The following is a 135,912-nucleotide window of genomic DNA, read 5'->3' as shown; positions in this document are numbered from 1 at the left end:
ACAGAATTTATTTACAGGACTAAATAACAAGTGCTGTGTATCCCAGTCACTCCTGCAAATCCTGATTTTTTGAAGTCTCTTTGAGAAACTGCTGATGGCAAACTGAGGAGCCACTTGAGACAGCTTTGAGCAGTGTGTGTGACTTTGACTTGAGACACAAAACAGACAGAACAAGCTCTTTTCTGTAAGAGCCAAATAGAGACTATTTTTCTAACATTTCAGGTCTCTGGTGAGCAGTGTCACTAAAAGATTTTAATAGAAGCAATTCTTAAGTTTCCTCTAAGAAACGAAGGTTAAATGCAGTATATTAAACTTGAAAGTGCAAACTTAGGAGTGACCCATGAATAGAATTCACCAGTGGTGCTCTATGCAGATGCTCAGCCCTGCAGGGAAGAATTTTATGATACCAGGAGGGCAAAAAGGAGGGCAAGAAGAGGAAAAAAACTTGAAAAGGTGTGACTGTGTACCTTGTTGCCCTGGAGACTTTCTGTATGGATTAATGGATTTAGAGCAAACTTCTCTACTTATACATGTAGTTTCTGGAAGAAGGAACTTCCTAAACACAAACGTGCTATGAGCACAATCCAGGTCTTCTTTTCACCATCTCAGTCTGATCCATCTTCCATTGGTTTAAATGTTTCAAATATCAGGTAGGTAAAGCTCCTGGCTCTCAAAATGTGTAGGAGAGCAAGGACATGGGTAAAGCCAGTGTTCAGTGGGGACACTGCCCTGGCAGAGCTGAACTGGACTTTTTGATCTGCTGGGGTCAGCTCTGGCCACACTGCTGTGTGTGAGTGGGGCAGCTGCTTGTCTCCAGGAAATCAGGATTTGAACCTGCTAGAAGAATGTCCTTAAAGCAAATGAGTTACAAACTGCAGTGGCCCCAGAGGTTTGATACAGGTTTGGAGAGTGTGATCATGCCACACAGCCTTGCTGTACAGCACTGGCTTGGTTACCAGGCTGACACCCCAGACAGACATGGAATATTTAGCTCTTAGGATTTATTCTTTGCCTTTTGTCTTGCTGTGCAGTTTCACTGACTTGTGAGTCTTACAGGTGAGCTCTTTCCAGGCAGAAGCTCTCATGGCCATGTGGCATGGGGTACAGAAAACCCTCAGCTCCTTACTTGTGTTAGGGGACAGGGAAGTGCAGGAGGACCAATGCTCACGGGGAAGCCTACCTACAGCAGGAAATGTAAGAAAAAAGATGGGTCCTGCCCCAAAATGTTACCAAACCCAGTGTTCAGGCAGAGCAATGGGATGGGTGAGCTCCCAGGTGTGGAATGCTCTCCCAGAGAAGCACAGAGCTGCTGGTTTCTCCCTGGTTACTCAGTACAGGGCTGTAGCAAACTCCCCATGGGCACTGCCTGTGCATTCAAACAGAATTAAATACCACAACAGAATGAAATATCACAATAGCAATAATAATCCATTGAAAGGGTGGCATCAGCTTCAAGGCATCTACAAAGTGGTGAGTTGTTTCCCTGGCCCTTTCTTTAACTCTCAGGTCCTGATTCAGCAGAGCACTTAGCCGTGCAGGTGAAGTGTTCAGATGCTCCTCAGAGTGTTACAGGGGCTGTTCATCTTTGGAAAGAAAAGCCTTTAATAAGAAGAATTTCTCTGAATGGGGAGCACTCTGCTTCTCACAGCCTCATGGCCCAGATTCCTGGTGTTTCACCCATTTTCCTCTTGCAGTGTATCGACCTCCAGTCTGCCTTGAGGAAAAGCCATCAGGAGGGGGAGGCTGCTGCAGGGTGTGTTCAGAGGTTCTAAAAAGGCACATTGAGAAAATGGGATTTGGTAAAAGGCACAGGGAATGCTGTGTTTGTGTCAGGGGCAGGACTGTGACTGGCAGAGAGTGAGGGAAAGGATGGAGGATCCCTGTGGCACCCAACACATGTCATACATCCAATAAAACACCTCGAGCAAGTGAAGCAATGCCTGTCAGTCCCTCCCTCATGTGCTTGTGGTTGGAAAGTGGATTTTTTGGTCAGCTTGATTCTGAGCCTGGTGAAACAAAGTTTCCTACACATATGTTTTGTATATTGGCTAAAATTATGGTGGTGCCCCATCCCTGGAAATGCTCAAAGCCAGACTGGAAAGGGCTTGGAGCAACCTGGCATTGGAAAATGACTCTGCCCACGGCAGGGGAGGTGGTACTGGATGAGCTTTAAGGTCCCTTCCAACCCAAGCTGTTCTGGGATTCTATGATTCTGAATATCATTAATGAAACTTTCGGCTGCAATAGAAATGATCCTGGATATTGATGAGAGCAACACAGGGCATGGATAAAAGCATTCCCAAAAAATCAGTTAATGCTATCAGCATGACAGGTTCTTCTGTAGTGTTACTCCAACCAGGCTGTGGAGAAATATAGGATTATTCTGGAGCTATTCTTGAATGTTTAAATAAAGAGTGCAAAGCAATGTGCGCTCTGTCAGGTTCTGAGGCTTTTGCCAGCAGAAATTCTTAGACCAAACTCATTATGGCTGGTAGCTGAAAACAAGCTGTCATTACTTAAAAATAAATAAGAAATGCCTGATTTGATAAAACTTGATTTATTCAAAAAGGGCTGAGAGAAATACACTTGCATTTATTGTTGCTTTCTGCATTAATTGGAATTACACCAGTTAAATTTGGTTCAGAGGAAATATTGGCCACGTACCAAGGAATAAAATATTGAAATCTGTTATGTAGTAGTTTAGCTTATTGGAGCAAAATAAAACATGGTAACAAAGACAATTACATGGAAGTGTTATCAACTGTGCAATTTTTGGGTTAAAAAAGAAGAAGCTTGCAAACAGACTTCCATATATATACATTTTGTCTGTGTTCTTGAGTGCAAGCCCCTATGTGTGTGTAATTGCATTGTAAAATCTCCTCCTTTGGATGAAATAAGTTATGTACACATATATACATGCAGCTCCTCTGGAGTACTCTGCAGGTCAAGAACAGGGTTAGGAGCAGCATCTGACACCACTCTGAACCAATTTCAGATGATCCAATACCCAAAACTGCAGCTAAAATAGGATTTAGGACTGGTTTTTTTAGCTAAACAGGATTTGGGATTTTGTATCCAGGTGTTTCTGGATAGCTGCAATTCTCCTGTATGTTGAGCTATTTGATTTTAAAAAACCCCAACGCCTGCTGTTTGTGGGAATTATGGACACACTTCCCACATTCATACAGCTTCATCTGGAATTGTGCTGTAACTGCAAGTTTACAAGAAATCAGCATCTACAAAATAGCTTGTAGCCTACCAGTGTTAAGCAGAAGCTTTTTTTGCTCTGATTTCAGAATAAAATCAGATAGTAATTTGAAATGGTAGGGGTTGCCAGTGACCAGTGTTGAATCAAGCTGGTGTCATACTGATAATTCATGCTTCTAATTGGGCTAAGCTTAGATGAAGAGCAAGGGGTGGTAAAGTAAAGCTACTATTCCTATAAAGCTGTGTTTTATGGCTTTCAGAACTTATCCACTTTGTGTATCAAACTTAGAGCACTCTGCTCACACTTTTCATTAGTTTGCATAATATTAAATATATTAATTTTCTTTCCTCATTTCTCACCATCCTGATTATTTTGGTTTCATGCTGTGGCAAATAATTTCCTTTGCAGCTTATGAAAGATGAAAATAAATTCCTTAGGTACTAAGTGTTTCACTTAAGTAGTACCTTAAGACTTGATCAATGATGCATTCAAACATCAAAAACATCCTTAAAAGAATGACAATCAAAAGCCTAAATAAACATTTTTCATTTTCTCCTCCTGCCTGGCAGGCCTCCCACAACATCACCATGCAGTTCCAGCAGCAGTTGGGAGAAATGGGTCTGGAAAGTTAACTCATCTCTGTGGAGCTGTTAGGTAAATACACTGTTTTTTTACATTTGATGCTTGGGTTCATAAACATGGGGGAACAAGCTCCACCAGATGCCCAAATCAGAGATTGTTGTTAATACAATTATCCTTGTATGGACACTGAATGGGTGGATGATGACATTTGCATACACACACAGCTTAATCTGGAATCACGGGGCAATTTTTTGCAAAAACTGGATCAATTTGCTAAAGCATTCTCTTCATGACAGAGCTTTTTATTTACAGCTACTCAGATTGGCACACAGCAGAATTTTGAGCAATCTCCTCCTGCCCACTACTCTATAAAGGGGCTCACATCCATGCACTGGCACGTGGCACTAACTCCTTATTGCACAGGGTTTGTGGTGCCTGCTCCTGCTGGAATGAGAAGTGTCAGACAGCTTGTGTCCTCCACGGGTTCCTCGCCTCCCTGAGCGATCTGTCGTAAGGAAGAGTAGCAAAAAAAGAATTTTTCAGCTGGCAGTTTATGAAGAACACAATGAATGTCACAGTCAAGAACAGAAAGAAAAATAGAATGATGTAAGTCACCAGGTCTGGCTTATTTATTTCCCCTTCTTTTAACACCCTGGCTGTCGACATGTAAAGAGCAGAGGAGCTCACGGGTCTCGGAGTGCTGCTCAGGTAGGGTGTGTTGGTCTGAATCATTAGGTGAGCTTCAGTGGCACTGGTAGAATTGAGCAATTCACTATACATGTTCTTGCTTAAATTTCTTCCACAGCAGAAGTAAAACAGGAGAGCAAACGCAGTCAGTCTTTGGCATGGGAAAGAAATAATGTTCCTGCTTGTAAAAGGATGCAACCCAGCCGCATGTTGTCTGAAACAAATTAATTCACTTGCACGGCTCAGTGACTTTCTTTTAAATCTTCTTGGCTCATATCTACAGCATTTACCCACAAATATTAATTAATCAAAAATGGTACAGGTACCTCGTGTCCTGGCCCTGGTTCCCCCACCTCGCCTCGTTTGGGGAAATGCGCTGGCTCATCTGCCGGTCAGCCGGGATGTGCGGGCAGCTCTGGGAGCGCGCTGCGAGCCCGGTGCCGCAGCTCCGGCATGGGCTGGGGGACAGGGAGCCTCTTCAGCACCGGGCACGGAGCAGGGATGTGCGGGCAGCTCTGGGAAGGCGCTGCGAGCCCGGTGCCGCCGCTCCGGCATGGGCTGGGGGACAGGGAGCCTCTTCAGCCCGGCTGGCACCGGGCACGCAGCAGCCCCGGCTCGGGCTGGCGGCGCTCACTGTCCGCCAAGGGGAGGCACGGTGGCTTTCCAGCTGCTCTGCAGAAGTGGGATGCACATAAATCCGGGGTTAAACGGCATCTGCACGGAGAGGCAGCTGCTGCCTGCCTGGAGATCCGGCCGGATTTGCGTCGCGGTTCTCTGCCTCGGGAGGCTCCGTGCTGCTGGAATCCCGGTGCTGGGAAGCATTAGTTGACTTTCTTAATCCCAGTTAAAGGCGCTCTGTGGAGCCAGCGTGAAGAGGCTGAGCCTTCTGCTTGAGCTTTCCAAGCACTCCTTTCATTACTTGGAAAGAAATAAATTAAAAAAAAAAAAATTAAAAAAAAATAAAAAAATAAAAAAAGAGCGATGTCCCTTTGTTCGAGAAAGAAATCCCAAAAAAAATCTTCCCTGGGAATGGATGAGGGTCAGTTCTTTGGCAGCCTCCCCCAGCGCTGGGCTCAGCCCAGGCGCGGGCTGGGGCAGTGCGACTCTCTTACACGCGGCTTTGCCCCTCGCTCCGTGGGCAGGGCAGGGCAGGCAGGGCTGGGGCAGTGCGGCTCTCTTAGACCCGGCTTTACCCCGGCAGCAGCACCAGCCCCGGGCTCGCTCCGTGGGCAGGGCAGGGCACAGGGCAGGGCTGGCGTGCTGCGGACCAGCTCCGCAGCCCGCGGTGCAGCTGACACTGACACGATGCTAAAAAGGAAGAGATCTTCGGATAAATTCCCGTGAGTGCCTGAGACTCTGGCTGGAGGTTTTGAGCTGGGGGAGGGTAGCAGAGAACGGGACAAAAAAAAAGAAGAAAATTGCCTCAAAACCTTTCTTTCTTCTTCAGCCTTTTATTGTTTAAATCTAGAGTAATCAATGTCCCCTTTTTTTTTTTTTAACTCCTCTGTGATCCCCAGCACTCTCTCCAGCCTGACAATTAGCATGTTAATTCTTTTTTTCAGCAAATTGCTTTATGCTGCTATTAGCTCCTGGCTGCTCGCCAGCTTGCTCTCACAATCTCCCATGCATCAGATAAGCGCCGTTAATACTTTTATTTTAACGCATTGGAACTTGAAAAATGGGCAGGGGAGACGAGAGGAGAGAGGAAGAGTAACTGGGCAGAGGAAAACACCACCTCCAGCCCCAGGGTGCTGATCCCAGCAAATGCTAAAGCTGCTTATGATGAGCTGTTGCAGCCAACAGTGCCCGTGGTTAAACATTTCACTTAACATAATAAATATTTCTGCTGAGAGAGGGAGGAATGAAGAGAAATCTTCTGGTCAGTTAGATTTGAATCAAATCAAATCACCACCCTCTGAGGCCCTGGTCAGCATGTTCCTCATCTCCTGCCGAGCTCCAGGTGCTCCAGTTAAACCCCTTGTGCTGGGGTGGTAGAAAGCTGACACATCTCTGTCACATTGCTGTTCACATGGGTCACAGTGCAGCTGCCCAGCGTGGGGGCCAATCCTTGGGGTGTTTTACAGGAGCTTTGTGTGCACACAGGGAGTTCAGAACTCCTCTTGCTTTTCGGCTGGCTGGCTGGAGCTCGTATACAAACTGATGGGAAACCTTGGGAGTAGATCAGATGTATTTTCTGTGGCACTGTATCCAGGCTTAGTCTTAAAACAGCTAAATTGCCATAAATAACACCTTAATTGCAAAAATAAGAGCTGATCCTTTCTCTTTGTTCTCCTTAATTTGGAAGAGTTTTTAAAGTCTTCAGTTCCTTTTAATTTTTCCTCATTAACTTATTCCTTATTTAGTAGTTTCACTGGGTTTGTTTCTTGGTTTGGGAGATTTTTTTTAATTCTTTCCCAAGGCTGCCAGCATTTAGTGGCTGATTTTGTTAGTTTTTATGTGCACTGGCAGTGGCACTGTAAGGACAAACACAGGGCCTCTGACACTGGCTAGAGTTTAATGACAATAAACTTTAGAGTGTTGCAACTTCCTGTCCTGCTTAGAAACTGGGTCAGCATCGTTGGCCCTGGTGGCATCATGGGGACAATCTGGGGCTGGAAAGGCTTCTCCCTCCTCCTGGGTCACCCCCATCTCTGGGCTTGTGTGCCCTCAGCAACATTCAAGAGCAAGACATTTTGTTCTTAGGTGTGTTGGAGCCCCAGCAGACCTTGAGGAGCTGGCTGATGGTTGTGGTGACTCGGTGGCAGTTCTGGTCCAGTCTTGCTAAGGTGTGAAATAAATGATGACATAAACTGTCCAGAGCTGAGAAGAGGGAGAACAGAGCCTGTGCCCCTCAGCCCATCCCCTGCTGCTCTCCAGGCTGGCAAGACAATCCTGTTTGCTTTAACAATCCTCCAGCCCAGCTCCCACCAAAAACAAATCCTAGCGGGTGGGAATTGCTGGGCGTTGATCCATGCTCTGAGGGGCTGGAGCCTTTCCCCAGCCCCAGCCTGGTAAATAATGCATGATCTTTCTCATGTGCTTACACAACCCCTACCAAGATAAACACCAACCCAGGGAAATGAAAGTGGAAAGAAACATTCTCTTTCTCCCTAATGCAACCATTTACAATCTGCATTACGATCCTTCTGCTCTGCAGAGTGAGCAGCAGGCAGGGGGATGTTTCTATTAGCAGGCCAGAATGCAACAAATCACGGGCTGTAACTTTCCAGTGCCGCATAAAAGCAGCTTAAAACCATATAAAGGAAAGAAAATAAAAATAACATACAGGGATTATTTCCTTTTCTGTTCGCTCCAAAGGCAAATACTTATTTCCAGGTGCCTGAGTTTCAGATATTTAGGAACATACTTTCAAGTGCAGGGCCATAAAACTTAGCACTAGACACCTAATGTGGGGATCTTGCCTTTGGCTCTTAAATATGGGGCAGGATGCCTGAAGAAATCGGCTCAAGTGCACAGAAGTCATGAAATGTTTTGTTTCAGAAGAGCTTGTGTGTGTTATTTCAAACTAACTTCTACCATTAGGTTCCTCAGGACATGTTTGCACCAGCTAAAGCAGGAGCATTTAGGAAATTTTCAGAGAAGTCGGAGGCAGTGGGGTGGAACTGGGTGATCTTAAGGTCCCTTCCAACCCAAACCATCCTGGGGTTCTATAAAAGGGACCTTGTGTCTCTTTGGTCAGTGCTGCATCCAGATCCTTTGCTCTTCTCCAGGCTGGGAGGAGTGTTGTGATTCATCCAGGTATGGGATGGGCAATGAACACCACACACCTCCTGCCATCCCAGTCAGCTTTGCCACTGCTCCAGTGGGTGTAGGGCAGTGACTCTGGCTCTTACTTGAATGGTGGGAGCATCCCAGCCTCCCTGCCCTGCCTTCCCTGGCCCAGCACAGTGGGCAGCTCCACACAGCTTCTGGGGGGTTCTGCAGGGTGAAGAGCTTCACCCTCAGGGAAAGGTTGTGTGGTCATGCATGGATTCCCTGGGTCCTGACAAAAATTGTCATTTTCACTGTGCAGTCACCTTCTTGGTGTGTTCAGAAGGCAAAGCCCAGCTTGACAAAGTTTCACCCAGCCAGGAGATGTGGGTGGGCATCCAGTGACATTCCTGGGAATGCAGCTTCCACACATCCACACGTGCAGAACACAAGCAGGAGGTGCTCTGGAAGAAAAAGCAAAAGGTTTAATTGCAGAGAAAGGTTGTCTTTGGTACCTCCTTTACACTCAAACAGATCCTGAGTCAAGCATTGCTGCTTTGTCAGCCGAGTTGGGAACAAAAGGGGCCATGGAGCTGGGCTGGGCTCTGCAGCAGCAGAAAAGATTCCCCCAGCTCAGGGCTGCCAGCTCAGCCCTTGGGTGGGCACTGTGGTGCTGCCTGCCTGTGTTGGCTCAGGACCATGTCAGTCCTGGCCCTGCAGTACCAGGCTGCTCCCTGGGGCTGTTTCTGCCACTCTCTGGGACAGGGAGGCAAGTCCAAGGACAGGGATGTGCAGTAACAAGGCTGTGTGCTGTTCCCTGGGTCTGCATGGCCAGCATTCAACCCCAGTTATTGGGGGTTGAATTTTAGTAAGAAAAGAAAGGATGAAGGGCTACAGCTTCAACAAGGTTTCTGTTTTCAATATGGTTTGCTTTGGGTGTCAGCAGTCCCTCACCAAATTGCAAGATGAATAAAAAGCAGTATCAGTCCCATCCTGAATAGATCCTCTGGGGATCAGAAGGAGATTTGGGGAGGCTATGGAAAATTGTGCTTCTCACATGTCTCCTATGTCTCTTCTCAAAGGGATTAAAGGCAGTCTTTCTCCAGGCTGCTGCACAAAAGATATCCCACCTGTGTGTATAACCCTCCTCCTGCCTGTTCCACTGGATGCTGTAAAACTTCCCATGTAACTGTGATGTTAACTTCATTGTAGGGAATTCAGACCAGGAGTGGCTGGGGGTTCTCATCATCTCTTGAAAAAGTGTTGAACTCTCAGGCAGAAATTCTCTGGCATCTCCCTCCTCCCTACAATCATTTTGCCAGTCTCAGGTATTTTGGATGAGCCCAGGATTATTTGTGAAGCTTCACAGATCATCACAGGGTTCTTCTTATTTTACCAGAATATGTCTTTATTTATGGCTTCTTGCTGGTACAACTCACCTGTCTGGTGTCAGAAGGTTTTCCTCCTCTGTTTGTGAGCCCTGGCAGGGTCTGTCAGTGGTGGGCAGCTGTGGCTGTCAGGCAGCAGGTGACAGCCTGGGGAGATGGGCTTTCTCCTTCTTCTCTGGTTATTGATTTTTGCTCTGCTTTTCTTAAGGTTGATATTGTCACTCTGACGGGAGTCAACAGCAAGTAATAAAGTGAGAAATTAAACCTGGGTGATCCCCAGACACACAGAGGGAAGTTACTTTACAGCCCATGGGTGTTCATGGCTCTGCACGCATGCCAAGCCTGGGTGTCTCTGGTCATGTTCTGTGCAACAAGATATCTACGTGCAATATCTTAGTCTGCAAACTCCTCCTTAGTTCGAAAAACAGACTTGGTAAAACTTCCTTACCCTGCAGGGGTCTACAGGATTAATCAGGAAAGGTGGCAAGGTGCTCTGATGTGGTGATAATTAAAAAAACCCAATGAACTAAGCAACTATCTAAAACAAGGGTGGAAGATGGAGCTGAACCCTGGGGTGATGAAGTTGAAATTTTAATAAGCTATTGACACTCTCTGGAAAGTTATACCATCATTCCACGGGAGTACCAGTCCCTCAGTGTGGCTGGCTACTTTTTTAAGATGTATTTCCATCTATGACTGTGAAAAAATTAAAGTCAAATTGAACACAGTGTTCCTCAGCAGGCCAGGGATTGGGGAGTTTAATTGCTTGTGTGCTTCCTGAAAAAGAAAAACAGTTTTGTGGTTTCTGATTTGTCATTCAGAACAGTCTGACTCAAGAAATCACATTGCTTGTTTTTAACTCCAGGGTCTTTTTGATGTTATGATGGAAACCTCCTCTAAAACACACAGAACCCCTCTGAAAACAGGGCCTGCCCATATCAGGGGATGGTCTGTCCTCAGCAGAGACCAGGCTCCCTCCAGCTGAAATCTTGTTTGCGTCCTAAGCTGAATTATCTGTAGGATGGAAGAACAAAAACTTTGTTTTAATTTCTTTTTATGAAATCTTTAATTGAGAAAAGCAACCTCTTCCCTATTTTTCTGCTCTCTAAAAACACCTGCAGATGTACAAGGGAAGGGTAAATTCATAATTTCCATTCCTACAGAAGAGCTGATCTGAAAGGTTTATGCTGTTCACTGAAGATGTTCACCCTAAAAGGGAGACAAGGCTCTTAGACCTGTACATCAGGTTTCTGTGTCTTTATTCCTTGTTCTGGGGTGAGTCTGAATCCCAGAGAAGGATTTGATATTACAAAATTTTACATATTTACATATTTTCAGCACTTTCTTCTTCAGTTACATTTTATTGCAGAAGTGCACTGTCCCTGCCTGAGCAGACCCAGCTTTGAATCAGATGAAATTTTTCTGGTGATCCACAAGCCCTGGAGCAGCCTCTCCTTGTTCCTGTGGGAGGATGCTGCTCAGACCTTTGAGGAGAGCCCGAAGAGAAGAAAGCCCAGCTGCCAGGGAGGGATGGAGAACAAGATCTGTGGGTGGGAAGCCCAGCTGTCAATGCCTGCAGCTGGGAACCCACCCAGGGTGGCACAGCTTGCCCTTGTGAGTCCTCTGTGTCCTCCGTGTCCCCTTCCCCAGCTGTGACAGCTCCGTGCCTTGGCTCTCCTGCCTGAGGCTGTAATTAGCAGTAATCAAGGCAAGGTGCTGCCCACGCTGCCGCCCGGGATGGCAGTGCAGGGCTGCAGCAGCTGAGCTTTGGGAAGCCTTGGAGAAATCTCCAGGCAGGGCCACGAGCAGGGGCTGCCCTGGTCCCCATGGCCAGCCCAGCAAAGGTGGAAAATGCCCTCGGCAAAGCCTCTCTGCAACTTGGGTTTGTTGAATGTACCTGGAAATAAAATCAATCAGGTTGTGACAAGAGTTATTTTAATAATCTAAAATCTTATTGCTTCTGGAATAGCTGCTCCTTCATGGAGCAAGAAAATTCGTTTTAATTGTATTGCCATAGTTTCATGGAAATAAATTTGAGAAACTCAAATTCCACTATCAGTTAGGAAAACAACATTTTCTTTTTCCCACCTGTAACAGTGCTCATGAAGCTGCATGAAATGTCAAGCAAATAGAAATACTTGCAATTAATTTCCCCCATTAGTAAAGTAAAAACTTTATCTGATTTTTAACTTTGCAGAGGAAAGCAGTGCTGGCAAGAGATGGTTCTTTTGAGGTGTGGAAGATCTTGTTACTCAGTCATGTTCCTTGCCTAGACAGAAGCAGAAACATTCCTGTTGTATTTTAATTAGTTCTGAACCTATGCATGTGAGGAGTACAGTACAGTATTGTTATTAAAATTCATGCTTCATAATCAGAACAGTTAGTGCAGTCTCTGAGAACAGTAAACCAAAGAGCTTTTAACTTTGGTTAATAGTGGAATTATCTAACTCCTGCTATCATTTAACCCATTGCTGAGTTTTTAAGTAGATAGAAAGGTTGTGATCATAAAGTGAAATTGTTGCATTGAGATCATAAGGAGAAAAGCTGTGATCCTCCTCAAAGGCTACATCAGGCCAGCCATTAATTATAAATGCTCATTAATTATAATGGATTTTCTGCCACAAAATCTCTAACTGCTCTCTTGAACTGAACTTCAGTAGGGCAGCTGTGACAAATGTAGGAGGATTGCCCCTTTTAAAAGGCTGGGGGTTTCTCTCTTGTGGCATCCATGCTGAAACTGAAGCAAAATGACTAATGAAGTTTAGAACCTCATTCTTTAGAAGATCAAAGTCATAAAATTCTGTTAATTCCCTTTGAGACAAAACTATCAATTATAGCAAAGAGTTTTTTATTTTCCCTGTAACTTTTTGTTGCATTTTAAAACTCCCTAATTGTTCCCCAAGCCCATCTTCCTTTGTATTTTGCTATAATCAATTTATTGGAGTGTCAGAAATCTAAAAAAGGTATCTCAAGGACAAAACATTATATTTTCTTCTTAAGAACAGAAGTAACACCCAATTCCTCTTCAGCAGAACCCAGCACAGCCTCTTTGGTTATCAGAGAGCTCTGCTGGCATTCAGCTACACAAGATCTATGGTCCTAGAAAAGGTGGAATAAATTTGATAATTTTATTTAGTGTTTATACTTCTCATCTTCTCCTCTCTGAGCTGCTTCCTTCTTCTCTTTTTTGGGGTTCAGAACTTTTTGCTGAATTTTTGTAGGGTAAATGTCATCTGAACTTCTTCAAATCACCCCTCCCAAGTGTATTTTTGTGTCCCCATTCAGCTTTGGAGGAATCCTGGAAGGTAGGAAAGGACAGAGATGTTTAACTACATGGTTGCAACACAACTAAATTTGGCTGTAGCTTTTAATCTCTCTTTAACTGCAGTTTTTAACTCCTCCAGTGCCAGGCTGTTCCTAGAGCTGCCACCATCACTTTCCACTGTCTAGTGCTGCATTTGGCAGAAATATCCCAGATCTGTGTGGTCCCCACACTGTAGCCTGGGGGTGCTCATCTCTTCAGTTAAAAATTTCCACTGAAGTATTTTTTTGCTTTGATATTTTAGAAAAAAAAAATTTTGGATGAAAATGTTGCATCAATATTTTCAATGGTTATTTAGAGAATGAAGCGTTTGGACATGCTTGAAAATACTGCCGGGCACCTATTTGCATGTGTAGGTGCCTAAATATCTGAGAAAAACAACCATCTGGTGTCTCTGGACTCAGATCCTCAGAAAATATGTAGTCTACTCAAACAAAGAGAATTTAGGCACATATATCTCCTTTGATGATTCGCTCAGCTCTTAATATCTCCCTCTCAGATAGAATACTACAGAGGAAGAATGCACAAAAGGCTTTGAAAGGCTCTGGTGCCTTTGCACTGTCTGGATGTGTTTTACAGATAACATTAAGGAAAACTAGCAGGAAAACCCATATATTTTATACAGGTATTCTGCTCTCCAATTTCAACATCCCTTAGAACTCTAACTTTATAAAATAAATAATTGCCTACCTGGTGCCTAGATAGCATTGCCAGTTATTTCAAAGGCAATTAATTTCTGAAATTATTTTGAGCTACCTCAAATTGCTTCTCCTCCTTAAAGACTCATTTTCCTCCATCCTGTTCAAGCAGAATTCCAGATTTCATATTTTAATTTCTGTAGAACTCCTGGGTTGTCTAAAGAGAGAATTTAGCCTCAGCATGCCAGAACATTGCAAGTACAAACCCTTCTGCTGCCAGGAATCAGCCCTGCTTTGTGCCCACCTCCCCTGGGACAGAAGACAGAAGCATTAGCACCTGAATAAAGAATATTTTCTGATCTGTGCATGGTGTCACTGCTGGAAAGCAACACAAAATCCTGTAATTCTGAGCAGGAGACCATATTGTGCCAGATTTGGGTGGAAGCTCTTGCTGACATCAAGATAATTCCCAGTGGGTGACTGCCAGCAGAGTTTTAGGGGTTTTTTTATGTTTGGTCACTTAAGTGGACACTAAGAAACACTGGTTATAAAAACCCCGCTCCTAAACATAAGAACTATTCCAGCTTCCACAAGGCAAAGCCTGAGACAGGGAATAAGTAAAATTATATTCATTTCAATGCTGATTCTTTAATATAGGGCAATGTCTTGATTCTGAACCTGTTACATGACTTTCTTCCCTCAGTGTTGACAGTATTTAATGCCAAAATTAATGAGATACTCATTGATGCTGGGCCAATTCCCTGACTTGCACATTGTCAATCAGGTAGAAATCCAAATGTTCACCCACTCTCTAAACCATTTTATGTCTCTGACTCCATCAGAAGCACATGACACATCTTGTGGATCATGTGGAATAAAATCAGATATTCTTTCCTTTTCACTCTGATGGAAAAGAAAGCACCCCACGATTCTCAACTGTATAATCGTTTCCTATGAAATAAATTACCTTATCTGTCTTAATACTGTCACACTTCTGTTCTCCAGTGATCTACTTCTTCCATCTGTGTGCATAACTGTAATCTTCTCTACACCTACTCTATGTATGCTCAAGTGTCAAAATCCAGCCTCAATCATTCCTGTCATCAGTCTCTTGTTCCTGATGGGATACTGGGTGAAACATCACTGCCCCTCAGACTTCTTTGGGAGGTTTCTGGGCTCACCTTGCAGAGCCTACATGAGCTATCTGAAATACAGTGTGACTGAGTTTTGCTTTGGTTTTTGTCACCTGAAATTTTCCACTTATGGAATGACAGGGTATTTTCACTGCTGTGTGTCTTGTTTCCATCATGACTGATGCTGCAGTGAAGCATAATTTCAGGAGATATCCACATCACCCAAATCCTCTGAAAGTTGACTTGCTGTTTCTTATTGAGTAATTCTGTGTGACTCATCCTTTGTTCTCTGATACAAATTTTTTTCACTCATTTGCAGAATATTGTTCAGACAATTGAGCTTACTTTCTGAAATCACCATCTTTTTTGGTGAGGCAGCACAATCACTTTCGCCTTTCACAAAGCCCTTGCGAGAGAATGAGGCGACCCATTTGTTACCACCATCTTGTTTGCCTTAAAATACAGATTACACTTGGCTAAACAAAACAACTGCAGGAAAAAAGAAAAAGAAACCCTCCTGGAAGCTCTGCATCTTCATAGTTTGACATGGCAGCGTACCTCTCCTGCTGAGCCACGACTGGCTTTGCTCACAAAATGCTCTCATTACCTTCCCCCAAACATGAGGCTGTGGGAGCCCCAGGAATTCTGTACCTCAGGATCTGAAGTGTCAGTCACTGACAGTCCTGCAATGTGGATTTCCTTGTGAATCCCTGTGCCAGGGGCCGTGCTGCTTAACATGTCTCATGGAAATAAAATAACCCCTCTTCTCCTGCAGCTGTTGGTATAATTTCCTGTCTCTGCCCCAGATTCCTGGCTGCCCTCAGCATCCACTCCTCAAATTCACAGCTGGATAAATTTTGCCATCTCATGAAAGATTCTGATACTTCTTTGGACTGATTTATTCATCAGCCTAATTAAAATGTTTTGTTCTGGTAGTTCAAAACCTTTTTTCCTTCTTCTTCTCTTCTCTTCTCTTCTCTTCTCTTCTCTTCTCTTCTCTTCTCTTCTCTTCTCTTCTCTTCTCTTCTCTTCTCTTCTCTTCTCTTCTCTTCTCTTCTCTTCTCTTCTCTTCTCTTCTCTTCTCTTCTCTTCTCTTCTCTTCTCTTCTCCTCTCTTCTTTTCCTTTTCCTTTTCCTTTTCCTTTTCCTTTTCCTTTTCCTTTTCCTTTTCCTTTTCCTTTTCCTTTTCCTTTTCCTTTTTTGTTAATGGAAAGGAATCCTTTTTCTTTTACATTGTAAATACAAATTTGTAAATATTGGGTAAATAGATTTACCCAATCTATTGTGTGCATCAAAACTTGGTAGGATGCCTGCTCATGGAGAAACAGAAGGCAAGAGTTTAAGCATCAACAGCTGTGGGAATGACCTACAACATATGGGACATTTGGTAATTATCCAGTCTGTATTATGTAAGACATAATATCACACAGTTCTGCTAAAACTCGAAAGCAGAGAGAAGGAAAATGATGGCAAATGACTGATTGCAAAGATAAAGATTCTTAACTGCATATTCATATTGTTTGGATCTTAAAAAATGCCTAAAATTTGCTTGTTGAATTCAAGTTAGTCACAGAGTAAGGCTCAGCTTTGAAGGCTGTTTATTGATAGAAGAATAAATGTTTGAATTATAAATATCCACAGCTGAGAATGGTTTACAAATGTATGACTGCAGGGACTGGCTGTGAAAGAAAGCCTGTGCTGGGTTTCTCTGCTGCAGTTGGAGCAGGGAGGATTTCTGATGTGTGTCAGGAGACAGAAGGGTAAGCTGTGGACTTTGCAAACCCTCCCACCCCCAGTGCGTGGTATTTGATGTCCAAATGAGGCAGGCATTTCTACTTCCAGGGGGTGAAGTCATCACAGCAGAACCAACTCAGAGCAGGGAGAGCTGTGCAGTTATGTGCTGAATAGATCTCAGTAATGAAAAATTAAGTCAGTCTGTCCTACCAGATATGGATGTTGAGTTGGACACTACAGGCAAAGACTCAGTTTTGGAAAGGCTATCCACTCCTGGGATTTCTACAGAAAATGTCTTTCCCCAAAATTATTCAGTGTTGTTGAGCCTAGTTACATATTGGAAAACCAGCTCACATGCACAGTGTTTAGGGACCCCAAATGAATTTACAAATTCTCTCTGGGAACTGCTCCAGGATATAATTTCATCCCTGACACTGGAACTTTGAGTAACATTAAGGAGTCTCACTGCACATTTATCAGCTTGGAATTTGGATACCACTCTGGTGTTGGGAAGCAGAACTGTTCTGTAATAATATATACCATAATTTTTGAAAACATGTGTCTTTGTAATTAAGATGTGTACAGAAGTGGCAGAGTGAGGGCCAAGGTATTTAGAGATGCTGTGTTTAACACTACAGCCCAAATGATGAGTCCTGAAGAATTCTGTTCCACTAAGGCATAATCTTCCACATTTTAAATGCTCAGAAGTTGCCATTGGCAGTAGCTCTCAAAATCTTTGCTTAGTACTTACAAATTCATTTTGTATTGTATTTTGCCTACTTATGGCATTGCTTTACTTGGATTTACAGAACTTACTTTTGCATATAGAAGGAAGCTGTTTGTGCTGTATCTTGTAATCTGTGTACTTGGGTTAATACTTCTTTTATTATTCACAGTTCCAGACATTCTGCTGGTGAAATGCACTTTCTGAAAGCAATGCCTGAATCGAGGGTGAAATTGTCCTCTGAGTTATGAGAAACACAGCCCAGCCCTGCCCTTCTCAAGAAAGTCCCTGACAGCTGCTGAAGCATGGCAGTGCTGTCCCCCTGCCCCGTGCCACACACTGTGTTGAGAGGATTTTATAAGAAATAAGTGACATACAGTGAATAACTCTTCTCGGAGCTTGCAGGGGCCTCAGAATCTTCCATGGCAGCAGAGCCAAAAGGTGATGTCCTGTGCTGTTCTTACCAGTTGGCTGAGGTAAAAATCTGCTGTGATGTGCAAAAATAAAAAAAAGGAGAAGATTCTGGGTTTATAGCTGAAACCACAGCCTGCCACTGGAGGATATTTATTAGAAGTGGCTCAGACACTGCTTGCCCTCCTCATTTTGAGATGTCCCTTTCTCTGCAGTGATTTCATCAGGACTACTCACATTCTTAAGTACAAACAGTTCTAAGTGAGGGTGAGAGAATTGTACCTTAATCCCTGGACTGTTTCAGACCTTTTTGTCCATCCCCTAAAATTTTTATGCCACCAGAGTAAAAAAAAATTTGCATCAAAAATCTTCATCTCAGAGAAAAGATTTGAGTTGCTGTTTAAAAAAGTGACACTACCTCTCAAGTAGCTGAAGATTCACTTTTCAGATATGCAATTTTCATTCTATTGAATTTTTTGACATATGGTTATGTAAAATATCTAAAGCAAACTCCATCCATTTACACCCTCCAGAAGGCAGCGACTTCAGGAGTTAATGTGGGATTATTTTTAGCATGTATTCAAGTTTATTCATGCTGAAAGGTAGTACTTATCTTTTGTAATTTTAGAGTAGTAATTTGAATAAAAACATGAGTATAATTCTATTTTAACTGTCATGTGACATCTGGGAACTGGTTCAAACCTCTCTCTCTTGGAGAGGTGGAAATCTCAGCAGTTTTCCCTTCCAGCTTCTCAGTGGTACACACAATACCTCTGTATGTGTTGAGACCTATGTCTGTAAATAATATGAGTAACAAAATATGAGTAATCTTCTATATGCTGAGAGAACATTATACCAGAAACAATGAAACCATCGACCAGAGCAAGTGCAATTTTCAGTGTTCTTTGTAGGATACGCTTGTTGAAGTTAAATTACCCCTTTGAGTACAAATTCCATGTTAAGCTGTCACTAGAGACACTGTTAGATAAAAATCTGTGGCTGAGTATTTTCCCTCTAGCTGGGTAAATATTTCTGTTAGCCAACTAACTGAGCCCTTTTGCAAGTTCAGAGATGATCTGTGCAGAGGTTGTGAGTTTCTCATGTTTTGGGGTCACTCCTTATTTAACTCTTATGCTGTTTCTACTCTCCAATGGAATAGTAAAACACAAGGGGGCTGCAAATTTCGTGTTTCATTTTGGTGGAAGGACTTGGACTGACACAGGGACTTGGCTGGGGCAGACTAATGCAGGAGCAACAGCAGGAGGTCAACAAAATTTCACAAAATTTTATTTGTTCCAAGTTTGATTTACAGGAAGAGGAATATAAACCTCTTACTTAGAGATGATTGTGGGTCTGACACTGGGAAAAGCTTTGCTGTAAAAATAATAATTAAGTTACAGTGATAACGAGGCTGTAGTTACACAATGCCAAGTGATCTTTTTGCCTTTGCAGGAGATGCACAATTGTACATTTTGATATTCAAGATAATCTGGGTGCCTCCAGCCTTGGGGCCTGCATTGATAGGTCTGTGCTGTATCATCCTGCAGAAGAAAATATACCTATATTCACAGAATAATGCCTTTCACAGTCTCTTTCTCAAGCAAACATGCCATAAAAGTATTTGTGATACTGGGTCTGTTGACAGTGATGTTCAAAAAGTCATTTTATGATGTATTTTGTGGTATATGGGTAAAACCTGACAAGAGAAAGGCCGTGTAAAATCCTGGCTCAGGCCTTGCTGCTTTGGCTGGGTACAGCTAACAGCTAGCCTGATAAGTTCCTGTGGGAAAGGAATTGTAACAGTGAGAATCAGCTTGGATGTCAGTCTATTCCTGTGGGAACCAATTTGCACCTGTGAGAAGAAATTTCTACCCATGTGAAACATCTTTTTCCAGGAATGTAAACATCTCTGGAAAGTTTTTGATGGACACATACAATAGCCATTGCTAACCAATGAACTGAATTGCCATAAGTTACCAACCAACTAGAATTAAACATGATGCCTTAGAAAACCATTAAAATATGAGCTGTGAAGAATAAAGAATGGATATTCTGGATGAAAACACAGGTGTCTTTGTCTGTCCCTACTGTGACAGTATTTCTTCTACTGTTCCATATTTCAGTTCAGTGCATTTTGAAAGCATTTTCCAGCTCTGAGTCCCAGTGACCCAGCCCTGAATGTGCCACTGTTTGTCACACAGCTCAGTCCAGCAGTGGAGAGCAGATTCCTGGCAGTAACCAATGCACAGGAATGAGAGACTGTGCTCAGTTTTGCCCTCACAGTAGCAGAGAAGTACAGCAGAGCCATTCCTGTAGGATCCCCCTGTTTTCTTTGAGCATGAGCTGTGTGTGGGGTTGGGGTTGCTCTGACAGGGGAGTTTGGACCTCAGCTCCTTCCTGAGGGCTGTACCCACCTCCTGCTGGGATCCCAGCCCCTACATGAGCCTTGAGGTCTTCTCAGCATCTGGTCTGACCCCCAACAGATGCTGGGCAGAGTGGGTGACTCCTTCAGCTCCTATAAAGCATGAAGTAGCCCTTAATTTCAGCTGCTTGAGCCCACTGCTGGCTGCAGATTTGGTGGCAGGGTGGAGAGGAAATAATAATTTTGTTCTCTTGAGCTGCTAATTTTCACACTGAGTGTGTGTATCTTCTCCTAATCCTTTGCCTGAATGGAATATTTCCATCACTTGTTATTGGAACTAATTCCAGAAGACTGTAAAGAGATCCTGAGCTGAGTGATCTATTGTAATTCACTGAGAAAAGACTCAGCAATCTACATGGGTACAAAAAGAACTGAAGTAAATCCTCTTTGTCTCAGTTACAGGTCTTTTCTCTTGAGAAGTTTTTCTCTTCTCTTTGGAATTTCTTAGTGACAAGAAGCTCCAAGAGATGTTTTTTCCCTCTTAGCATTGCTGCTGCATAAGAAATAAATTCTGGTAAAAGAGTTACTTAAACGAAGGATGTGGGAGGAGACCCTAAGGGCAGTGGGGTGGAGATGCCTTGGGAGGGCACTCCCCTGTAGATGCCCGTCAACTATGGCTCCCTCCCAAAGAGCCAGAAAGTTCTGTGGTTCCCCTTTCCCCATTGGCCTCCACGTTGGTGCCACCCTCTTCCCCTCATTTCATTTGTACATCCCCAATCACTCCACTCCTGCTCCTCCCCTGGTCCCCTAACCCATTGGTTCTTTGTACCCTAGCCCCTCCTACTGTTACAATGTTATAAACCCTGTTCCCGCCCAGCTCTTTGCTTCTTGCCGCCTGCTCTCCTTCAGGGTGCTTGTATCCCTGCTTCTCTCCTACCCACCCTGCCTAAGATCCTCTACTGCTCCTTCAATAAACCTGGTTGGACCCTTAGCAGAGTGTGCAGAGTCCTCCTTCTTCGTCTGGTTGGACCTTTTTGAGCTACCTGGGATTGTGTGGGTGTGAGGAGAATTGAGGAGACAGCTCTCCTGGGAGTTGGACCACCTGCCCAGGATTCCCTCCAGCGGGAGAAACCTGAGAGGGTCATCTCATCCCCTCTACAGCAGCTGCAGATCCTGCAGAAGGAGCCATTTTGCATGGATTCTGTCAGTTTTGTTACCATTTCTGATCAAACTGGTCTAGTGGGAGCTGTCCCTGCCTGTAGCAGGGGGTTGGAACAAGATGACCTGTAAAATCCCTTCCAGCCCAAACCATTCTGTGTTTCTATGTTCTTTAACTCTCCTCTGACCTACATCTCATTTGGAGAGTGGCCACTTGGGCAGGTTGTTCCTGGGAGTGTCAGGATCCAGCCCCCTCCAAGTTTTGCAGAGATGGGATTGAAAGGGAACACCTCTGTGCCAGCTGTCTCATCTCTGTTGCCAAGTCAGGACAATCACTCCCCTGGCTAGGGAGAGAAATCAGACCAGTATTTCTCCACTTGTATTTTGAATACCCACTGGTACAATAAGATGGTGGAGTCTAATAACTCTTTGATGTGAGAAACAGTTGTTTTGTGTTGTGTCTGTCTTCCTTGGGAAGGTGTCAGTGCCATCCCTCCTGCCCCTCCAGTGTTCAGAAATGCCCTTTCATCCTCAGACAGAAAGCACAAACAAAAGGGTCTGTCACTGGTCCACCCTCCCCAAGAGCCAGAGCAACACCCCAGATATCTGAAGAGCTGCACTTCTGATCCCTCCTTGAGAGCATCTCTTCTTCACCCCAGCCACCCCTCCGCATCACCCACCTGTGCCCTTGCTGGGAGCCCAGCACCCCTGCATGACCCACTGGGGCTGCCCCTTGGTCCCAGCAGGACCAGCAGAGCTCAGCCTCAGCCAGAACTTTATTTCTTTACCCCCAGGCCTTCCCCATTTTGTTACTTTCTTCGTTGCATCAGTAATTGACAAACTGAGGCATTCTCCTTTCTCCTCTTTCCACCTGCATCCTTTGTTTCCCTCAAGGGCTGCATCACTGCTCCTGCATCACAGAAATTGCTCTGCTCCTGCTGTTGGTCTCTGCATTCAGTTTTTCTGCATTTCTCAAGCAGAGTTTTGGGTGGAATTGCCTGAATCTGAAGAAACATCCCCATGAATCAGACCCATTAGTTCCCTGATGTTTTATTCTTTTGATTGACTTCTCTTTATGTATACGTGGTGGGAAGTGACATGGTGAGACAGATCCAAAAGCCAGCAGTGTCTTGTCCCCAGGGGAAGCCCTGCTGCAGCGTGTGACTCACACTGGGCCCTGCCAACCCCTCCACTCCTTGCTGCTGACAATTTTAAGTCTGTCAGTAGGGAAAGCAAGGCAGGAGCTTGTCCCTGACCCTGTTAAAAAAGTCTTAATACAAGAATTCATTCCTGGTGGGCTCCAAGCACATGGCAATTGGCAGGAGCTGCTGGCAGCAGGTGGATGGCAGCTCTGGGGCTTTGGAGACCTGTGTCACACATTATTTTTGGTTTTTAGGTTCAAGAAAGCAAGAGAACAGCCCAGCATCTGCTTTTGCAGTGAAAATTATAGTAAGCTCCTTGCAGTGCCAGGGTGTTGCTAAATTGATTCTTACTCCCTCTGCCTTCTTGTGTGAAATAAATTGATGTAATTTGTTTGTGAATTAACATAAGGTGGCTTTAGAGATACAAAAGTTCTTTGCCAGGCGTAATACACTTTCAGCTCGTGAGCAAATTGTGTAATTAGTGGAAAATATTTATACTAAGTGCATGTGAGAACTTCAGACAGGATCTTATTCCAAGCTATGGGCAGCCCTGAAGAGCCCAGAGTGAGCCCAGGATTAAGAGCCATGATGGATCAGATCCTTCCTTGGACATTTTCACTCCAGATGAGATCTGGTGTTTGATATGTCAGACTCAGCTCCTTCTTTCAAAGGTCAGGGTGAAAAGTGATTTTTCTCCATCTTCCTGAGCAGGAATGACCCTGGGGCTGGGCTGAGTGTGCTGGCTTGAGGATGGGCAGAGGCCACCAAGGCATCCCTGCCCAGAGGGAACAGGGGCTCTGTGGTTTGGGCTGGCCTCAGTGCCTCCCAGTCTGGTGTCCAGGGGCCCTCAGAGCCTGGGCCATACTGGGAGATGGAGGGGACTGGTCCCAGAGCCCTGGGACACCCCAGCTCCAGCCTCACCCCATCCCCTCCAGCCTCCTGGCTGCATCTGAGACAGGACACAGGGGGATGTGCTAGGAAGGACCCCAAAGCAGCAAAGCAGGTCTGCAGTGATCTTGCAGGAAGTGTCTTTTTTACCTCTACAAGATACCTAAACACTTGAGAAGTTTTAGGGAAAATAGAGCTGTTTTATTTATTGACTTACCTCTTTGGTAAACTAAGAAAAACCAGGAATAAACCTACCTCTTGTTTTTTTAATCTCTGTATCTGACTTTATTTATACAATCCATCAAGAGGTATCTCATCAACAACATTATTTAGGCTGAAATAGGAGACTCACTATTAAACTTAAAAATTCGTAAAATAAACAAGTTCTGACATTTAATTTGTTGTAGCCAGTGAAAGAATAAATTACCGAGCAAACATTATGCAGAAAATATTTAAGCAAAGTAGAAATCAGTGTTCTTTATATGGGAACTTAAACCAGAACCATATATTTTGTGTGTTCTGTTTATTTTTGTGTTGGGTAAGATGAAGTGTGCAGTTTGTATTGTTTGCTTAGGGAATAATTTAAGCATGGCTAAGAATGGAGCATCTGTCGAACAACTCTTTGGTCAGTAAACAGTGTAAGGTATTTTTTATTAAACACAGCCCTGCCTTCCCCCTTTCCAAGGGTGGATGAGAACAGCAGGCACATGAATTTTCTCCAGCAGAAGGACCAGGCTGAGCAGAGCCGGAAGAAATGGCTGCTTTGGTTCAGAGCTATGCAGGCATCAAAATGATTTGTGCTGTGAGGAAAAGAAATGAGGGGTAGAGCCAATGCAGCTGGGCTCCAGAAAAAGTAATGAATGTCAAATTAGTGAATGCCTGAGGTAGCATCCTCCAAAGGAAGCAGAGTGGAACTGGGCTGGTGGATGATAGGATTTCCGTTAGTTTACCCAGGCTCATCATTTTGCTGAGTTGATTTTGGTACAGAAAGGACAATCATGTCTTGTTTAGGGATCTGCTGTGCAGCACTGCCTGCTGAAACCCATGAATGGCCAATGCAGAGAGAGGCCATGCAGGACAGGGTGTTCCTCAGGGGCAAACACATGGACAAAACTCAGGAAACAGCTGGCTGTGGTATCAAAGGGCAGCTTGGGGCTGGTGGGACTTCACCCTCTTCATCAGACAGTGCTTGGAGCTGCCTCACTCCAGTGCTGCCTCCTCCTGCCCTGGCCTCCTGCTCTGGCTCTTGTGCCAGAAAACACCCTGGCCTCAGCATCTGTGATAAATCAAACATCGTGGTTATGATTTTAAAAGCATCTTCTTGAAACTTATGAATTGTTGAGAAAATCTTTTATAAAAAACAGGTAAGACTGCTGGAGGTAAACACCCTGCTCTGATTATTTACTTCTGTTTAAATTTCACTAGCTTTTTAAAAATGTTAATAATGAAAACACGCTCATATAAGTGTGATTCAAAGGAACACATGGTATAAACCTTGGAATTTTGCCTATCTTTCCCTGTTTTGCTTTCCCATCCCTCCATTTATTCACCTGTATCTCCCACTTGCTTCTGATCTGCAGAGATGGGCTCCCAGGGTGAGCTGGGGCTCCTGGCTTTGCTGCCCAGCAAATAATGACAAGACATGATCAAAAGGTGTTTCTACACAGAGCAGAACTACTTTGATTATTTCTAACATTTATTTAAATGTGTTTCTCAGTGAAGTTTCCCAGTTCAGGTACAAATTAAGGAATGTGTTCTTCGTTTGGTCTGATGGGAACTGTGGTACAGACGAGAGATGAGGCTGGGGCTGAGCAGCCTGTGCTGGGATCCCAGGGTGGGCCAGCAGATGCTGAAGGTTGTGCTGAGAGATTGGATTCAATTTGCTCTTCTGCACTGAGTGCTGTGAAATTGGGAGCTGGGTGAGCCAGACCAAAGCAAAGAGGTGGCAGATGGGATGAGGGCAAGATGATTAATTGAAATATATCAAGCAGCCCTGTATTAGCTCCTGCTGCATGTTCTGAAGTGTGAGATTGTGGAGATCATCTCTGGTTTAGGTCTCTGTGGTAGCAGTGCCACTGTGGCCTTCAGCAGCACCTGATTGTCCACATTGCTTACCCAGCTGGGAAGTGAAAGTGGAAAAGAAAGGAAAAGGAAAAGAAAAGGATACACAGGAACAGTCTCCAGCTCCCTGAAGCAGTCTGAGAAAGAGAGAAGGAGAAGAGGAGCTGCAGTAGGAAAGCATTAAATAGAGACACAGACAGGCATAATGGGGGAGACAGAGTTTTAGGTCAGTAAGAAACTGTGAAGAAAAGCCTGTTCAATAAAAAAACTGCCATCAGTGAACCACAGGGACAGTATCCACTAAATGACATCATTTACCCCTCTGCTTGTTATCACTCATTATGCTGTAGATCCTGTTATGTGCTGCTTGATGTGAATCTGGCCCCTGCTGTGTCAGGCACAACACACAAAAAGAGGGGAAAAATAATTTCTTGCCCCAAGGAGTTCATGGTGGAGAGCAAGGAGTGTTTTTATGAGAGGCTGCATTATCAGTTCAGTGCTGGAGGTTCTGGAAGACAGTGACAGGTGGACAATATGTTTCTCAGAATTCAGAGTTTTACAACAAAAGCAAATTATATATATGCAAAGTAGAAATTAAATTGGCTGAGTGCAAGAAAACCTTGGAGGTATAGCAGCTTCATTTTGTTGAAGGGAAGTGATACATTTTAGTGGCATAGGGATGCTGGAGATTTCATTAGATCTTAGATTTTAGTAGGCTACAAATCTTCACTGCTCTAACTCCTGTGGGATTTGGGCTTTCATTTGGAACCCAACACTCTTGCTTTGATATGGTTGCTGCTTCTAATGAAGAATCCAACAATTCAGCAAGTGGTAAGTGCCATAAAATAGAAGAATTCAGGAAAAGTCTTGTAATCCAAAATGATCTCTTTTTAAATAGCTCCAGGAAGGCTTTATAACACCACTGCAGTCTCAGGGAGCAGCAGGAGCCAGCAAGGATTGGCCAGGAGGAGGCTGTAGTCAGCCCAGCCCAGCAGTACCCACACGTTGGCTGAATTTAGGATAAATAAAACTTACCCCTTCCTATGAAGGACACGTCAAGGTCCTTCATAGGAGGGGGTTTGAGGGTAAGTTGTTGGTTTTAAGCAAAATTTGTTTGGGTTATTTTTCTGTTTGTTTGTTTTTTGGTGTTTTTTTTTTTCCTGTTGTTTTATTTTGGGGGGGTTTTTTTGGTTTTTTTGTTTGGTTTTTTTTTGCGGGTTTTTTTTTTTTTCTTTTTTTGTTTGGGTTTTTTTTTTTTTTTTTTTTTGGGGTTTTTTTTTTTTTTTCATTCTAGTTAATAGGGATCTATTTGATGATAGCAGGGAAGTGAATTTTTGGAGGAATGGTTACCAGTAGATGGCTTGTAGCTACAGAAGGATGCATCCCAAGCCTGAGGTGTCCTTAACTACCCCAAATGACAAAATTATCCTGAGACTCAAGAGAGTGGCTTTCTTCTAAATTCATCTACTGTGCTAAGTGGGGTTGGGTGTTCTTTGCAAGAATGACAGGGTAAGAGACAAAGCTCAACAGATTTCAGGGTATAAATTAAACTCTACAAAGCCTTGTCAGGCTTCTCCATATATGAATGTATGTTTAATTCATACATCTAATTGAACAAATTCAGGAATGTGTAACAACACAGGATTTGGCTGCCTGGACTCTGCTACCAGCTCCTGAAAGGAAATCCAAGCTTTAGGCTCTGCCATTTGCATATAAAATGTATTTTGGAGTCGACCACTGAATGGGTGTGAAGAAGGTGCAAATATTTCAGAGCAGAGGACTTCAGTGGGAAATTCACACCAGGACCCTCTGGCCTGAATACCTGCTCAGGAGAGAGAGGCTGAGGCCAGACTAAACCCCAGTGCTTAGTTTAGTCGTAGGGACATTGCTCTGACTCAGTTTCCTCAATTTAGGGTTAATTTGATTTTATTTTGAAGAATGCACCTCTTTCCATAGAACTTCCCAAATTCCATTTATTTCCAAAAGTCCCCATCAGCTGCAGAAATTTCCTCCTTTGTTTCACTGCATTTGACAATAGAAGAGAATTTTCCTCTCTCCACTGGCAGATTAACCATTAAATCAGTGAAAAATACTGTCCAACAGGGTTAAGTCATCCCACTCAGATGGCTCTGACTTTGCCATGCCAATTACTAATTTCCATTAAATTCAAAATATGTTTTATGCTGATAAAGCCTCTTAAAGCATTTTCTCCAAAGCTGCATTAAAGAAAGTGATGCTTACATAAGTCCTTTGGAATAGCTAATGTGCCATGACTTTTGCTATAAATATGTGCCAGTTCATTATTTCCACTAAAGTTCCCAAGTGGGTAGGTATAGATTACTTTACAGTTAAAAGGGAAAAACCTTGGATCCTTGCACATGGTCTGGATAAACTTCCAAAGCAATCTGCTGTTTTCAGTCTGGCCAAGTGGGTGATTATTTTCCTGGATTTCCTACTTTGTTTCCTCATGGGTTTTCATATTTTTTATGCTGGCCAGTAATTTGCTGCCTGTAAAAGTTGCTTTACTGTAAAGATTCAACAAGAAAACTCTCTCCCCAAAGTCCAAATAGATTTTTCACACCAGGGAAGAACTTAAAAAATGTGAGGATGAGAAGAACTTTACAAAAAATGAGAAGATGGGGTGGGCAGGGTATGTGAGTCCTGGCAGGTGGCTGTGGGCAGAGCTGCCCCACAGCAAATCCCTGCCCTCTGGGATAGATTGGATTTATGGCTCTGTCTGCACAATGGAGCAGCATCTCACACAGTTTGCCCAAATTTGTACTTGTGTGTCTCTGCCTTCTCCCTTAAAGCTCCTGCAGCCTCAGGGTGATGGGCTGTTGGTCCAGCCTCCACTGTGGGCTGAGAGTCACTTTGGGATGTCAGTCCACACTGTATATCCCTTAATTAGCCTGGCTTCTAATTGATTCCCTGTTCCTCTCGCTAACAGGCCCAGTAAAGCCCGGGAAGGGCTGTCAGTCTGCCATGTTTTAGGCACCTTGGAGCAAATGCAGTGCCTGGCTGCTAATGAAGCTGCTGTCAGCTGAAGGACGCTGTGCACGCTGCTCTGGGGATGAGCCACCAGCTCTGGGGCACTTTGCTTTTCTGCTTTGCTTTTCCCTGTCATTTTCTCACACAGAAATTATTTCCAAGGTCTTGTGTTCTGTTATAAAAGTCTATAAAATCATCTTTCTCTGACAAAAATAATTCAACACTGCCCATGGTCTTCTCACCTTTTCCATGGTTCAGGAGGTTCACAGCCATGCTGGATGTGACCTCCAGTTAATCCTGAAATTTTAGAGTGTAATACGTCCTTTGTTTCTGAATATCAGAAAGGAATTTGCTAATTAGGGGGAAACCAAGGTCTCTCACATGGGGAACATTTTAAGAAATCAGAAGTGTCATTCTGCTATGACAAATGACACTTAACAATGATAAAATAACATTTCATAGCAGCAGAGGTTATTTGCAGCTGATATTGCAGAAGTCTGGAACTTTGAAGGACTTGAAAAGAAGGAAAAGTAAAGCATGATTCCTTACTTAAATAAGAGAGGGGTAGGAAGATGACTTTCCCACCTCCACAGGGAAAGATGTCCCAAGACCCACCTGGAATGTGTGAAGGACCAGCAGAGCTGATCCTGCCAAGTTGCAGTTTTTACACTAATTTCCATCACCACACCTTCCCTCCACTCTGAAATTACCTTTGGGTCACCGAGCCCAGTTTGCTGTGGTAACTGGGTTAGGCTGAACAGGGAGATGTTCATTTTGGTGGGGAGAAGGAGGACCTAAGGCAAAGGCTTGTGGCACTGATAATTCACATCCTGGCTGTTTTGTGTTGGTTCCTCAGTGGAGGCAAGCCCTGGGGATGTGACTTTGATTATCTGAATCAGGCAGCTCCAGATTAGTTTAATGTAGTGCTGACTTGTCTGGAGTGCGGTACAGAAAGGGTGATTAACCACCCAGCCCAGATGGGATCAGCTCCAGGTGCTTGGGGAAACGCTGGGAGATTGCTTAGTCTGGTGTGAAGCTGCACCAGGGCAGACTGGAACAACAGCATTTGCTCTTGATGGATGAGCCCTAATTTATTTCCACTGCAAGAGGCTTTGGTGACAAGGTTACCCTATAAATAATGCTTAAATTGGAATTTTGTTAAGTACCCTTCTCCTGTAGGGGAAAAAAAATAATTGGTGCCTTCTTTGATTATTCCAGGTATTCAGTAACCCATCCTCATACTCAGTGCTATCAGTTATTTTATACAGCATGTCTGTATTTTTGTATAATGTATGAATCTGCGTATCTATGTATTTATACACACACACATATATGTGTGTATAGATATGTTCATCAGCAGAAAGATAATTCATGGAGTGATGCCTGATCCAGCTAAGGTCTGCACAGGTCCACCAGAGCCATGGGCAGCCACCACAGCTGTACCTGCTGCAAGGTGACACATGGCATTGTCCCTGTGGGACAGTGTGTGCCATCCTCAGGAATGTGTCATCACAGCATTGGCTTGTAAGAGGATTTCCTCTGGCTCACAAGAAATGGGAGAGGCTTTCTTCCTGACAAGCCATGGACAAGAAGGGACTGAAATCAGCCATCAGAGACACCGGTGTGGGGAGGGGATGGCACAGCCTTGGGTGTGTGTCCCAGTTTCCAGGGCAGGGTGGAAGCTCAGTGGCTTCAGAGTGTGATGCCTGTCTGAACCTTTCCCTAGAGAGCCTCACAAACGGTTCTGGCTTGATGAAGAAACATGGACAGATGACTTCCCATGCTGGCTCCCTGATTTATTCTGATTCTCTTCACTGGGGCATGGGGCAGATTGAAAACCAGAGCTGTTGCTGACAGGTCCAGTGGCACGGGCAGCACAGTGGCCACTGCTCTCCAGCACTGTCTGTGTTCTCTTGGTGCTGCTGCTGGGCATGGTTCATTAATAAGGCACTGACCTTTCCTGAGCAGCTTGCCAGCAGCAGAGGTTTCACCTGGCAGCTGCTGGCTCCCAGATGTTACCTGGTGCCTGGCTGGGGGAAAGAAAGGCAAGCTGCAAACGCAGCCTTGGGAATCCTCCTCCTTCTTGGGGACATGTGGCACAGTGGCTGTAGACTTTTCTCTGTTAATTCTTGAGAGTGATGGTTTCCCCAGAAAGTGGCTGGGACCTGACTGGTGTTTGGTTTAAAGGTTTAATTTTTAATAGAAATTTGGCACTTGATTTTGAGAGCAGCTCATTGTGAAATACCTGCTTACATTTTAAAATATCTTTTCTACTAAAGACCTTTGCTTCTCTTTTGTAGCCTCACCAGGGGTGTGTCAGCCAGCAGAAGGCTGGCTGATTCTCAGATCCAGGCTTTTTGTCTTAAAAAAAGGAGAAATATTAACATAACATTGGGAAGTAAAAAGTATGTGATTTAAACTAACTTAGTGGGGTGGAGGAGGATATTTGTTTGTCTTCAACACTTTAATAGACAGGTTAGAAACCTTTCTGCCTGTGAGCAGCTTTGCTGCAGCGTGATGAGAGCTTGCAGCAGTCCTGCCAAAAAGCAGCATTGCCTGTTTTCCAACAGGATGTATTGCAAACTCTTTCTGGAAAAACTCTTCAGAGGGATGTCACAGGAGGTGTTTCAGCCAGGATGACACCTGGGGGAACAGGGTTAGTGACACAACCCGGATTTTTTCCTGGGCTCTCCCAGAGGGCTGGGGCCACCTTTGCCCGAGGCTTGCCCCCATCTGCAGCGCTCACACAGGGCCTCCCCAGCTCTGCCAGGCTCGGGGATCAATCTCTGGGGTCATCTCCCCTCGGGCATTTTGGCAGCTGCAGCACACATGGTGCCTTGCAGTGGAGCAAGTCTGTCTGCTTTTCCCAGCCCGGGGCTGTGTCTCTCTTGGGTCAGAGTCAATGAATGCTGTTTCCCCATGCCCTCAGAGACAAGCACCAAGGGCTGGATGGAGATTTCCTGAGGAACACCAGGAACTGGCAGCAGCAATTGCTCAGCACCTCCTTAGGAGCCTGCCCAGTGCTTGGAGGATGTGGAGATGCACATGGCGTGACAAAGGCCACCAGTGGCAGTGTGACATGGGGATGGCAGAAGTGAGGCACTCCAGATACCTACTGGGAACTTACACTGGTGTGTTTATCCAGGCAGAGGGGAAAGCAGTGTGCTGATATTAACAGCCATTGACTCCATTCTCTGTGTGAAATGTTATTTACATATTCAACTCAAAAAAAAAAAAAATTCCCCTTGCAAACAATCAAAAAACCTTTGTAGGGAAACCAAGGAATTTCTAAGGGCATGCAGCAACAGGACAAGGGGGACTGGCTTCAGACAGAGGGGGAATAGCTTTAGATTAGGTACTAGGAAGAAATTCTTCCCTGTGAGGGTGGTGAGGCCCTGGCACAGGCTGCCCAGAGAAGCTGTGGCTGCCCCATCCCTGGAAGTGTCCAAGGCCAGGATGGACAGGGATTGGAGAAGCCTGGGACAGTGGCAGGTGTCCCTGCCCATGGCAGGGGGATTAGAACAAGATGATCTTTCTGGTTCTTTCCAACCCAAACCACTCTGTGATTCTGCAGTTCTATGAAGTACTGGTACTGAGAGAAGATGCTTGCAAAGGTTAAACAATTGAGTTGTCCTGCCCTAGAGAATCAAAGAAAATTCAGTTGGGTCATGATTGATTTTTGTCCATGGAAGAAGTCTGAGACAGACCATGACAGAGACATTCTGTCTACTCAGACATCAGGGAAGGACTTGTTTCAGTCTCAGGGAAGTGACTGCACAGGACTCACAGGACTAAGGGCTTGAGCTCCCTGATTCACTGCAGTTATCTAATGGGAAGAATAACGTGAAAGGTGGGAAGGGTTCTCAATTATCAATTTATACAGCTTAAAAGTTCAGTCCTGCCTCTCGGGAGCCCTGCTGCAATGAGACTCTCGCCGAGGAGCAAAGTGCAGAAGTTTTGGTTCAGCAGGTCCCATCATTGCCTGGTTAGAAGCCTGGAAAATCACAGGCTGCAGAAGCAGACTGCCTTAACCTAACTACAGATGTGCTCTGTAATTACAGTGTTGTATTTCTGCAGAGCCAAGTCTGCCGTGGGACACTTTTCCTGGCTGGAATCAATGAAAGAGTCCAGCAGCCTCATTGACTGAGCAAATCAGGAGTCAGGTAAGTGCATTCTGTCAGCAGAAGGTGATTTTAATGCTAGGCTGTGGTCTATCATTAACTAAAATAAACATCTATTATTTGGTTTTGAGATTCTTTCCAAGAAGGAAAATAGAGTCTGGAAAGGTTTTCGGAGCTGATTACTGTGCACAGCCTGGACTGTGCTTGAAACAGGCACCGAGAGGATCTGGGGAAGGAAGACAAGGATGAGAAGGAACAAAAGGTGTTGAAATCAATGTCAGAAATTAGAGAAAGAACAGGCAGGCAGGGAACAGAAAAAGAAGCAGAACAAAACCAAAGAAGACAGACAAAACGTGATTGATGGGCAGGGAGGGTGGCAAGAGACAGCTGAGTGACTGGTGGGGGTGACAGCACAGCTGGGGAGGTGGGTAGGTGGCTTTGGGACACTGTCCCTGGGGTCTCTAAGGGCAGGCTGGGCAAGCATTTGCCAGGCACGGTGTTGGTGTGGTCATTGCTCCCTGAGGTGGAGGTGGGTGAGAGAAACCTGGAGCTCTCCTCCAGCTCTGGCTGTGCTCAGGCATCCCATGGCCCCCTGTGCCTGCCCTCCCCTCACCCAGAGGGACTGCAGGTGGAGATTTTACAGGTCAGATCTCCTCCTGGGTCTCTTTCCAGTTCACACAGGAGGCAGACAGATGCAGGAAGGGCTTGGAGACTCCTGCCTGGCCAGCATCATCCTGAGCACCCACACAGAGCCCGTGGCCAGCTGCAGCATGTGCTGCTCTTGTCCTGCCACTGCAGGACAGCAGACACCAGGCAAGCACATCTTTCTGCTGGGAGTGGAGTAGAAATCCCTGGCACCTCCATAAAACAAGTGCATAAAGCATCTGCAGGGGCAGATGCAGGGGCTGTCAGGGGAGTGCTCCAACCCCAAACCCTCATCCCTCAGAGGCTTCCTTCACTGAGCAAATGAGCTGCTGTGGTGGTTGCTGTGGTCCTGCAGGGACCTTGTGTCTTCCCCTGTGGCTGCAGGAGAGACAAGCCTGCACTTAGCCATGGTTTCTGCTCTCTGTTTAGTTCCCAGCAGAATAAAGAGCTGCTCTTTTGTGGGAGACATAAGGCAGATTTGAGGGCAGAAGGAGGAAAATGTAACAGAACTTCACACCATCTCTGTAGACAAAAAAAAAAAAAAAAAAAAAAAAAAAGCAACTCCCTAAAATGACAGTTTTTCTTATTGATTGATGCTACACCTATGGAATTCAGAGGAGAATCTACCATTGAACCAGATTAAATGCTGGTACTGTAATTTTGGATTTTATACTGACCAATAATCAAGAGTAGACCATATGCAGAAGTGCAAGTTCTGTAGGCAGAGAGAATTTTTTTTTTAAATTGATCTGGTATTACCAGAGAATTCTGAGGGCTTTTCACCATCCAAGTGCTTGTAAGTAGGAACAGCAGCCTTCAAAATGAAATAGGAATAGAGAAGAGTTATTATGAGCTTACCTGATGTGTGTCTCTTAGACCATGGTGGGAGGGGAGAAGCAGGTGAAGTACTGGTGAGCAGTGAGAGCAACATCTCAGCAAGGGCTCCATGACTTGTGAGTTCTTCTGAAGGTGCCTCAGGCTCCTGCAGCCTTTGTGCCTGCTGCCTGGGAGAGACAAGCAAGGTGGGAAATGGGAAATTCAGGTGTGACCTCAGCCACCTCTGGCCTGTTGAGGCAACCCAGAGGGAGATATTCCAGTTAATGGGATAAGCATGGGATCCATGACTCGGGGCACAGGCTGCAGCCTGGACTGCTGCCTCCTGCCTGGAGCTGGGCACAAGATGTCCTGAGAGAGTGAAGGGCTTGAGATGTTCAGGTGGTTGGAAGATTGGAGATCCTGTAGCCAGGTGCAGATTTCAAGGACTCACAACCCCAGACTGACAGGATATTACATGCCTCCCAACTCCCACCTGCTCATTCTCATTCCTGAACCCCCTGGGACCCTCAAGCCCAGGGAATCCCATGCTGTGTATGCATCCATGTCACAACTGAGCACGTTTCCATCGTTTTCCACTGATGCAAAAAAGCTCTCAGGGTTGCCTTGAGATTCCCAGGTGAGTATAGACGCAGCCTGAGCTGTGTGCTCACATGCCATTTGATAAATTCTTAGATAAATTCCCTAACAGCATTTAACTCCTATGGGGTTTCTAGTCTGTGGTGTTGGAGCTAATGGGCCACAGCAGCAAAGAATCACCTCAATATCAAATGTGACATCAGAGATGTGGCATTGCTTATGTGCTCTAAACAAGTGACTCATTTCAGAGCATTTGCTCAGATGTCCTGTCGATGGGGAATGTTTTCCTTCTTCCTGCAACTATTTCACACCATAGGGAAATCAAAATCTGCTTTCCAAACAGCTACAGACACTGCCTGTTTTTAAGAAGGTGTGAAATAGAATAGAAAGATACTCAGCACCTCCTACGTGGTTCCCTGCTCTCCTTGAGTAGCAGCACCGTGCAGGATGAGGCCCCGTGTTGGCACCAGTTTCTGAGTAAACTGCCTCTTTAGAAATTGAACATCTGTTTCTATTAGCAACAGCTGCTTCTGCATGTAAGAGTGTGTTAGTGCATTTAAACACCTCATTATTGAATGGAGTTTGTGTGTGGGTTTGGAAGTTTGGGGTCCACAGGGTGAGGAAGGGGCTGGTACAGGAGAGCAGGTCACCTTTGGTGGGAGAGCACGATTCCTACAGGCACCTGTGCAAGAGCCAGGCATCCTCTGCAAAGCTCCAATAAAACCTCTGTACAGCAGGGCAGTGTGTCAGGCAGGGATGTGCCCAACACACAGAGAGAAGCAGAGGGAGTGTGTCTGAGCCCTGTGCCCGGGGTCCTACTGTGTGTCCTGCTCCTCCCAGCCAGCCAGGACAGACGGACACCGCCGATAGCAAAGGGCTGAGGTGACACGGGAAAGCACTGGCAGGGCAGTTCTCATTCAGAACAACAGGATGCTGCTGCCAGGGTGTTCCTGCAGCTGTTCCCGGCAGGTCCAGAGGCACGGAAACGCTTTCTGCCCTGGGGCCTGGAGCAGCACCAAGGAGCTGTGCCTAGAGCAGCACCAACGATCTTTGCCTTTCCCTGGCACAGTGCCTACCTAGAGCAGCACCAAGGATCTGTGCCTTTCCCTGGCACAGTGCCTACCTAGAGCAGCACCAAGGAGCTGTGCCTTTCCCTGGCACGGTACCTAGAGCAGCACCAAGGAGCTGTGCCTTTCCCTGGCACGGTGCCTAGTGCAGCACCAGGGAGCTGTGCCTTTCCCTGGCGCGGTGCCGGCTCCAGCAGCCGCGGGCAGCGTGGATGGAGCGGAGCCAAGCTGCTCGCTCGTTCGGGGCGGGGATGGAGCCCAGCATCTGCTCTGCCCCGCCGCTATCCGCACGTCTGCCGCCTGCATCCGCAGCGGGAAAATGAACACACCCTGGGGACAGGCTGGGTGTGGGAGGGTGGGAGCTGCACAGCAGGAGCAGCTTCGGCAAAAGCAGCTCCTGTTCGCAGTGCAGCCAGCCCAGCCGAAGGAAAGGCTGGAGAGCAGACACAAAGCAGCCGTGGAAGTTTTTCCTATTTAGCTGCAGTGATTTTGTTGCAAGTCTCTAGGAGACTTTTTCATTTCCTTTGGAAAATAGGCTGCAATCCCCCAGAGAAATGGCATGGAGAAGATTAGGGCAGGAATCACCAGTGAGATGAGTGCCCAAAGTGAGCCAAAGGCTATACGAGCATGTTTCACTGCAGGTGTGAATATTTCGTTCTGCTGTGCTAAAGCATCTCTTGAAGTTTCAGTATTCTCTCATAGAAGAAAACAAACCCATGAAATTTTGAGAGTGCATAAGGTGAAAATTACATTGAGGCTCCTCTCAGGCTCTGAACTTCCTTGCGTACAAGCTTTGTCCAAGTGGAATTTATCATTTTCTGCCAAAGAAACACTAAATTCTTCTGACTCAGAAAGTTGTGCTGGAAGAACTTAAACTAATCAGACAGGGTGGTTTGGTAGCTTATAGCAAACCTTAAAAGCTGGGCCAAGCTTATAGCAAATTCAGCTAAGTAGATTAACACATATGGATCCTGCGAGCTGTCAGTCCCTTGCCCAGGATTTATATCGGGCACTTTGGACACTTTGGCGAGTCCCTCCTGGCTGACACTGCCGGCTCACTCCAGATTCACTGAGCAGACAAACTTTTCTGTTCTTCTTAGGCTTTTGTACCTCAGCTAGTTTCCCTGAGAAGGGGGAAGGGAAACACATTTACGTATTGCCATGGTTGCAAAATCTGGCATTCCAAAGGCAAATCAGCTCCCTTTGTGTGTTATTGGTCAGCTGTGATGAAATGAGGGGCAAAGAATGTGTCTGAGCCCTTCAGCTTTTGAATGTTCAATGAGAGAAGCATTTAAATGGCACCAGGAGGTCGGCTGTGATCTTGCAGAAAACATCTCCACTCGATGCTCACATCTCCTCAGCTGATAATAACAGCTGTCACAGCCAAAGGTGACAAAAATTACATGAAGGCTGCTGTTTCTGCACAGAATCAGCTGGTTTATTTTGGCAACCTTCATTGGTACGATCAGTGACCGAAGGCTGTGAGCTGAGCTCGGATAGAGGGCTGGGATGGGGGAAGGTGTGCAGGCAGTGTCGGCATCTCCAGGTCACAGCAAACCACCCTAGGGGTGGGCTGGAAGGAGGGCATGCATACAAACTCATTAAATCCCTCTAGGCAAGTCTCCTCTGGAGAAATTTGGCATAACACGGATGCTTTTAAGGTGTTTTAGTCATCTTGTTAAAAGAACACAATGGCGAATGTCTGGAGAGAGCAGCACCTCTGCTCTTTGGGAAGAGGTGGCAGCTGACTCCTGAGGGTTTCCTGCCTCTCTGAGGTTTGCTCAGCAGGCAGCTTAGGGAATGCGTTCTGATACAGCTGCGGAAAGATCTTGCTTTTGCATGATGTTAAAGAAATAAGAAAAATTGCACCTCTCATGTACTCTGGCTTTGTTGCTGTTTAAAACTGAATATTTGCTGGCTTTCTCTTTCAGTACTAATCCTGTGCCTTGTTGCTGACTTTTATTAGCAGCCCTCTGATGGATGCCATTGATCCTCTGCCCAGTACAGTGGGTGATAGCCAGGGAAAAACACTCCTGTGAGACCCTGCTCCAGAAAAATACACCCCGGGGCTGCCGGAGCTCCCGAGGTCAGCAGGGGAGGTGCTGCCCTCTCTGTCCCCAGCCTTCCCCGAGGCTGGAGGACAGGGGTTCAGGCTTCGAGCACAGCTGGGATCATTGCTCCCAGGTATCCATCTCTTATCACCCTCACCCTCTGCAGTGGGAAGGAGCTGATGTTGAAACCTATTTGCCTGGAAATGAGCTTTTCCCGAGCAGCCTAATGCTCAGCTTCTAGGTGAGTTACTATAAATGTGTTTATAATGATTTACCTAATTGCAAGTACTTTCACAAACGATTTTGGTAGCACTTACTGGGACTGCAGTAACATCCAAGGTTATAGTAATGAAAGTGTAATGTGATGATAACACCACCAAAAGGTTAATCTGAGAGGGATTAACAGCAAGATCCCAGTTGTGGGTGCTTAGGAGCTCTCAGTGCAAGGACTGCACTAAAGTGTGGACAGGCTAGAGGCATGGGTAGAAGGGAGATGATAGGGATGTAGAAAAGAGCAGGACACCAGGAAACCAGGATCCTTTCTTAGAAGCATTGTCAGAGGTCATGGGCACTGAGAGAAAGAAAACATTTTTATTTTTTTTTAAGTGACTGAATAAGGCATCCTGGTTTTCCCTGTCTTTTTCTCCTAAAACGACATGAGAATTGCAGGGTGGTTATTGCTGAATAAAGACAGTTTCAGTCTAGAATACAGAGCCCATAGAGGGGAGCTGTGTGCAGAAGGTGCAGAGGAACAGGTATTCAACATCACTGGTGCAGGGCACAGCCCTTTGCAGGTGCCCCTCTCCAGCAGGTATGAGTGGAGCTTTGTCCTCTGTGGGACACATTCCAAGGGACCATGGAAGGTGCAGAGGTGATGTTAACCAGGCAAGGAGGACATTTGGCCTCTGCCTGGGAGTACTTTTGTTTATAAATCTGTATCCACTTCCCAGGAAAATATTTTTGATGTTGACTTCAGACATCCTTTCTGGGAGACGGCCCAGCCTCCTGCCTTGCCCAAGAGACAATAGAAGGAAAACAAGCACAATAGTTGCATGTGCTAAACACTTTAATGAGCACTTCCACACCATTCTCCTGCATTTCCCCACATCCCCATGAGTCAATAAGCACCTCATGCAGCTTTCTGGAGAGTGTGCAATAAACTGACAGAGCCACGGACCAGCCCCAACATCAGCTCTCATTCACTGAATAATTGATGGAGATGTGAACTGATTTTGTGCTGTGTGTGTTGTCTCAGTGACTATCCCCACTAATCACTCCGCCTGTGTGAGCTTCCTACAACGAGATTATGCTTCAAATATTTCAGATACAATTATACCCGTTTGTGCAAGAGGCACTGTGACCATTTTTGCACATGCACAAATGCTCATTTGATTGATCTGCACCTGCAAACAGAAAAGGGCCCTTGAATTTGTTGCCCTGTGGCTCTGGAGGATGTGAGTCTCTTCTTTTCTCTGGTTCATTTTGAATAGTAAGTTAATGATAGAGCACAAATCCCCAGTGATTATGCTCTGGTCTCCATTGTCACCCAACATAATGTCCTCCTGTGGCTCTTTGTGATGATGCTCTGTGATGCACAGAGCATTCAATAGGAAGTGCTGTGAGTTCTATACTAGAAAGTCAGCATTTATAGTAGTTACTTGGGACAATTTTATCTCCTGGAGACAGGGCTTTTAAATGATGACTAATACATGTATCTGGGAGTCTTTCATCTCCAGCTCTCTCTCAGATATTTAGCCCAGATACACTTGCATTACTCCCAAACCACTCAGCCTTTCTCTTCCAATGCACACAAGAGAGATTTTTATGATTTATGTAAAAGGAAAATTATCAGGCTTCAGAAAATGTATTTATTTTTTAATATTGTTTACATACAACCAGTAACAGGATCTGGACTGAGGGATGTGGATAACAAAGCCTTGTAAAGAGAAAAGACATGGGCAGAGAGGACTAACTTCCCATTCATTTAGAAATTAATAAATAATAAAAATGCTGATTTCGGATGAACTTCTGCCTCCATGTCCACCAAGGCCAGCTGTTTCAATAAAGCTGGTCTGACTCTGAGCTCTGTGTTGGTTGCACCAGCTCAGGACCTGTTCTGATCATTCCTGCCTCTCTGCTGACTCTCTCTGACAGTTTACCAACAGCTCTTCAATTCCCTGAGCCTGTGAAAAGCTCATATAAGTATCTGATTTCATTTAGTGTTTTCCATCATGCTCTAGGTTACACTCAGTGCTCATTATCTTTGCATGTTTTGGAAGCATGTGACTACAAATATAACTTAGTGTGAGTATTCAGAATGAGGGGTTGGTGGGAATTTTTCAATGAAATAGCTTTGCAGAAGAAAAAGAGTTCTCAAACTGGCAATGCAGCACTAAAACCAAAAATTGTCCTGGGAAAGGTGATTGCTCAGGGTATTGGAGAATGGGATACATTTTACAAACTGCCTCCAGTAAACACTCTTAACTGGACCTTTGCCCACCTGGGTTGGAATCTGAATCAGCTGAACCTGTTGGAACAATTTTATTACTGAAACAGGGATTTTAGCCCTAATCTCTTGGACTATACCCATGCTAATATAATCAGCCATGCTTCCTTGCTCTGGGCACCCCAGTCTAGCAATATCCTTTCTCCTCCCCTCTGGTTATTTGTCTTCTTGCAAAGGTAACCCAAAACTGAGGCCAGAGTTTTTCTGCCCTCAGTGGCTGCTGTGATGTATCTGGTGCACTCTCAGCTGTGTCCCACAGCCTGCTGGCCTGGCCTTGTTGCTTCTGATGCAGGGACCTTCCATTATTTCTGCTGGGGAAAAAGAAAAAAAAATATTTGGGGAAGTCCTTCATTTCATCCCACTGCCAAACCAGACCTTTCTGAGTGCTTTTGATGGTCAGAAGATTTTGGCAGAATGAAGCTGTTCCTCACTGCCCTTTGTAGCTTTAATCACTGTTTTCCATGTTGTTCATCTGATGAACTCCAAACCATAGCTTGGTTGGCAGCTCAGTATCTCTTTAAATCACTACTGGCTTCTCCTATGTCATTAATATTTTATTTATGTTGTATTAAATTTCGCATCAGTCTCCATGCCAACAGTTCATGCCAGCAGCAATGTCTGACAGAATAATTAAAACCCTCAGAGATATGAGCAATTCCTTTTTGAAAAGCATCACAAAGTTGGAGTCATTTTGTCCTTGTTTAGCAGTGTCAAAGAGTCAGGCCTGGACAGAATCAGAGTGGTTTAGGTTGGAAGGGACCTTAAAGATATCTCATTGCAATCCCCCTGCCATGGGCAGGGACACCTTCCACTGTCCCAGGCTGCTCCAAGCCCCATCCAGCCTGGCCTTGGACACTTCCAGGGATGGGGCAGCCACAGCTTCTCTGGGCAGCCTGTGCCAGGGCCTGCCCACCCTCACAGGGAGAAATTTCCTCATAATATCCAATCTAAACCTGCTCTCCTTCAGTTTGAAATCATTCCTTCTTGTCCTAGCACTGCAAGCCCTGTATACAGCCTCTCTCCAGATTGCTTGTAGCCCCTTGAAAGGCCACAAAAAGACCACCCCAGAGCCTTTCCTCTCCACACTGAGCAATCCCAATTCTCTCAGCCTTCCATGTGCCTCCTCTGGCCCGTGTCTGTGGGGGCACCAACAGGGGCATCTTTGCACACAGCAGGAGTTGAGGACTAACACTCAACCTGGCACCAAATGTCATCTGACCCAAATCCTCAGGGAAAGGCAGAGCCTTCTGCTAGACCAGATGATAATTCTGGGAAATCAGAAGGTTTTGAACAGAAAGTCCCTTCCTCAGGACACTTGCAGACTCTTGCTTGTGGAGTTGCACCATTCTGGCTATACCCCACTGTTACTGCTCTCATTCCTATATAAGTGCAATTATTTTATTGCATGTTTGTTTTATTGTTCCCATCTGCTTGGCTGCTGTCAAGGAAATCTCTTTGATGCTGGTCTGGAGATAAAGGCACTGAGAGGGAAAATCAGCAGCCAGCTTAACTCCCCTTTAACCATGTACAGTATGGTCTCAATTTGGATTCATTAATTGACTTAGTAGATCTCCAGGAAAGAGCAAGGAATGGTACCCAGTCTCAGAGGTTCAGCAAGAGCAGACAGCTCTGTTGGGACTGTGTTGCATCCATCCTGTCCTCTCTGGAATGTCACACCAGTAGCAGAGAAATGCAAAAACCAATAATAAAACACTGAAAAGTCGAGTAGAAATTAAAAAGAAGAGTAAACTATTCATGTTTAAATAAGAGTAGAATATACAGGAGAGTACAGCCAGAAATGGTTGGAGTCTCAAGGGAAAGATCAGCAAAAAAATTGAGTGTTTCTTCATCTTTTCAATCAAGGGACCCCTGAAGAATCGCTAATTGAAATGCAAAGTCTGGATAAAATAATGTGTAAATGGGGATAATGTAATGCCACACAGGGAAGATTTGACACAAAACACTTTAGACTCCTGGGGCCCGACAAATACAAATTTTCTCCCACTATATTCTCAAAATCCCAAATCTGTGACTTGGGGAATGCCATTAATCACAGGTGCAGCCAAAGGCAGAGATCCAGGAACCACAAGTGCCTTCATAAGCTCTGCAGCAGAGGGGATTAGAGAGAAATGAGTTTACTGGAGGAACTGTGGAGTTAGCACATATCATCCCAAGGAGCAATTTGTCAATATACAGCACATCTCTGCCAGTGGAGGGGAAGCAAAGAAAGACCCAGACAACAACTGCAGCTTATAAACGTGGCTCTATTGATTTTCCATGCCAATTAATGCCAGCAAAGAATACATCCCTGGAGACCACACAGCATGAACTATAGGCAGAATTGCCTCTCCTGAGACTGCAGCTGCCTTTGCAGCCTCATGGTATCAACCCTCCTTGTTTCCTTCTGCTTCTTTTATTAAAAATCCACAGTGGGAAAGGGACTGGTGCATCTCCCTGCCCTTGAAATGTAGTTGGGGGAATATCCATCTGTTTCAACAAGCCAAATCTATCCTTTATCTTGTTATTTTTGTGTTTTGTTTTGTTCTTTGTGAAATATAATGAATGGTCTTGCTTATTTCTCCCAACTAGCAATTACTTCAGAGATCAAATCACAAGCAGCCCTATAACCTTCTGACAGGGCAGGATTATGAAAGACCTGCAGAAGTGCCATGCAGACTCTGCTGTGAAATCTGACAATTTAAGAGGTTCCATCCTGGTCCAGACAGTGATGATTTTTGATACCCTTTTAAAATATCCTTTCTTTTTTTCCTGCTCTAAAGGGTATTGGAGAAATAAATGAAATCTGCAATTCTTTCTGCAGATGGGAGGGCATTTGACAATTCACTGGCTTGGATGGTGCTAACAGCCATCCTTTACATGTCTTGTCTTGGTTTAATAGGTGCTTGCAGCTGTGGGATCATTGCTCTATTTCACAGTTCTGTTCTATTATTAGATATTGGAGGAATATGAGAACACGGATAGCTTGTGTTAAACTACCAGTTCCTGTATTTATTGGCACCACCTGGGAAGTTAAAACAGCTGCTGTCACTCTGCAGAGTTATCTTCAAAGCAGGGGAGATATCATGAATACATGATCAAAGCACCCTCACTTTGTCCCATTGTGCAGTAATTACAGATGGAAATGTTCCGTGAAAAGGCAGCACTGGCTCTGGTGAAATAGCAGGCAGCAGCTTTGCCCTGATGTGGGAAAGCAAAGCCAGCCATGGAGTCACAACCTGAGCTGGGAGGGACCCAGGAGGGTCACTGAGTGCAGCTCCTGGCCCTGCACAGGACAGCCCCAAAGATCTCACCCTGTCCCTGGGAGGGTTGTCCAGGCACTCACTGAGCTCTGTCAGGCTTGGTGCTGTGACCACAGCCTGTTCCAGCACCCAGCCACCCTCTGGGTGAGGACACCCAACCTAAACCTCCCCTGACAAAGCTTCATGCCAGTCCCCAAAAGCTCCAGTGGTTCAGTATGGGCAAGCTCCATGGCTGTGGTGGCCTCCTGGAAGAGGGAGCCACAGCAGGAGAGTCAGCAGTGCCCTCCAGGGCATGTGAACACCTGGGGGCAGAAAAAGGGCTCCTTATTCACAGTGACCAGGGCCACATTTATAGAAAAACTCCTTCTGTGATCTTTTGGGATAATTTCAGCTCATTTTGGCACAGCTGCTGAACAAGATCCTGCCTCTCTAGAGGTTGGGTGGGACCTCCCTCCTCTACACCCAAGGGCAAACATATTTACCTTGAAAACAGCAAGGTGAGTTGTCCTTTGGAGGAGGATGGGAAGGAACTGTTGGAGCTAGGATGGGATATGAAATCTGGCAGAGGCACTGGCTCATGTTCCTTGCATGTGTGGGCAAAATGGACTCAATAAATAATGCAGCAAATGCAAAATAAATAATTTAGGCACCATGAGGCTTGGATGAGATACACAGGAACCCCTCCCAAATTTAAAGTGCCTCTTCCTTTTTGCATGGTGGGATGGCATCAGCCCCTGGCACCTGTGTTGGTGGCATCCTGAACCTGCCACTGTCCATGGCTCCAGTGCAGCAGGTGGCACACACTGAAAGGCAGCAGTGGCAGCATAGGCCTGAGTGAGCAATCTGAATGTTAATTTGCATTTATGTAAATTGCAGCTCTGTCACGTGGCTGCAGCCCAGTGAAAGGTGACATGTGCTGGAGGTGTGTGTGGTGGCTCTGGGTCAGTGAGTTTGTGGTGGGTCACCTCTGGGACCTGCCTTGTGCTGCAGTTCAAAGTCTGATGATAAGAGGCTGTTGTGGTTAATGATAAATCTGATCTTCCTCCTTCAAAAACTGTGGGAACTACTGAGGGGAAGGTGAAGCTGGAGGCCAGTGAGAGAAAAGTAAGACACAGGCAGGAGCTGGATCCCTAGAGCCCCTGTGTTCTAATGGAGCCCTCAGAATAATTATGAATAAAGCACTGTTTTCCAAATCACTTTCTAAAATAAACCATCCAGATGGCTGTAAGGGAAGAACTAGTCATCAGTCTGAGTAATGCTTATTTTGAGTGCATTACCCATGATATGTGTACAGTTGTGCTGTATTGTGCACAATGAGGCTCAAAGGGATGCAGAAGCAGGAATATCACAAGTGACAGACAGTGCTGGTCCCCACTGTCATTCTGGGCTTGGTCAGTGGGACAATCCTGAGAGCTGTTTCAATGTCTCACATGGAGTGTCTTTCCTTTCCTACAGCTTTATAGGTTCCTGGATCACTCAGAAATAGGGATGAGGAGATCCTCGGGGCTGAGAAAAGGTGAATGTTCTCTATGTCCTTTCTGGGAGAGGTGCACAGGATAGAGACATCTTCTGATAGTCTGTGTGAACAAGGTTATTTGGTTTTTCAGCCAGTGCTGGGATTTTTGCCCCTCTTTTCCCCCAGAGTGTCCAATTCAATTTTGATAAAAATGAAATCTGAAAAGCAGCACTGACACAGAAAGGCAAAACCCTGGTGCTCTGCTAGGGCTGCCTGTGTCTGCTGTAGCACCAGAGAGCATAAATTCACTATACCTATGAATTCCCAGAGGTGTTTCCCAGCTAGCACCGTGTTCAGTGCTGTGCTGCAGTGCCTGGGCTGTGCAGAGCTGTGCTTGGTTGCTTTTTATGGGTGCACTCAGCAGGATGGCTGCCACAGCATTTGTGCCTAAGTGCTGAGGAATTGTCACCAGGGCTGCTGGAATTGTCACTAGCCTGAGGAATACTGGAAGGATCTTGTTGGCTCCTGCCATTCCTCAAACCCTGAGTGAAAAGCTCTCCACAGGGAGCTACCCCATGGTGTTCTGGGGGCTGCTGGAAAGTGCCCCCCAGTGCCTGGACAGGTGGAGGGGCTGTGCAGAGCCCCCACCCCACTGGGTCCCTTTCATGGGCCCCACCTGTACATGGCAGAGCTGCAGCTGAGAAAAATACCACCTGAAACTCAGTTTGGCCACTGCACACTAATTTGCATCACCAGACTTTGTGCTCAGTTACAGCCTGAGTAATAGCAGCTGCTTTATTTATTTAATTTTCCTGAATGCAATTTTTATTAGCTGTGAAATCAAGCCCTTTCTGGAAGTATGTGAGAAGCCTTCATGTATAGGAAGATTATAATGGTATAGCAGGAAAACCAAATCACTGGAAGCTCTTGAGGCATAAATTCAAACCCTCATTAATCTCTGTGGGCTGCATCTCAAACCTGAATTTTTACAGGATGTGGGTGGTATTTTCTAAGTGAGTTGCTGGAGTTGGTTGGCTGAGAGGATTGGCTTAGATAACAATATGTTTCTGAAGCACAGCCCTGTGCCTGAGCAAGCTGCAGGCTGTGGTTCAGGCTGAGCATGTAACACTCAGGGGGTGCCCGTGGCACGGGGGTGGCTCCAGGCCCCGCAGCTCAGGGCTGTGGGAAGCACTGGGAGCACTGGGACTGGCACACAGAGCTGGTGATGGACTCATTCTGACTTTTCTGATCTTCACTAATTCAATTACAGCATGCTTTTATTCTTAATTCTGCTTAATTCTTCATGCTTAATTCTTTTTTCTCAAGAAACAGCTGAACTTCCTTACCTGGGCCAGCTCAGCTCTTTGACTGTGAATGCCCAGTTTGAGTTGATGTGTGGTGGATGTGTCATCCCATCATTCTGTGTCACTCCTGCCTTGCACCCCAGCCCCAGAGGAGTCCCTTGCTGCTGACAGAGCATCTCAGGCATTGCTGGAGAGCTGAGCACCAGGGTTAAATTGATGCTGGCTTTGGAGAGCTGCTCTGGGCTCCTGAGCCTTCACCTGGCTCTGGTGCCTCTGGCAGCACCCAGGTTTAAGCTGTTATCACACGGCCAGGTCTGAGTCACTGCTGCAAGACCAGCAAGAGATGAACTGCTGCACCCAGGGAATCCAGGCTGTGACTGAAGTGCTGTCTTTAATTAAGGACAGGCTTTGTGCTTAGAAAGGGCAACAAAAAGGAGGCTTAAGGCTCAATTCCAGCTCCAAGAAAGATGAATGCTGGAGGGATTCCCCTTCAGATTTTGGAAAAAAACTGTCAGTCATTCTGCTATCACAAACATCTTGGTACCTCAGATGTAAGAATTGTCCACATTTTTAGAAATACTGCTAAAATTGAAGGAATGGATTAAGGAAACCCTGCATGGGAGATGATAGCAGAAACATGCATTTTTATTTTCCAATTTAAATCAGTTTGGTGTTGGCTTATGTAGGTACAGATTGGAAAAGAACCTAACCTTTATATTTTTAAATCAGTTCAAGTAGCAGAATCCCTGTATTAGGGAAGAAACAGTTCTGGCCACAGTAGGTCCTACACTAAAATTCAGCTGAAGAGGGTATTTTCCTCTGGAGCTCTGTATCTATATTTTTTGCAGGTACAAATGAGAGATGCTGAAAGGTGTTGTCCTCTGGGAGCCAGCGGACACTTAAAAAAAAAGAGTAAGACAGTAAAAACCAGAAAACTTTGAGTGCATCAAAGTCAGCTGAAGCAATATTTGCTTTCTAACAATAAAACATCAGTTCATCATTTCTTTTTTTTAATAACAGAATTTAATAAGTGCCAGATCCTTGTGGCTTTATGGGCTATTAAAACACGTAGATTATAATGAGCTGGAGAAAAACCCTGCAGAAAGAGGAGTTATTTTTTTCCTGCAGCTTTGCTTTTACTGCGGAGCATCCCAGCGTCAGAGCTGTGGATTTCTTGTTCGTGAGCACAACCTGCTGGCTCCCACTGCAACCAGCAGCAGAGACATGCATCCTGAGACCTCCCTTCTCTCCCATCCACAGCAGTTCGTGTTTGGGAGGGCTCTGGGCTGTGTTTTCCCCTCCTGAATGCACATGCCCACTGAAATCCCCATGAGACATCCACGGCTTGTTCTAAAGTATGGAGAAAATATAGAGGAACTCCTCGCAGCTCTCTGCAGGTACAGGAGCTTTGAACTTTTACAGTTAAAAGCCAGGAAAAACCTCCTGAAAAAAACAATCAAACAAAGAGCAGTTTCTTCCTCTCAGAGCTCCAGGTGCTTGGGGGGCTGAGGGCTGACTGCAGGCTGGGCATCAACTGACATTACCTGGCACAGTTGTTCCACCACCTTGTGATGCTGTCTCTGAGGCAAAGCCAGTGTCTGGGGTCAGGGTGGCTTTTGGCAGGCTCTGCAGCTGTAGCCATGCTTTGTTTGTCCCCAGGGGTTAGCTCTGAGCCAGCACAGCTTGAGTAAAGGTGTTCACAGGCAGCAGTTCATGCTGGTGGCTGTAACTCCAGTTGGGAACAGGCTATTATTTTCTCTTATGTCTGCTGACACCCACTTTTTCCTCTCATTTAATTATATTTTTGGCTGCACCTTTCCCTCCTCATCATTTCACTTTAGGATGGGTGCAGAACATGAGCCCCATCTCTCACCTCCCAAAAAATATTTTTTTCTAAATATTTAAAGAAAACCAGCAGTAAAACTCAGAGTGGATGGACTTTAATTCACCCCAAAGGGCAATGAGGCACAGGCAGGTGATGCACACCCCAGTCTCCATGCTACAGCTCAGCTGCCATAAGTGCAAAGTTCCTCCCTCTTCCTCATTCCTCTCCTGCCTGCAGACACCTGCAGACACCTTGCTCTGCTCTGGCAGCAAAACCTGCTCTAAGTCTGTGGTTCAAGTCTATGATATCATCCCTTCCATCCTGCCCTGGAGGAGAGTGGCAGCAGTGTTACCCCAAGAGCCTGCTGGTCCCTGCAGCTCCTGTGCCTGTGCCACCAGAGCCTCCCCTGGATGTCCCACAGGGATTCCCACCACGGGCTCACTTGGCTGGCTGCAAATGGAGCTGGGAATAGGAATGGGTGTGCCAGCTGGGCTGGCTCAGAGCTCAGCCCTGGGGACAAACAAACAGAGTTGGGAATAGGAGTGTAGTCTTCTGAGTATCTTGCTGAAGCCCTGTCTGTCTGTCCTGGCTGGCTGCAGGAATGACTGACAAAACCAGTCAGTGCTGCTTCAATACACACGAGCCTAACAAGCTTCTTTTTAGGATGAGCTCAATTCTTTAATTGTGTTTGGGAATCGTGGTGAAGATTTGGCCCAGAGCATATTATTGTGCAGACAGCACTTTTGCATCAAACCAGCTTTTTAATTTCACGAAGCTTTCATCTTCAAATGCCAACCTTGGAGTGAGTTTCTGCAATCCCTGCTGCAGTGCCTGGATCAGAAGGGGTGCTGGTACCAGGGCAGAGGCTGGGAGCCCTGCTCCAGGGGGAGAGCACAGCATAGTGCAGGGTGCTCTCAGCTGCTGGGCACAGGGACAGCTTTCTATCAGCTTGTTTTCAGAAGGAACTTGCTATGTGTCTGTGCCACCCACTTGGATGTACAAGGGAACAGCCTTCATCTCCTGTCCCTCCCACAAGGGCATGCTGAGCTGCTAAAGCTGTGCCCACCCTGGGGCAGCTGCTGGAGAAGAGCCTGGGCTCAGGGCAGGGGCTTCACACAGAAATTCATCTCCTCACCAGATCCCCCATGCTTCTGCTGTGTAAGCCTAATTAAAACCTTGCAGCACAATAATTAATCATTAGTAAGGGAATTAAATATTAGTCTGTATTATAGTAAACATTAGTTGTATATTAACAGATCATTAGCTGTTCATTAACTGTTTAATCCCCTTTGTCACACTGCAGGTTTGTGTTAAATGTCTGTCTCAAATGACCTGAAGAGAGTGTCCTTTTACCTGCTGTAAAAAGCATCACAAATTTCAGAACCAGTTTAGGTATTTTGCTCCTTTGGTTATTAACTCCCTTTCTATTTGACTTTATTTAAATTCAACAATAGTGAAGACATATAATTGATATAGAGCCACTAAAATCTCCCAGGGATTGAAGGAAATGACTTCCCAAAATTATATACGATCACTGAGGCAAACATTCTTTTTTTTTTTTTCCTGTTGCTCTTGTGCTGCTGGCATCAGACATTGGCAGATGATCCCTCACTGAGGATACTCCTTCACTGAGGAGAATATGCCCTACAAAGATGCAGAACAGGGACTAAGAGAGGGCAAAGCTAATGAGCATATTTTCATTCTAATAAGATTCAGAACCACAGCCCCATTTTTGGCCCCTCCCTTTCAGGTCATTAAAGCAAATCACTGAATTTCTCTGTATCTGCCTTCCTTCACTGGAAGCTAAGGCTATTTCATTTCCCCTGTGCAATAAAAATATGTAAAACTCCTCCTTTCTCAATAAAAAGGTCAGTTTCCTAAGGCTGTGCAGGCTGCTGTCCAGCACCAGGTGTGCTACCTGCAGGGTTTACAGCCCAGTCCCAGCCAAGGTGGAGCATTGGGACCTGCTGCCTGCAGCCCCTGACACTGCAGTGGTGAGAGATGTGTGGCCAAAGCAAGGGCAGAACTGGTTTTCAGGTCACAAGGGAAGTATTTAGAGTGTCTGGACAGAGGAAGGACCTACCCTGCCCATCTGAGCTCAGCCTGCCAGCCTTCCTGTTGTGGTGGTTCCCTTCCCTGCCTGTGGGTTACTCAGGGAAGCCAGCTGAGGATGAAATGCTCTGTTTGCCAGGCTCCTGCCTGGGCCTGGCAGGCAGCACAGGTGTTGGGTGGCAGGTGCAGGGCAGGTCCTGCCTCCTCCCAGGACTGCAGCCAGACCTGGCCATGGTGCAGCAGAGATCTGCTCTCAGCTGCAGATGTGTTTGGAACCCTGTCCAGGCTGCTCAGCTCTCCTGCCTTTGTATTGATGGACTGTGTCCTGGCTTGTCCTCACTGAGTGATCATTCATTTCTTGTATCTTTTAATTAGGGCAATTTCTTTTGGCCTGCTGGAAATGCTTTCCTCATATAGATTAATTAAAAATAAAGCCTAGCTCTGACAATTTAATATGGGCTCTGGTCAGGATGCAGGCAGCCTTGTAAGCCATTATTCATTACACCATTCATATTCCTCATAATATTTACTTTCAAACCATGTTTTTCGGGAACTGAGGACCGGATTTGTTCTTTATCCTCCACAAAGTTACAGGCAGAATTAATCCAGCTGGAGAGCAAAGATGAGCATGAAGCATCACATCTGCCCTGTGGCTGCACAGCCCATCCAGCCCTTGCTGCTGAAAGCAGGGGCAGGGTGCCAGATGCCCCTGGGCAGCTCCTCTGATTTGGGACCTGCCCCTCTGGGCAGCAGGGGGCCCTGGCTTAACACCAGGTACTTCAGCCCCATGAAATATCAACTCCTATTCATGCTTCCTGCTGTGTTCTCTTCTCTGTTGGCAGCAGCCGACTGGTTTGGCCTTTGCAAGGTGTGGAACAACTGTTTAGAGACTTGGGCACTCAATAAATCAATAGTGGCTAGTGAATTACTTTGTTCTGATCCTCCTCAGGGTGTCTATTTAAGTCCCAGATTGATTGGCCTGTGGTATTTGCAGAATTGTGACCATGTCTTGCAGAATATTCACCTTTGTGTGGAGGACTCCAGATTAGTTTCATTTTTATGTGACCTCTCTTATTTCCCATAAAAAGTTGTAATTCTGTATCTACAAATAATTTGGGTAAAAAATTCCATCCCTTCACAGTATGAATTTGTCCAAGGAATACCAAGACCTACACTACAAAGCCAAAGGTCAGAAGTGTTACAGACTGGACCAAATCCAACTCAGCTGATGTGACACTGCCCTGCCTGGAGGTCCCCTGGTGATGGGAAATGGGACAGGGGACCCACATGTGTCAGGTCTCATCCAATCTGGGGCTCACCTGCCTTGATTTTTCCTCTTCAAACTCTCTAAGTTCTCTCAGGCTTCTCTTTCAGTGAAGTTTCTTAATTTTAATTTCTTACAAACTGACCTTGGAGAATAAACTCTGCTCCTGCCAATAGCCCATTAATACACAGTGAGCAGCTTTCTTGGGTGTGTTACTGGGACCAGATGAGAAAAGTGCTCTGGTGTAGTGGGATTTTGCTCGTCATGAATATTTATATAAAGTCTCTGTACTTTGATACTTCCAAGAATATAAATGCAAAAGGGTAGGAAGCAGATTATTTTTTTAACAAGATTTTGAATATTTTAGTCTACTTTTGAAGCCCTAGAGAATACTGTGCTGTTTCTTGGTAGATACCTGAGTGAGAGCAGCATGCTATCTCCCTGTGGCAGGACTGCAATATTTCACTGTTTTCCAGATACTGGAAGGACAGGAGCTGATGGGCACAGCTGCACCTCCACCTGGGACCCAAAAATACACCAAAGTTATCCCCAGTATGGTGCTCTTTGTGCTGAGCAGAGCATGCATTGACTGCAATATTTAGCAGTAGAAGAATATTCCTGTAGGTGTTGCTGTACTGTAGATCAGGCATTTTGCTGAGCTGCATTGAAATATACGAAATATACAAAATATATTGAAATATACAAAACCTAAATGCATCATAGCATTTCAGCTAAACTTTCTGCAGGACTTGCGTTCAATATCATGAGAAATTTAAATTATGGTGGTCTTTTTAAGTTCTACCTAGAACAATATTACTTAAATCCCTAAAACACTAAATGGGATGGGTGAAGGAATACTTTGATCAGGAGCCTGGTGTAGAGATGAAATCAGATTAAATTTTAAGCTGGTGCTGTGACAACAGGGCTGGTTTCTCAAATGGAAAAAAAGTTTCACATAGTGGCTGGAAAGGTGGGGAGGGGACAAGTAGTATTGCCATGAAATAGATTCCTTCTTCTTATGGAGAAAACTGGATATCTATTGGCAAAACTTGCTGTGGGAGACAGCTCAAAGTGCTGAGTAAATACCATTCCTGAATTTTATTAATTTAAAATGTATTTTAGTTTAAGGGTTGCATTTTGGCTCTTTCAGGCTTCAGAATGCCTATGGTAAAATTACTTTGTAACTTTGTATAATGATTTCATTGTTCATATATTGCAGAAAAGAAAAAAAAAAAAAAAGGCCATGTAATAGGTAGTCAAAAGATCAAGCAAATATTTCACTCAGTGTACAACAAAATATTATGAGGAGGTAATTTTATTTTTTTTCCATTTTTAGGTAAAAATATTACAGTATACAAGATAATGTTATTAAAGGTAAAAATACAGTTTTTTTTTTTCTCTAAACAGATCTACATACAGTACGCTTTTTTATTTTGTTTTCTTTCATTTTTGTACAAATATAACTATTATTCTAATAGGCTATATGTATTCTCACCTGGCACTTAAGAACTGATCACAGGTCACCTTCTGGCTCTGCTTGTTTGTCTCAGCTGAAACCTAGATGTCACGTTCATTTTATAGGTGTCTCTTGTAAACAAACAGTCCGGTTCCATGGTTCCCAAGTAGTAAGGTGTGCTTTAAGTAGTTGAAATCATGTAGCCAACCATGAAAACCCAAGCCATTCATGTTTGCAGTTGTGTTGCACAGACTTACAACTTTCCTGTTGAAAAAGTGTGATCCTTCTCTTACCGCGGCCTTAGAACAGTTTGAATCCCTTTCTCATTCTCTGTAAGAGCCAAAAACATGACAACAATTTCTACAATGATTTTTCCTTTATTTCCTTTTTTTTTTTTTTTGTCAGAATGTTCAATTGAAACCTTTTTGTACTAATTTCATGGCTGGAACTACTGGGCAATGTTCTTTGTGATTGATCTCTCCCTATGGCTTGCAGTTTGACCTCTGGAATCTGAAAGCTGAGCTCGGTTGCATCGCTGTCTCTGGATTAGTGTTGTTCTTTGAACTGAATACATTAGCACAAGGTGTTTTATCTCTGGGTATTCCTGGGAAGTGAGTTTCACATCATTACAAATATTTCAGTCCACAGTTGTCAGAGATGGGATTGACTAAAGATAAAAGAGAGGCTAAGTGCATACAAAGAGACCATATCCATCAGCAGACTAGCTAATACAGCTGGAAAAGGTGGACAGGAGTGTTTGGCTGGAAATCCTTTCATCAGGTTAAAGAATAATTTACCCCACAAGCTTGATTTCGTTTTTCCAATGCTGTCAGTGTCTACTTCTCGTTCACTGCCTTGGTCACTTCAACAGATGATTTCTCATTAGCTTTTCATTAGCCACAGCGCTGATCAAAGTTATATTCAGGGTTGCCGAAGTTATATTCAGGGTTGCCAATGTAAACATAAAAGGAGAGTACACACCCAAGAATAGGAATTTAAAAATTTTTGCAGGGAATATGCTTGGAACATTTTTTCTTCAGCCTTCACCCATTCCTGGTCAGTACAGACTGTTGGTGTTAATGAGCAAGTTACATTGTCTTCTCTGGAGTCAGATGAATGAAGATCTGCCTTTTTTTGCCTTTAATTGGAGGTGCCTTCTCTATGGTGCATCTGTTTCTGATGTCGAGGGGCAGAGATTTTTACCATTAAGTCACTTTTGTATCAGAAAAGATTTAACTGGTCATTCATCAAGTGCAGGAGAAGAGCAAAGTGCTCCTACCAACACTTGCTTGTCAGCAAAAGCTGAGTGTGCAGTACCCATCTTTCACACTTTTTTGCCCTCCTAAGATGCTGGTTGAGAATGAGCAATGTTTAGAAAACAAGTTGTCTTTCTCTGTATTCTCCATCAAATGTCCTTATTTAGGGTCTTCCCAAACTTGTCACTCAGCTGCTGTATTAGTTTTGCCAGCTCACCAGTAGCTTGGGACTTTTCCTCTAAGAGTTCATAGCGGAGACTGGAAATATCTTGTTTGATTTCTTTAAGTTCTCCTGAAAGAGGAAAATGTTCTTTTTAGCCATATTGAACCAAGTCAGTAATCCCTGTGGTTCCAAGACCTGAGAGAGCAATTATTGCAGTGTATTTGGTCAGGAATGTTTGTGGAGCTGCATTTGATCTCCCTGCATTACACACTTAATATCTGTAGTTACAAGGAATAACCTGTACTTGCAGTAGTGATACCGACAGCAAATATGTGTGGAGAGTTCATGTTTCTTTCTCAAATTTGTTCTCTCTCCACAATCTGACCTCCACCTACACAGCGTATTTGCAGAAGGGTAGTTAAGAGGTGATAGAGGTTCTTTTCCATCTGCACACAAATCCCACATGCCACCACAGCAATATGAATCTGGATCCCATTCAAAACAGGGTCCTTGGGGCAGGCCTGGGCAGGGCAGTCAGATAATGCTTCACCTAGACACCAAAGTAAGGTTGGGTGTTGGCAATGCCCTGGTAGTTGTAAAGGAAGGAGAGCTAGAGCTACAGGGATGAGCAGGGCTGGGTGAAGATCCTGTGGGATGTGTGTCCTGCTAAGGACAAACAAGGACCTGGAATTTCAAGGGCACAAGGGTGGCACAGAGTCAGCCCCGCTCACCTGAGTGTGAGCATGAGCAAGCTCTCTCTGCTGAGGATCTTAACTAAGCTCAACCCTCCTACTGGCCAGATCAGCAGCAAGAACAGCTCATGCTCCTTAGGTGGGTCAGTTGTGAAATTCCACTTGCCTTCATTGACCTCGTCATTTTCCCGGTCAACCTGAGCCTTTAGCACGTAGCGCTTAATCAGACGCTTCATTATCTTCTGAAAGGAGAACAGAAACACTCCTTCAGTGGGAGACTGTCCACATGCCAGACTTATTATGAGCAGCTCAAACATCTGGTTTCACTAGGGATATTTTTTTTCCCCCATTTATTTTACATTTTATATTGGGAACATTGCACTGCAGTAGTTGATTGACAGCCACTCAATCATGACCCCACATATGAAGCACTTTGGGGTTCTTTGTGGGATGCATGTGAATGTAGAGCATGTCCCACAGGCAGAGAAAAAACACAGATGATCCAATAAAAAGCTAAGGAAATGGGTTCCAGAGCCTTCTTTTAGCATGTTGCTGTTTAATAGAACTTTACAGGAAGAAATAAGTGGTTAATTAATGATGTAAGCAAACTCACTCACAATGCAGCTGACCTGAGGTTCACAGAAAGACTCTGTTAGCCTTGTCATTGGGTTTTTAAGAGAAAATAAATTTAGAGAAGGACAGAAAAAAGAGAGTCTGAACAAAGGTGGGGAACTTGGCTTAAGGGAGATAAGTTTCTTATGGAAATGGTAGATTTTAAGAGACATATATGGTGGAAAAATATAAAGCCATGTAAATGTACAAAATGGAAGATGATTGTTAGAAAGGAAGAGTAAGTGTGGGAATAGATGATAGTTATGGACATGAGCTTGCAATGTGCTATTGTTCCAAGAATATCTAAGTTCCATTTATCTAGAAGGACAGTAACTTTGGCAATTTTGGGCTGCACTCTGGGGTACAGCTGACAGCCTTGCCTTCACTGTAGAAAAGACACCCCAGTGGAGAAAAAAAATCTCATAATAAAAACCTATGAAGGAAAAAAGGAATAAAAATATATAAACATGAAAGGAACTTCTCTCTCAGAGACAGAGATTTACATATATCCTCTGCAAACACAAGAGAGCTCAGTGCCTTTGATTGACTAGATGTCCAGTGTTAAAGGAGAAGCCTCTCCCAGCCTGGACTCACTTCTTCACAGAGCAATCACATCTCTGCTTGGAATGCCTGAAAAATGCTACAAAGGGTGTGAAATTAAGAGAACAGTACACCCGCTCTTTTTTCTGACTAGCCAAATAAGGATTATAGCAGTGCAAAAGGCTTGTGGAGATCAAAGAAGGATCCAGTCTTTTGTATATGCCATGCAGCCATGGAATATGGGATGACTAAGACTGTCCTTTATGTCAGAGGCATCTGGCTAAGCAGGTGAGTCACTAAGGCAGCAGAGATGAGGTACAGTGCACCTACGGTGTGCTGGAGATGGCCAAGGTAGTAGAATCCAGAGGGAGGTAGGGCTGTCACTTGAGAAAACATAAATGAAGCAATGTTTGGGGAAAGCAGGGAAATCCTGGATCCAAAAATAAGTAATTTTTTCCAGAGCAGAAGTCAGAGGAGATTTAGGCTGAAACAAGGAATCAGAGCACAGGTTCTTATTGTCTGGGAAAAAACGATGCATAACCTCTCCTTACACCAGTTCCCATGTTCTCTTTGATAAAGATGTCGTTTTTCCTAGACTAGTTTATTCCCAAATCATGGCAGCTGTATTGACTTGTTCCTCATGCTTTTCAAAATATTGCATGTTTAAATTCTGTATATTTTTGTTATCCCTCTGGAGCGCTGTTCATATGTAGTTTTAAGTGCACAGACTGCAGAGACTGCAGATATATCCCTCGATAAACACTGCTAAGCAAGAAGCAACTGCTTCAAAGGTTTTCACAGTTGTAGAAGAAAAGCTTTCCAGCCATATTATTACTGTTCCTTCTTTATGTTTAGATAATCAAGACTATTGCATTCTCCTTATGTTATTTGGGCAATTTCTTTCTGCAGCGACCAAAATGTTCTAAGGTAGTTTGAAGACAAACATGGCATTATTAAAACAAAATAACAGGTACTTATCTTTTTCTATTTTTCATAGTCACCTTTGGCTTTTTCAATATCGGAAATAAAGGTCTAAATGACCACAAACACTGGGTGGTCTCACTGAGAAATAATAGCTACAGGAAGAGAACCAGTCCAGCAGAGGCTGACACATCACTTGTGGGTTTGAATGGATGGGAATGTGTCAGAAGTGCTGAAATGCCACTTTGAGCAGAGCACAATCTCTCATCCCTTTTGCTTTGATAGAATCAAGCCAACTAACTCCAGATCCCAGAGTGAATGCATTCCATTTCTAATTTAGATTTTTAGACACCCCTCCTATTGTGGTAGAAAAGCATGAAAAACTTTTAAAACCAGTAGAAATTTCTTACCGGTCTACTGAACAGCTTGGGGGCCCATTGTGCTGGAAGCTGTACCAACACAGGACAAACCATTCCTGGAATTGCCCTTGCACATTTTAACCAATTTAACTATTATTTTCCTCATCTGCCTTTAATGTCAGTCCCTTCAGACACAACACTTGCCATCAGATTCCTTTTCACTTTATGCTAAAAAAGAAGGCAAAAACCCTGCGGGGCACATTCTGTTTATTGTCTTGCCCTGGGACACGTTTGCACAAGAAAGAACACATCTGCTGGCACCACACTCGAGCTGGACAGACAGCTGTGGTACCCTGTGCCACCTCTGCAGCCACAGGGGGGTTCTGAACCGTAGCACATTGCAGGGTTAGCTTGGCAGGACGAGCCAGAGGAAGCACATGCAAATGTTAATGCAGCAGCTGGAGAGATGGCTGAGCCCTGGGGAGTGAAATGCTGTCAATGCAAGATGGGAGGAGTAAAGGTTGGGTGATGTGTATCGAGTTAAACACCCTCGAGAGGAATTAATTAGCATGACAGATGCTAACACCGTGCGTATTTCCATGGAGTACAGGCTGCCTCTGTTTCCAAAACACCCCAGCCCAGCCCTGAGCCAGTCCCCAGCCTGGCGCACGCCAGGACAGCCTCGGCTGGGAGAAGGCAAACGTGATTCTTGAAGGTAAGAGCTGGGCACAGACAGAGCTCTCCCCTGGTTCATGCTCTGATTACCTGGTATCTCGTGGGCTTGGTGTAAGCGTTCTTCCCAGAAAAACTCTCTGTGTTCTGAATGCTAGAGTGAAAACGAACTTTCTGAAATTATAAAACATCATGACATGATTAAATCAATGCTAGCTTCTCATACCCTGACAGCCCCAAACCAAGCAGAGCTGTAGAAAAACAGTGGGAAGTGGTTCTATGTACAGTAGAGTAAAAGCCAGAACATTCAGGCCAAAAAAGGAAATTTTTCGAAGACAGAAAAAAACCAAAAAATACACAAATGAATGGAAAAAATCTGGATTCTAAGTTATCTAGACAGAAATGGTATTCACACACAAGTTTTAGACAACAAGGTGTTAAGAGGCACAAAATACTTTTATCTTAATGAGGCTTATGCTTATCAATTCAGAACACAAGATAACTATTTGTATTTGGAAGAAAAAGATTGTGGTACAAAACCAAATTCTAAAACACAATTGATTTTCATGGGTCCTTTTAAAACAGCAGTACATTTTGCTATTTCTTTCGGGTCAGGAAAAATATGCATTTTTTTAAAGAGACAATATTATTTTTATCAGAAGCATGACAGCTCTAGAAGCTTCCAAGGAGACTTTCCTGGACACTACACATAATATTTGTTGGAGGTTTCTTTGACTGTAATCCACCTCTGAGGTTTTTTATCCAATACTAACAAAAAAAAAAAATCACTTATTCAAGGAATAAATATCATAGACTTCTGTACCTCTATGCAATTGTATGTAGAGGGGAGGCCCTGGATAAGGGCTTTTCTTCCATTGTTGAACCAGAGATCCTGATTATTTTTTTCCTTTCAAATCAGGGTGTTTATAATGATTAGATTGAAAGTCTGAAATAATAGTGTGATTTTTAAAAAAATTCTTTCTTACTCATCAGGTGTATCATGAGCTTACAGAGTCTCTTGAAGATGATATGTGAACAAAATCAATAGGCAAGCAAGAGATGACTGATATTCTTAATTGTTTATGCTAAAGCCATGGAAAATATGAATTTTGCATGAGTTCCATGAAAAAGGGCAAACCACACACTTTCCCTCATCAGGCTTAGGGAAGGAGAGGCTAAGAGAAGATTTTATTATGTTGTGTTAGGCTTTGAAGCAGAAATTAAATTTGAAACAAAGCGAGCTTAGTGCAGTCTGATTCAAATAATATTTTAAAACAATTTAAAAATCATTATTTGAGGTAGTTGAAGAAGAAAAACCTCTTTCATTTTGAGACGCCACTGTTCTAGTGGTTCTTACAGTAATCAATAGCAGTATTAAATGCATTTCTGGGCATCCTTGTCTATCTCAGCAATGCTCCCCATGATAGTTAAATTATTTGATAATACAGAGTAAACGACATGGACAGACTTCTCCCTTCAATTTCTGTGCTGGCAGAGAGTGGGTGAGCACCAGACCTGAGCAGCTCTCTCAAACTCCTGGGAGAATGATCCTCTTTGGAGGCTGTGGGCTTTGGCTGGACTGGAGGGCTCACCACGAGCTGGATGGCTCACCATGAGCTGGATGGCTCACCATGAGCTGGATGGCTCACCATGAGCTGGGGGGCTCACCATGAGCTGGATGGTTCACCATGAGCTGAGGGGCTCACCACGAGCTGGATGGTTCACCATGAGCTGGAGGGCTCACCATGAGCTGAATGGCTCACCATGAGCTGGATGGCTCACCATGAGCTGAATGGCTCACCAGGAGCTGGAGGGCTCACCATGAGCTGGATGGCTCACCACGAGCTGGGGGTTCAGCACAAGCTGGAAGGCTCACCATGAGCTGGGGAGTTCAACATGAACTGGGGGGCTCACCACGAGGTCGATGGCTCACCACTGTTATTTGCTTGTCAAAGAGATCCAGGCAGACCTTAAAGCAGCCTATATGTCCCAAAGGCAAATTCTGCAAAGCCTCCTCCAGCTCCCCTTCCCCTCTCCTCAGTCTCCCTTCCACGGTTACAGCTGAGGGTGGGCTGCACACATCTCAGCTGGAGAGTGCCACCCTGTTGTCCCCTCCCTGGGCAGTGTCACACAGCTCAGCTGGGAGAGCCTGGAACAAGGGCCCTGAGCCAGACAAGTCGTGAGCCTGTTTGTGCCTCTGCTTCTGCCCCTCTCTCTGACCTTGCTTATTTGGCCTTGGAGTGCCTGTTTTTACAAAATTTTAGAAAGTGCCTTCTTTTATAAAGATTGTCCTTTTCCTGGTTCCTGGTGCAATGAGGCCACACCATTGGGAGGACCCTCAGTTTGCAATGTGATAGAACAATGCTCAGTGGTGAAGTCCTGGGAAAGGCTGTGCTGTCCCCACAGTCCCTGAGGACCACCCAGTCCCCTCCAGAGGCTCCCTGGCATGAATCCTTTCCACAAAGAAGCTGAAAAGTGGAGATAAAACATACCCGTTTTTTGGAGTTCAGCATCCCCATCTCAAGGTCATTTTCACAGTTTTTGGCCTTAGATTTGCAGAGTTTTATGAGGCACATTTTTATTCTCAGTATGAGATAATAAAATGATTTAGGGCTTGGCACTAGATTAAAAGGAGCAGGTAAAGTCCTTCCTTCATCAAAGTAGGATAGCCAGAGCTTGGCACGTGCAAACTTCCACTCCACATCCGCGTCCTCCTTGGGAGGGGAAGAAGGAGAAACAAATCAACACCCAAATTAGTAAATAGGGAGGAATTTAGTTCTGACCAGGACAAACATACAGGTAGGAGTTAACTACAACCAAATTCTGCCTCCCAGAACAAGGCCCCTGCACAAAATGTGTGTTTGTAGGCTTCTCTGTGGTAATTTCAAAACAAGGAAAATTTAAACAAAATGATGCATAAACAGAGTGTATGTGTGTTCCAAATATTAGACTATTTCCTTGTGTATCAAAGGTGTTGTCTCAGTAACAATCTGGGTTTTTTTGCTATGCTGACAAATGAATGTGTCAGAACATAGAGACATGGAAAGCAGAAAAAATTTTTATGAGCACAACAGCAGAGACTGTCTGTGGTGAACTGCAATGCTCTGTGCCATCTGTTACCACTGCACTGGCCAGGAGTCCCCTTAGGGAGGCTCAGACACTGCTTTCTTCTATCATCAGCTGATTTCCTCTTGGGTCCTGTCTGTATTCACCATCATGTATCCCTAAACACCTTAATTCTCCCATATTCACCTCCTGCCATTGATGAAGGTGGAGAAAAACTCCATCATTCAGTGCCTGTGAATGTCCTTTATGAATTGTCAAAGTGGGCCAGGATCACTTCCAAGTAACAAGGGCAAGGTTAGCAAATATTTTATGGAGGATATCGTTCACTTGGCATTTATACAGGGGGATGATCAGGGCCATGTACCAGGAGCATTTATCAGGCAGAAGAAAGGATAAGATACAGCTGCTGTACTGCTGTGTTCATTGTGCTATACATGGAGGGCAGAAGGAGCAGCAGAGGTGTGGATCTGCCAGCTCCCTGTACTCGTGTACATCTGGAATTGTGTGTTCTGCTGGAATTCATACCCTCTGAATACCCTGTACCTCTGGAACCTGCTCAGGAACTGGCATGACACTGTGGAGATGAATTCTGCCACAGCTACAGCAATGTGTCTCCACCAGAGCAGCAGCATTCCCTTCTGCCATTTGCTGTTCTCATGGTTTGGGGTTGCACCTCACAGAATCCTTTAGGTGAGTTACAGAACAAACCACTAGTGAACAGTTCTAATGCCTTTCTGTTCAGCACCTAAAAGTACTACTGATGGGAGTAGTTCTGTTTTCTGGCTGGCAAAGGGATTTCTTTCCATAAATTCAAATTTGTCAGGAAGCACCAATACTTGAGGCATAAACACAAGAAAAACAGAAGCAGCAAAGGGAGATATTAAATGGAAGGCAGGAAAATATGGTCTTGTCACTCCAGCTAATAGCAAACCATCTGCCCACTGACCATAATGGAATTTAATTCCTAATCAATGTCCATCCCAGGGCATTATTGACATTGTTCTGGTCAGACAAACACTTTGGCAATAGAGACTTCCTCTGCAGTCAGTCACCACCCCTGGGGATACTGAAAGATGTGTAGGGGTCATGGGGACATGGTTTGGTGGTGGCCTTGGCCACCTGGATGAATGTTTGTAGGTTTTTTCCAACCTATTTGACTCAGATTCTACAACTCTCTTTAATCTTCACAGAGATTCACAGAGAGTTCTTGAAATCTCACACTAGTGAGTACTAAAATTAATTACTATGAGAAGAACTAGTTTTTCTTCACTTTGGAGGATCTGGGCCAAACACTCACACTTGTTTTGCTTGTTGATACTTACAAGTAGTCTTTAATAAAATTTGAAACTTTCCATGCAATCAAGAAGGATGGCAAACCATTTTGCCAAGAGAATGGCTTTCACAAAGTTTAAACTGGAAAGTTAACATAGGCCACCTATTCAGATATTTTCAGAGATCTTTTTTTCTTCAAGAGCATCTCTGTCTACTACAATAAACTAGAAAATGCAGTAAGAGGCTGAGACCTCTTCTGAAGTAAAACTTGTTTCGGGTGAATAGGATTCAGGGAATTGCTTGATCCTATGTGATTGGAAATCTTTGGAGAAATGACTCTGCTTTCTGCAATCCTGAAAGGTTCTGGGGCAGAGAGCATATGTAAGGTCTCTCTGACATTTAGACTCAGTTACAGCATGCACAGGATAGAGTTATATTTGTACTACAGTTCATGGATGAATCAGACATTACAGTGAGAAAATATTTTCAACCCTGGCCTTTTTCAATGTCAGGTTTTGAGGGGAGATTAGGACAAGTAATTACTGCAAACCCAACTGCAGAAGTTTGACATTTAACAAATCAGAAGTAAAAGGTGACTCAACATTAACATTATCCAAATAATGTATTTTTTTTTCTGCCTTTATTTAGATTAGCAGAGAGTTGTTTATGTCCAAAGCGTTTAGCAAATCCACTCTGCTAATAGCCACACTACTGAACAGGGCTGGGTAAACCCTGCAAATGCCTTTCTGCAGAAACCTATTAATATTCCTTGAGGGCTCTGTTTATATGCTTTAAAAGATAGATTTTGTAAATGTCCACAAAGTCATGTTTTGCAGACCCTAAAGTCTATTCAAAAAAATTGTAGCAAGTTTTATGCCTGGTAATTGGACAATATGGAATTTCTAAACATTTTCAATAATGCACATGAGCTTCAGCCCTACATGGGCTGGAGTGTTTAAGCAGCAGAGAACAGGCCAAAAAGTCAGAAGAAATATTACTCTGTCGCAAGCAAACAATGCAGCTAAGGCAACACACATGGATAAATTATCATAATGAACAGAAGAAATAAAAAATATCACAAACCACTTTCATTAAATACATGTAAAGGAAATTGGGTTTGCTCACAGAGGGTCATTAAATACAAGGAAGCTGAAATAGTTGTAGAAATGATTCATTGTTGATTATTAATTCAATCATTATCTGGGAACAGACTCAGCCTTAACTGTTATACCATGTTTTCAGGATTCTAACCTTGGATGTAAAGTAAACTGCAGCCTCCTTTAGTTTTTAGCATTTTCACTATCAGTAATAATTAAGTTTGAGTTTGTAATCTGATTTATCTTACCTCAATTTCCTGATAGGAGTTGTTGATCATGGCTATTAGCATATTAAGCAGCACAACCACCATAGTCACGTTATATACTCCATAGAGTACATATCCAATATTCTCAATGAATTTATGGTCGTACTTCAGCACCACAGATATCACTTCAGATAAGCCAAATATTGACCAGAATAAGGTTTTAAAACTTTCTTCTACCCTAAAAATAAAGGAAACAATCTCTTTATAGAGTTGACACTGGGTTAGCCAGGCCACATGCTAATAATAAAAGCAGCAATCCACAAATATAAATATATCTTGGCACAGTTATTGCAACCCATTATCCATCACCCAGGGGTGTGCCAAATCACATTTCCTGATTCGATAAAGAAGTATAGTTTCTGATCAATACTACAAAGTTACAGTGTACCCTGATTTGCTCCATCTGTTCTTATCAGCTGCATTACACTTGGATTTTGTGTCCCTAATAGGGATGACAAATCCATGGGCAACTTGCAGTTTGAAACTTTTTCTGCAGGGCTTTTGCTTCTACTCAATCACTCACTTTTTTTTCATCCCGAGAAGATAGAACCAAGTCTGACCTCCTTCTATGCAGTTTCCAGGGCAGAAGAGAAGCATGTCTTTTACCCAGGAGAAAGGATTGAAAAGTTCTGCATTGTGGCATGACTATAAAGAGCACAGAGTGCTAATATAGTCACACCATAGTCTGATTTTCTTCCCATCCTGCTTTGAGACTCCAAACATGTCAGACCCCCAAGCATTTGCAGGAAGAAATTGGATTTAAGGAATGGTAGAAGATGTTGCAGAGAGGCATTTCGATTTGATTATTATCCTTGCTTGAAAGCAGAAAAGAGCAAGAGAAAAATTAAAAGGCTGAAAGATAGGAAAAAGGGGAATAAGCCAATGACAAAGAGAAGTGGGGTGGAAAGAATGGAGCTGGAGGAACAGGTCAAAAAGAGTCTGATCCAAGGAGCTGGGGCTGTAACAGGGGAGGGGAGCAGCCACAGCTGAAAAGGACAGAAGAAGGAGGAGGAGGAGGAGGGATGCTGGCACATTTTGAAAGCATTTTGCCTAATATTTAACTTAGAAGGCATTTTGCCTTTGCTGAGCAATCCTTAGCCTGTTTACAGTTAATTGCCTCTTTTCTCCTCCTGCCTGCCAGGAGGTAACACCTTCAAATGAAACAATGCCATAAAAAATTATTTTGATGAAATTTTCTTACTAGGGTGGCATTTTACTAATCCTGCTAAACGTGTTTATAAAAACAGCTTATAGATACAAACCATGGCATATTCATCAGGAAAAATAAACATTACATCAATTCCAGTGTCAATTTCACCATTGATAAAATCAAGAGAAATTAATTTAAATCCTTTGAAAGGCTGGTGCAGAATTCCTGGACAGGTCCTTTCTGCTGCAGCAAACTGGTTTTTAATTCTCACCATAATTTGTGGTACTCCATAGGTCATTTACAAGTAGCAGTAAAACTGCAGTAAAGAGTATAATATTTACTCTGTATATTGCTTTGTGGGAGCTAACCTTGAGTGATGTTTCAAATAAGTGTTGCACAACTTTCTAGATCCCCAGAGTCACTGATGCCCCACACCCTGACCCCTGTTGCTCTGCAGGGCTGCAGAGATGCCCCTGGGGTATCTGTGACCGTGCTACACTCAGGTGCCATCACTTTTCCACCTTTTCCTCTCCTCTAACACCCTGCTCTGTTCCCCTGCCCTCATCTGCAGCCAAGCTGACCTGGCATTAATGTGTCAGACTCCCTGCACTGTGCAGTGGCCATCTGGCCTCTTCTCTTTCAGTAGATGTTGTATTTCCAGTTCAGGAACACATATTACACCAATGATCTTTGGCATTGAAACCCACCACCGAGGTGATTTCCCAAACTAATAAAAAGCATAACTCCAGCCTTGAGCCCAGCTGCACCCTGCTATTAGCTTTCCCTTTTAATTTAGAAAGGTTCCCTCAGTTTTCCACCCTGCTGGCAGATTTTAATGCAATGTGTCAGCTCTGCTCCTTTTCAGCAGCTTTAGCATTGACCTCTATACTCGAGCAGTGCCAGATTCTCCTTGAAAAGTAAATGGAGAGCTGAGAGCAGCCTTGACCCCCCTGAGCCCCGGAGGTAAGGGTGGGGTGCCAGGTTCCTCTGTCATGTGCATAAATCTGATTTCCAGTGTCAGGAAAGGGACCAGTGCCCGTGGTGGTGGGACTGGGAGGCTGCTGGAGAGGCTGACCTAACCTGTAGCACCACAACGATGTTTAGCAGTGCCCCCAGGCAGATGCAGGTCTCTCTGTCAGAGGAAATGATTTAAGGAGACCTTGTACCAGTCCATCCCTACCCTTCAAAAAGGCTGGATGACTCTTTCCTTCTCCCTTTTAGATTATTGCCAGGTTGCACGAGATTTGGCACAGGTTGCAGGGAGCATCAGGGGGGCTTTTTGTTTTTTTTTCAGGAACATCTCGCTATAACATGGGAGGAGGACGTTGGGAGCCAAGTTCTCAAAGATTCCAAGATGCCAGGGTGCCTCCTTGTTGCCAGCTAAGCAATTTACCCCCTTCCTGCAAGGTCAGCAGGTGTTTTATCCTTCTCAAAGGCAAACAAATGAAGGATTTAGGAAGTCAGGAGTCCTGCCCAGACTGACAGCTCCTGGCAGCAGGGGTGTCTGGCAGTGACAGATTGGCACATGCTCCCTGTGGAGGTGGCTCTGCAGCAGTCACCCTCTTTACTGTGCTAGAACTGACTGCACTGGGGAGACCACAGAGATTGTTTGTTTGTTTGTCTCATTACACTTTTTTCAGTAAAATTTAAAGATTTTGCATCGAGGAAGGTGATGCTTCCTAACAGACCATAGCCAGTTATCTATTTGCAGATTTTCTTCAATTTTGTATATAGCAGTGTGCTGTTCCTCAAAAAGAATCATGGCAAGGCTCTCATTTTATATCAGTCTTATGCCCTCCTCTTTAAGAAACCTTAAGGCATCCTTTCAGATTTATCTCCCTAAATGAGTTTGAGAACAAGCTCTGCCAAAAAAGCAACACAGTCAGTGTAATCTACAAAACTATCACATTTTGACAAAACAAAACGAGTAGAAAAAGCCTCCAAGCCTCGAAGTAGCTTTGGCACTGAACAGTGAGTCACATTCCCCTTTGGGGAGAGTGAGACAGAAAACCTTGCCTTGTAGCCTTCAGCCTGATTTCTGATGCAGAAAGCAAGATGAGCACAATCAGCCTTGCCTCCATTTCGATTTTGTTTGCATAGCATGTTCTTAATTACAGGCTGTTTCAAGAGCTGTGTGCTGTACACAGCATCTGATAAACAGATAAACATAGCTGGTGTGGTGGCAACTGCTCTGGAAATGATCTGCTCTTCAGCATTGAAGAACTTCCAAAAAATTTTTAAAGTGTATTTAGTGAAATAATTTCTATCTTTAACTAGTATGGAGTAAAGACAACTGCATCCTTATTTCCTTTGCTTCCAGAACATCAAAAGGAAAGAAATGACAGAAACTTTGTATAATAACTCAAATCAGAAGCCACTGGGGTGCTATGTGCTTGCTCTGTAGATGAACAGTGAAGAAATTGAGTACACAGTTTCAAAGTACAGTAGAAAGGGAGGGTGAAAGTTAAACCAAATATTCACTAGGTGTTATCATTAGAACTAAGCAAGCAATTCCCTCAGTGTACACTTTTTTTTTCTGCTTACATACTGCCCTGGGAAGGTGTGCTTTTTTTAAATGTGTAATTTGAAGTATTTTAATGAGCAGCTGTTTGTCTAAGGCTTCCCACTGAGGCCATCCAGGGAGCTGTCAGTGCTGTTTGGAACTGCTCACAGTCAATTATGGGCACAAATCCAGTGGGTCTTCTTCTGTCACAACTGTGTAAGTGACCTCTGAGAATCAAGTCCCACAGAAAAATAGTCACGTTTCTGACTGCAAAACTCTCTTTAAAATTTCACCCATCCTCATTAGAATTCACAAACATGGTCCCAGGAGATGCCTTCTATGATGTTGCTGCAGTCACAGAAGGGTTATGAGGACACCAAAGTAAGCATGACCCCTTTTTGCCCCAGGGATTTTTCAGGGAATGAACAGATGCAATACCCAAGCTCTAATACTGAAATCTTCCTCCTTTCCATGAGAAAGCTGATGGCAGCAGGAGACCACTCCCTTCAGCAAGGCAAACAACCTGCTGAACCCAAAATAGAGCAGGAGGCATTGCTACAACTGGTGTCTGCCCATCTGCCAGAACAACCTCATCATTAGCTTATTAAAATTGTTTGAGACTGTCTACCTCAGAGCTTCTAGTTTGTTGCATGGAATGCCTAAGAAGGATCTTCAGAATGAATGTAAATCTGTTCTCTTTGTTTCACGTGATGAAAGGGCTCATTTTCACTGATCATCATTTGCCACTCCTGTGTGTTTAAATAATCAGAAGAAAGTAAGTACTTTTAAAGTCTCTTCCAAATTCTTGAAAGGAAAATTTATGCTCATGGAAGATTTGCTTTATAACAACATGAAGTCCCCCCAGGATAAGTAGTCAGCAGGCTGAAGTTAAGGAGGATCTCTCCCCAGTCCAAATATCCCTTGGGCATTTAAAGCAATCTTTACTCCAGTGAGCAGTCATCATTTTAGTGAATGTTTGATCATTATTTCAATCAAAAGCCAGTAACTAGTGGAAGACGCAATTAGATAATGAGTGCTAATAAGAGAGCTGCTGGGCTGAATTGAAGCAGTGACTGGAATTTGTCAGTGCTGCTCTCCAGGGATGTGCCCGGGGGATGCCACAAGCGAGAGCTGCTGTGCCACCAGGCACTCAGGGATGGTACTGCCTTGATCCTCATTAAATCTTGTGCTTCAAGGCCATCTTCTTCTTTTCAAATCTGAAGCAAGACACATCCCACACACTCGGTTCTCTTCTCCCTAACTGCTGAGCACAGATAGATGTAAATGCATCTGGTCTCACAAATCCTTCCATTAAAATGCACCCTGAGGCTCCAGGAGAGGTCTAGAATGCAAATTTGGCTCAAGGAGGGAAAGTAAACATTGTGTTACAGGTTACATGTGGCACAAGAGGGTGGTGTGGTAAAACTGTAAGGCAACAGCCACTTGCAGGACAGAAGTGATGCTGGAAAGGTAATTTCTCCAAGAGGAGTGATGAGCTTAGCCCCAGGCTCACTGTGTAACACGTTCCAGGACTGACACATCAGATGCAGCATCCAATGTCTGCTGTGCACACAGTAACCACTGTGGGCTTTTGAACTAATTACCATATGTACCAAAGTTATGAATATGCATTTGTATTTTGAGTATTCAATACTTGTATAGATAAAAGGACTCTGGAATCACCTGTAAATCGTGGTGTGTATTTGGGAGCCATCCCACAGTAAACATACACTTTCTAACTTTAAACTGTTCGAGACCTTTTGTCCGTCACAGTTGGATATCAGTACTAGATCAATATCCATATTTTTAATAAATCAGTGGTACAAGTTTCCCTGCCAAAACCTGGGTGTGATTTCCCCCCAGAGCTGCAGCAGGAAGCAGCAGAGCATAGGGCCAGAGGGGGCAGCCCTGCAGAGAAGCCTCCGTCCCGTGGGTACTCACGTTGTAAACGCGGGGTTGTACTTTGCACCAAGGTAGTAAGAGTAAAGGTTGAACATGCCAATCATGAACGCTAGGAACACCATGATGAAGATGACCATGAACTTGAAGATGTCCTTCACGGTCCTGCCCAGAGAGATCTGCAGGGGGCCGAAGCTTTCGTTGGCTGGAAGAATGTAAGCAATGCGGGAGAAGCTGAGTACCACAGCTATGGCATACAGGCCTTCTGAAATGATCTGGGGATCCGAGGGGAGCCACTTGTTCCTGGCTAAAACAATACATGTACACTAGGTGTTAGTAACAAAAAGGGTTAGGTGGAAGCTGCTATGATAAATGACCCTTTTCCATACTCAGTTTTGCATTTGGGTGGGAGTTAAAGAAGAAAAAAAACCACCAACTTTGGGGTATTGGTGCATTGGACCACAACATGCTGTACAAATATGGTCAATCAGTTGTATTTTTCACATGGTAAAGGCAGGAAATTACCAAATCACTGGGATTTACTGAAGCCACACAGTGAAAAAAAAAGCATGGCTTTAAACAAACTTGTTATTTTCTGTTTCCTAGCTGAATATTAACTGTGCTGCACTTTCTCCATTTGAAGCTCTTGAGATGGAGAACCAAAACCACAACACAGTGGAGTATAGCTGTAGATTTGAATACAGGGCACTGTGTCAGTATTTGGAAAGGCAGCATTAGGGAGAACAAGATCTTCTGTCCCTACCATTAGATAAGAAAGTTAGGATTTGTTCAGATATAGCAGATATAAACATTGTGTACCATTTTCATGTTATCTCTAAATTAAAACCAGTGTCTGAAGTCTAGTAAGTCTAATATTTTTCTTTATAAAGCCCCTATGCATCATTTACCTAATCTACTGAAATGTAAACATTTTTATTAATATGGCTTATAAGTGTCCTTGCATCAACTCAGGTTCTTGATGGAAAGATTGCCACTCACAGTTAAAACATGCGACATCCTCAGGGCCACAGCAGTAAACTAGGGCATTATTTGCAGCAATCTGAACCAAAGGAAAAGCAGCAGATGGAGGAATTCACAGGATCCTCTTGGGATATTCTGTCCTGGACCCTTTGCCCCTTTGTGTGGTGAACTCACTTTAAATGGGTGAGCAGCAAGCCAGAGAGGGAGAAGCCACAACCTCACCTCTGTGGCTCTTGGCTTGTGTGGGCAGAGAGGGATGCAAGAGGCTGGGCTGGTGGGGCCAGCCACATCCTGTGGCTCTGGAACTGCTGTGGGTCAGGCCTGTGGCTCTGGGTGTGAGTCTGCAGTGGAGGAAGTGCTGCCTCAGCTCTCCTCTCCAGCCCAAGTGCAGCACCAGAACAACCACCAGGACACATAAGGAGCCACTGGTGTTCCTTAGTTCCTTCTGGAGCTCCTGCAGCCCTCCTGTGAGCAAAAATCCCCATGGGTTTTGCGCAGGTGCCATCTAGAGCTTGCAGAGGTGTGCAGTGTCTCCAGTCCCCACATGTGTGTGAAGCTCTGTTCATTTCTGTATAGCAAAGGAAAACCATTTCAGCCATCCAAAAGAACATTTTTAAGGCACTGCTGTGGCTTGCATTTCCCAATGTCAGCACTTACAGATGCTACAGGCTCAACAAAAATGTAGGTTTTGATGAGCTGCAGCTATTTTTATTGCTATTCTTATTTATTTTTGTAGAGGTGTTGGATGTAACAGAAATGCAGAGTTACTGCAGCCTCAGATTCTGTGTTCGTTCACACATTTCCCTCCACTCTCATTTGGAAAGCCAAGCAGATTAATTAATCTGTAATTTAAATTCTATTCTGCTCACTCAGAGTTCCTGATTACCTGTTGCTCAAGCTACATTTTCAGGATGTGATTGACCTGAATGTAGCACAGGAGCAGAGGCTGAATGAGGTTCGGGTCCTTTCTGACTGGTTAGAAGGATGGCTGGAATGGGTAGATCCAGGGAAAATAATTTGGTTTATTTAAAAGGAAACTGTATAAATATCACAAAAAGAAAGCTGCTTTCAGTACTGCCACACATTAACTTAAAAGAACAGGAAGTATTAGATAGCAAAAAGCATCTTACCATAGGTAAAGTAAGCAACTTCAGGGGGAAGGGTGACATTATTGAGGTCATCATCCTGAACGTACTGATCTACGTACTGTTGTGCCTCAGAGGCTTTAAGAAAAGCCATGAACCTGGCAGTGAATGATGCCACGAAGATGGACAGCATCCCAAAGTCCAGCAGGTTCCAGAGATGCACCACATATTCACGTGGACCCTCTTCCCAGATCTCCTTGCACTCTGACCATATCATACCTGTGGAGGGAGCAGAACATCTTTAACTGGCAAATACTGAAGGTGTTTATTCAGACAGATCTGTTTGTTTCCTGATTGCAGTGGCTTCTAAGATCAAAGCAAAAAAAACTCTTTAATTGAACAAATTTATTGAGAATGGCTCATGTCATCTTTTCTTAAAAATTAATCAACCTTTTGTGCTTATGAAGCAGAAATCTCAAAATGTCTCTATAGAAGTCAATGGAAAAGCTGATTTCTGATGATGACAGAAAAAGCACTGTTCAGAAATTCTGATGACACTGGAAAATTCTACTGCTGATATATTCAGAGAAAATGTAGATTTCCTCTTGTCCCCAAAATGACCTTCCTACACTGTGGCACTGACGATGGCACTGCTTGCTCTGCTGCTCTTTTCCTCCTTCCCTAAGAAAGTGGCTGTGTCCATTTTGAGAATGCAAACAGACCTGTTCAATAGTAAGTTTAGTATGATTTAAAAAGGGTAAGACAGAAATTCTTCCAATTTCATAAAGCTTTCTGTATTAAATAATGAATTTCCATAAATTAAAATCTGAACTACCACTTTGAAAATGCTGAGTTTAGCCCAAATTTGTGATTTCTGACAACAGACTTACAAATAAACCTTAATGGCAAACCCAGTGAATTCAAATATTTGACATCCATGTCCTACTGGGAAGAGCTGGACTGGACAAATGAATTCAGTCAAAGAGCTCAGGTCAGATTCACCAATTTGCCCAACTTTCAATCCCAGCAGGGCTCCAGGGCCGAAATCTTGCTCCTGAATAGCTAAAGTGTTGGAATATTTAACCCACTGATAAATATTTCCTGCACTCTACCCAGTCCTGTTTCCATAGCAGCAGCAAAATTCACATTTAATCAAGAAGGAGCAGTGCCTGCCAATTTCCATGTGACCTCCTGCAATCTTCTCCTTTCTGTGAACTCCTCTCATCCTCTCTGCTGTAAGCTCCCGTGGTGTGGCATGTAAATGCTTTTGCTTGGCTCCTTCTGAAGCTCCTGGAAGCACGGGGTGTCCCCAGAGGTGCACTGGGAAGTCGTGTTACAGAGAGGGAAACAGGTCACTGGGAATTTAGCCTGAGGTGGAGGGAGGAGTGGAGAGCTGCTGCTCTCAGTCCTTGTGCATGGGGAAGGATTTAAAGAGAAAAAGGAAAGCTGAGCTATCCATAGCACCATCAACCAAGGTCACAGTGAGCCTGTGAGCTCCACAGCCCTGGAGTCTCGCTGGAGATGTGCCCTGATTTAGGGCTGTCCTGGGAGAGAGCCTGAGATCTGCAGAGTGCTGAGCAGAGGGCAGGAGAGGAGCCTCCCGGCTCTCCTCCTCCGTGGAGCTTGGCTGTGTAAAAGCAAGGACTTCATCCCACACTGTCGCTCACCATGAGAGAGATTTAATAATAAATAGCCTAAGGGAGAAGGTGGAAGAATTGGTTTCTCAGGAATTTTCCTGGAGCAAGGATGAAATATTAAAGAAACATTTCTACCTTCAAAAAAAAGCATTCCAGAAATGATGGATAGGAGCCATTAGCCCTGTGCATTACACATGTGTGCTTTCTAAAGGTACTAAAGCACTTAAGGAAATATCACATGCATGGTAGCATTGTCCAAGAAAGCACTTGTTCACTGATGACCAGAAATGATTCCCATCCAAATTTATTTCTAATCTTGCTCATTAATATAACTAAATCACAGATTAATGAAGTAAGAAGTGTCTAAAACTGAGGAGTCTGACTAAAATTAGAACCTCTCTGTGAAAGTAACATGCTATTGGCCTGTAATTTCCACCATTCTTTTCCCCAAATTTGTGGCAATCCTTTTTTAAAATGTCTATTCAGGACAAGTAGAAAAGTTACAGAAATTACTCAGTCAGTACTGCTGGATAATTGTATATACATTGTGAGAGAGTAATTAAAATTTTTTCAGTAAAAGTATTGAGAAGAGAAAAATCAGCTAAAATTCAGGGGATGGGACATAAGATGAGGTGTAAGAAATAAGAAGGAGTTAGACAAAGCAGCTCTGCCAGGATGTGATGAGATTGCAGTGTGGTGTTTCTGAGGCCCCCAATGGCTCGGGTAGGGGGTATTTCCCTGAGTTTGATGCTCTGAGATGTGGGACGTGAGCAGCTCCTAGGCTCCAGCCTCTCATGTCTCTTGTTCCCACAGCAGGGATAATCAGAAATGTCACCTTGATGGGCAGTTCTGGTTTCAGCAGGGGAAGGAGAGTCAAGATACAGGCACAGCCCATCTGGAAGGAAAATGGGAGTGTGCAAGAAGCGCTGTTCACCACCTGTGCACACAAAGGAACTGTTTGTCAGATTTTTATATCCTCTGGCCTGGTACATAAATCAGGAGCAGCTGATGTTGCAGAGCTGCCTTTGAGCCTTCCTGGGTCCACCCAAGGCTGTTGGATTAAGAGATTAATAGTGCTCAGATTACATCTACCCAGAGTTTAACTGCCACCCTGGCTGCTTTTGCAGTGGGGATTTAGAAATAAACTTCTCTGCTTTTAGTGCACACTTCAGTCCATGCTGTTCATGAGGAAAATTCAGCCTTTCTCATTTGAAGGCAAGAGATGGGAAGTCCTGGCCACAGGGAAGAGGCAGCCAAGGCAAGTAATGAGCCCTGGGTGCATGAGCCAAAATTGCTGTGCACCACACACAGAGGGGATGTTGGCCTTGTTTAACCTCATGAGATCCCCACAATTCCTTAAACTTGTCTGGACAATTCATCCCATCCTTCAGGTGTGCCAGCCTCAGCATTTAGCATCTACCAGCTCACTAAGGATGTACTTGAGCCCTCTATGTCATTAATGCTGGTATTAAATAACACTGTCCCCATACGGACCCTGAGGGACACCACTTGTCACCCATGTCCACCAGTGGACTCTGAGCCACTGGCCACACAACCTTCAGCAGCTTTCTTACACATTGATCAGTCCACCCACCAAATCCATGTCTCTGATTTAGAGAGAAGGATGTTGTGTGGGGATCCATGTCAAAGGCTTTACAAAAGTCCAGTTAAATGACATCTGCAGCTTGTCCTGGTGCACTTACACAGTCACTCCATCAGAGAAGGCCACTAGGTAGGTCTGTGTTGGCCCCTTTAATTATATTTCTACTTGAATATAGGTATTTATAACATCTGTAAGATTTTAGCACCAAAGGCTTCTACCCTTAGTACTTTTACAATCCTTGAGGTTCAGGGTCACACACGGGGCTCAACAAGTGCAGGTGTCTGCAGCCACGTGCACCAAACTTTCACCTCAGTATTGCTGAAACATTACTTGAAGCTTTATGGAAGCAGGCAGGTAAAATGGCCAGAGAAGACTGTCAGTGCAGATGTAGGCAGTCATTAGAAAATCTCATTATATTCAGGAGTCTGTACAATGAATCACCTTTCTTCTCCCAGAAAAGTGAAAACCTTCACTTTAAATGAAATGTTTTCTTCTTCATCTCTCAGGAACTCAACAAGCAGACAGATACCTACTGCCTATAAGAAAAGAATACCTAGTTTAAAATCTAATCATCTTGTCCAACTGCTTTAATATAATTTTAAAAATATATCTTACAGTCTTACTCTATCCAGTCTGGCATCTATTCAGTATTTTCTAGCCTAATATCCTGTATGGGATTCTGATTATCACAGGGACAGGGAACAAAGAAACCTTGGCCAGGAAGTCATCAGATAGAGCAGCCATATCCTATTTTTCAGGGGAATTTAATGCCATCAGTACTTATGGAACAGTGGAATTATTTGCTGCAAGAAGAGAATCAAAATCATGGTGGTGAACAAAAATAGCTACAGAAGAGGTAGACAAAGATTCTACAGAGTTGATAAGCTCAATTTCCCAATAAATTCTCCTGAACTTGTTTGGATTAGTGGTTCAAACTAAGCAACCTGCCAGGAGTAAATGATGCCTGTAGGAAAAGTGAGACATCTGAATTTGTCTGAAACTCCTTAGAAATTTGACTTGTGCATGTGGCACACTTTCCCATTCAAAGGATTCACCCACATGAATCCTTACTTTGTAATTGCTGAATAACTTAATTTCTTTTGTAAGATTTGAGCCCTGCACTGTTCTGTCACCAGTAAAAATTTCATACTATGTATTTCATAAAATCTAGCTCTTACTTGCCTAGCAGGTTTCATCACTAGACCTTGGAGTGCACTACAAGAAAAGCAAATGACATTACACTCATTTTGCAGACAAAGACACTGAGGTTCAGTGAATTACAGTAGGATGGCATGGCAGGGTAATAAATCAGACAGACTCATTTTGTCCCAGAGTGAAGCCACAAGTTTCTGTTATAATATTATCTTCTTTAAGATGCAATGATTAAACCAACAGAAATAAATAGGCAACATCTATAGCATTTAAGATGGAAAGTGGAAAAATCAGGTAAATGAGAATTTGCTAAGCATTATTCACTTATTATTTCACCTAATTTATATTTTTCAAAAGTGCTGGCCAAGATCAAAGTCTTCTTTGCTCCTCTTTTAATCAAAACTCTTGACATCAACTTCTAGATTCATAGTAAGTTGTTTCAGTTTTGGAGAATTTTCTTGGTTTGGGTTTTTTGTTTGTTTAGCTTGGGGTTTTGTTGGGGTTTTTTGGTTTGTTTGGTTTTGGGTTTTTTTTAATTTTTCTTTTTTCTTTGTCTTGTCAGTGTGTAATATGCTATTCCTAATGAGGTTGAATTTCCAGAGGGGACTTGTGGAGACTTTGGTTTTACTTACCCAATACCCACTTCATGATCAGCAGTTCTGTCCATGAGAACTGGGTTGTTTTGACTCTGAATATTTGTTTTGGATGATCCGTGATGGTTTCGTTGGGGAGATTTTTGACTCCTTCAAACCGATCGGAGGCATTCACCACCAACAGTCCCAGGAAGATTGTGAAAGAAACTGCATGAGCCACAAACTTCATGAAAGGACTTCGAAGAGTTCGTCCCAGCTGCAATGGAACATGCACAGACAGAAGGTTTTTATTTACCCACCACAGCTGGCCTGCAAGCAAAGCTGAGTTAATAGAAAAAATAACAATTGATGATTTTCAAGTGTATCCATAGCAAAAAAGAAGACAAGGCTGTCAGCACGGAAACAAGATACATGAAAATTTCTGTAAGCTAAACTACGTGCATAAGTAAATGTGTATATGTGCCTTATTAAATTTCTGTAAAACTTTTGCCAGTGATATTGACACTAATTGCTTTTCACCAAGGAATATAATAAGTTACTGTGATGTAGTTAATGACTTAAGATCACGCTTTGTTAAGAGTATATAAGCTGAAGAACACACAGAATAAAAACTATTCTTTTGGCCCCTGATCACATGTATGTATGTCACATCCAACCTAACAGTGACATTTGATGTGATGCCCTAGATGCTTTTCACTATAAAATTTGAAACCTTTTGCCCATGGTGAAAAGGATTCAGTAATTGATTCTAGATCATTAGCTAAATCGAGTTTAGATTTGTGCAAGTTATGATTTGCCATTACTAGACACTGTGCATTGGGTAATTTTCTATGCGTGGCAATGTCTGACAGTGCCTCTTTAAACCCACATGTAACATCTAATTGCCCTGGCCATATGGTGAGTAGAAAATGAAGAGCCAGGACATTTATATGAGAGACATGTTTGTTTGTGTATGTGTTATATGAATGCACTTGTGTGTCAACATAAATCCTAATGATGGACACAATTCTCACCCTCATATGTTAGAATCTTTTATTAATGGTGAATTCTTGGTTCATTATCAATGTGTAAGAAATAGCCTTCTGTTTAAATATGCTTTAGTAATGCTTTTCATATGTTTTGCTGATAGTCTTCTCTCATAATTAGCACCAAAGCTGGAGAATTACTCCCACAATACAAGGATTTATTTCAAGACACTAAGCCAAGAACAAGAGCAGCAGGTCTTTTCACTACAGATAATTGCTCTGCTCTTCTTGATATGTTTGCTTGGTTAATGAATTTAAATATCAGTCTTTAAATTTTAAATTTTCTGTGACCCAAGAAAACATTACTCCAGAATGATGGAAAGAGTAGAAGCATTTTTCAGGAGCACTAGGGCCAAAGCCTGTAGTGTTGGACACAACAAGGAGCAATGGAAGAGCTGGCCTGGATGGGGTCATTCCAAACTCCCCTCAAAGCCAATTGGAATTTCTTTTTCAGTTTATTACTCATTAATTCATTCCCTTTGATGCCAAGGTATCATCCTTTTTTTTTCTTAATATCCACTGATTTGATAATAAAACTTCAGAGGAAAAAGGACATAAAAAGGAAATTACTTGTTTTCATATTTATCTCCAATAGCAGATTAATTCCAAGGAGCCCTGGTCTCTGGTTATGGCAGAACAGGAAATATTTCAAAAGCAGAAGTTTCTAGGTCTAGCAGAAATTCAAAGGAAGTACTAAGATTCTGGGGTTTATTTGTTTTTCTCATCAGAGTTTATAATATGTCAATAAAATATTTTATAAAGCTGACAGAATAGGAAATCCTTTTGGAAAATGTGCATGCTTCTAAATACAGAAGAGACTTTCCATTAAAGAAAATGAAAATATCTGCTCTTTCCTGAGGTCCTTATTAACATTCTCTGAGGTCAGTAAGGACATGTTTAGTTTATTGCACTGACTTGAAACCCAAGTTTATTTAATCTTGTCTAGGAATAATATGGCAGACATAGGAGTGGATGAAGTGTTAAAACCAGTCTCAACCCTTACAGTTCTGGTTCACCTCCTGTGCTGTCACCTTTGGTGTAGATCTCAGCAGTTTTTCGTGGTTGATGTTTGTAGATTTATGCTTTGTGGTAGAATTTATAATTTCAGTACTGAGCTGATGGGGTGATGGGATAGGTCTGAAATCACACAGTAATAATCTCAGATGTTTTCCTCCTATGACCTGAGAGAGTTCAGATTGCAAGAGTAAGGTGAAACACCAGCTATAGATCCTTAACAAGAAATTTTGTAAGAAAGTGCATTTGCAATCTGTATAAGACTCATTTCTACCCTGAATTCACTAAAAGAGGAGGAGCAATATCTATTGAATCATCAATCCTCTCCACATAGACTTTTCCTGCTGTCTATGGAAATGTAAAACAAAAAAAAAGACCTTAGATTAAAGTAGCATAGTCTCAGCTATCAGAGAAATAATCCCATGTATTACTGATCCAAATGAATTCTGTGGGCAATTTCCCTTACTTCTCTCATGATTTAACAGAAATCTGCAGTTAGTTAATGTTGCATCAGCCATTTGTCCCATTTATTACTGCAGAAAGCTTACCATTATTTTTTTGAGCTGATGCTTTTTATATCCACTCAGAAATCTAATTTTTAGCTCAGAGTTACAGAAGGTGTAGACTAAAATGTTCTGTAAAAAACTTCTGAAGTGTGAATTCCTCCAACCAGTCCAACTCTTTTTGACATTAAAATTTTTCAAACAACACGGATACAGCTAATCTCAAGGTGTGTTACTGCATGTGTGTCACAATTTATTGATTTTTTAGAAAATCAAAGTACCGCCTTTCATCAAACGAGGATTGCAGGGTAGTTTCTGGCTGTTACTGCTAAGATAGAAACACTGACAGTGTGTGAATTCAAAGGTTCATTCTTAAGAGAGCAGATTATTTCATGATTTAACATCCTATCTCTATTATAGAAAGATAATGAAGCATACATTTATTTCAAAACAAAAATGTATAGTGTGATATCACTACAAAATTTTTCAGCTCAAAGAGGTGGGAACAAAAAAGAATTTTTTTCCAGAAGAGCAAGGAAAAATCCATTACTATGCTCAGTTCTGTGCCTGTAGCAGAAGCATGAAGGATGCTGTTGTAGTGACCTTGTGTATTTTAGGGGTCAGGAGGTACAGATGTGGCTTAGGCAGGGGCAACCATTAAAGTTCCAGTGCTTCAACAGTGCAGAGTGTGCTGCAGTGGGAGCTGCACTCCATAAATCCCCAGCATGGCTTCAGGGAAGGGGAGAACAGCCCAGACTGTGAGGGCTGTGTGTGAGTGACCTCTCAGTGCTGGGATGTCTGGGCGTGCGCTTCAACCAACCCAAGAAAGAAAACACACCTTGGAGCTGAGCAGGCAATCCAAACAGCCCCTCTTGCTCTTGTCATTACATTTTTGGGCAACAGACTGTAAAATTTTTCTATCCAATATCTTTTCTCTTTTGATCACCAATGAAAATAATTTTGGAGACCAACATATAAAGCAACAGCTTATTTCAGAGTCACAGCCTCCAGGACATGGATGAGTCAGCAAGAATATTTCAGGATAGGATAGGCTTAAACTTCATGGGTTGTGTCCACAGTCCATGCATCCAGAAGTGATTGAATGACTGACTGACCCTAAAACTGGTTTTAATAAGTCAGTTCTGTGCAAGTGAATAAAAAAAACATGTAAGGTTGAGGTACAAACTCCAGTCAATAATATGTACCAAATTTTTGTGGGTAGTATTTGGTATGGTACATTCTAACCCCACAGAGCTTTATTAAAGGCAATTTTCTGTAGGGAAGGACAGGCTCTAAAATATGTTCTAGCTAAGATACATCAGTGAAGGAGTTTTTAATGTGAATTCCTCTATTGCCCTATGTGAAACTGCAGAATTTGATCATCATAAGAATGTGACACCCAGTGGTGCTGCTCAGGACAGCTCCTATTGCAGTATTCCACATTAGAGATTTCTTCCATTTTTCTTGCTGCCTTGGTCCAGAAATGAGCCCCTGACTCACACCTGGGCACCTGTGAGTCTCTGAAGACAGGCCTGATATAAGTTAAATATCTTAACTGATTATTACTGTGGAAAAATGATTTCTTTGCCCAATTGTGTAACATCAGGATCGTTCCATCAGTAAAAACCGAATAAAACACTTGTAAATCTGACCAGGACAAAACTGGGCTGCTCAGAGTGGAGATGCTGCCTGTGTAGAATTTTCTGCAATAACACTGTGAGAGGATAGCAGGCTTCTGGATCAACCTGCAGCCCTTGAAATTAACAGTGATGATTTTGGGTGAGGTACCAATTCTTAGGGAAAAAATTGTGTTTGTGATTCAGTTATTTCTATCACAGGCCCCAATCAAAAATCAAGACTACATTGTTCTGATCAAGGCAAATCCATGCATTAAAAAACAATACCTGCCTGACAGAAATTTCAATTGGGCTTTGTTCTAGAAGGTTAAATGTGGTTTTTCACAGCCTAGTGGGGTGAAAAGGAAGGAACATTAAAAAATGAGAATGCATTAAAGGTTTAGGATAATGAAATGAAAGCTGATGAAAAGGTAACTATTCCACTCCCCCCATTTTTAAATTGTAATACACTTATCTCAAGAAATTAAAACCAAGTAACTTTCTAAATAATTTCTAACTTCTGTTGTAAAACTGTTTTAGTTTTAGCAGGGGGTTGTCTCAGTTTCTTTCCTCTCAGTTTTTATCTTTTTCTTTTAAATTCTCCATTTATTTCTAGTCTAATTGTTCTTCCCACCTATTGCCATATTCAAACATGGCCTCTGTTATTCTGAGACTGCACCACAAATGTTGCTGTTGGCTGGTGTGCCAACTCCCAACACATTCAACAGAGGTGAAGGAAATTGAACAGCTTCATAAATCCCTGCTAGACTGGCCTCTGACACGAAGGAATCAAGGTGGTAATTCCACACAATAATTCCCTCTACAACCCAGCCAAAAGCACACACAGCACAGCCTGGATTTCACAGGAACTTCTCAGTGAGCACCTCTGAGTCCTGGCTGGTACCCATGAAAAATGAGGGGCTTTGTGTTGGTACAGACTTCGAGGAGATGAAGTTACATCCTCATATCCTCTAACACAAAGTGCTCCTCTTGGAGCTGTTTTGGAGGAGACCAAGGCTTAAACGTGATTTATTATCTCAAATGTACTGAAGGACTTTTTCTGGTTGTATTAATATGGGTTTCAAATTATAGTCTTTCCTCAATACTAATTGATGAATCAATAGCTACTTGAGTTTGAAACATTTAGAAAGGATTCCTCACTGGTGTTTAGAGGAAGTGAAAGAATACAACACCAGTGCCAGGGGGTCATTTTTATCAAATTTAAGTACCTGTGAGCAAGCCTCCTGCAGAAGACATCTACCTTGTAAGGGATGATGTTGCTGGCTACTGCTGAATGTGAAATGATCTTCTCCCCTGCCGCCCCTTTTTCTGTGGCAAGAGCAGTGCCAAAGCTATTTATCACTCAGCCACACACTTACTTATCTCCACTTGTTTGAGCAGATTCTTTCAGGATGAAACCTCTACAGATTTCATACCACAAAAAAATTGAGATTTAACCTAAGCTAATGTTTGGCTCTGGTCCTTTGACCTCTAGGTCTCAACAAACTCTCTTCCTCCATCTGATCTATATTTAGGTATACAGGAGTATTCCAAGTTTCATCATCTCTTCCCTCAAAACCATAAAGATTTTATGATTAAGTTTAGTCCTTGCTGCAACACTAAGTTGTTTCCTGGGGCTTGCCACAGTTTCAGGTCCATGTGTCATAATAATGCTCCCCTAACTAAAACCACAATAATGCTGCATTAACTAAAACCCCAATAATGCTCCACTAACTAAAACCACAAGCTCAGAAAGAAGGAGGAAAAGTAACAAAGGAGCCCTGAAGAAGGGAGGAACCCACAACAAAAAGTGCATAAAGGAACAAGAATTTAAACACCAGAGTTAACTAAAACAAGAATAACCTCCTTTAGTTATTTCCAGTTTTGGTGGCTCTTCTATGTTTTTCTTCACTCCACTCCTATGTTGTTATCTCCTACACATTTCTTTTTGTTTTCTTGTCACCCATTCCCTCACCCTCTTTGCCCACCACCCCACTTCCTTCCCTGTAAAGATGAGTCTCAGACCATGGCAGTTCTATTTGTGTCTGTCAAGCAACACCCCAAACCTGCTCTCCCCAGGGCCAACCTTAGAGGATGCCACGAATCACTTCCCAACATCTTTATGGAAAAATCTGGGGTTTCAGTCCAAGCCCTGGGTAAAAATGCCTGCAAACAGCCCATCAGGAGTTTGTACCTTGCTGCAGGGAGCAATCCAGTAGGCTATGGCAAGGAAGGGCAGCCCGATGGAGACCCCAAAAACAGCCAAGAACTTCACAGCGATGGATTGCTGCCGTAAGCCTGAGAGGTTTTCATACCACATGGTGAGCAATTGCTGCTGGCAGTTGGGGTGAGCCACGAACTGCAAGAAAAGCAGAAACAGAGACATCAGTAGCATTGTCTGAGGAGGAAGAGATTTCAGGGAAAAGCCTTCTGAACTTGCCAGTGGAACATGCCAGGTCCTGTCTTTGCTGTCCATAACACAAACAAACAGAAAACTGCAAACCAGGCAGGCAGGACCCCCAGGTGATGGCAGAACGTGCATCACTTCTGCTCCTTGTCTTCTCTAGAGAAAAGCTGGTTTTGTATGGTTAAAAAGCAGAATGTCTAAGCTAAATCCCAAAATCCATCAGTGGTCAGCACTGACAAAAAAATGCCTCTGAGCAAGTTTCCTCTTGGGGTAAGAGAGTGAACCCTGAGATTCAGAAAAGACACAGAGGGGCTTGGAAGTCAAGCTGAAAAACACTGTGATGACTTTGCCAAGGCCATTGACACAGCAGCTTAACACAGCACTAATATTAAATTGTTCTATTCACTTTGTAAAGACCAAAAGGGAACCATTCTGCAGGCCTCTCCTGCAAATTATGAGATCTGGCTGGTATTTTGCTACTTTAAATGCTTTATCTCAGAGTACCTTTCAAAATATGACAGCTCATTCGTTACTGATAGGACAAAAAGACAAATTCAAAAGCAGCAGGAGAAGCTGTGGTGCTCTGGTACAGAAAGTACCTGTTTTGTACCCTGTAACTGGGACTCTCCAGTTTACTGTTCAGAAGTAAAAAAAAAAAGAGGTAAAAAAAGGTGATTGGCAGAAAAGTGAAAAGGGCAGTTTCTTAATGGCAAAATTACAGCACCACCAGATCCTACCTAACAGTTTTATAATAAAAGATTAAACTTTATTTCATATTGTTCTTTGAGGTGATTGAATTTAGAATGTGGCTATTTTAATCACAAAGAAGGATAATTAAAATGCAGAAGAATAGAAAGAAAAAATAAAAAATAAATATGTTGCTTGTGCAGCAACATAAGTGGAACTGAGGGTTTCATTTATTAGTTCTGTGGCTGAATAAATGTTCCTAGGAGGGAAATGTAAAATGCTCTGCTCTTTCAAAGAGTAGAACTTTCTGGAGGTGAAGGGGAGAAAGAAGGGGGTCAAGAAGAAAGGAGAAGAGGAAAGTAAAGGCTGCTGAGGGCTTGGGGGCCACAGGGACAGAGACAGAGATGGGGACAGGGATGGGGACAGAGACAGGGACCATGCCTGGCAGCCTCCCCTTGCCCTGGATCACCCAACTGGAGGATTTCAGCTGCCATCTGTAGTGTTCTTGGAACTGAAAACCAGAGAAAATTCTAACTGTGCTTTCATCTTCACTACCTGTGAACGATGATTGATTGGGGAACTTAATGGACTCTGTTTGAGATGTTTGCATAACAGAACTGTTACTGTTCAGGAGGAAATACAGTTGCACAGTAATTAGGATTGCTCTGCAGTAACACTTTTCCTTTATTAATAGCACATTAGCATCAAAATATGCTTTTGGGATGAAGTAGGCTTTGGGGTCTACATTTCTCAAAAAGAAGAAAAAAAAAAAGAAAATGAAACTATCAGAACAAAGAAAATTGATGTGTACTTTTAACTTCCTTTGTCTTTAGAATTTTTTTCCTGGAAATATTAACATTTTAATGAATTTTCTTTTAAGCCGCTTTCATGGAAAAGAATGCTTTCAAAAAAAAAAAAAGGTGATTATAAATCATGAGTCCTAATCTTTCTGAGCATTTAAAGTTTAAGGTTGAGGTGATGACAGCAGTGTTACAAGGAGGCATTTCCTAATACCTGGTGTTTATGCTTGTCGCTGCTTGGGCTTGTTATCTTCCTGGCAAATGGACAAAAAAATGAAGTGGAAGGAAGCTCAGTAGAGAATTGATCCCTTTTGCAAAGTTTCTTTTCAGATATCATTAATTCAACCCCACTTGTAGTGGCTCATGGGAAGGGAAATGACACTGGTGAATGTGCAGACTTCTGGGATGAAGGGCCCAAGCAATACCCAGACTTCCTCCTTCTGTTGCAATTGTTCAGGATTGATCCAAACAAAGAAATTCAGTTGTCCTTGGCAATGAGACAGTCAAAAACTTCTGACTGGGATTTCAGAGACTTCATCAGACATTTTAATCTGTCCATTTTTTCAATGTGTCTGGAAACAGCTACAATAAAAATACAAGTATAGGATAATTGAGAAGGAATTGCCATAAAACCCAGTTCAGTGGAACAATTTATTTTGTACAAGGCAATAAAGACAGGCAGAGTGCCAGAGAGCCTAGATGGTGTTCATCTGTCATCTGTTTGGCCCAAATCCTCCCATTCCCCACACCAGTCAGGATTTTCCATGACTGGGTCCACTCCTGGGTCAGGGGTCTCATCAGCCCCTCTGGACATCTCAGCCCTCTAGAGAAGCTGCAGATCATACAGAGGAAGTTTACCAGATAAAATACCAGGACAGTGGTCTTTTTAACATTCAGGGCAAACAGAACTTTCTAAAACAGTGATGTAACAGATTCCAAGGAGAAGAAGGAAAGGAAAGGCTGAAAAGCCTCATCCCCTGCTCATCCTCTAACAAACTGGGTGCAATTACCAACAAACCCCCCCAAAACATGCTACTGGAATTAGGACACAGGGTAGGAAGAAGAAACCACAAACCATACATACCTTGAACAACTTTGCAAACTCCCTATAAATCATTACCACAGGGCCCAGCACAATTGCTATACTAACCCATGCCCCTCTACTGTAAAAGCTGCTTCTTAGGGACAATACTGGAGCTGTCTCCAGATAAGAAAATAAGCCCAGGGAAAAGAGTTAAAACCTCAGAAAAGCCCAGGGACCAGAGACACATGAATGCCTCCACCCAGAGAGACATTATGAATTCAAGCAGCATGGCTCCTGACTGCTTTATCCCATTACAAATCACAGCTAAAATGCAATCAGTGCAGGCTTTTTCCAGTTTCTCAAGCCCCATGTTGGGCACCAAAAGAGCTTTTGTCCTGGTTTATGGCAAATGTGGGAAAAAAACCTCCAAAGGAATTCCTCTAGAGAGCAAATTCAAGCGGCCCCTCCCCGCCACTGGTTTGGGAAAAGATTTCCTTGGGAAAAGTGGAAAACTCTGTTTATTTAAAAAGCAAAGTACTCAGAAACATGAAAAGATTGATAATATTAAACAATGGAACCTCTTGTTGTTCTGAAGAGATGGCAAATTCAGGAAGTCCATCTGTGGATTGGTGAGAGAAAGTCTTTTTTGTGGGTATCTCCTGGGGTTTTCCCTAGTCTCTCCAGGGCTCAGGTCTGGTGTCCCAGCTGCAGAGCAGCCTGGGGGGGCCCTGGATGATAGTCCTGGTGTTCTCAGACTGAACAACAGCTGAACAGCTCCAAAAAACCCTCCAGCCTCAGCTAACTAAAAAAAACCTAACTAAAATCAAAGGAGAGCTCTCTCCTGCTCCCTGTTTGTGCTGCAGACAACACAGAGAGCTGGAGCTCTTTGTTTTTGAATACAGCCACAAAACCAAAAAAATCACTGCTTTTCCTCTCCTCTCCTTTGCTCTTGGATCTAATTTTAAAGGCACAAAATTTATTTCTGGGCTAAACAGATGAATGGGGATACAATTCAGCATCATCAAGTCACCCCAGGACATCATCTTTCTCTGATTATTACAAAAATTAGGGGAAAATAAGTTAAGGACCAGAGATTATAAGATGATAATAAGTTAAAGATCAGAGCATGAATGAGTTTGGATCTGTTATCTGCTTACAGCAAGCAGTACAGTTTCCATTGTTTTCTCTCTCAGACATTAATGAAACACCCAGTGACCCCTTGGGCACTGCCAGCCCTCTCCCTATCAACATTTCAGAAACTGGTCTTAGATCTCCCCAGAGATGTTACATTTAACTTTCTCTCTTCCCTGGGAGTGGGCACTGACACCAAGGTAAGGGTTACACTAATGCTTTGGTGAGACTCTTGGGCATGGAGAGCAGAGCTTGAGACAAAAGCTTCAAGGCAGAACGCCTCAAAGCATGATGACAAATGTGTGATGTGTGATATTGAATTTCAGAGGACTGAATGCTGCAGTGCTTTTTCAATGTTCCCATTAAATGCCCTTTTCCTTTCCTCAGTGCTGGAAAATGAGGCGAGGAGGCTTTTAGGGACAAGCCGTGTGTGCTCCTGAGCTGCAGACAAGAGAGAGCAGTGTGAGCAGGGCTGTGCAGAGGGGCAGGAAATCTCTGATTGAAATGGAAGCACTGGCAGTGGAGGGGATTGCCTGGCTCCAAAACCAGCCACTTAAAAGCATTGAGTGCTTTATCTCCTGGGCAGAATCAGTAAGGTAATGCATCAGGACCTGCCAGCTTCAGCAAAATGTTTTCCAGTGCTTCTGCGTTCAGAAACCACAGGGGAGCTTTGCTGGCCCCGGGGCCCTGGGATCCCAGTAGATGGCAGTGGATTTTCCTGGTGCTGCTGTGTGTACCTCTTGATATAGGAAGGAAATTGTTCTTCCCTCCAGCCTGTCACTCACAGAGCTTAAGTTAAAAAAGGTTAAAAAACCCCGTAATAAAATCACACAGCAATCAGCTCAAATAATGGAGACACCACAGCAGCATTTTTGAGAGGCAGTGGAAGACTCAGGTAAGTACAGACACCTCCAAAAGCCCTGCCCTGTGCTACAGGGGATTAAATAAGAGACATGATTATTTATCTGGAATATGGAAAATGTTTCTGCAAGAGTTCAGTGGGAATTGAAAGGACACAAAGGAAGAGTTTTACATATAGGGATCAAGAGGGTTTGTCAGAGACCACTGTGGATACCACATTGAGTGATCACTTTTCCACATTTCTATTTAATTTGATGAGTGACAGCTCTCTCTGGTAATTTAACATGTTATATGCATTGTGGGGAAACACTTCTGAGCTCCTATGACACAATGAGGGGTTTTCCTTAGCATAGTTGCTCATAAAAGCAGGAGTTTCATTCCACAGATGATAAAGTGCCTTTGTATTTTATAAACATATAGAGAGTTACTTCTGACAGAAAACACTGCAATAGAAGGACTTTTATTTTTTAATTTCCTATTATATTGAACAGGGGAGGGGAGTGGAGGGGAGGGGAGGGGAGGGGAGGGGAGGGGAGGGGAGGAGAGGAGAGGAGAGGAGAGGAGAGGAGAGGAGAGGAGAGGAGAGGAGAGGAGAGGAGAGGAGAGGAGAGGAGAGGAGAGGAGAGGAGAGGAGAGGAGAGGAGAGGAGAGGAGAGGAGAGGAGAGGAGAGGAGAGGAGAGGAGAGGAGAGGAGAGGAGAGGAGAGGAGAGGAGAGGAGAGGAGAGGAGAGGAGAGGAGAGGAGAGGAGAGGAGAGGAGAGGAGAGGAGAGGAGAGGAGAGGAGAGGAGAGGAGAGGAGAGGAGAGGAGAGGAGAGGAGAGGAGAGGAGAGGAGAGGAGAGGAGAGGAGAGGAGAGGAGAGGAGAGGAGAGGAGAGGAGAGGAGAGGAGAGGAGAGGAGAGTCAGAAAAATGGTGTCAGCAGAAATAAGGAAACTTATGGCAAGACAGCTAAGAGACAGAGGTCAGTTTCAGATGATTGGAATTAATTGTGCAGAAAGAAACCAGTATCTCTTTTATCACTGAAATAATTCTATTTCCCTTAAAAGTACAGAAATCTACCACTGAGGCAAAAGAATGAACCAGTCAGACAGGATCATCTCACTTTGCTAATGAACCCTACACTGAATAGCCAGGGGTTGTGCAGGAAGGCAAACTCATCAGTGAAGCAGTGAAAGCAGATAAAGTCCTGCATATCAGAACTAACAACATGAACCTGGGACTGCAAAGTCCTGAGGTGCTCCTGTTGTGTCCTCTCAGCTTGTGCCTTCCCTGTCAGCCTCATGGCAAACTTCAGTATGTTCAATCACTGAGGGTGAGCTGAAAAGGAGCTGCATAAATAGACTTTCAGGAGAACATTGGGGATGTCAAGAGACACTGGTGAGGCAGGGATGAGCAATTTCTCTTTCCATCATGTAGCTGCACTCATGTCCTTCGAGCAACCTTTCTGGGTTCATTATTAAGCATTTATCTTTTGATGTAGCTCTTTGCTTCTGCAAACCTACATTTATTAACACATTTTAGGCTGCAGCAGCTGCTCACAGGAAGCCTGGGCTGGGTGTGTAATGCTTCAAATGCCAGAAATCTGAGGGCAAATCCTGACTCAAACGAGCCATCCAAAGGGTTTCAATTGGCACCTTGTGCCCCTGAACTGCCAGCCCTGCCCATGGCAGGAGGGCTGGACCTGGGTGATCTTTAAGGTCCCTTTCCAACCCAAACCATTCTGTGGTTCTGTGCTGTCAGGAGCAGAGGAGCAGTGCTCCTGCAGGGATCCACACATTGGAAAAGCCAGGAGGGATCTGGACCACACACACTGTGTGCTCTGGAAAGGTAAAAGCACATCAGAATAATCACAAAGCTTTCCTGACACCTCTCAGGCAAACACAGCCTGAGCTGAGTTTGCCATGCTGGTGCTCCCAGCAGGACCAAAGCCAGGGCTGCTCTGGAAGGGGAGTTGAGGCTTCCTTGGCAGCTTTGCTGTGCTTGGGCAAAACCAGAGGGAAGGAGGGAGGGAGGGAGGGAAAGCTGGGCTTGCTGCACAGGCAGTGCTGTGCTTCTTCCAGCAAAGCCTTCACCAAAGGAGAAATGCAATCATCCTTTCTCAGCAGGTCGCTGAACACTGTGGGAGTATCAGCAAACATTGGCAGGGCTGGGAAAAACTCAGGGCAAGGTCAAAGCAGGTTATTGCTGCTCTTCCCTGAAGGGTGAAATATACACTGCCATTTCACCACAGAGGTTCAGATAAACTAAGAGGGAAACATATGCCCACATGCAAATAAGAGGGGAAAAAATCACTGAATGTGTTAAAATAAAGCATAGTTTCTTTGCTTTTGTAACGCTTCTCCCTTTTGAAGATTCCTTTTATATTTTAGGCATTTTTAAGTCTTGAAGCCTAAATAAAGGGTCTGCGTTTACACTGAATAAAATACTTTCCTTGAACTGAAACATACTTTTTGCGGGGCAGGAAAAAGGGTGGGAAATGTGTCAAAACATTTTTTTTTATCCAGTAAAAGACCCGTTACAGATTTGTTTCACTTGATGCAGAGCAGAAGATGACAGAGCTCAGAGGGAATTACTGGAGTTTACTGGAAAACACACAGTGCAGGGGAAGACCAGCACAGGCAGAAGCCTTTTCTTATCTCTGCTCTGTGAACTTCCAAGTGAACAAAGAACCCTTTGTTTTGCAGAAACTATTTTGAAACCTTAGTAGAAGCAGGTGAGATATTCTATATAATATGTATTTATTTCATGCTCTGTAGTCAGAAAAAAAAATTTGCCTTTAGCAAAAGTATGTGCTATTAAATTCTGGCAGCTGAAATTGTCAGGGGGTAAATATGGCTGGAACTTGGTTCACTCTGCTTTGCAAGAGAGGTAAATAAAACTGCAGAAAGTTTAAGAAAGAAATAGAAAAGTACATGCCCTACTGCTAATGAATTAGAAATAGCAAGTAAAGTTCCATTCCAAAGACCCATGCTGTGACACTGGGACCTTTTCACAAACAAATATCTGTTCTAATTATAGTTAAATTCTATCCATGGCCATGGGCCCTGTTCTAAAAACACTCTGCACCAGGCTAACCTTACAAGAGAGAGTAAAAACAGGTCCAAAATCCTTTGTCCAGATGCAAAAGAAAGATTCTCATGGATGAGAGAAAATTCAGCTGATCAATTCTCATTTCAATGACCACAGCATGCAAGGAAGCACTGTGTGACAAGAGGTCCTCTGAGGTATTGCTGCAGACACCCAGAGAAGAAGGAAATGTCCCTGCCCTGAGGATTGCTGCAGCTTTCCCTCTGTCCCTGGGGTTCATTTGACTGTCTAATGGCATCACACAAATATTCATGAGGCTCTTGCTCATCCTGCAGATGAGCTTTGTGGCAGGCTTGGTGAATATTCAGGCCTGCTGACTGGATTTTAACTTCAGTGTTTTTAACCCTGCAGCAAAGGGGAAAGGTTTGTATTTGTGAGCAAGGCCCAGATCAGCCAGGATTATTAGGAAAATCTCCAACTAATTGTGCAACTTCAGCCTCTGAGTTACATTTAGGGCATAAACCCACAACTATTTAGAACAGTTTTAGTGATGAATGGCACCTTTCACAAAACCTTTCACATTGTTTCCTTCTGAACCAAAATGTCTTTGCTATTAGAGCCATTTGGCAGAGGGCAAATACTCACACCAAAACCCAGGATACTCACACATTCCCCAGTTTTATTGAAATCCAATATCTGGATCTATTTGCTGGTTGACCTGAGCTATCCAGTACAAAATTATAATTTTGAACACTTAAAACCTTCACATAGCTCCAGTTTACGGCCACATCTCCTTCCTGTGACTCATTGTGCTCTATAAAAACAAGAGTGTTTGGGGCAGATCTGCTCCCTGCTGAATCAGAGGGTGCATTACCAGACTGGGCTCTCACTCTGCGAAGATGGCAGGGGACAGAAGCAGGGCAGTGAAGGTCACCCCAGTGCTGGTGTGGCTGCCCCAGAGCCCCCGTGTGGCTCAGCTCTGGAAAGGGCAAGGCAGGATCCTGCCAGGATGAGTGATGGGGGTGGAAATAGGCTTTGATCAGGCACAGCTTAAAACCCTATGAAAACAAGCTGGTCTAACAGAAAACAAAAATAACGGGGTAAATAAAACTGCCAAGACCACTGCAAATGAATTTTGCCCATTGACACTAATGCTCTTCAGCACTGACTGGAAAGGCAAAATTAATGATAATAGTGGAAGGGACTTTTGTTGTTCTCCTGTTAATTTTAGACCATTTGAAATGAAAAGGCAAGTCTGATATGTGTGATGTGTGTAACTAGAAAATGTAGAGTTTACACAAATTCTTTGGTTGGTTCTGTTTAAACCTTTCTTTGCCCTAAAGTTTCTTCATAATTTTACTTTTCTGTGATAAAGACTGGGCTTTTTTGGGCTCAGTATTCTCCTCTAGGGTAGGGCATGAGGTGGTTGGCTCTTTGGAAAACTTCAGTTTCTTCTTCTAGTGGGCTGCATGTTTTCTGAAGAGATTTATTGTTACTGTCTGATTTCTCCTCTTTTTACATATATGAATAAATCTTACCACTGAATTATTTATCTGAAAACAAGAAACTGAATTGCAAGTCCCAGCCTTTAACATTCCAGGATTTTCATATCTGTGCAAAATCAAAACCAATTGAAAATCCTTATCATTGAATTATTCATCTGAAAACATGCCACAATAAAAACCTACCAAACAACAATGTCCCTTTGGTCTCTAAAAACAGCCAAAGAGGGCACAGAAGGAGAGATTTAAAATATTGCCTATGGGGATCTAGGCAAAGTCAAAACTCGAGTCAGCTAAGGTCAGGTTTGTATCAGACCATATTAATTGCCCTTTTGTATGGTAATTTTATTATTAATTATTAATAAAGGTAATTTTAAGCCCTTTCATCAGTGATGTACATATATACAATGGTTTTGATATGTTCTTGTGCTCACTTGTCTGTGTCTTGGTGGACATTTAAGACCCTGTGACACTTTGCAAATGGAAATAATTAAGTCTGCATATTACAGTGAACTGGGAATATTGCAGACAATATTCAGGATGGAGAAATGATTCATTGAAACCTTAAGAGGATGGATGTATGTGCAGGAAATAACAAAATGAGATTTGTCAAGGAAAAGAAAAGAAATTAAAACATCTGGGAAAAAGGAAATAATCAGAGTCACAGATTTTAGTGGGAGGAAGGAACCTTGCTAATGAAATACTCAGATATAGAAATGCATTCTGTGGGGAAGGGAAGTAGCTCCTTCCCTTTCCAATCTCTGTCAAAACATCTGCAACATGCAATTAAAAATGTAAAAAGAAAAATTACACGGATTAGCTTCAGAGTCCAGAATGACCACAGTGTTTCCACTGACATTAAATTACATTTTACAGTATTCACTGGCTCTCCCCTGATACTTTTCTTCCCACCATCACTGTCCAGGCCATCAATGACTTCACAAGACCTCAATTACATATTCCTGAAACTAAAAAGTGGGGAAAAAATTAATGAGGACTTGCAGAAACAAAAGTACAACTTTCTGAAAGCCCTTTTGATTGAGAAGTTCTTCTCCTTAAGGCTTCTCATCAGATGGCAAATCATTACACTGTCCTGTTCCAAGCCATATCTGTGTGTGCTACAGCCCCTGGGGCAGTGAAAGATCAGTGTTTGTCCTGCGAGAAATTCCTAAACTGAAGTTGTGGATGTGGATCATTCATCTGGGTTACTCAAATGCAGCTTTCCATGGGTGTTCAGGCTGGTGTGCAGGTGTGGCTGTGCCCAGAACCCTGCAGGATAAGTGCAGATTGAGAGCAGAGATGTCTCACCCACCATGGCATGTGGCACAGAGACACTCCTTGCTCTCCTACTGCCAGAACTTCTGGTCACTTCTGGGTTGCTCCTGCCCTCTGTTCTCCATCTTATTTTCCTGGGCAAAACCCAGCTGTCTCAGGTAACCTTCCTAAGGATGCTCTAGTGGAGCTTCTCTGGGGCAGTGTCTGTTACTGCACATTTGGGGGGCAGAGCTGTCCCTTCAGCACAGGCAGGGCTGGCTCTCCTTACCTTCTCCAGCTCCATTCGGGCTGTTGCAGCAGTTAATGAGAGCTGGGACTTCTCATGCCCTCAAGTATCTGAGTCATGTGACTAACACAGTGAAAAGTTATAATCTAATGTGGCCATGAGAATTCTGTTCAGAGCATCCTCCATAGGTTAATTATTAATAATACAGTTATGAAAAAAGTTCCTGTTCCAGCTCTCTCTTAAATAGGATTTACACAGCCATCTGGTGTTCTGTTGAATTCTTTTTTTTTTTTACCCCAACCCAATTTGTGTGTCTTACAGTTAATTGAATTAAAACTCGTGAAAGAGAAACGTGCTCTGGCTTTGTGGTGGTTATGGACAGGGCTGGGGAGAAGACAGAGGTGGGAACTCAACATTTGCAATTAAAAGAATAGAGCAATGATAATTTTGCCATTGGGAAAGAAGGGAAATGAATGTCACCTCCTACAGAGGAGCAATAGCTGTACACCTACAGAGAAGCCACAGCTTTACACCTAAAGGTAAATGTTGACACAAGTACCCTGCCAACATTAAAGAGAGAAAAGAAAGGATCATATTGGTACAGACTAAAATGAGAACATAAAATATGTGCATCTGTGCAGCTGATATACAGCAGCAGAATGGTTTTGTTGTAAGACATCAAAACTTTAATTTTCTCACTGTTGGCTGTCCAAGGGCAGTTCCAACCTCTGAACCTCTGCCTCTCAAAGTAGAAATCGTATTCTGGCTTAATTAGAAATGAGTTCACACAGAGAAAAAATGTGTGCTACCCTTACATTTCAAGTACCTGGGTGAAAACAAATTGGTTTGAATGTTTCAAGAAAATGAAAAAAAACATTACTATCAAATTTTCAATCAAGAGCACAGTAAGCTTTCAGATGTTGTAAACCTGCATGAGCAGCAGCTGAGGAATCCATGGCCACAGAGCTCATGGTCCTTGGGCTCAGAACTTCAACTTAGCAACTCAAGCCACTTTTGGTCATAATCCACCAAAACCACCTGTCCCACCTTAATGCTGCTTTTTATTTTGCCACTTCTATGAGCAGCTGCTGGACCCCACCAGAGTTTGGTCTCACTGTGAGAGCTCCCAGCCTCTGCTCCAGTGTCCCAGTGAATACCTGGGCAGTCTGTCTGCAGCATCATCAGGGTGCTTGGCTGCTCCTCCTGCACCCAACCCTCCTCCTCCCTGTGCCCCAGACCCTGTAGAGCTGGAAGAGAAAGAAATCTCTTCTGGGCTGAAGTGAGCAAGTGCAAAGCATCACTAAATAAACCAGGGGAGACAATGGTAAATTTGCAACAATCCCTTAACGTGGGCTAAAAGTTCAGTTCTTGGAATCCAGGGCTCAGTAAATGCTTAAGTGTTTGAAAATTGTTTGTTTTGCTCTTGAAAAACTTTCCATTTTGATAAATTTCAAGGAATCATTAAGACAGATGATCTAAAAGGAAAAATGCCTCTGGAAAACTTGGTCAGAGGACATTTGAGTGATTTTTTTTCCAAAAATCCTGGAGTACAGAGTGATAATTTAGTGCTTTCAAAAAGTGTGAAGAATAACAGCAATACACCATTTTTATAAACACTTTATAAACTACTTTAATTTTGGGTTTTTTCTTGCTGCAAAATATGTAAAAGCAGAGTTCCTTAATTCTTCAAGTATCCTTTATAGAAAGTCCTTGAATTAGAGCCTAAAGCTTCTCACCATCTTCTCATATGTGTTAGTAGGGTGCTTTGCAGAAGAAAAGAAAAGGAAAAAAGAAACCAACAAATGGAGCCTGTAGTTGTTGATGCTTTCTTGACTGACTTTACAAGGTTCATCTCAAACTTTGTGAATTATGAAAAAAGATAATGATCAATAAGACCATGTCCTTTCACTTGACCAGAGAATTGCTTTTTTGAAGTTGAAAACGAATGAGGTAACAGGGGACCTTGATTGGAAGTACAGAAGGAAAAATGCAGAGACATTTCCATTAATATGAAAAAAATCTGCTGTAGGTACCAGCTGCAGGTTTACTGAGCAGAGGAGGTCAGAAGGCTTCAGCTCTGATGTGAACACGAGATTTTCCTTAGACACCATAACTGCACTGTGTGAGGACAGTGAAGCAACAAAGAAATTTGGAAGAACTAGGAAGATTTTAAAAGATTTTGCAAAGGCCTGATGAAACTCTGCAGATGCAATTGCTCTTCTGTCTGAGGGTGGGAGTCCTTGACATCTTTCCCAGACTCTAGAAATAAAAATGTGATGAAATGCAGACTGCATCAGCAGCTGTAAAAGTAAAATAATGGATATTAAATAATAATTTTCAATGTGTTTCATGGTTCTCTGCAATTTTTCATCACAGAAAGCCTATTGTAGGCACTGAGTATTAATATGAAAATGTCAATTAAGAAGCTAATGGTAGAAATAGATTTTTTAAACATCAAATATTTCTTAAATTTCCCATGCGAGTGCAAATATTTAGTCTGGATATGAACTTAATGAGAAAAACAACTCATAACCACTAACCCCTCTTTCTTTTTTTTTTCCTTTGTCAGGCCATTCTGAAGTCCCTGAAGTTGTTTTGTATAAAACTCCTGCTCAAGCAGTGTCATCCCAGAGCACCTGGCACAGGATTATGTTGGGACAGCTCTTGAATATCCCCAGTGAGGGAGACTCCACACTCTTTGGGCAATCTCTTCCAGTTCTTGGTCACATGAACAGTGAAGAAATTCTTCCTCATATCCAGGGGGAACTTCCTGGGCCTCAGTTCCTGTCTGCTGTCTCTTGTCCTGCTAGCTGGAGCTCTGAGCAGAGCCTGGTCCATCCTCTGGACACCCTCCCTGCAGGCACTGACAGACATTGAGGGGGTGAGCAGGCCCAGCTCCCTCAGCCTTTCCTCATAACAAAGATGCTAATTAAGTGCCTTAATTATCTTTGTTTTCTGCTGGACCCATTACAGGAGCTGCACATCTCTCTTGTACTGAGGAGCCCAGAACTGGAAAAGATCTAGTCATGATGAGTCATTAGCTTTGGAAAGTGACTTGAAATGTACAGAATCTGTCCAAGAATCTGCTCATTAAATATATATAATACTTCACCCTCCCTCTGACCCCTCTCTATTATAGGATTTCCTTAAAATGGAAATGGATTTCAAATCACAAGCTCTGTACACATAAACCTAAATATCTCTGAAATGAATAAAAAGCTTGCACCTGAAGTGCATTCATTGCCTCTTAAGGAATTAATTACTGTGTTACCATAACACAATGTCTTTGTTCAGTGACTGTGACCAACATCAGTCCATTATCATGTCACTGCCAAAGCCAAAGCCATTTATCTGAGTGTGTCTGTGCCTCCCACAGACTGAACTGCCTTGTTTTGGAGTCAGCAGTTAAATACTCATCTTACACATAGACACACAGCAGCTGCTGAAAGGAATGTGCTAATAGTGCCGACCTGAGAGCCGTCCTGAGACTGCTGAATGCTCCTGTTCATATCCTGCAATTAGTTTAACAGTTGTTACCAGTGTGCAACTAGTTGCTGTGATCCACAGAGGATGCTCAGCTCTCCTGGGCTTAGGAAGATGTTTGTACATGAAAAGATCCACTGTACATGACCCCCACTGGTGCTTTAGGTCAATGTTCATGCATTGTGAAAAGCTGGACATACAGACATGGTAAGAAATGGGACAATGTTCCTCTGGAACCAGGTAAGCCAGGGTGGAAGTGCCCAGAGCAGCACAGCAGCTCCAGCTCATGGTCTTGGTATCAAAAGGATGACACAAATTTTTAGAAGGAGAAGTGAGCAAAGTAGCACAGCAGAATTCACACATTGAAAAGGCTCAAGGTTCTGACACAGGTCCCTTGCAGCTCAGAGTGTTCTGTGATCCTGTGATGACTCTCAGGTCATGGATCATTGGGCACTGGTCCATGGGGAGGTACTATCTGTGTCTTTCAGATTAGTTCATTTTCTGAAAGAGCACCAGAGCAATTTTGGCCTCCTGTTACCAAAGCAACAAATTCAACAACTAAACTTGACCCAGCTTGCTGAACATCTGACTGAGAGTGAACTGAGATGTTCAGCTTGGTCTTGGTGATGGAACAGAGACACAACATTCTAGGAGAGAACATTTGGCTCCATGCTATGTGCTCCTGCATGAAAGCATTTAATTTCAAATATGCTTTAAGATTCTCTTTAATTAATGGCTTTCATAACAGGAAAAGACCTTCTCCAGCCAGCACAGCAGCACAGTCAAGAGGCAAAATGAAGCAGGTGGTGGATTTGGGAGGGGAATGAGAGAGCAGATGTTAGCTCAAAAATTTGGAATGCGCTTCAAGTTCCGTAGCAGGAGCCCAGTTTCCATCAAAGCACATTGTAGGAGCAATTAATTGGGACCACCCAGGCCTAGAATTTGCCAGAATAACATTTTCCATTCACACAACACACTTCTGTAAGGCTGACTAGTTGTTTCAAATACTTCTAGAAGAATTTATTTTTCACCTTGCAGATAAACTTCCCCATATTAAAGGATGTGAGAAAATACAAATCAAGCCACAAGTGGCTAAAATTCTAGGGACAGTCTTGGTCCCACTAAAATCTATCTTTTGTTTATTTTTCAGGTGGCATCAAGGGAGCATAATTAAATGTGAAGACATATGGGACCCAAAGGAAGAGCTTACCTTTTTGACTTCATATTTAATAGCAAGTTTAATCCTGCTCAGACTTGGCCGGTGGTGCTCAGGGCACAAGTGGATGTTCACATCTCCATTCAGAATAGCCTCCACCTCTTCAGTGTCTCTGCACAGGTCCAACACCCCCACAACAAAGTCCTTGCATTGCATAGATAACTTCCTATAGTCATTCTGAGGGGAAAAAGGGAAAAAAAGGGTTTTTAATTGTCTGCTGGAATGCTGGGCTGCAAACAGCAAATGAAAAAGAGAAGAGAGAGCAATTGTGCGCAAGATTACTTCTGCAAAACTGCTGCCTGGAAGAGTCAGAAAGCATTTGATTTACACAGCATGTTGATGGCTTTTCACAAAAGTACAGGAACTCCTCCAGACTTAATTAGCAATGTCTCTATCAGCAGCATAGTTTGCATGATAATAGAACAAGTTTTACAGAACAAGTAAATGATTTCTAGGGAAATTTTAGTTTTAAGCAATCAGTTGATTTCTGCTCTCTATGTGGCGTATCTCTAGGAATGTAAAAATATGGCCAAAAACAGGTCCTGCAAACTGGGTAAAACATGCAGCAAATTTTTCAGTTTAGATTCTTTCCTAGTAATTCTTTCTTTTGTAACTTTCAAGAAGTTTCAGACTGGTACAACAAGCTGGAGCAACACACACAGATGTGTTCAAATGAATTATATAGCTGTAATACCAACTTCAGCCTCAAACCTTAAAATTTACTGAAAGAGCATCCAGATGAAAATTGTCACAACACCTCTCCAAGAAATTGAACTTCAGAAACTCAACATGATTTCCTGTGAAATAATTTCACTTTGAAAACCTGAATTACACTTGTGGGGAAAGAGATAACCTGTATCTGACTTGACAGAGGACTAGAAGAGCAATTTCCCTGCCCTAAATTAAATTGTGATTGATTTTCACATGCTGGCACTTAAAAAATGAGGAAAGAGCCACCATGTGAGTAAATGTTGTAAATTGGAACACAATTAAGGCTACCATTCATATAATAACAAAATGGTGATATTAAAGGCTCCATGCAACAAATAGGAATAATAAACATAAGACAAGCTCTAACTGATTTGAGAGGTCTTTTCAAATTAGGTTTGATGAGTTAATTAAATTCAGTACCTTATCTAATTAAGCCAGCAGCCAAAAGAAGCAGATAGTTAAATTTGGCTTTGATGAAGTGATAAGGGTAACCTGGCTTTGTGCTTCTGTATTTCCTAAATTATCTATTCTATCATTTACACATAGCAACATATTAGCCTTCCTTGTTCTACAAAGATCTCAAAGCACTGTGCAAACATTCATTAATTAGTTAGAAGAGCACTGTCTAAAATACTTAGTTAGAGGTGGCTTAATTCTTTGGTCAGTTTTTCCCCTTCAGAACTGAGATGCTAATGATTTAAAATCAGTTGGTTTAATGACTTTGTCATAGGTTTGAGGTTACTTCTGCCATGAATGTGTATGTGTGTCCCAACTTCACTTTTCCTGCATGGAAGAGCTGGGAGGAGCACAGAATAATTGAATAATCACAATAATAATCACAGGGAGCCAAAAAGCCCCTCAGGGCTGCAAGTGGGGCATTCTCACAGGAAGGGGAAGAAGCCATTTCTGATCTGTGTTTAGGAGAGGGGGCTGAAGACAGCTGGGGAATAGCAGGGATTTTACAGCTGGCACCTTCTGCAAGGTGAAACTTGTATGTTTACATCCTCTTAGGTATCAAAAAAGTTTAGATCTGAGTTCCTCTTTGTCCTTGAGTGCTGTAGTCAAACCAGGTGTTCTATAGAATAATTGAATAATCACAATAATAATCACAGGGAGCCAAAAAGCCCCTCAGGGCTGCAAGTGGGGCATTCTCACAGGAAGGGGAAGAAGCCATTTCTGATCTGTGTTTAGGAGAGGGGGCTGAAGACAGCTGGGGAATAGCAGGGATTTTACAGCTGGCACCTTCTGCAAGGTGAAACTTGTATGTTTACATCCTCTTAGGTATCAAAAAAGTTTAGATCTGAGTTCCTCTTTGTCCTTGAGTGCTGTAGTCAAACCAGGTGTTCTATTTGTGTTGTTAATGGAGGGGAGCAAGAACCTCAAATCTTCATTAAGAGGAGACATGAGAGTACAAGAAGCAGATCTTTACCTGGGTGAATGCCCCATTCAGAAGCTGGGGCACCAAGACTTCCATAAATGTGCCAAGCTAGAGCTCTAAGATTTAAGATGTTCTTAGGTCTCAGTCAAAAGCTAATGGTCCATTTACATCTAAATCTAGTACAAGAGCATTTTGTGGAGGTAGATAGGATTTGTGGAGGAAATATTTTCAAATACAGGGTGAGATAAATCTGAAATGTAAATGAAAGATTTTATTGTATGGCTTCAAAGCACTCCTCTCAAATCAATTCCATGCTTCAATCTTCCCCACACCATGATGAATTTGAATACATTGAAATCTTACCTCTTCACTGAGAGAATAAATGGCCAAACAAAAATATCAACCTCAAAATAAACACAGAAATAGTGAAGGACAGCAAATATGGATGGATTTGAAAACATGTGTAGGGTGGGAATGAAATGCCTTGCTGCCACAGGTAATGGAGATGCTTCATGAGCCCAGCAGCTTAAAACAAAACAAGGGTGATAACTCTGCTGAGCTTTAATACCATTCTCTATGTACTGTTTGCAAAGCTCACAAGCTTACCTCTTAACCAGCACATTTTAGGTCATTCTCATCACCACTTCCACATCATCTGAGCCACTAGTTTGTATTAGATTAGATTATTTTCTCTCCTCCTTTCCTCAAGGAAAGATGTTTAGTAGCAACTAGGAAAGTGCTTCCAAAGCATCTGAAAATGGCAGGTTCCCAGCTGGCAAACTCTATCAAGACGCAACTTTATGCACATCTCCAACCTTAATGTTTTTACTGGTTCTGTACATTTGTAGAAACTATGGATGATTTCCTCATTCAAAGTTTTTTACTCTGATTTTTAAGTAGATGCAAGCAGCCATACATCCTGTCCAAGAAACAAGCTGTAGAAAAAAAAAAAAAAAAAAAAAAAAAAAAAAAACAAAAAAAAAAAAAAACTGCCCTCCAGCAATTCTGCAGCCAGGCAGGGAGGCAGATTACACCTCTCAGGAGCCTCAGGAGCCTGCTCATCTGTTAAGACAAGTCTCAAAGATCACTGAACCTGTTGTGTCTTCTGATGATCCCTTTTACAAAATCATTTGTCATCTTTGTTCTGGCCTCCTTAATGCTCACAGTCATCATAGTAAATCCTGATCACCCTGATGGCGATTGAGAGCACACTCAAAGACTCTCCTCATGTCAATGTATTTCTCTCAAGCACACATTATTCTTTACTTCAAAACTGAGATTACCAGAGGTCTGACAGCCAAGCTTCTCCTGATCCTGGCTTGCAAGGCACAGCTCTGGTGACGCAGGCAGAAATTCTGTACCTGCCTCTGAAATCCTGAATTGTGAGTTCTGACGCACGGGGAAAATCCCAAGGAAGCCAAGAAAATTTATTTACAGGCAGCATCCAAGCTCTGCTGGTGTTCATGCCAGCACTGTGTATTTCACACATTTGCCTGTGTTTCACACATTTGGAAGCATCCAAGATGCTGCTTTCCCTGCAGGAAGGAGTGCTGAGACAGTGGATGGGTGGCTGCACCCCAGGGCAGAGATTAGCCAGGGGTGGGAGGAGGAGGTGAAGAACAAGGATGCATTTCCAGATACTTCCAGACACGGGTGAACAGTTACAGAACTTGGGGAAATGGCCCAAAGCTGTGTCAGGAGAGGTTTAGGTTGGATATTAGAAAAATATTCTTCACCCTGAAGGTGACTGAGGACTGGAAAAAGGTTCCCCAGGACAGTGATCACAGCACCAAACCTGACAGAGCTCAGGGAGCTCAACACTCTCAGAAACATGATGGGATTCTTGCTCTGTGCAGGGCCAGGAGCTGGACTTTGATGATCTGTGAGGTCCCTGCAAACTCAGAGTATTCTGTGATTCTCTGTGATTCCTGTTACACCAGGGGTTTTGAAGATCACAGCCCTGATGACTCCTATGACTCTGCCAGAACACAGAGGGGCAGATGGCCACTGTGGGGTGCAAAGGGACAGTCCCCACTTCACCACTGCCCTGCCAGCCAGGTTCAACCCCTAAACCAGGCACTTTGTGGCCCTGCTGTCTAAATAGGTTTTGTGGAGAACCATCCTGGCTGCAAGCCTGGCCAGGCAGTGGGGTCACACTTGTACCACAACAAGAAACTCAGGGCTGGAGACACAAAACCCAGCTCAGTTCTCCTGGCAGGGCAGCAGAAGCAGACACAGGCAATGACAATAACCCAAACCTTCCCAAGCTCCAGTTAGGTGCCATATGATGGAAGGCTGAGGATTAAGAGGCTCATAAACCAGATGGATTTTTACAGTAATGAAAATTGCAGATCATACATGAGAGATGAGAGGCCTCATCCTGACAGGCTAAGTGCTGTCAAGCCTCAGGGAGGAAGATGAGGGATACAACCCAGTAGGCAAGAGAGCCAGTGTGTTTGAAATAACACATGGAAGAGAATTTTATTTCCAATAGAGGCAGTGAGCAGAGCGGGATCAGGATAATGCCTGAGAATGTTACAATATCATTTTTTTAAAAACTAGAATGTAATAAAAGGATTCCAAATTAGTAATCTCCTGCTTCTTCTAACACTGTTGTTCGTGTGGAGTTAAAAATGTCTAATTTTGCTGTTTTGAAAAGGCTGATGGTACTTGTCATTCACTGCAATTTCTCCAAGTACCCTATTATTATCTGTTGATTATGTTCTAAATGAACTCTGTCATGTCTCCACATCTGTTCAAACCAACCAGATTTTTTCAGAAAAGAGCTCTTTCAGGTCAGAGGGATGGAGTTTGAGTAAAAAAGTTAAGTGAAATGAGAAAAACTAAGACCAGGAACCTATCTGGCATTTCTGGGTAGCATTAAATTTGCTGTGCAAATGAAAGCTGTAGGCACATTGCACAGAGTCTCTTTTTATGATTGTTTGAGCTCTTGGCTCTTTGTATTTATTCTACATCACACATACACACATATCAAGGAGAGAAATATTGCATTACTTAGATTAGCATTTTGAGAAGAGACAGCAGGAAAAAAATGGAGAGTTAATTCTGTAAATGTGAACAGAAAACTCCCCAAAGTAAAAATTATTGTAGAAAAAAAACAAAGCTGAGAGAAAGGAAGGGGACAAAAAGCAGAAATATTTCATTCAAGATTTGAAATAAAATTGTTAAATAAACCATCGTGTCAAATAATCAAATGCTTATAAATATTTACCAATTAGATACCACATGAAATATGCACAAGCCTGTATGGAAAAGTTGTGGGACAGATTTCCTTCTGGGCACTTACAGGGTCTTTGGCTGGCCATGTGTTTGGGAGTGAAAAGAAGCAGAAGGCCTGTGGCAGGAAAGGTTGTGGGAGAAGATGCTGAGGAAGGGCCTTTCACTGATCCTGACCATGTAACTTTGTTATCCTCTGAAATGCACTGAGCACCCTCCCAAAGAGCTTTGCCAGCTGCTGACACTTTTGAATACAGTTAAGTGCATCTTATTGTTTCCAGACTAAATGCCTGAGTGCACAGTCTATGCCAAGGCTGTACAGTTAATTCTCCAGAAAACACATAAACATTGGTTTATGTTCTCTTGCTCCTTAAGTGGCAACACATCAGAGAATTATTAGAGCTCTGGGTGCATTGTGCCATACCCGTGGGCATGTCTCTGAATTTAGAGCCCAGTGCTGGTTTAAAACATTTCCCCACTCAGGTGCAGGTTGCTAAATGTTTCCAGAGGTAGCAACAGATGCCTCAGTTCATTTTCAAAATTATCCAGACCTTGACTTCTTAATCTCCAGTGTGCATAATATAATAAGCAATCTGTTCATATACGAGAGTTTGACATTTCACAAGTGTGACTCTGTTGCTTTCCAAGCAATTTGGACCCTTCTAAATGGAGCCAAGAGAAACATGGCCATGGTTTGTCCTCTGAGCAGTGCCAGGTTGCAGCATGGCAGAGCAGAGTGGCCTCCAGGCAAAGGGGGATTTTAGATTCTGTCAGGAGACACCCAGAGATGTGGCCAATATCAGAACCCAAGGACAAACCAGAATGTGTCTGTGTTGACATTATTCTTCTCCAAAGGAGCCCAGAAAACAACAGGATCAATTGACTGAGGACCAAAAATTGTCTGACTTCCAAGTAGCCATGGAAATAACATCCCTTGCATCATTCCAAGGATTTCAATGGCAGTTGCACTGACTGATTTGCAATAAAACTTTTTTTTTTTTTTTGGTGTCTCTTTATTCTTCTCAGCTTTCTAGCTGCAATTCATCTCTTGTATGCACTGCAGAAGCTCATCTCTGAGAGAGCATATCCCTCCACCAAGGGGATAGAGCAGTAAGGAATCAATCAAACCACTGACTTTGGATTTCATCTTGCATCTATTGACTGGTAGATACATCAAATGCTTCAAGAAGCTCAACAAGAGGGTGGTAGGTGGAAATCCTTTAGGATTGTTACCATGCTTTTGCAGCATCATTTGCAGGTCCAGGTATATGTTTAATCTTCAGCAATAACATTCCAAGACCTTTGAAGTGTGACCTGTCAAAAGGACAGGTTTGCACCTCCCTGTTTTCTTTCTACTCTTTTGCACTTTAGCTCTTTTCTGCTCTAGCTCTTACAAATCTACAAACTCTACCAATAGTGCCTTCTGGGAAATTATTAATCTTTTTGATAAATGTAGCTCCTGTGGGACCAAAACTAATGAATAAATTTTAGAAGCTGTTTTTCCATCAATAAAAACATTAAAAAAGGAAAAATACTTTACTTTGCCTTCCCCTTGGAACAATTCCTTTAAAAGGTGTCTGGGTGGATTTTTATATCTAAAATTAATGGATGTCTTATTTAGGGAACCAAATGCAGAAATCAAGCATAATCCCTATTGTTAAGGACTGAGACTGAGAACAATTCCTGACTCTTCAACCAAAGTTTTAGATTCCCTAGCTAAGAAATTTCAGAATCAGTCCACTATTTCAGAATCAGTCCACAATTTCTTTACTATCTGAAACGTAAAATAGGTTTCCTGTACAAGTGAACTCCCTCTACACTGAAATTAATGGATGATTTGACTTATCCAAAGTTCTCACCCTGAACAGAATACAGTCTTTTCATGCCAGAAAAACACCTCCATCTCCTCTACTCCTTTCCCCCAAAGTCACCTTCAGCCTGCCAGGTACCATTACTGAGCATCCCTGTGCAGGAACATCAGTGCTAGTCAGCAGAGAGCTACCACCCCCTTCCAAGTCTCTGAAAATATTTCATTAACCTAGAAGAGAAATGATATTGGTTTACATTTTTTTTTAAAATTAGAATATTTAAAGTCTCAAGGTTTGGCATAGCAGCTTTTCAACATGAGATGGCATTTGATGCTTGAGGTATTTCCCTTTCCTATTACCTCAGCTTATTTTCAAACACACATCACAAATAAGCCACAGCTTTTGATTCCTCAACTAAGTAAAAGGTGGTTTTTTTTCCTTGCAGATTTTCCCTAGCTCATTTGAATGTTTCTGCTGAAACACATTTTTCAGAAGTTAAACGATCAAGTCCCTGGATGTCTCATAAACAGGACAGAGGTTATTAGTGAAATGTGCATGCCAAATGTGGGGAATACACAAATGTCACCAAGGAGAGAGCCTGTCTCCAGTGTCCTGTCAACAACTTCTCTTTAAATGCAAACTATGCATTTCAAAATAACAAAATAATAATGGTTTTGTGGTTGACGAAGAGTATAGGATGTGTTCATGTCAGCAGTAAAATCAAGCTCATGATGATGCTGTGCCTTGCTCCAAATCCCTCTTAATGGCATTCAAACATTTGCTCTCTCCTTGTGTGGGGATATGACACAGAGAATCCATGGTTACCTGGGAGAAAAGGCCATCCCCACCTCACCCCAACCTCCTTCCAGGTCATTCTGCAGCTCTGATGTCAAAGATTTATCAAAGCACAAAGTTACCTCTGGACCAAGCTCCCCATTTCTCATGCCATCCATACTTTTTTTCTCTGATATTTCCCCATATATATTACATTCCTGATCACTTTGTTGCAAGTTTCACTGGGGAAGATTTTTATTTCCTATACAATTTGAGATGAAATAGCTTCCTTGCACTAAAAGAATTAGCTGCTCTTCCTCAATTGTCTGGCTCATTTCAGCTCAGCTGCTTGAAAACTCTGTGTTTCCTGAAAATCAGATGGGAAACAACCAGGAGAAAATAATGGATTTAAATTCAAAGTAATTGTTTGCTCACAAAAGCTTCATTTATCCCTTAGGCTGAGGTAAATTTGGCACCTCCAACTTGCTTAAGGAACACACTTGTATGTTCAAAGGTGCTCTGAGTCCCTTCTCTCACAGGAATTTTGGCTACAAGCAGCACAGGCATATCAGTAAAAAGACTTCTCATAAATCCATCCTGCAAGTGAATGTTGGCTTAACTGTGAGCCACTGCAAGTGATATCAATAATTAAAATAACCTTATGTTTTCCAGGTCTCAACCAGCCAACTACCACAGTTCTCAATGCCCAGCAAGGACAGCTTCTAATAAAACTGGTCACAAGCATCAGAGTGGGTGAAATTGTGGCACATAAGCAGCAACCAAGCACTTTGGAAAAATGTGATTCCAGCTGCTGAGTCCTGGCACAGAGCACTCTTGGCTATATAGAAATTCTCCTCTCTCTAAGAAGAGCAGACCTAGAAGTTATGCTGCAGAACCTTCTTGAGCAGAAATAGGAATTTAAAAAGTGCATAATTTTATTTCTTTGTTCTGAAATGAGTTCAGATCCTGGAGTTTGGACAGTGAGAATGAAATGACACCCAGTGGGTAATGAGCTGTTTCTATGCTGCACTGGTGAAAATTTCCCTGCAAAGAATTATATTCCAGAAAATTGCCATTTTTGATCATGTAAATGCCAAAAACTCACAGATACTACAGTACCTATCACCATTTTAAAGCAATATGAAATTGTTTGTATACCATCACTGTTTATCCACAATTCTCTGAATAGTCTGCCTAGACTCAGTGAGGATAAGTTCATCATAATTATCTACAATAACAACAATTAACAACATAATGAGGGATAAACTAAATCACTTCCCATCTGCGTCCTATTTGATGTCAGACTTGAGATCCCCAGAATGTGTTACTTCGTTTACATTCATTAATACGGCATTGATTCCCTACAGTGCCTTGGATAAACGTACCTGACTCCATTCTCCCATCTGCTGATCTAAAATCATTATTCTACTCTGAATATTCATCCTCATGATGCTCATTTGTAGTTCCAGTAGATATCCCCTCCCAATGTGAAAAATGACCAGCACTCTTTGGAAAGCAGTCATCCTGCTCTTCATGAACCTCCCAGCTCCTGACTATTCCCAAACCCAGTGCTGGTACCAGCTGGTTGGTTGGTCATGTGGGGGTACTAATTAATGCAAAGCTTACCAGTGCTGGATTGGAATGATATCACAGCAGTGATCACAGCCTTTTCTGTCTGTTTTTCTCATCAAGAACTAGATTTTGGCTTTCTGAAAAATATCTTCATCTTTGGTGCTCTATGGTGGACCCCTCTTGGTACCAGTCATTGCTGAGGGCAGGAAGCAGGGGGATTGTGTTGCTGTGCCATTTTATATCAGTGAGTATAGTAAAATAGCAGGGCAACCCCAACCAAGGGAGAAATGACGAGGAGGACTCCATTGATATAGTATAATAAAGTAATTAATTGGAAGGCTAATTTTACTATATTATTCTATACTATATTACACTACATCTAAACTGAACCTGCACAAACGCTCAGCTCCACTGAACAAAACCTTGTGACTGTCTGCTGACCAACAGTCTGCACACACGCTTGTCCCTGACAGGTCAAGGAAACAAAACACCATCACTCTGGGTAAACAATCTCCATACTGCATTCTACATTTGCACAAACACAGGCACAGCAAATGAGATAAGAATTGTTTCTTCTTTCTCTGAGGTTCCTCTCTGGGATTCCCTGAAAATATCCCTGGGAAGCTGTGCCTTGCTTTTCTCTGTGAAGAGAAATGTGGCCATAGTTAAGTGTGCTGAGAAAATTCTCTTGGATGAGTGGTGAGTGTGTATGGGCAAGCTCAAAGTCAGAGAAGCTCTGAGCTCCCTGCAGAGGACCCAGTGACTGGGATGGAAAGGCCCAATGAGCCTTTCCTTTCCAACAACCAGCTCAGGGCAGCAGGAGCCCTCCTTGCTGCACTGCCATCAGCAGCATGCACCAGTTTGAGCACCAGGACTCATTTTGTCTTCACGCTCAGTGGGCAAGGAAGGAAAACACTCTGTCACTGTTAACTAAACACAGGTAAGTGGCCAAATCACTGTCCCTGCTGTCAGAGCTCCTGAGCAGCTGGCAGCAGGGCTGGCAGGGAATGCAGGATGCTCTGCTCCAGAGCACCACGGCACAGGGACAGGGCACCCAGGCAACAGCAGGAGCTGGCACAGAGGGGTTTGTCTCACCTTTATTGCTTAGAGACTGGAGGGACAAAGGATCATCCTGTGGGAGAATCCAGATCTTTGGGAGAGATTGTGCTAGGGATCAATCCCACCCAGTGATACACCAGCCCATCATGCCTTGCTGTGATGGATCTGAGATGTGAGATGTCATTCCTCATTTGTATAGAGAGGAATCCATGAGCAGAGGTCAGCCTTGGATCAGACCTGCTGGTCACCCCACTTCTTCACTGCATGTCATTCTTTCAGAGGGTGAGGAAGAAATCATGGCTTCAACAAATATGAAGGTGATGGTCAAATGGGTCATGATTTTGCCAGCTACTGAGTTTTTCTCCCATGTTAAAGGTCTTATAAAGATCAAAATGGGACAATAATGAAATTGTGGTAAGCTGAACTTTTTACATTTAAATTTTGAAAGTATTTCTAAACTATTTGTATAGAGATTTTCCAGCTCCTCAGAAATGGGCTCTTGATGGAGGATGGACTGCTTATTTGTAAGGAAACACTGAAATCCCAGGAGAAAAATTACCTTAAGGGAATTTCAACTGTTTCTACGTTTTACACTTATTTCACTACCTGGCTAAAGCATCACAGTGATTGGCTTAAAAGCTTTATATGTAAAAACGTTTCTGAGTTGCTTGGCAATGGTGAGGCAACTGCTGTGCTACTTCGTTATGTGACACTTTCTTATTGCTCCCTGCTTCCCAGATGTTTTCTCCCATTAATGATTATAAGAGGATTCCAGGTTATTTTATATTTTTATGATCATGTCTGTTGCTCACCTAAACTAAAGTCCTGCTCCAGGGATGTGTTCAATCAAGCTGGAAGCAGTAAGTGCTGCAGTTGCAATATTGCTCATCCTTAACTGAGTAGGACTAAAAATGACTACCCTGGGAGCTGTAAAGGGCAATAAACATTGCACTGATGGTGTGCACACTGGCAATGCCAAAAATCTCTCTTGCAGAAGCATCACAGGAAACAAAAGTACCCCAGATATATTGGGAGAGTCAGATATTTCCAGGGTTACATCTGTATTGCCATCCTCAAATGTTGAAAGTTTCCTTCAAGTTTTGGAGATTTTTTTAAGGGTGCAAAACCCTCGAGGTATTAATTCAAATATTCAATTTTCTTACACTGGTGCATTGTCTATGCTTTGATGTGTAGAAAGAACCTTTCCCCCTTTTCATTCTTTTAAAAAAGAGAGAATGGGCTGGTTCCCTAGGAAAGTAAAGGAAAGTTTTCCCTGCATATCAAATATTTTGATAACTTTAAAGAGGTTTTCTTTTAGCTGGGAGATTTTAACACCAATGTCACTCCTAAGGTAGGTGAAATAACCTTGTGGGCAGTGGACATTATCCAATTTTATGTGACTGCTCAGTGGCTTATGCTGCCAAGAGAGTTACAACTTCCATGAAAAATGGTCTTCATTTTCCCAGGTGCAGGTGTGGGTTGTAGATGACTGAGTTATACCCTTCACTGTGAATCACAGCACCTCCTGCTCTGCTTGCCTGTGAGCAGACATAGACAAATGCTAACACACCTTCACACACAGAGATACAAATCTGGATTTCTCAAGGCAGCTCCTGACACCCCAGTTTGGGCAAAGGCTCTATACCCCTCTAAAAAGCTTTGAAGATTTTCTTCTCATTCAACATTTTAAAACCATTTTTCATGGGCAATATGCCAGGCAGAAAATTATTTAATCACAGAACCCAAACAGAGCACTTACCAAAACAACTCTCAAAATATAAAGGATATTTCTTAGTTTATAAATATGTAGAAAGCAACATAAGAGTCACAGATTTGGGGGGTTCTAAGGGCAGAAAGACTATATATACCCTTTTTCCACAGTCTCTGCTACATATCCTTGGAAAAATGAAACCACAATTAGTTAATTTAGCTATCAAGAAAAAGCTGGTGTAGCAGCTATTTTTAGTGAATTTGTCTCTGAAAAAGAACAGCGTAGAGAATGAGTTCCTTCTGCACAGAGTCAGTCCCACTCAGTGAGCCAAACACTGATTTCACTAGAAGGCTTAAATCTATCCTCATTCTCCCAGGCTATTTCCATTATCACTTTTAATTTCCTCTCTTATTTTAATACCTAATTTGTTCCAACAAGAAGTTAAACTTGTAACAATAGGAAATTTGTTTTCCTGCTTTACTGGGACTTGATTCTTTCCTGTACTGTGAGTTGGGTAATTAATTGGTTGTACCTGTTTATGCATTTGCTTTGCACAAGTGAAAATAAAAATTAAAAAATCCTAGGTCCTAAATGTGCATGTTTTCATGGCAGGGGGGGAAAATTGGCTTATAGGTGAGAGGGGGAAAAAAAAGTTCTTTTTAAAAGTTAAAAACCACCAAACCACATCCCTGACTCAATCCTTAAGGAAAAAAATAATATTGTCACTAAAGATTGACCTGGAAAAATTAATATCCCCCCAAAAAAAACACTTGGGAGTAGCAATGTTCTTATACTCATTTGTACTGGTGATGCTTAATTTTCAAAACAGGCACTAGGAAAGACTGAGAGCTGTGCAAGACAAATAAAAACAGTAATAAAAGGCAATGAGTACATTCTGCCTACCAGACCAAATTTCTGAAGTTCCCTGCTACCTTCTCTTCTTAAAGCCCAGCAAAGTGAAACATGAGGAAAAAAAAAAAGAAAGCTGCTTAAGTAAAAAAACCCATCTCTTTAAAATATGCAACTCCTGTCTGGAAGAAAAATAAAGAAAAAAACAGAATGTCTGAAAAATTTAATGAAAACTTAAACAAATGCCATATAAACACACTAAAGCCTTTAAGAGCAACTTGCTGAAATAATAAACATGAGTCATAAAAAGTACTCCCAAACATAACAGAAGCAAGATGTCTCTCAGAGAATATGTTAAGGGCAGAGATTAAGAAAAGATGAAAAGATCACTCAAGGAAGAATGGGTCAGAGAGGAAATATTAAGTGATGGATTTACAGGAATGTTCATGAGGCTAATTAGAGAGGTTCCCACACCAGTTTCTGCTTTCAATGGGAGATGAGTTGCAGGCACCAGCTCCCATCAGTCAGTCCTGAGAGCAAACAAATCCCAGAGTCTGTCCAGCCTGGGTAGGAAGTAGAGTTTAAAAGTGCAGCCTTGCTGGTTTACAGTTTGAGGGTTTTCAAGTATTTTTCTCTTTCCAAGTTCACTGCTATCCTCCATTCCCTCAAAGTATTTCCCCCTCCTGCTATTTCACTCTTCAATGTTTTATGCCAGTTTCCATCTTTTTAGCACTCATTTCAAAGCACCAAGAGTCTAATAATGATTTTTTTAACTCCCTGCAGCATGGAGCCAGAAATACTGAGAAAATGGACTCAGTCATTTCTCTTTAAAAGTTTAAGTTAAGCATATCCTGTGAAGTTAGGAAAACTAAAAGCTGGAGCTGACTTACTGAGGCAAGAGGAGTGCCAGATCATCCTAACAAGTCCTAGAGTCTTAAGGGCTGTATTGTTACTCTTTCGAAATCATGAGAACAGAGGGATTTGAGGCTCAGCTGCTCTGCATCACTGAGGGATGGTTCCCAATGGAACCAGAGGCAGCTCAGGCTCATCCCTGTAGGCATCCACACACTTGACTTGCTGCCCACCAGCCTCCCATCCCGCAGCCTCTCACAGTCCCTCAGCCAGCTGAGCCTGCACCTGATGCTCGCTTGCACATGAGAGCAGGCCCACTGCCAGGACCTGCTTTTGGATCCCAAAAGCTTTTAGAGAAAGTGTTGTAGAGGAAAAGAGACAGGAAGAAACATATAAGTGAGAAACAAAACATGTTATGCTGTAGTAATTGCACTGACAAGGTTGGTGGGAGCAGTAAACGAAGACCACACACCATATGTCTTCCAGGTGGTGATTTTGATCTTGCTTTTAGTAACATTTTAGTCAAGAGGAGGTGAGATCTGATTTACTGTTTATGGTTGGTGAGATCTTTTCTAAGCCTCCTTTGCAAGGCTCTAATTTGATTTGTCTGGATTGCTAAATGGAATGATTTACCTGATTTACTTCATCACAAGGATGCTTCATGACACACACAAGCATGGGGTCTAATTGAGAGCATGCAATGCTGTAAAACAGTCCTGGCTGTAGAGTGGGATCTCACCAGAAAAAGGAGTACACACTCACTGCTATGGGAAAAGTAAACAGAACTGTTATTCTGGGTTTCTCTCAGTTTCCACATTGTGGACAGTAATATTAAGCTGACGCTGCTGTTAAAGACAGTTGTAAAGGCATTTCCTGCGGGCTGTTTGCTAGAAATTCCATCTCCTATGGCTTTTGATACACATATAAAAACCATTCTGTTGACACTGCTTTTATTCCAGTCTTGGAAATGAGTCACCTGGCTGTGAACAGCTGGTAACTGTGCACACATCTGCATGTGCCTCCCCCCCGAGCTGCCACGAGGGAGGTGGATTTATCTGGACCAAAGAGGAGAGCAGCTCTCATCAGCCTGGCTCAGGGCTGATGGCTGCTTCAGATGGACGAACCCTGGCTGTGTCATTCACACTGCAAGTGATGTCAGACTTATTTATACGAGCAAAACAAACAGAATCCTCTGGTAGATGGCAGAAGGATTATTTGCTTTATGACTGAGGTCCGAGATCTGCAAGCTTTTAAAGAAATTGGAATGTACAGAGATGGGGTTTTTTGAGTTAAAAAGGGGAGAATGAGAGGGGAGAATTTTTCCTGTGTGGACTAGAGGGATTCTAGCTCTGCTAGGTTGACAATAAATGCTCTCTCCCTCAAAACAGCTTCACATATAAATCATTAGCCATTAGCCTAATATCTGTTTTCCTCCCTTTGTGGAAAACTACAAAGCACTTTAACTTATAATTGTTTTAATTGTACTTTTGATTTTTTAATTGATGTGTCCCTCAGTTTCCTACCCAGTTTTTCCTACATTCTGCAGAGGCATGGTCACTTGGAACTTTTCAATCCACATGGGATGCACTCTTTCTCTGTGTTTCCAAGGGTGATGCAGAGGAAGGGACCCATCCACTGGACTAGGAGGCCCCCAATCTGTATTGCCTTTGCTCCAGTGGATGTTGGTTTGGTTTTTTAAAATACAAAACTAAAATTAGAAAGAGACAGAAAGTCATGAACTGGTTCTTAATTTTGAGCTTTCTAGTGGGATATCCAGAAATGACAAAGCACTTAATTAAACTTATTTTTTTTCAACTTGGGCTGCCTCTACAGGAGAATATCATTGCATAAAGACCTGCAAGCATACACAGGGACTCTGATGTTTGCTTCTCTCTCTTCTGAGATCCATCTCTTAGGGGTTTCCCACCCACCCCATTTCTACATGTATTTTCATAGAAACAATTTTCATTTTACTTTGGGGAAGGGGCCTTATTTATTTCTAGACTAATGGACTACATATTTCATATCAGTTTTTTTCTACAATTAATAAGAAAAATTGGTTTTTGGCAACATTATGCAAAGCTGTTTAATCAGTTTTGCAGCATATGACTGAATCTCAGCAATTTAGGGTGATAAAATTCTATTCAGCTTCTGCCACAGTAAAAAACTAAGGAATGGATAAATTGGCCTACCACAGGTAACACAAGTTTTCTTCTTTAAAGAGGTCCATGTGGCTGCTTTGCTTCATGTTTCTCTGCACAAAGAGGAAACCTGCCTAAAAAATTTAATGTTCTCAAAAAAATAACACATGCATTGGCTTCTCATTTTGATGTGCTGAAAGGTGCTATTGCATAAGAGATTTGGGGCAGCAAGCAGCAGGAGAGAGGCACTGCATTTATATTTTAATTAGCTGATGCTAGCAGTTTCTTCAGAGGTTACTAAATTACTATTTGTCCACTACATTAATAAAATTTTGTGTCTTTCCATTTAAAGGACTCTTTGTACCTCCTGAAAACTGCATTTCTGCAATTGCACATAATTTTTAAATAATGTTCTTAAATAATCCCAAGTGATAATTTTATAAGTCTGTTGAGTACCAATTTTAATTATAAACTTTAGGAATCAAACATATTAAGATTCTGGGAAAAGTCTATTTTAGTCACAAAAAATGATCTCTAGAACTGGTCTAATTTCATAAATTTTCTTCATTTGTGGGCTTCTTAAATACATTTTCAGCAATTGTGTTCTTTCCTCAAAAAAAATTCTCAAGTTGCCATGTTCTGTGAAAACCCCCCACTGTTTTATTAATACCCTATTTCACATCACACTGATTATGTTAATAAGAATAAATATTTTTACATAAATACATACCTCTGGGGGGTTTTTATGCTACAGTGAGAATACTTTAGAATCTTGAGAAATTTCTTATTTCTGGAAGAATTAATATACAAAAGGAATGTGAAATCTTTGAAGCAAACTAATGGTATGGGTAGGTACTTCACTAACATTTATGTGTGTGTGCTGCACAGACCCTTCCAATAAGACAATGGACTAGGAAAACCTGAAAATGCAGTTATTTGGCAAATGGTTTCTAATGTTTTGGAGTTTTTCCTGGTATTGATTTATTCCTATCCATTTGCCAGTGCAGAGATGGAACCACCATGGAGCTCTTCAATGCTGGAGTGTTGGTTTGCTCCTGGAGGATTCGTGCAAGAGAAGGTTCTGGTAGAAATATATTTCCTCTTCTGCAGCCAGACACTTATCAGGACTGACAGGCACAGAATGCCTGAGGCTGCTCATGCTCCTCTCAATACTCAGCTGTCTACGAAAAGAAGCTGGAGCATTAATGAGATATTATTGTTGTTAAGTGTGGGCATGAGCCTCCAGTGCCTTCACACTGGAGCAACCCTCACTCAAGCCCTGGGATTCACTGAGCCCAAGGAGGTTGCTTCAGTCAGACTGAATCCACATAAAACTTCCCCTTCAAATTATTGTGTCCTTGCATTCTGGTGCACATGGGGGAAAAGTGTTTGCAAAATGCTACCCTGATTTTATTGCCCAAAAGATCTCAGTGGTTTGGGAATTTTTTCCTGTTAGTTACTAAAAGGTTGCAAAGTCTGAGAATATGTTTTCTTCTTACTTTTAAATTGAAGAGCACAGATTCACAGAACCATGTAGGTCAGAAAAGCTCTCTAAGATCCAGGTTTAAACTGAAGACTGCCAAGGCCACCACTTGTGACACATCTGTACATCTCTTAAATCCTTTCAGGGATGGTGACACAGCCACTTCTCTGGGAAACCTCTTCCAGGGCTTCACCCCCTTCTCTGTGAAGATTTCTTTCCTGATATCCAGCCTAAACCTCCTCTGACACAACTTGAGGCTCTTTCTCATGTTGCTTGTTATTTGGGAGAAAAGACCAACACCCACTGGGCTACAAGCCCCTCAGGGAGCTGTAGAGACTGAGAAGGTGCCTCCTGAGCCCTCTTTTCTCCAGGCTGAGGCCCCCATCTCCCTCAGCTGCTCCTCATCAGACTTCTGTTCCAGACCCTTCCCCAGCTCTGTTGCCCTTCTCTGGACCTGCTCTAGAACCCCAAAATCTTCCTTGGGGTGAGGGGCTCAAAACTGAACCTGGGATTGAAGGCAGCTCCACCAGTGCCTGGTGCAGGGGGGGGATCTCCCCAGTCCTTTGTTGTATGGAGCTACAAATCCTGAAACAGATGCTTTAACACATGGATAGTTTTCTTAATTAGAAATAATGGATTCCTGGTGAGCATCCTGCCCCAGTGCACTCACAACGTGGACTTTATTACCCCAGAGTCACTGATCCTGATTGCAGCTGCACAATAGCCACAAGTCAGAAAAAATCTAACGTTGATGGCTGAGCCACTGAAAATGAGGGGTTTAATGACTAATTTATGTTAGAAAGGGAGACAATGCTTTTTACATCATATAAATGACATATAGAAATACTGCAGTGGACATTTACAAACACATTATGATAATGGGAATCTCAAATAACTTGTAAGAGAGTTCCACAGGCTCTACTCTTATGTTTGGCATGATGATAAACTTCATAGCTATTTATTGATTGTTTCTCTTTTCCTTTTTCATGAAATTCATCATGTATAGATGCAGCACCAAACCATTAAGATGCAATGCAGTTTAAATGATTTTACAGAGAACCAAAATTCCTTGATTTATACCTTTTATCATTGTAGCAGAACTAGATGTACTGGATTCTTAAAACAGTCTCTAGAACTCTGCCGCTAAAATAGATTGCTCAATTAAAAGACTTACCTTTCTTACAAAAAACGAGTCTCCATTTTTTGAACAATCTAATTTTTATTCCTGCTCCAAACTAGAGATTCTAAGCAATCACAGTGTGCAACACAGAAACTTAAGCTTCTGCTGTAATATGCAATGTTCAGTTCCAAGCATTTATTAACTGGAGAATGACAGTGATCTGAATCTATGCATAGCTAACACATCTGGCAGTCTCTGCCAGTCTTACTCCCCCACCTCTCAAACAGAAGCCCAAAATTTGATCAAAGACGTAAACTACTCAATAGCCTGAACACTCTCAGCCCAAGGAAAAAGGCACAGTGGTGAGTTACCTTAAATTCAGTTTCAATGTTGGCTAGCCTGGCCAGTTCATTGCTAAGCTCTAGAGCAGTAAGGACAGGGTCTTCACTGGACAGAGACAAATAAGCAGCACTGGCTAATCCCTTGTAGGCGTTCATTCTTGAGCGAGAGTGACTAAAGGAGTCTTTCCTCTGCTTCTCCATACATTCATTGCACTTGCAAAAATAGTCATGAGGCCTTTCAATCCGTGCACCTTTTAGAAGCAGGATGTGAACGATTTCATACTCCTGGCAGTGGGCAGCAAGTATGATAGGGGTAATGTCGTGGGAGAACCGAGTTCCGTCCTCGTCGTAAGCGTAGAAGTCATCATCCCTCAGCTCCTGCTCGAGGGGGCTGAGCGTGAGGCGCTGCCCTTGTGCGAAGGCCGGGTGGTTCAGAATCGCTTCCACGATGCGCACGTATCCTTTGCTGATGGCCAGCAGGAGGGCATCCCCAACCCGGGCCAGGTTCTCCTTCTTGAGGAGCAGCTCCGTCACTTCCAGGTGCTCGTTCCCCACGGCCAGCTGGAGGGCGTTCTGTCCCATGTAATCGACGCAGTTGAAGTTCAAGGTTTTGGATTCCTCCAGCATTTTCCGCACGACAGGAATGTTGCCATACTCTGCAGAGTCAAGGAAGTGCTCCTCCTCTGCAGTGAGGCTGGTGCCTTTCTCATTGAACATGTAGGCAGGGCCCCGGATGGCCTGGCGCCGGCCCTTCTCCCGAAGGGTGGCGTGCCTCCGATGCATGTCTTTAGAATTGCTGTGTCTCAACCTGCAGAAAACCAGAGAGGAACGTTGGTTATATCCTGGCAGAGTCATCCCTTCACAGAACCTGAAATAAGGTTGGAAATGTGTCATTGTGACCACAACTGGCTACCTTTTTATGGCCTGAGGCAGTTACTTAAAATCATTTAGGACACAAGTGGAATAAAGGTTAGCTTCTCAACAAAAGACAAGTGATTTGCTCACCCTTCCTGATTGCAGCAAGGATGCTCAGCACATCCTTGACTTGATAAATAGGAAAAGAAAGTCATAATTTTATTATATATATAATTTTATACATATTACATTACATTACATTACATTACATTATATTATATTACATTGCATTACACTACTATATTATATTATATTATATTATATTATATTATATTATATTATATTATATTATATTATATTATATTATATTATATTATATTATATTATATTATATTATATTATATTATATTATATTATATTATTATATTATTATATTATATTATATTATATTATATTATATTATATTATATTATATTATATTATATTAATTACATATATTATATATTATTTTAATATTTTAATATATATATAATTTTCCATTTGTAATGTTTAGAACTTCATTGCATTACATTTAGGGTTAATATACACAAGACAATATTTCTCTGCACTATTCTTGAATTTTGTCCTTGAGGGCACGAGCCCTAAAGAAAGTTAGCAGGACTCTTCCGTGTCAATAGACCTTAAATCAGGCCAGTAAACCATGTTCCATGAAGTTTATATGTTTCTAATTTTAAACACATTGTAACAAGGATAATTATATTGCATATTCTGATAAAATTCAGCTGGTACAAGCAAACCACCTATTCATTCCCTTCTTTTTTTCAAGGTACACACTACCATCTTACTGTTTCCTGATCTAGAGAGTTTAATAATGAATTGTCTAATTTCTTGCTGAAATACAGTTGGCCATTATTTCAAATACAAGTACCCAGATCCAGGGGAGAGTCTAGAAAAACACAGGAACAACTCCTCATATAGTGTCACAGCAGTCCCCAGTAAGCATGTTTAAGAGAGCTACTACAGAAATACAAGACTCTCTCATCACAAACAGAGGGCAGGAGAAAAATGGTCATAAATTTCCTCACTGATTATGTGGCTGAAATGCCTTTCACTTAGAGCTGGTGAGATGAAGACAAACTATTCTTATTCCACCTTCCCTGGAAGTCCCAAAGTAAGCAATACTATGTGCAGTTGGTCTCATGGGTGAGAAAACACACTGTTGTATGAAATAAATGGAAATCCTAAATGTATCTGTGCCTTGTAACATTCACATTTTGCATTGAGAGTTGTCTCTGTGTTGGTCTTTTAAAAACATTTTATTGCAGCAGCCTTTCAACACACTCACAGTGCCTTTTAGAGTCTAAGCATGTAGAGTTAATTGCCATCCAAAGCCCACAGAATGTGCAGCCTGGGTAAAAAGGTAAAAACAACACCTTTCACAGAGAGCATTTGCACACAGCGCAATAGCAAGTCCTAAATCACTTGGGTAAAATCTTCAGGAGCCTCTGAGCTGCAGTGGGCAGATGTAACAAATAAGCAGGTAACAAATAAGGCAGATGTAACAAATGCTCAGTGGGTGGCCAAGGCTCATCCTTCCACACTCCATCTGCTCTCCAAGTCAGTTCTGACCTTCAGTCAATGAAAAGTTCATGTGCTGCTCTGAAAAAATGCTACAGAAGTTGGAAAGTTCTGCAGTGAGGATGAGAAGGAACTGCCAGGAGAAAAAGTGGAGAAGGTCCATTGCCTTCAAGAGCAGGTAACAAAGGAGTAAAGAAACCAGCAAGAACGTGGCAAAAAACAGGGTTATCAGAAACCAAAATATCTAAAGATCCAGGACACTGAAATTCTCAAGGTAGCTGTTCTTCTAGAACTAACACATACTTATAATTTTAATTCATCACTTTTGTGCTGATATGGACTGAAGAATTTCAAACAAATTTTACAGCATTTTTTTAAGAGTTACATTAAAATTTAAACAAATCCTAGGAAATCAATTTTTTGACCACAACAGGTTGAAACGGAGATTCATGATTGAGAACTCTCCCCCTAAGTTTTGATGCATAATTGTAATGTCTTAATAAAAGCTAATAGGAATTGAACATATCATCCCAGGCTCCACTGAGAGATAAAGGGCTGTGTGAATCTTAAAACTATATCCTTCCAGCATGGTTTGAAGTTGAAGAAGCACACAGAAATGAGGGATAAAAGAATAATGAAGGCAATATGGTTAAGTGAATTAATTCCCTAGACTGCATGAAATTTACTATAAGAGAAAACAATAGCAAATAAATAAATAAATGATGCAATTAACATATTTAACAGGGATATAGAGTTCTCTAAACCCAAAAAAAGCCTGGGGTAGGATTTGGGACCCTTTGAAGTCAACATTTTAAGTTTCATTGATCAGTGGAGTCCAAATTTTGGAAAAATATATGCATACACACACATATTTTCTTCAACAATTAGCTTTCACCTCAGAAGCAGTTCCAGAATGGCCAGGATGAGTAATATGAGGTTAAAAAGAAGAGTTTAACCATATGCACATATGCTTTTCTAAACTGGAGCTCCTGTCCTCAGCCATTCAGAACAGCACTTATGGTTTAAACATGTAGTGGAACCTTGCTGAGTTCAAGCAAGGACTGCACATGCAAAGAAACACTTCTGAGCTTGACTTCATTAAGTGGGGAGTTATAGAACCAAAAAGCACTTTAAAAATTTACAGCCTTGGGAGTTCCTGAGTGTTGAATTAAATCTCTTAAAATGTTAAGCAACTTGAAAGGATAAGCTAGTGATGACTTAAGCCATCACTGCTGGGATCAAGGAGAAACCAGTCCAGCCCAGGTAGGTGCTCAGTGATCACCCACGAGTGCAGCAGGATTGCACATGCCTGAATATTTTAGGACAGTTAATTTTATTAGCTGCTTCAAGCTGGAGGAATTCCATTGGGCTTTTTTGATATTCAAAACCCATGTATGGTAAGACATTTGGCAATCTTATATTTATTGTTATATTTAAGTGTCAGTACTGGAAGCAACTCAGGAATATCTATCATTTCCAACAGTAAGAAATCTATTAGATATTTTTCCTGATGTAGAAATACAGTTCTTGGTACTTTAATTTTTTTTTGTTAGAAAAACTTTTTACTTCAGGTATTCTTTTACCTCGAAAGGACAACCCAGATAGATGGGACAGATAGCCTTATGATCACTCCCAAAGTAAACATAAACCCATAAAATATTACTGTTGGCCTACTTCAGATTTTTGCTTGAAAAAGAGGTTAGAATTTGGCCTAGAGCTAATTTACACCTGTTTTTTATATGTGTAAAAACATGCCAGAAAAAAAGGACCTTCATTTCACTTTCTTCAATTCAGAGAGAATTGGTTTCGTACACAGTTTTTAACAACAGAAATTGCATCTGAAAAAGAGGAAGCAGGAAAGAGCATCTGCTCTTCACAGAGATAACGACTATCCAATATATTTATCTTGCCATAAATGTTCTGCAGGGTTGTCCCTACAGCACAGGGCTGATCTTCACTCCCTGCAGCTAAGGGCAGGAGCACTATCAGCCAGAGGGCTTCAGCTCAGATGAGTTATGACCCCCCAACTCCCTTGATCACCAGCAAAGATCAAAATCTCAGCTATCACACTTTATCATCTTTATAGAGAAGTAGAGATGAATAAAAAATGACACTTTTAACTTTGAATAATCTCATTAGACATGCTTAGCTGTCAAACCCCCTTCTGAAAAAAAGTTATAATTATGCTTGACCTGAGCACTGAATCATGACAAGAGAAGCAGTAGTGCAAAGAGTAAAGTATGCAGTAGCTGAAACTCTTGGGAACTGAACCCTACTGCAATGTCATGACTGTACTCAACACCTTGTTCTGTTCTGCTTTTCAGCTATGTGCAGGCAGATTTAGAACTAATCATATTTACTGAGCCTGTGTAATGTGCTCACTTAATAAAAGTAATTGTGACTTGATTACATTTATCTTATCATTTTTCTTCAAAGGTGCTTTGGATTGAAATTACTCCTTATTCGCATATTTTATTGAGTCAGCTAGTGATCAAACTCATCAGGCACTGCAGTTAAATACTGTGTTTTTCTAGGAAAGGATGCCAATGCATGCAGTGCTCTTGGAGACAAAATGGACCAGGAAAAGAAAATTTAAAAATTCAGAGCCTGAGTACTGCTTGCAGCAAAGCACATCCAGCTTTCCATGGCTGAGGGAGCCATGGAAAATGGCTGGACTGATGTCTGGACTCCTGTGGGGAGTGGAGAAGAATAGCTCTTTCTGAAAGGTGATTTAGCTCATAACAAATCTTCCTCTGGGAGCATTTCAGTTTCTAATTAAAGTGACTGAAAGCCGGTCTTTGCAATTAGCTCTGACGGAGCTGAGACACTCAGTGTCTGAGAGGGGAACATGGCATAACATTAGACTTGATTTTAATGTGGAAGCATTAGAAAAACACTGAAGCTGAAACTCTCCCTTTTTTTGCAGCCACGCTCTCTTTGCTGATCTTAGTGCTGGCATGTAGGACAGGGTGGACATAACAAAGAAGCTGAGCTGCTTCACATGAGCTTGTTCCAGCAAATGGCCTCTCCTTGACCTTCCTTTCCACAGTGCTCCACTCTGCCATTCAACACCTTCTCTGCCTCTCTAGTCCCACACAAAAACCTATGGAAGGGCAGGGCTACGGCCTGCAGCTGCGGCTTGGAGAAAATGTTCAAAGACCCAAGTGCCTTAAAGGCTGAATTGGAGTTTTTACACATGGCTTTGAACCAGAGCTTTAAAAGTGTGTAAGATATGCTGAATACTACCTGCTTCAGATTTCAAAACATCCCAAGTCTGTGAAAGGTATTGAAATCAATAGGTATTAGGAACTGCAACAATTCTGGAATTCTCAGGTTATGTCAACCTTTACTTGTCTTAAAGCCTAGAAACTGAGCAGGACATTTACAAAGGCAGCTTTAGGGACTATTGGTCTCTGACTACACTTTGGGTTTGCCTTCATTAAATGGGGAGAAGTTGGCGGGAGTCTCCCTGTGCCCTTTCAAGGGCCCCCTTTGTCCAGAAACTACAGAAGAGACTTTGGGTGTGTAACAATCACTGTGCTCTGTGAGCTCTGTAAGCACCCATCAGAACAGGCTTTGATGAGACGTTAACTCTGCCTTGTTGAAAAGAAAATTTCACTTTCTGAAAGCCATTTTGAAAGTACTGCCCTCAGTTCCTACAGAGCCTCAGAAACTGTCAAATTGACACTTTACTTATTATTTTTCTTTCTACTTACATCAATACTTCTGAAAAGAATCAGGGCACATAAAGGCTGCAGACTCCCTGAGGCCTCTTTGGAATTGACACAGCTCTTATATCAAAGGACCATTTTTCTCAGTTAACCCTTGGTTCCACACAGAAAAACTGGCCAGCCAAGACACGCTACAAATATGAACAAAATAGAAGGAAATTGGGTTCTAAAAGCAAAGAAAAACTGATATAAAAATCAATCAATTTAAAAGAATAATTCAATTTTTTTAGAGCAAAAATAGTAGAATGTTTAATATTTTAATTAACAATTGCAACTTCTTTTGAAGTATACTCCAGACTTCAGGCAAGGAACACAGACTGAACACAACTGCATACATTTATAATCCTATATACAACAGGCTACTCAGGTATTCCAAATGCTGCACAGACTCGAATTGCCAGAGTCCTCTGACACCCCCTTTTTCCCCAAAATCTTAATCAGCCTTCTAAATCTTACCTTAAGTCAAGCTTTTTCTCCTGTAGGACAAGAATCCTAAGTATCCTTTTTCACATATTGCTGATTTACTATGTAAACAGACTCTGTAAAATTTGGGATGGCAGCCTTGATTGACAGCAGCTTAATCCTAAGTTTTCTATGCTTTGAAAAAAGTGCCTCTTTATTTATTCTTGGATTGTGACCAACATTGAAAACCCCAATTCAATGCTGCCAGCAATGTGGTCATTGTCCTACATGTAAAGTTGAGTACATGTCTAGGATGTATTATTAGATTTTTCATTAATAGATTTTCAGATGTAATTAAAAGAAATTTTTAGCCCATGAGGCAGATATTTATTCATTTGCAGAGTAGCTCTACAAACCAGAGGCAGGAAGTAATATCCCCTTCCCATAATCCCCACTGCTCATACAGATAAAAGAAAAATTTGGAAAGAGGTCTCTCTCCCCATGGAATTACAGGAGCAGTCAGCAAAACCACTCCTTTCCAAACCTTTTTAGGGAATGGCAGCATGAGAATGTTCAGGAAGACAAACCAGGCCTCTGGTGCCATTAAAAAATGCTGATCAATGACACACAAGAACACTTTAACATCTTTGTGACGTGAAGCAAAAGGTCTGAGGACAATAGCCTTGAAACATTTAGGATGGACCTCCAAATCTTTAACAGCATCTCCATTTTCAAATCCTCCCTGGTCTCTGTTAAAAAGGAGGCAGCTCTGTCTTGTGGTTCAGGAAAAAAAAAGGAAATGGAATTTGGTTTTCTACCAGCTATCTTGCAGAAAAAACATCCGCTTCTTTTTAGCTGTCTCACCCTCCTCTTTCTTATAGACTAATCATCAGCATTTTCTTCCCCATCCCATAGAAATGTCATGCACCAATACAATACTTTTACAGCAGGAGAGACTGACAAATAATCACCTTTGCTCTTTTATTCAAATTCTTCTTGTGCTATAAAACAAGTGCTAGGTTACTTTTCCCCCCCTTCCTTCCTTGTTTCCCCTTTCTCTTTGGTTATGAAGTTGGCTAATTACTACAAATTTATCACAGAACATTTGAGATAGATGTACCAAAATTAAGGCTATTTTTACATTCTCTCCCATTGTTCATTCATTAATATGTTTGACCACCAAATGAACTGTCACAAGAAAAATGAGTTCTAATTTTTTTTTTTTTATTTTGCTTTAGGAACTAGGAATAATACGCCCTCACTGTTGAAGCCCTTCAAAACTCAGGCTTGGATCATACTAGAGAACACAACAGAGAAATACCTGTTCATTCATAAATTTTTACTAGTGATGGGAGAAACGAAAAATGTCTAATTGTTCAAGCAGGGGGCAGTGTAACGCTGATTTTCAACAAGCAGTTCCATTAAAAAGAGCAAGAAAAGCTTTGAAAAGAACTAGTAATCTCTGGCTGTATGTAATTTTCCCCTACTGATGCACCCTTTTCAATGCTCACTTCATAGTTATCTCAAGACAGGAAACAACGTGCAGAGAAGGACCCCTGACAACCATTACACCTTGCAAGCTGCAACAGGCATGATACAGGCAGAATACAGTGTCCTCTTTCACTTTTTCTTTTTTTTTTTTAATTTCACCGTGCCCAAACTGCTTTAATGAAAAACAAACCATTACACATTTCACCCAGCTACCAAAGAAGACAACAGCGTGCCTCCAAACCATGTGGCTGCTAGCAAACAACAAGCCCTTTGCGTTACACTGAAAGCAAGCACAAATTCCAAGGGTGTAAAGCCAAACCACTCGTGAAAAGCCAAACCACTCGTGAAAAGCCAAACCACTTGCACACGCAGCCAACCCGCCCCACTCCCACCAGCCCATGCTCAGGCTCGCAGGATACCGAGTCACCCGGAGACCTCTCCAAACCCCACAAAACTTCCCAATGTGAGTAAGGAGCGGCATTAGAGCCAGGAGCCGAGAGGAGAGGGGTTGGGGCAAGGGCACCATTCACCCATCCCCGGTCAGCATCTTACATGTGTGCGTCGGGCAGGCTCCGCTTCAGCGGCCGGCCGTGGCCGCGGGGCGCTGGCCGCGGTGCCGCTCGGCCCGCCCGCTGTCCGCGGTGCTGCAGCCGCCGCCCAAGCCGCTCATCCTTTTATCCCCTCGGCGCGGCCGGGGTACGGCTGCCCGGGAGCGCCCGGGATTCACCTCCTGGAGGAAGAGCCGCCTGCGAGGTTGGCATGAGAGTCGCGTTGTCCTCGTCGTCTTCCCTCCCCCTGTCGGCACGCCACTGTCCTCCCGGAGGTGTGGATTCGATGATGGCTTGGGCGCGCCCCCTTCTCAGCGGAGGTGGGCGAGCAGCCCGGAGCCATGCCAGGGGCTGCCCCCAAGCAGGCGGGGCGAGAGAACCTTCCTGGGGAGGGCAGGACTGCCTGAGGCTGCCCAGCGGGCAGGGGGCTCCGCGGGGGCTTTCCCCTCGCAAGCCCCGCTCCTGCCTCCCCCCGCTGTGCCGCCCCGCTCCGGGAGCGGCTGAAGCCGCTTCTCCCCTTCTGCCATGCCCGGGCTGGGACTGTCTGATCCCTTACCTAGGAGACCTTGTCTTTTGGGAAGTGGTGGAGAAGGGCTGTGTGTATGCATGTGCTGGGAGAGGAGGGAAAGGGAGAGTGAAACCAACTTGCAAAATAATCAGTTAGTTCAATCACTCCCCTCCCTTGCGTGGCAGAGGAGAGCTGCCAGAACAACTTCAAGCGGCATCCAGGAGCACGGGGGTGTCCTTCTGCCCCCCATTCTGAGTGGTAACAGCAGATGTTCTTCCCCCGTCACCCCCCTGGATGCTCCCATTGCCTCCCACACAGGGCTCTCCAAGTCCATGACCTTTCACGTCCTTCCCCGCTGGTGAAACTCCCCTGCCCACCTGCTTTGCCATACTTGGATGCAGGGATCATGCAATGCACCTGATCATGCAATTACCAAATAATGCCACCCTGCCTCCCCTGCCATGTGTCTGGGAGCTGAAGCCTGGAGAAACCCCTCTGCTTGGAGAGGTGATGGCAGGAGGCAGGCCAAGGCTCTCCCAATAGCACACACGGGAGGATGGCACAGGGATGTTTTGCCCCAAGCTCTCCTTCTGCCACCCCCTCACAGCACAGCAAGAAGTGAGAGCACTGATTAGGAGGAGATATTTCACCATCTTTCAGTCTCAAATCTGTGCAATCAGCTGAGGATGTTATTTGATTGAAACACCTGAGGGCACTGACCGTTTTGGCAAGGACCACAGAGAGCTTGGTGTGGCTTCTGCAGTGGCATTAAAAAAGAACCCCAGATGATGCCTTTTAGAAACATTCAAAGGTGGCTGATGCAGGACTTTCATCCCACATCCTTGGGCAATGCAGTTAGTTTCACCAGCCTGAGCTGTACTTGCAGCTGTGGGCAGGAGATGTCGTTTCCAACTGAGAGGTTTTGTCTTGAATAAAGGGGAGAGAGCATTAACCTCTAAGGATCAATGGCAGCAGCCAGACCTGCAGGATTCACTGCACTCTGTTTTGACGCTGTCAGCACCTCCTTTTCTGTAAAATGCACCCATGGCTCTGGTCTTGCCCCATTTAGGGCTTCTTGAAGCTCACTTTGAAATTAGGGAAGGCTGGTATTGGCAAATAGTAGAAGGATGTGGATGTTACCAGGCTCATGGGAGAACAGCATTGTGTGGGAAGAGATAACCTGTGCAGATTGGAAAATAAAATGAAAGAAAACAAAAGAAAGACTCCACAGCTACATGCCTGGGAAACATTCACCATTTCCAATTCTGTGTTCTTATTTTTTCCCAATTTTATTTAAACAAACCCAAAGCCCAGCCATAAACCCCTTAAGCCCCTGTAATGCCTAGCACTCAGTTATCAGGAGGACCTTCTTAATAATCTTAATAATCAACATCTTATCCACTCCATAAATCTGCAGCTGATAAAATACTGACAGCACTCCCAATTGCAATTAATTATGCCAGATTAGCATGCAAAGCAAAAAAATGAGAGGAGAAAAGGGGATGTCTGAAGTCTGTTATTATCAATGCACATTAAACGTGTACAAAGTATTGTTGCAGGTTTCTGATTAAACCCAGCTCAGAACCCACAGCTTCAGAACCAAGAAATCTTACAGTTGGTTCTTTTAAAAGGCATTTACCAGAAGGTTCTGAACTTCTGCAAGTTGCCTTTCATCATGATTAACTTTGCATTTTGCTATTGCAACAGTTTCATATGAAAAGAGTGTGCTGAGAAATCTATTTCTAATATTATACAAAACTCTTCTGAGTAAAGTTGTATTGACTAAAAAACCATAGAAAACTTGTGGGGTTTTTTTATCTAAAAATCATCAAATATTTGCCCTCTTGTAGAGTGTACCAAAAATGTTCTTGCCTCACTGGCAAGATTCTTTTATTAAAGAATCAAGTTGCTACTTTTTCATCTCACTTGTGCCTTTAACTAAAGAAAACATATGGTAATTGTTGCATCCTACAAAAACCAATCAAGTGCACATTTCTCTGCAAAATCAAAAGATGGAAACAATTAAGCAATTTTAGAAGTCATGGAATAGTGTGGTTATATCATGATATTGAATGAATATTGATACTTCAGATTTTCTCTCAAGTTTGTAGTTTTGAAAGTTTTTCAGTTCTTGTTGAGTCCATTATTCCTTCTCCTCAAATATTATTGTATTCCCAGACATACTGAAGGAAGAGAATTGCAACCTCTTAACATATTCATGTTAAACAAAAGTCTATTTTTGTTTGCTTATGTCTGGAGTTTCAAGCAGTTATACGTGCACCACCACAAAAAGACTAAAAGACTAAAGAAAGATTTTTGGGGAGAAGGCTTAAATCAAATGGAAAAAAAGTTTAGAAATTGTGATATTAAACTTTTCATTGATTTAGGAGTAGTTAATTGCCCAGTTACTCATCAGAGTAATTTCTCTTGTCTCTTAATGATTTCCACCACTTAATTGCTGTCACAACCAGACAGAACAAGAGGACAAATGGCAGTGCAATGATTTTTTGGAAGACTTTTTGCTTCTGTTGATAAACATTTTGTCATTACCATTGATAAAACATTTTTTCCAGACACTTCCGTACTGTTTAGTCACTGAAAAACTTGATTTGATCCTTCATTCAAACTCATGCATGTATTAATCACCAACATTTCAAACCACTTCAGCTAAAATATAAACAAGAAAGAAAAGAACATTAAGAGCATGAATAAGGTTGGTAGGATTCCATCTCCTTTTCCCCTTTTTTTGCACTGCTCCCTGCTCCTGCTCCCCAGACCTGAAAAAACAACCAAAGGACCAGGAGAGAAGCAGCAGAGTTCACCTGAGATTTTGGAAGCCAATGAAGAAAGGAGGGGGAGGAGGAAGGGCTCAAACTCATCAACACTTTTAACTCATAACCAAAAGCACACTGAATTTCCTTCCAAACCCACACAGAACCAGCTGTACCAATATCCTGCTACTAATACTCCTTTAAATATTAGTACAGAGACCTATCTTGCATAATATTTTAAAATTCAAGATGATAATTCCAACCTATATGACGTGCAATCCTAATTATTTCTGAAATGGTACCCACCTGAACCAGCTTTGACCCAGGGCTGAAGGGCAAAATATTGCTTTACATCTTTTTATTACTTCCACCATCTCATGAATTTTCCATTCTCCAGAGCTACTGGCTGGGATGACTGGCAGCTTACAAGGGTATCTATGAATAGTAACCCTGTTGACTGTACAATCTCATCTAATATCCTTTCACATAAAAAAATTGAAATAAATGCCAAAGTCTCCTTACATTAGAAAACATAATAAGCAGAATATATTTTTATTACTCACTCTCCGTCTAGTTGTGAACCTTTATATTGAAGACAGTTTTATTCATTTCAGTGCGTTTTTTTCTCTTGAAACTTCTTTTACTGACCTGAAAGCTTCAGGATAACTTTACTAAGACTAGCAGCAGTCTACCCCCAAAAATGAAAAAAATGATAATAAAAAAGTGATAACCCTCAGATAAAAGAAGCATCAAGAGAAAAAATGGGTTCATTTAAGATCCTAACAGTGATATGATTGGTCTGACAAGAACTTGTTTCTTTTAATCCATTTTATCTCAGGAAAAATTTATATGGTAATCAGATCTGGTGCAATTTTTTCTCATTATAAGGGCATGATCCTTACATATATGAAAAATTCTTCTATTAATAAATTGGACACAGCACTTGAATCAGAAGAAAATCTGGATTACAAGTAAGCGTTTAATTTCCTATAGAACTTCATTGCCACTATGCAGTTACAAAAAGAGAAAAAAAAAATTTACAAATTAAAAAGCTGGAGAAGTTTAAACTTGAAAGAAAAATTCTGCTCCTTTCTTTAAATAAATATAACAATTTCCTTCCTGCTATTAAAGACTGCTTTCCTTCTAAAAGTTATGAGTAGTTTTTGTCAGGGGTAAAGACAGTGAAGTTTCCAATCATGTCTTCTGTACATACCTTGGCTGCAGAGGCCATCGTAAATTATTTTTATGCACATTTTAGCAGCAGTGACAATTCTTTATTTTCTGTGTGAGACCTTACTGGCTGTGCATTCTTTGCTGTTCACAGAAGTGCAGGTCCAGGTGTTTGAGATTTTGCTGCTCTTTCCCACCAAAGAGTAGGATCATGAATTGTAGCCAACCTCAGATTTTTTTTTTTTAAAAAAGCTTCAGGTAGCTTTTCTGCTCTCCTCCAGTTTACTGCTTCTTTACAACCCTTGCCAAAGTTTTTATAATTTTCTTTGTCCCATTTCTCTGTGTCAAGTGTATAATTATTTTTGCTCATCTTTTCTACTCACCACAGTTTCCTTTCTCCTGAGGGTATAGGTTGGGGACAAGTTGCCAGATGGCCACACTCACACTTGAGCATATATTAATTAGCCCTAAACTCTTCCCATTTCCCTTCTGAATCCTTTCCCTCTGCTGTCTTTTGTAATCAGATTTTATGCAACGCTTCCTGCACGCTTCCTAAATACACTTGGTTGCAGACCCCAGGGCCATTTCCTCGTGGGATACTTTCACTTTCTGGATCCCACCCTAATTGCATTTAGATGTCAGAGCAGATGCATTGCTCTCATGGTGCTGTCCATCCACTCTCAGCAGTTCTACTGATGTGGTCTGAATTAGTTATATTTCAATTAAATATTGATCCCTCCAGAAGCATCATAGACCAATATGATATCTCTCACCAGTATTAAAAAAAAAAAATAAAATTCTGTGTACAGATAGAGCTTATTATGCGTTTCATTACATTTTTTCTCTCTCAGACCTGCTCAGGATTTTATATAATGTTCCGTTCATTTTTTTTTTGTTCCTCTGTTCACAATATTGTAAATTGGCAGAATTTCAAGGAAAAGAAATTTTATTCTAATTGCACAGTACAGAACATTTACAGCTGTTAGTGCCAAATCTTCCTCTATGCTGAAATGAAATAACTGCTTCAGGGAAAAGAAACCCACAAGGTACAAAATTGCATACAATTGTGTGATTACTGGAGAGGATCCGCAGAATTGGGATTGTTCAATATTTCCATTTCTTTGAAAGTATTCCTAAGCACAAAATTATTGATAAAACTCTTCACCAAAATATTGTACATAAAGAAAAAACAATATAAGGTAATTCATTTTCATGGGAATCAATATACATGAACACCAGAAACAAGAGCCCCAAAAAAGATGAATATGTTTTTTGTTGTTTGGAAAGAAAAAAATCTTTATGTAATCAATACTTGAGAATGTGGGAAAGACATAAAATAAAAAAAATATTCAATTTAGGGATCAGAACACAATGGCAAATCCTCATCTTGGATTTTCTTTTTTGGGGGGGTGCAAAACAAACTTGGAAAGTTGCAAAATCTCAAATGATTTTTGCATTACATAAATTTTAAGTCAAAGAGACATTTTTCCTTTTCCGAGGTTTTCACTATCTGGTTCTAGAGTATAATCTGTAAATGCGGCATTATTTCAAAGTGAAAAAAATGCAAAATATTGATGTTTTAATATGTTTTTAAAGCAAGTGTTTACCCTTATGTTAGAGAAATGGCCACTTGATAGAAAATCTTATGTTAACACTAAGTTCTCAGTTCTAGTACAAATTTTAAGCACAAAAACCTTTTTCACTTTTCACTCCTTAGAAACATGAATTGTTCCTGGCCCTTTCAAAACTGTATTTTTGATGCTTTTTAGGGAGTGAACACAAACTCTAGCAATGACAGCCCAAACCCTCAGCTGTGCCATGCTTATCCTATAGGTGTCCAAGACAATCAGAATAATATTATCAGTGAGAGTATCAGTGATGCACTTTTCATCAGGGACAATTTAGGGCAGTTCAGTGCTGTGGGGAACTCCAGGGTAGCTCTAAGCCCCCACGGGGCCCTTCCCCAAGGCCCTGTGGCAGGTGTGGTCCTCTTGGCCATTAACAGGGTCCCAACAGCCCAGCTACACTTCCCAACTCCTCTCTTTCCCAGCAGAAATTAGATAACACTTCAGGATAACTTTTCAATATCTTCAAGCATTTGAAGAAGACAAGAAGCAGAACCCAGATTAACTGTGTGTGTCTAAAAGAGGGTTTTTCACCTAGATGTTTGTTCTCTGGAAACCATCTATAACATGGGTCAGGTGATGACCTGCTTCATTCAGTTTTTTTCTAGTTGAGAAGAGCCTGAACCACAAGCTACAAAATGAAAAGCTTAGCCTTCAAATCGGGGTTTCCATTAAATTTGCACTTGAGTCCCTGCAAACAAAGAAAGCTCAGACTGTGCTGGTGGCAACAACACTGACAGCACCACTGCAGTGAATTTTTGTAGTTAGCAGCCTGTCTGTCCTAAAGCCTCCTGTGATGTGTTCTGGGCCTGAAAGTCAGCACCTCAAAACATTGTTCTGAATCTGGCTTAGTTTTGGCTTTTCTTGCTCTCTGAAGCCGTTTTGTTAAAAGTGTTATCAGCAGACCAAGCTTGTCTAAAGCCCATTCACTCAGGGATGCTGCTGTGATGCCAGTGCTCCTGGAGTTTTCAGATAAAGCAAACTGGCTGAAGGTGAACTTTCCTGCAGTGCTTGAAAAACTTTTAATCTCAAAATAATAATAATAAAAATAAAAAAATCAGAACTAGACATTTAAGATACTTCAAAGCAAAAAAAAATGTTAGGAACAATTCACAAGCAGTTGCTCTTGGAAATAGCAGAGTGTGATCAACAGCATTGGACAGTAAGGCCACACAATGGCCTTTCTTCTGGCTTTGAGGCAGTGACAGAGATGAGGGATTGGCTCAAGCACAGATCAGTCTCTCCACCTGAAAGAAACAAGCCTTGAAATAACTTAAAATTTCATGCAGGAGAATAAAATCCCTCTCAGCAGTCTCTAGAGACAGCAGGAGGAGGTAAAGCAATCCAGATTAACCACTGAAAGCTGATGAGTGAAAGGTTTATTAGCTGCACAAAGTTTAGCCTGGAGGAATCCCATGCATTTGTTTGATATAATATGTCTGCACATCGATTGAACAAAAGAGAAAATTAATAGAGATGACAGCTTAGTTCAAAAAACTAGGAAATTCCTTGTCCACAGGACTTTGAATGAAATCAACAGACTGCACACACTGTATTTATTCAATTTGTTCCTTCTTTGATCTTCCATCCCAAACACTTTAATCCCTTACAGTTTTTCTTTCCTTAAATAAAGATGAAGGCTATTCTGCACAACATGGTACTGTGTTCAGCAAGAAGCTTAGATTTGTGGGTACCTCATAGTCTTCTGGGCATTTTCAGCACAGAAGAAAAGACGAAGAAAAAATATCTGAAAAAAAAATTTTTTTGTGTGTGCGTGATTTAGTGCCTTTTAGCAAAATTTTTGTTAATGTCATCTTTGTTGAGCTGTGAAATATGATTGGCATAGTAAAACTAAAATAAAAGCAAACCCAAGAAACTAAAACCAAATTTTAGTACCATTTCAAAGAGCACCTCAACTTGATGCTTCCATTAAATGACCATAGTAGTAGAAAACAGATGCCAAAGTGTAACCTGGCTGTGGATGAATCCCAGCAAAGTCCTCTGAGTGTCTTCCAATTAACCAATGGTCAGAAATTGTTTACAGAAAATAGACAATTGTTAAGCCCTCAGAAATACTTTAATAAAGAATATCCATGTCATGCCACCTAGACTGTGAGTTTCAGATATACCTAACAAAGTCTTTCCTCTCAGTGATGACAAAATCAGCCTGAGAAACATATTCTATAGATAGAACATGTCTTTCTGGACATGTTCTGTAATTCAGCAAAGTCTGGTTTTCTTCCAAAGACAAGTCTATGTGTTCATATATCTCCAAAAAATACCGACAAAATGAAGGTATTACATACACATTCTTCTGGAGACTAATTGAAATAGTTATCAGTATTTGATATGTGATACCTGGCTTCCAACATTAAATTCTATTATCTGCTGTAAGAAGAATGAGACAGATAATAAACACACACCAGATCCTTTTTGAAGGCTAGCAGTCAATTACTTCCCATAAATGCCTGTAACCAGTCTGGCCACTGCTTTGGCTTCCTCTTGGATAAGAAAAACTCAGGAGAAAAATAGAGCTTTTATTCCTTTACCTCATCTTAACTACTGTACACCAATACTTCAATTATATGAGATTTCTCTTGTCACCCTCAGTGCAGTCCCTGGCAAATGAAGTGAGCTCAGAGATAGGAGTTTAAGCTGACAAGTGAGTTTTGATATTTGGATGAACAAGTTGCAGTCTTAATCAGAGCATCTTTCCTCCATCCTTTGCAGAGCAGGCCTGCACCCAGCAGTGCCACAGCTACGGTGTTGGTGTCACCATCTCCAGTTCTCATCACTGGTGCATTCAGCAAAGGCAGTGTGCAGGGTGAGCTTGGAGCGCAAATCCCAGTGCGGCACAGGAGATGGGAAGTGTCAGACTCAGCAAAGGAAAGAATTAAGTTATTTAACTCTGCCATGATGTAACAGTTCAGAAACTCTCTAGTGGAACTTATCTAGTCAGGAGTCCTAGGTGTGGCATTTTACAGTTCTAAAGACTGAGCTCCACACAGGTATTTTCACTGGGATTGCTGCTGGGTACCCAAGCAAATCAAAGGCATAACAGCCTCTCAGCATCTATTTAGCAACTTTGCAACTGAGGGGTTAAATCCTGCAAATTTCTTCAACACTAGTTCAAAAGAGGACAAATGTAACCCATGTGCTATTGCAGTAAGAGTGTGCCAATTGTCTTCAAATACAATTCCATTGCATTAAAACTACCCCTGATCTACTTTGTTTTCTTCATGTGCTTAGAGCGCATAATTCTTGCTCTTTACTATACTGGAAAATGAGATTTTTTAATTACTCCCTCAGAGCATTTGATATGCACTACATTTTAGAGGCAGCAGCATTTGAGCCTTCTGGAAACCACATACTTGTTTCATGATGAAAAAAATGTCAATAATGTCATCTTTGAAAGGCAGGAAAATAAGGCTTTCATTCCACCTTGTTGAGTACATCTGCAAGTGATTTAAAGTTACACTTGACATGCTCCTATTTAAAAAGAAGGTTGCAAGAAAACAGAATTTGTGATAGATATATGATACATTATCACAAGAAAGCAGTAAAAACTTAACACGCCTTTCAAACAATGCAGAAAGATTTGGAAATCTCTCCTGCCTTTTACATTCTGAATTTCATGTCAAATCTTTGTGAATCTAACTGGTATGAGAAATACCTTATGTTTATATTCTGATTTTAATCTATGTAATAATCAACAGTGGCATTTAAGAATTTTGCATGAGGTGACTGAGTTTTGAGTTTTGGCCTCCATTGTTGATAGATAAAAAATATACAAATATTTGAGCAAAAGAGGATCAACTATGACACAAAATTTTTTCAATCATTACTAAAGTGTATTGCATTTTGCATATAAGGCAATATGAAATAACCTGCACTGAACCCTCAGAGCCAGTTTCTTTCTGGAACACATCTGTGGTCATTTAATACCTGCTACACATAACATTCCCTGCCCTTCAGAAAGGGGTGGTACTGGCTGAAGAACATGGGTAGGAGAACATTCACTTCTTTTCTTGATTAAAAATTTACTTGTGAGGAAAAATGTGATTGTTGAAATAGTGGTGGAAGGTAGGTTCACTCTTTTCTTCCTTCTCATGCTGTTCAGCTTGGACTCAGGGGTCAGATAATTATTTATTCTTCACAGTGCCACAGCTGCCCAAGTAGGTTAGAGGATACATCCATATGTGGTAAGAGCAGTAAAAAGTGAAAAAAAGATTCCTTTTACCCAAACACAGGTTGCGGAGATGGCAGTATGAGGAAGTCTGACCGAATTTTTCATTGAAAACTTTTGAAGTTATGGGATTTTTTTT

The 135,912-nt window shown here is 42.6% G+C and overlaps 2 protein-coding genes across 4 annotated transcripts; both read right to left on the bottom strand.

The window, feature by feature from the left end:
- Positions 1–3,807: 3,807 nt before the first annotated feature.
- Positions 3,808–4,756, bottom strand: SMIM32 (small integral membrane protein 32). Its single transcript, XM_059860545.1, has one exon. It carries the CDS (start codon positions 4,568–4,570, stop codon positions 4,250–4,252), a length of 321 nt encoding a protein of 106 aa, XP_059716528.1. The 5' UTR covers positions 4,571–4,756; the 3' UTR covers positions 3,808–4,249.
- A 49,150-nt stretch (positions 4,757–53,906) lies between these two features.
- Positions 53,907–117,709, bottom strand: TRPC7 (transient receptor potential cation channel subfamily C member 7). 3 transcript variants are annotated; one of them, XM_059860027.1, is made up of 13 exons: positions 116,939–117,709; positions 97,867–98,049; positions 82,428–82,592; positions 76,115–76,331; positions 71,136–71,369; positions 69,067–69,331; positions 63,455–63,650; positions 60,264–60,485; positions 57,865–57,945; position 57,648; positions 56,150–56,202; positions 54,834–54,909; positions 53,907–54,104 (listed from the first exon to the last, which is right to left on the bottom strand). In XM_059860027.1, exons 1-13 carry the CDS (start codon positions 117,689–117,691, stop codon positions 53,962–53,964), a joined length of 2,589 nt encoding a protein of 862 aa, XP_059716010.1. In that variant the 5' UTR covers positions 117,692–117,709; the 3' UTR covers positions 53,907–53,961. The 3 variants fall into 3 exon arrangements, with proteins under 3 accessions (XP_059716010.1, XP_059716012.1, XP_059716013.1); XM_059860029.1 differs by lacking the exons at positions 56,150–56,202; position 57,648; XM_059860030.1 differs by lacking the exons at positions 56,150–56,202; position 57,648; positions 57,865–57,945 and having other exon boundaries at positions 116,939–117,700.
- Between the last annotated feature and the right edge of the window lie 18,203 nt (positions 117,710–135,912).

Source organism: Haemorhous mexicanus, chromosome 15, assembly GCF_027477595.1.
Source record: "Haemorhous mexicanus isolate bHaeMex1 chromosome 15, bHaeMex1.pri, whole genome shotgun sequence".
Taxonomy (NCBI): Eukaryota; Metazoa; Chordata; class Aves; order Passeriformes; family Fringillidae; genus Haemorhous; species Haemorhous mexicanus.
This window is presented reverse-complemented; position numbering and strand designations above follow the sequence as displayed.

What these genes read in the sequence shown, in the direction of transcription:
- SMIM32 (XM_059860545.1), bottom strand. Translation starts at nt 4,570, where the DNA reads ATGTATAGTGAATTGCTCAATTCTACCAGTGCCACTGAAGCTCACCTA.
- TRPC7 (XM_059860027.1), bottom strand. Translation starts at nt 117,691, where the DNA reads ATGCATCGGAGGCACGCCACCCTTCGGGAGAAGGGCCGGCGCCAGGCC. An exon ending in TTAAATATGAAGTCAAAAAG is followed by an intron (nt 82,593 to 97,866) that starts GTAAGCTCTTCC and finishes CTTTTCTTGCAG; the next exon opens with TTCGTGGCTCACCCCAACTG. An exon ending in TTGGCCATCTCCAGCACACC is followed by an intron (nt 54,910 to 56,149) that starts GTAGGTGCACTG and finishes TTCTCCTTTCAG; the next exon opens with AAGATAATGAAGCGTCTGAT.